We start from the raw sequence: 121,896 nt of genomic DNA on the forward strand, positions 1-121,896 counted from the left end.
AATGTAATTATAGGAGATCCCCCCATGTCTCTTGCCATCAATATATGAGCACTCACACATCATTTTGAAAGTCAAACATTAGTCCTCAAGATCACTACATAGCCGCTGATTAAATTAAATACAGGAATCCCAATGATCTCCTTCCAGTTGTCAAATTTATACTTGAAAAATAATAATTGCTGGTGTCCTAGCGAGGGCCTGGGCTTTGCTGCGTGCATTAATTACTTTTGTGTTGCTGAGATAAAACACGATGATCAAGGCAACCTATAGAAGGAAGGGTTCATTTGCAATTGTGGTTCCAGAGGGCCAAGAGTCCATCACGAGGGGAGGCATAGCAGTATGCAGACCTGGCAGCAGATGCAGGAAGCTGAGAGCTCACATCCTCCACAGCAAGCACCAAGCAGGGAAAGCAAACTGGAAGCATCTACTCCCAAAGTCTGCCTCCAGGGACACACTTCTTCCAGCAAGGCTGTGCCACCTAAACCTCCCCAAACAGCATCACTCCCTGGGATCAGGTGTCGAAATGGCTGAGACTATGGAGGACATCCCCCCTGCCTCTTGGTTTTCTTGAGACAGGATTTCTTTGTGTAGCCCTGGGTGTCCTGGAACTCACTTTGTAGACCAGGCTGGCCTCGAACTCAGAACTCGACCTGCCTCTGCCTCCCAAGTGCTAGGATCAAAGGTGTGCACCACCACACCTGACTGACTTTATTTCTCTTCCAAAGCACCACAAATCAGCACTGAGCTCAGCTCTGATAATCTGTTAACTGTGTCTTCTTGGGCAAAGTACTTACCAGTCTTCACTTCTTTACCCATGTGATGAGCATAACACCTAGCTTAAATTAGGAGAATTTTTAGGATTGAAGTTTAATAAAAATACATAGAAAGCACTGACCATGGTATTTGGGACACACTCTTCACTAAGGAGTGACTATGCCAGAAGTGGCTTATGCTATAAACCCAGCACTTGGGAGCAGAGGCAGGAGGATCTCAAGTTCAGGGCTACCCAGGGCAATATTGCAGTAGGATGGCCCCGTCTCAAATAAACAGAAGAAAAATTCAACACACTTACTATTAGTGAAAACCTCTGTCACATAAACTAATTCAGAATAGGTCCTGCCCTCGAGACATTCATGGTGTTACCTTGGAAGGATGGATACAAGTGATTAGACAAACCGGTGGGCTGGAAAAACACACACGAAATGCTGTCTACTGTGGTGACCTACCTAAGGTGTAATTAAGTAATCTAGACTTACCACTATCCACACAATAACAAAGCTTGTGGGAGCACATGTGATGTCCTTCCTTCTCTGAAAAATGAGAAGTTACTTTTCATACCAACGACGACGACGAGGACGAGGAATCTTACCTTTGAAATTCTATCGAATTGGCTTGATTCTGTGGTTTTTAGAAAGCAGTTTCTCAGCGGGTTTCTTTCACCCCGTGAAAAGTATGCCAGCTTGTGTCTTTGAAGTGCTGTTGGAGAAATGTAGTTAATAGGAAGCACTTCTGGTTGTTAATTAATTAAAACAGTTTAATCAAGAACCATTTTCGAAGGAACTTGTTCCCAGCCCGAGTCAGGTGCTAAGAAACGAACCTCACGAAGGAAAGGGCTTTGCTCTGTGAGAACTCATAATCCAGTCGTCCTTCATTAAACAAATATAGAGTCATTGTCTGCCGTGGGGAATTCAGCAGTGGACAGGACCTTGAGCTGCGTCGATCGGGAATGGCAAGTTAATAACACACGTATTTGTTCAAATTCCTCAAGAAGTTTGTGATTGGCTGGTGACAGCCCACACCTGTAATTCCAGCATTTCGGAGGTAGAAGCGAGAGACTCGGGAGATGAAGGTTATTCTCAGCTACAAAATGAGTTTGAGAGCAGTTTGGGCTACATGAGACCCTGTCTGAGAAAGTAAAGAAGTATAAAAATGGAAAGTGTGTGACTGGCACAGACTCTGAGCAAGAAAAAAATATATATACATACCTACATTTATGGCTTTTCAGGTCTCCCTAAAGCTTTTGTTTCTCAAGACAGAAATACCTTTGGAAGGATGGTTTGATCTTTATAACCCAAGTGAATTTGGGAGTCTCACTTATGTAGCAGTGTGCTAGTTTTCTTTCCTTCTTTGTTTGTTTGTTTGTTTGTTTGCTTTTTGTCAACTTGACACAAACTCTGGTCATTTGGGAAGAGGGAACCTCAACTGAGAAAAATCTCCCATCAGACTGGTCTGTAGGCAAACCTGTGGGGGCACGTTCTGTATCAATAGTTGATGTGGGCAGGCCAAGGCTGCTGTGAGCAGGGCCATCCCTGGGAAAGTGGCCCTGGGTTGTATAAGAAAGCGAACTGAGCAAGCCACGAGGGACAAGCCAGAAAGCAGTACTCCTCCATGGCTTCTGCTTCAGTTCCCGCCTTAGCTTCCCTTGTGTTAGAGTGTAGGTTGGCAAGAAAAAATATGCCCTTTCGGGTCTCTCCTGGGCTTTGAAGAGAGAGCATGGTCCTGCCCAGTGCCACGATGGACGGAGTAGAACAAGGAGACCCACACAAATGCCTGGGGCAGTCTGTCCTGGGCTCCAAGGAGAAAGCATGCCCAGCACCATGGCAGACTGGGCAGGACACGGAGATCCACAGGCATGCCTAGGGCAGTCTGCACTGGGCAGCTGGGCACTGTTATGGTGAGCAAATGTATGGAGTGGTGAGAGAGAGAGAGAGGGAGAGAGAGAGAGAGAGAGAGAGAGAGAGAGAGAGAGAGAGAGAGATTGAGATTCATTTCCTGTGGACAGAGGCTTATCTGAAATGGTGAAAGCAGTGAGGAGCAGACGGAGGTGGGTGGCTTGCTTGCCACCCAGGGCCACGGTGATGTCTGGGTTCATGGCTCTGTTGCAGCCATGGTCTGTGTTGATGTCTGTGGTTCCTAATACCACTGAAGGCCCAAAGGATAAGGCTGTACAGAGTTGTCCCTGCCCCTCACTGGCTGCAACACTAGGGAGAACTGGTTCTTCCCCTAACCGACTGCAGCACATAGGAAAGAGAGTACCGCCGGGCGGTGGTGGCGCATGCCTTTGATCCCAGCACTCGGGAGGCAGAGCCAGGCGGATCTCTGTGAGTTCGAGGCCAGCCTGGTCCACAGAGCGAGATCCAGGACAGGCACCAAAGCTACACAGAGAAACGCTGTCTCGAAAAACCAAAGAGAGAGAGAGAGAGAGAGAGAGAGAGAGAGAGAGAGAGAGAGAGAGTACTACACCTCATCTGAGCAGTACAGTAAAGCTGACCCTGTTCAAGGGAGCATGGGTGAATTGGCCCTGAGGGCTTGAGAATGGGAGAGCCATGTGGTGGCATGGGTGAGGGAAAGATGCCCTCTTCCCCTCATCTCTCAACAGCTGTGGCAGGTTGGGGAGCTAACCCTCCCCCTTACCAGCTTCAGCATTCTGGGAAAGCAGGTCCTGTGCCTCACCTGGGCAGCACAGTAGAGTTGACCCTGTAGATAGGGGTACAGGTGAGCCAGCCCTGAGGTCATGAGAATGGGATATCTGGTACCACCTCCCTCATCTGTGGTGTGGTGGTGGGTGTGAAAAGACCAAGCAGACGTCATAACAGGCTGCTCAGTCTTCTCTCAGAGATCAGGCCTCAATTTCAGTTTCCTGAGACTTGAGCAAGCAGTTTCTGGGAGGGCCAGGAACAAAAGACATAGTCCTTGCAGTAGCTCCCTTTTTGCAGTATTCAGACCGCTCAAGGTTCAGCCAATTGTTTACTGTCTGGGACCCCTCACCAACTTAGAACTTCGTGCATGGGTCAATGTGAACGTGTTAGGCCAGCCAGTCTCCATGGCAGCTCAAGGACAAAACCTGGGACTTGTCCATGGGACTTGTCCAGGCCTGCACCAAAATGATAACTATAACCCCTAACCAGTAAATTCAAAGGTTACACACCCTCACCCAATCATGTGATGCAAAGGCTTATACCACCCTGCTTGCGGGTTTTCCCTTTAAAAACCCCTCACCCTGAGAGCTCAGGGCCGTCCTCCTCCACCAGCTGCGTCGGAGTGTTGGACACAGACCAAGCCTGGACTTGCTTGTTATCAATAAACCCCTGTGTGTTTTGCATCGGATATTGGCTCTGGTGGTCTTGCTTGGGGGTCTGGAGACGTGGCCACAACAGGTGCAAGGGAAAGATGCCCTCCTCCCTCACCCCTACCACTACCAGCTGTCAAGGGCGCTGACCCTCCCATTTACCAGCTGTAGCACTGGGGAAAGCAGGCCCTGCACCTCACCTGGGCAGCACAGTAGAGCTGACCCTGTTCATGGGGGTGGGTGGTAGTGAGCTGGCCCCAAGAAGGTGAGCATGGGAGATGTGGAGCTACCTCTCGTCTGCCATATGATGGTGTGGGTCGGGGAGAGATGCACCCCCTCGCCACCTGTGGTGGGTAGGAGAGCTAGTCCAGAGGCCATAAGGGTGGGAGAGCTGTCCCTGCCCCTCACCAGCTGCAGCACTTGGGAGAATGGCCCCTGCACCTCTCCTGGACAACACTGTAGAGCTATCCTGCTGGTGTAGGTGTGAAAGAGCCAAGCCTGAGGGCATGAAAGCCGGAGAACCGGTCCTGCCCCTTGCTCATGGTTGCAAGGGGTGAACTGGCCAGGGCAGTGCCAGAGAGTTCACCCTGGTGGTGAGGACGGGGCAAGCTGGCGGGCTGACCAACTCTGCAACTACCCAGGCTCAGAACCAGGGTTGAGTTGGCCCACCCCAACATCCACCCCATCTCTGATCTGCTGGAGCACGTGAAGGGGCCAGTCCTGCAGACCAATCCTGCAGGATCTCCATGACACAGGGCAACAGCAGAATATCCAAGAGGAGGCCCATTGAGGTCTCAGTATTGATGGTGTAGCAGAAACCAGAGACCTCGAACCAGACCAACTGTGAACAATTGCAAGTAAAGATATATGGATAAAAGGGTAAACTGTGTGACTTACTGTGTCACACTACAGCTTCCATGACAAGATTTTTTTCTTTCTTTTTTCCTCTTAAATTTTATTTATTTTTTGGTGGGGAGAAGTTGCAAGGGCAGAGGGCAGATATGAAGGGACAGGGAAATAAATGGGATGGAGATGCATGATGTGAAAAACACAAAGAATAAATAAAAAGAAAGTTAAAATACACACAAACACACACACACACACACACACACACACACACACACACACACACACACACACTTTCCTCACCAAGTCGCTTTTGGCCATAGTGTTTACCACAGCAAACAAAGATAGGCAGAATTATGAACCATGTAAGCTGTTTTCAGCACCCAAGCCTAGGCGATTGATGACAGTGTTCTGGTCTCTCAGTTCTTGTCCTCTGAACTCATTCTCCCGAAGCCCACTACAAAGATGCTTCAGAAGGCCAACCCCGGGGCTGGAGAGATGGTGGCAGTCCTTTAGTAACTCCAATCCTAGGGGGTCTGTCCCCCTCTTTTGGCCTCCATAAGCATTGCACGAGCATGGAGCACAGACACACTTGCAGGCAAAGCACAAAATTACAAGTAATAATAATAATAATAATAATAATAATAATAATAATAATTTAAAAATAAACTTTGTTTTTTTTTCCCTCCATGAGAAGGTGTGGGAGGCACCACAGAGACTGCTCCTTCTCTTTTCTGCTGCAATGGACAAGAGCTGGAACGCAATCTAGGCTGGGAAGGTGGTTTGGAAAATGTATGGCGCTAGTGTGGCAATTTAATTTACAGGCAAATCTCAAGCTCTTCCGGGCATTGATGGTGACAGCGCCTCCCTTACAGGACCTGGCGCTCCTCTTGCTTCTTTGCATGCCAAGGGACACTGACGAGGATGGAAGTTTCCAAATGTCCTCTGATTGTTCTCTCTCTCTCCCCTTCCCCATCGCCCAGGACGATAAAGATTGTTCTACTTCTGAGCCACATACCCAGCCTGTCCTCTGTGAACAGTATTCCCCAACCCTGGGCATGGTAATATCAGTGCACGAGTGGCTTTAATGGTTAAATTTTTTGATCCAGGGAATACCTCATCACAATTGAAACCAAAGTCTCACACACTGTCTTATCCTGAGTACGTATAATATACTTTGATACTTTCTATTGTAAAAAAATGTCTTATTATTATATATTAGTTATGAATGATGGGTCTCATTGTGACATTTTCAAACATGCTTACATTGTTTCTTGATTATATGCAGCTTTTTAAAGATTTTTATCTTTTTAGATTGTGTGTGTATATGTGAGTGCAAAGGCCTATGGAGGTCAGAGGGATAAGATCCTCTGGAGCTGGAGTTACAGGTTGTGAGCAGCCAGAGATGGGTTCTGGGAACTGAACTCAGGTCCTCTGCTAGAGCTGTACCTGCTTTAAACCACTGACCCATCTCTCCTGCCTGCACTTGTATTGTCTTTCAGATGGGGCCTCACATTTGTTTCGGATAGAATCTCAAATTTCTTAACCGAGGATGACTTTGAACTCTTGCTCTCCCACTTCGTAGGACTATAGACATCAGGCTTGACTGGTATTTTCTCATTTATTTCACTTTTTTATTTTATTTTTTTTTTTTTTGGTTTTTCGAGACAGGGTTTCTCTGTGTAGCTTTGCGCCTTTCCTGGGACTCACTTGGTAGTCCAGGCTGGCCTCGAACTCACAGAGATCCGCCTGGCTCTGCCTCCCGAGTGCTGGGATTAAAGGCGTGCGCCACCACCGCCCGGCTATTTCACTTTTTTAAAAGTTAGAAAGTGGGAAATCTTCTTGAGGTGGGGGAAATGCCTTGTTGCCCCAGACCTTCTGCTCAGTCTATGCATTTATTACAACTTCACTTGGGGAGGCAGTAGGGATAAGGGTACAGTTGGTGGAGAGAAGAGATGGAACCAAGTGGCTTGTGACTTGCAGCCAGAACTCTGCACTGAGGTTTAGTCTAAACCCAGAGGGACCATCTGTTCCCATTGGATGGGGACCAGTCATGGGGCCTGCCCAACAAGCACAATGACTTCTTCTCGGCAGCTGCAGCGGGTCAAGCCAAGGCTCAGCAGTGGCCTGTCCAGGTGCTCTCTATTTCCTGTTCTCTGCTGTCTGTCATCTGTGCTTCCTGCTCATCACCACCTATCTGATCATCAAATAATTTCACGCTGACTATTTGACAAATGAAGATGATCTAGGTACTGGATTGTTAGCAAACTGAAGGGATGTTTGTTGTTGTTGTTTCTCTTTACTGTTTGGGGGGCCTGCCACCCAGCTCCCAAATAAATCACACATGGAGGCTTATTCTGAATTATAAATGCCCAGCCTTAGCTTGGCTTGTTTCTTGCCAGCTTTCCTTAACCTAAATTATCCTGTCTACCTTTTGCCTCTGGGCTTCTCCTATTCTCTTACATCTGCAAATCTTACTCTTACTCCATGGCTTGCTGTGTAGCTCGATGGCTGGTGCCTGACGTCCTCCTCCTTCTCTGGCTACTTCTTTTTTACCTCCCAGATTTCTCCTACATATTCTTTCTGCCTGCCAGCCTCCCCCCCCCCCCCCCCCCCCCCCCCCCCCCCGCCTTGCTATTGACCATTCAGTTCTTTATTAGACCAGTCAGGTGTTTTAGACAGGCAAAGTAACACAGCTTCACAGAGTTAAACAAATGCAACATAAACAAAAGTAACATACCTTAAAATAATATTCTGCAATAGATCTTCCTACATGGGCTGTGACAGGCAATTTTGAATGGCGTTATAGCTTCTCTTACTTCTGTAATGTCACACTGGAGCCCTATTGGTGCCAGGAGTCATGGTTGTTTTCGAGTAACAGAAAAGAACATTGGAGCCTAATCAAAAGATTACAAAACCATTACACAGTTCAGACACATCTCATTTTCACGATGGAGGACCTGCAGAGCACCCTTCTAGAGTCTTAAGTGTTGGAAATATTTGAGTTTTAAGTTTCAGTTGCCTTCTTTAATGTGGAAGGTGTTCAGCTCATCTGTTTACTTTTGTGTGTTTTATTGGCTTGTTTGTCAACTTGACACAAGCTAGAGTCATCTAATAAGAAGAAACTTCATTTGAGAAAAATGCCTCCAGAAGATTGGCTTGTCGGCAACCCTGTGGGGGCATTTTTCTAGATTAATGATTGGTGAGTGAGGGCCAAATCCGCCGTGGATGGTGCCAACCCTGGGTAGGTCATTCCAGGATGTATAAGAAAGCAAACTGAGAAAGCCGGGGCAGCGGGGGCAAGCCAGTAAGCAGCATTCCTCCATGGCCCCTACATCAGCTCTTGCCTCTAGGCTTCCTTCCATGGACTGTGGCTCAGGATATGAAGCCAAATAAACTCTTTTTCTGCCAAGCTGCTTTTGGTGGTAGTCTTTTCACAGCAATAGAAAACAGACTGAAGGATATGTGTAGTTTTTGAGGTTTCATTGATTTCAGAGATAAGAAAGTATAGCTCCAGGTTCGGGGAGAGGCTCTCAGGGAACTGAGATGGAGAGTGATAGAGGACACCCAATGTCCTTCTCTGGCCTGCACATGCGCACACATGGGTGGACATACACGTGCACTAACATTATGTAACGTATGCATAAATTGGTCAACTGACCAAATTAATAATCACATCCCACTAACAGGTTGTGACTTGTGCTTTCCTAAACACTGATCTGTACTGTCCAGTGAGATGTCCTCTATTAACCACTGGATGGGACAGTAGTCAAACATTTACCTCATCTGGTGCTCTCTCCTTGCCCGTGATTAGAGACACAGCCAGCTCACTTCCCTGAGTCACAGTGGCCCCTATGGGAGTCAACAAGTGCTATTGACAGGCTTTCAAGGCCACCTGAGGTCAATATATGTAATTCCAGGCAAGGCTACTTATAAAATGGAATAGCTACAAAATTACCACAAGCAGGGCTGGGGAGATGGCTGAGGTTTGCCTCAAAAGCAGGGAGACCTGAGTTGGTATCTCCAGCACCCATGTACAATGCCAAGCACAGTGGTTTGAGTGTGAGTCTGTGACCCTGGGTGTGTAAGAGGGATGTAAATGGATGAGCTTCTGGTTCAGTGAGAAACACTGCCTCAAAAAAATAAAGTCAAGAGTAACCAAGGAAGATGCCCAGGGTCAACCTCTGGCCTCCACAGGTGCACACACACACACACACACACACACACACACACACTTGCGTACATGTGTACACCTCAAGTTAGTACTGCCATGTAACATATACTCACAAATAAGTAAATATAAATAAAAATTATATATTTAAATTAGAACAAACAGGCAACGACTTTCATCTTAAAAAGGGGTGGGTTTTGTTTGGCAATGTCTCTTCTCCTGACTCTTCAAATGGTTCCTAGTTTGGGTGAGGTTCTTTGTGATTTTGTCCATTTCAAAGCTGAGAAAAATAATAAATAAACAGAAAAAGCCCTGTACACTTCACTGGCCTTTTCCCTTGTTGGAGCCCATCTGGGTTTCCTGGTGGCTTTATCCAGCAGGTCTGCATAAAGAAGATGATTGGACCACGGGTCTGAGTTTCAGGTGATTGGAAGGGTCTACACTTGGCTGTATTGGGCAAGGGGGGGTGGGGTCTTTGCTCCTCCCCTTGGCATTGTGATAAAAAGCCCTTTGGAATAAAGTTCTGGGCTGGTGGGTTCAGACCCAGGCCCTCCGAGGCTATCCTGTGTTTCTGTCTTTCCTCTCATCTACGTATCTCCTTCTAGCTAATATTTCTCACGTCTCCCTACTCAAGAGTACCATGGGTCATAAAAGTGGTGGCTGGCCTGCCACATTTTCTAAAGGATGAACAGGTCTGTCTCATACTCACTCACTCACTCACTCACTCACTCACTTGGCCTGCTTACATAAGCTGGGTGATGGTAGAGTTGAGAGGAAAAACAAAAATGGAAAATGACAAAAATGGTGTAGATGGAGGGGAAGGAAGGCAGACTCATTTGGAATTCTTAAAATACGAATGTTGAGGCCGGGCGGTGGTGGTGCATGCTTTTAATCCCAGCACTCAGGAGGCAGAGGCAGGTGGATCTCTGTGAGTTTGAGGCCAGCCTGGTCTACAGAGCGAGATCCAGGACAGGCACTAAAACTACACAGAGAAACCCTGTCTTGAAAAAACAACAAAACAAAACAAAAAACAAAAACAAAACCCACAAAAAAAAAAAAAAAAGAATGTCATCCAGTTGCTATTGTTCAGGGTCACTCTGACACCCATTCCCTAGATTCCAGTTGCTTCCTTATTCTTTTCTTGACTGGGAAGTTTTGCTTTGTTTTATTTTGTTGGTAGGGGGGTAGTTAAAAGACCAGTATTGGGCTGGAGAGATGGCTCAGAGGTTAAGAGCGCTGACTGTCCTTCCAGAGGTCCTGAGTTCAATTCCCAGCAACCACATGGTGGCTCACAACCATCTATAATGAGATCTGGTGCCCTCTTCTGGCCTGCAGGGACACATGCAAGCAACACTGTATACATTAGATAAATAAATAAATAAATAAATAAATAAATAAATACCAGTATCAGCCAATGGTTGGAGAGACGACATTTTCATTACACTGAGGGGAATGATCTGGTAGAGAAAACATGGGTGACAGAGAGACAGGGCTTACTGGTTTGGGGTTTTGAGGGTTTTTTTTTTTGTTGTTGTTGTTGTTTTTGTTTTTTTGAGACAGAGTTTCTCTGTGTAGCTTCGGTGCCTGTCCTGGATCTCACTTTGTAGACCAGGCTGGACTCGAACTCACAGAGATTCGCCTGGCTCTGCCTCCTGAGTGCTGGGATTAAAGGTGTGTGCACCACCACCACTCGGCTGGGGTTTTGAGTTTTTAAGGAAGATGGAATCTAAGATTTCTGGTGTTCTGGGGCAGGGTTGGAGATGGTGAACCTGTATGGCTGCATAGACATGGTAAGACTGAGTCACGCTTATTTTTTGTTTGTTTGTTGTTTATTTATACAAGGTCTGGCTGTGTAGCCTAGGTGGAGTCCTTCTACCCCACCTTCCCAGGCCAGGGGTTAGAGGCTTACAGAACCACACCTGCAGAAGAGCTTCCCTTAGTTTTGGCTTTTCAGTGAGGAAAGTGGCACAGTCATCTGCAAGGAGAGGATGGGGAGAAGAGAGCCGTGAAACTCATTGTGCCTGTAAGAAAGTGAAGAGATCTGAGAAATAGAGGGTGTTCGCTGGAGAACAATACAGGTATGACATGGTCAAAGTGAGCGCGGCCAGTGTGTGTGTGTGTGTGTGTGTGTGTGTGTGTGTGTGTGTGTGTGTGTGTGTCTGTGTGTGTGTCTGTGTGTGTGTGTGTGTGTCTGTGTGTGTGTCTGTGTGTGTGTGTGTGTGTGTGTGTGTGTCTGTGTGTGTGCAAAGGGTGTAGGAATAGTAAAGTGGAGAGCTGGATTTAACTGGGATTATGGTTTTGTCAATAGACCTGACACAATTAAAATGGCTGAGAGAGTTTTATTGTTCCTGAAATTTTAGGTGTTGTGAAGAGGGGATGAATAGAGGAGGACTTCAAATGCTTGGGACAGTTTTTTTTTTTTTAAAGGTCTAAAATGCTCCTCCCTCTGGTCTTTGCATGACTGGCTCCCTCTTGTGGTTAAGTCGTTCATTGCCATCACTCTTTGTTTTGTTATGTTTTCAAGACAGTATTTCTCTATGTAGCCCTGTGTGTGTGTGTGTGTGTGTGTGTGTGTGTGTGTGTGTGTGTGTGTGTGTGTGTGTGGGGTGTGGTCACTCTTTTAACTCTAAAGAGAATTTATTTTCTTAGTATTTTATATAATCTATTCTACCATTCCTGTCTGTCTATCTATCTATCTATCTATCTATCTATCTATCTGTGTTCATCCATCCACCCATCTACCCATATCTCTATCTACCAATCCATCCACTAACTCATCCATCCATTCTTCCGTCCGTCCGTCTGTCCATCCAACCATTTATCCATGTAGTTTGCCTCATGCTGTGAGACTAGAAGCTCCAAAAGGCAAGGGCTCAGACAGGAGTGTTCATTGCTGTGTAGCCACACTTACCATGGTAAAGATCAGCCTCCTTGATAAGAGAGTGGTGAACATCATGGGAATATAGCGCAATGGTTAGAGTAACTGTCTAGCACACATGATACGGCTCTGAGTTTGATCTCCAGCACTTCATAAACCGAATGTGGCGGTACAAGCTGTAATCCCAGCAGTCAGGAGGTAGAGGCAGGGAGATAAGAAGTTCAAGGTCATTTTTGGATAATACTTAGTGAGTTTGAGGCCAGCCTGGATGACATGAGATGAAAGGAAATGAGGCAGGAGGGCACGGGGTGTGGTGGTGGGGGGGGTGGAGTGGGGGAGGAGAGAAGGAGGAGGAGGAAGAAGCGAGAAAGAGAAGGATGAATGCTTAGGTCATATATTTAAGGCCTTCACCAGTTTATACATGGTTTTTCTTTTTTCTTTTTTTTTTCATTTTGTTTTGTTTTTTTGTTTGTGGTTTTTTGAGACAGAGTTTCTCTGTGTAGTTTTGGTGCCTGTGCTGGATCTTGATCTGTACACCAGGCTGGCCTCGAACTCACAGAGATCCTCTTGGCTCTGCCTCCCGAGTGCTGGGACTAAAGGCATGTGCCGCCACCACCCAGCTATACATGATTTTCTTTTTCTTTTTTTAAAATTCTTTTTGTAAAAAAATTTTTTTTCTGGAGCTGAGGCCCGAACCCAGGGCCTTGTGCCTGCTAGGCAAGCGCTCTACCACTGAGCTAAATCCCCGACCCCTCAAATTCTTTTTTTTTCTTCAAGATTTTTATTATTTATGTTTATGAGTGTTTTATCTGCATGTACAACTTTATGCCAGAAGAGGGCATCAGATCCCACTCGAGATGATTGTGAGCCACCATGTGGTTGCTGGGAGTTGAACTCAGGACCTCTGGAAGAACAGGCAGTGCTCTTAACCACTGAGCCATCTCTCCAGCCCCTATACATGATTTTCTAAATGGGCTCCTGTTCCTCAGTTTTCTGTCTAAGCTCCACCTAGAGAAATAAGATCTTCCCGGGTTAGACCAAGCTGGTCCCCTCACTCTGGTCTCCTCTCAGGCCTCCCAAGAGTGTGAGAGGAGCACTTAAGTAGAAGCACCTGGAGGGACTCAGGCTCCAGGTCCTTCAGAGGTGTGAGCTGAGACAGGTACTCCACTGTGAGTTTTGTTTTTAGACATCATTGGTAGGGATGGAACCTAGGGCCTTGTACATGCTAAACATGCACTCTACCATTGAGCCGCACCCCCCATTTTAACTGTAGCCTTGAATTTTAGTAACTATCTGAATACACAACCACCACTACGATTCAGTTTTATACCGTTTTCCTCAGCAGAAGGACTCCCTCCAGCCTGTCTCCATTTCTGCTCCCATCTCTGCTCCCACCCCAGCCCTAGGGGACCACTGAGCTGACTGTCTCTATGGAGTTAGCCCTTCCTGCCTAGAGATGTTATAGAAATGGATTTGTAAAGTACATAGTCTTTGTGCTTGATTCTTTCCTTTTTATTTTGGCATTTCGTTAGTTAGTTTGTGTGTGTGTGTGTGTGTGTGTGTGTGTGTGTGTGTGTGTGTGTGTGCCTTTCATGGTGTGCACATGTCAGAGGACACCCGACAGGGTCAGCTCTCTCCTTCCACTATGTGGGTTCCAGGGGTTGAATTCGGATTGTCAGGGTTTGTGGCAATCATTTGCCCTACCTGCTGCATCCTTTCACAGGTCCTGGTCCTTTCCATTCCTTACAAGGCTGTATTGTGATAATACCCTACTCAGTGCTATACAAGATTGTTTTTTAAGTGTTAATTCTGTTTTATTAGTCAACTGGAAAACTAGACAGTCCTCCAGTCCAGAGAGGCATTAACTTAATGCTTCCCCTCAACATCATCAGCTCCAGCACCACCCTGGCCCTTCTTGGCATTCTTCCTCTTCACTCGGCCTTGGCGGCCACCACCATCAGGAAAACGGAGGGAGAAGTCAATGTGCTTCTGAGTGTCCAGATGAACAATGAAGGATGGAATGCGCCACCACCTGCTTGCGGACCCTGATATGATGCTGGTGGATGAGCGGCATGGTGAATAGATTTAGCCAGACCCAACTTAAAGACCTGGGTCTGCAGCCACCTCTCCAAGAAATCCTCAATCTCCAGGCCCAGGATGTAATCCAGCTTCATCTTGCCCTCATCCAGTACCCTAGGGTGAACAAGTCACCTCAGCAGAGCACTGCCTTCAAACAGACGTTGTGGGGCCTTTTCGTACAGCCTCAGCAGCTCAGCCTGGGTGGCCTTGCCGATCTCGGCCAGGGTAAATTTGACCCTCCACACCTCACGTTTGTTCTGGAGCCCATACTTTCCGATCAGCTTCAGTTCCTGGTCGAGACACGATTTTTTTTTTTTTTTCTTCGAGACAGGTTTCTCTGTGTAGCTTTGGAGCCTGTCCTAGAACTCACTCTGTAGCCCAGGCTGGCCTCGAACTCACAGAGATCTGCCTCCCAAGTGCTGGGATTAAAGGCATGCGCCACCACCGCCCGGCTTGAGACATGATTTCTTGAAGGGTCTCCATGGGTCACATAGGTTTTTGCTACAAACCCAATTTCTGGCAACTGGGATGTTGGCCTCTCTAGGCCCTCCGCGCCTGCGCAAAGGGTCCGCTATACAAGGTTTTATCAACTTGACAGCTGACAGAGATCCCTTCTCATTTGTGGATTATAATGAATAATACTGCTGTAAGTGTTTTAAAGCAAGCCTTTATGTAGACATACAGTTGTTTTTTTTTTTTTTTTTAAATCTCAGGGATCTATCTAGAAGTTGAATTGCTAAGTGCAATAAATGTGGGTTTAAGTTTTTTTTAAGTGTCAAACAAGTTGGGCTTAGTGGTTTGCAATTGGAGCCACACCTACTCAGGAGGTGGGGGTATGTTGGTAATTGGTAATTTGGGATCTTGCAACTTCATTAAACATACTTATTAGTTCTAATATATTTATTTTTGGTAGGTTTGGGGTTTTGTGTGTGTGTGTGTGTGTGTGTGTAGGGGGTGGTATTGTGATTGAACCTAGAACCTTGTACATTATAATCAAATGTTCTATTACTTAGCTACACCTAGCCCTTTTTTCATAGATTATTTACAATTTCTTACATACAAGATTATGTTGCCTGAGAATCACATTCGCTTCTTTTTAAAGATTTATTTTATGTGTACAAATATTTTGCCTGTACATATATATGTATACACACACACACACACACACACACACACACACACACACACACGCCTGGAGCCCACAGAGGCTGAAAGAGGATGTCTGATCCCCTGGAATTATAGTTCAGACAGTCATGCACAGCAGCCTTGGAGGTGCTGGGAACCAAGCCAGTTCCTCTGAGAGAGCAGTATGTGCCCTTAACCGCTGAGCCCTCTCCCCAGCCCCACATTAGCTTTTAAATTTTTTATTACATTTTATTTATTTTGTGTGTGTTTGTACATTAGCTTTTCCAGGGATGGGGGGGAGGAGTTCTGAGACAGAATTTCTCTGTGTAGCCCTGGCTGTCCTGGAACTAGCTTTGTAGACCAGGCTGGCCTCAAACTCACAGAGATCTGCCTGCCTCTGCCTCCTGAGTGCTGGGATTAAAGGCGTGCACCACCACCGCCCAGCATGATTATTCTTAAATTCTGTGTGTATATGCATGGGTATGTGCCTATTACTGCAAATGTCCATGGAGCTCAGAGGCAATTCCCCTGGAATTGGAGTTACAGAGAGTTATAAACTGCCTGGTGAGGGTGCTGGGATCCGAACTCAGGTCTTAAGAAAGAGCAGTATGTGTGCTCAACCAGAGCCATTTCTCCAGCTCCTTATTTAGAGTCAGTCTCACGTAGCCCAGCCTGGTCTCCAGCTCTCTCTGTAGCTCAGGCTTCCACCTCCGGAGTGCTGGGATTACAGGCATGTGCCACCACAACTGGCTGTGGCTCATTTATCTTTTGGAAATTAAAAAGAGGAATATCTTTTGAAAGTTAAGCTATAAAACTAGTAATGAGTTAGGTAGGAAAAGCCAAAATTGCTCTAGACAGCCTGGTCTACAGTAATGAGTTCCAGGCCAGTCAAACCTACAGAATATGACAGGTCTCAAAGCAAATAAAAAAAAAAAAGCCGGGCAGTGGTGGCACACACCTTTAATCCCAGCACTTGGGAGGCAGAGGCAGGCAGATCTCTGTGAGTTCGAGGCCAGCCTGGGCTACAGAGCAAGATCCAGGAAAAGTGCAAAGCTACACAGAGAAACCCTGTCTCGAAAAACAAAACAAAATAACAACAACAACAAAAAGATGCCTATAGCTAGAGGTCGTGGCACACACCTTTCATTCCAGCGCTCTGGAGGCAGAGGCAGGTGGATCTCCATGAGTTTGAGACCAGCCTGGTCTACATAGCGAGTTGCCATTCAGCCAGAGTTACCTGGTGACACTGTCTCAAAATGAGTTCATGTGCAATAACAGAGATTGCTATCCATTGAGTCCCTCATGGGCATCCATTCCTATGGTTATACTACAGTCAGCTAAGTACTTCATAACTCTGTGAGTGTGTGTGTGTGTGTGTGTGTGTGTGTGTGTGTGTGTAATATAAGCACATATGTGCTTGTGGGCATGTATGGGGGCCAGAGGAAGACACTGGGTGTCTTGTTCTGTTACTCTGGCAATATTCCTCTGAGACAGGATTTCTCTCACAATGTGGAGCTAGACTGGTTGCCAGCAAACCACAGTGATCGTCCTGTTTCCACCCCACAAAGTGCCGAGGCTACAGGTGTGTGCAGCCATGCCCAGTTTGTATTTTGTTTTTGTTTTTTTAGATTTATTTATATATTACATATAGTGTTCTGTCTGCATGTGTCCCTGCACGCCAGAAGAGGGCACCATGTGGTTGCTGAGAATTGAACTCAGGACCTCTGGAAGAGCAGCCAGTGCTCTTAACCTCTGAGCCATCTCTCCAGCCCTCATTCCCAGTTCTGTATGTGGCTGCTGTGATCTGAACTCAGGTCCTCAGGCTTGCCCAGGAAACACGCTTACCTAGTAAGCTATTATTCCAGTTCCAACCTTCGTAACTCTTAAAGGATTTTTATTATTTTTTTGTTTATGTGCACGCATGTCTATGGGTGGACTGATTTTACAGTGTTCTAGAGTTCTAGGTTTGCATCCTAAGTATGTAGACATCATGAGTATCTCAGAGACTGACTGGACAATCCATTACCTTAACCACTTTGCTGCATTGGGCCTCGACACTCAGAAAGCTGTGCTCCTTTATAAATTGTGATGTGTGGCTTGGCTTTTCAAAATAATTCTGCAGGTGAGAACTTGTTCTTATCACTGTTTTCTTCCTTTGATTTACATTTTGCCAAGACTGTTGCTCAGGCATGCAATAACCAATGACGAAGCTGTTTCCGGTGGGGAAATTGTCTGCTCCTTTATGATTAGCTGTCCTGAGGATCTAGGACTCACGGTGGTGGCGGCCAGATAGGGCTCGGCAAATCGCAGTACTCCTTACATGTGAAGGAAGAGCTATTTGGAATCCTGAATATGTGATTTCTGTAAACTATACAATTCAAAAGCAAAAGCTTTATAACCTCTGAACATCAAGGCTTAGAGTCTTCTTTTTGAGGCTTGATTTCTTGAAGTAGTTCATCCTAAGTGTCACACGTCAGATTTCCTGAGTGTTGGCATGCATGTGAATGTTATAAAGCATTGCAACACCTGGTTCTTTTTTTGTTTTTGTTTTTTGTTTTTTTGAGACAAGGTTTCTCTGTGTAGCTTTGGCGCCTTTCCTGGAACTCACTCTGTAGACCAGGCTGGCCTCAAACTCACAGAGATCTGTCTGGCTCTGCTTCCTGAGTGCTGGAATTAAAGGTGTGCGCCACCACCGCCCAGTGGAACACCTGGTTCTTATTCTCAGTTCTTCTGCACTGTAACAGTGTATGGTGGAAAACCTAGTGCCTGTAAACCTAGTGCTTAGAAGGTACAGGCAGAGAACTCAGGAGTTCAAAGTCATCCTCTGCTGTATAGTGAGTTTGCGCCAGACTAGGCTGCTTGGGACTCTTATCTCAAAAGAAAACAAACAACAAATTTTGAAAGACATTGCAGCACATTCTCTAAATTTCAAAATTTGCACATGTACCAGAAATGGTGGCACCCACCTTTAACCCCAGCACTGGGGAGGTAGAGGCAGGTGGATCTCTGTGAGTTCAAGGCCAGCCTGGTCAACAGAGCGAATTCCAGGACAGCCAAGGCTACACAGAGAAAACCTCTCTCCAACAATGACAACAACAACAAATTGTACCTGTATGTAGTGTGTGTGTGTGTGTGTGTGTGTGTGTGTGGTGTGTGTTTGTATGCCATGATGTTCATGTGTAGGTCCGAGGACAACTTTGAGGAATTGGTTCTCTCCTTCCACAAGGTAGATCCAGGGATTGAACTTGGGTCATTAGGCTTGGTGAAAGTACCTTTACCTCCTGAACCATCTGCCTGGCCCACATGGCCTCATGTAAAAAAAAAAAAAAGTTTCATCTGATTCTTTTTCCAAAAACGAATATAATTACTAAAAGGATTATTTCAGTGATTCTAGGGTGTTCAGCCTTTTGGCATTGTGATACTACATGGTCATCTACAAATGAATTAGGCTGCTGCATTTATAGCTATCCTGGGACTGATGTGGTCTGCAGGCCACAAGTTGAAATGTCTGAATTTTAATATTATTATTTAGATTCATTTGTTTGTCTTTTATATGTTTGGGTGTCTTGCCTGCATGTTCTGTGTACACGTGTGTAGGGCCCTTGGAAGTCAGAAGAAGGCAATGGATCCTGTTGAACTGGAGTTACAGACTGCTATCAGCTGCCATGTGCATGCCAGGAATCAAACCCAGATCCTCCGGAAGAGCAGCCAATGCTGTTAACTCCTGAACCATCTCTCCAGCCACGGACATGCCTGAATTTTAGACCATAATATGAAGTGCGGGAATATTAGCTGGCATATGGTAAGTACTCAATAAGCACTAGTTGTCTGCCTTCATTTGCCACTTAAAATAGTTTATTACTATTATATACACCGGGGCACGCATGCCACAGTGAGCCAGGGGAGGTCAGAGGACAATTGGCAGTCACTTCTCTTCTGCTTTTACAGTGGGGATCCAGGATTCTTCCTCCAGCTGTGTGGCAGTACTTCATCACTAAGCCAGCCTGCTGACTTATCATTGTTTTGTTGTTATTGTTTGGGGCGGGTGATTAGTTTGAGGCTGGGTCTGTGTGTGCAGGCCTGGATTTCTTGGAAATTTTTATGTAGACTAGACCGTCCTTGAACTCACAGAGCTCTGCTTGCCTCTACCTTTCAAGTGCTAGGATCAAAGGGGTGCACCACCAGGTCTGACTCCCAACATTACTGTTTTTAAATCGCTTGTGTTCTCTCTCTCTCTCTCTCTCTCTCTCTCTCTCTCTCTCTCTCTCTCTCTCTCTCTCTCTCTCTCGTGTGTGTGTGTGTGTGTGTGTGTGTGTGTGTGTGTGTGTGTGTATGGCTGGGGATATGGTTCAGTGAAAGAAAACTTACTGAGAATATGCTAAGAGTCTAGGTATAATCCCCAGCATCACACAGTCACCTTCCTGAGTATTTAAAGTGGAGCCAACACCTGCTAGTGGGCTAGGCTGGTTAGCATTTGCGACTTGACACAAGCTAGGGTCATCTTGGAAACTGGAACCTCAATTGACAAAATGCCCCTCATCAGAATGGCCTGTAGGCAAGCCTGTGGGGGATTTTCTTGACTGGTGTAGAAGAGCCCGGTACACTGTGGGCAGTGCCATCCCTGGGCAGATGTCCTGGGTGCTGTAAGAAAGCAAACTGGGCAAGCCAGGAGACAGCAAGTCAGTGAGCAGTACTCCTTCATGGCATCTGCTTCAGTTCCTGCCTCCAAGTTCCTGCCTCCATTACTTGCCTTGACTTCCCCCAGTGATAGAGTGTGACCTGAGAGGTGGAAGATGAAATTAACTCTTTTCTTTCCGTATTGCCTTTGGTCGTAATGTTTTAATCATAGCAACAGAAACCTAACCAGGACAGTACCAAACCGTAGCCAGAGCACCAATAAATGCCTCAAGTACTCCCAGGCAGCTGCTCGGGTGCCCCTGGTTGTTTTGGCAATCTCACCTCACCAAGGCCTCCAGATATTAGGACCATGCTTTACGGACCCCACTTAAATGTCACCGTCATCGTGTTCTGTTCATAATGTGTTACACAGTTTTCAATTATGTAAGTCAGGCATGCTTTTTGTAAAACAATTAGGCAATGTCACCTATTTTAAATAATAGTTACTATAATATCATATCCTAGAAACAGACATTTTTTTCAGTCACATTCATAATCCAATATATCCCCCATTTAATTAATGCCATGCAAAGATACATCATTTTTGTCAGGTTTTCAATGTAGCCTGAGACTTGGCCTCAGAAGTCTGCAGTGCCCGGTCAGTGGTGGACTGTGGGGAGGGAGAGGTGTAGCAGGATTTTTCTTTGGGGCTACCAACCAGTCCCAAGCATGACAGAGACTTATTATTAGTTCTGAATGCTCAGCCTTAGCTTAGCTCTTTTCTTGCTAGCTCTTTTAACTTAACCTGTTTCTCTTTATCTATGTTTTGCTTTGGGCTTTTTACCTTCTCTTACTTTCTTGCTGTCTCTGTCTGCCTGGCTTCTGGCCCTGGGCATGTCCCTCATTCTCTCCTCCTCTCATTCCTCCCTTCTCTCTTGAGCCTAGAGTTCTCCTCCTATTTATCCTCTCTGCCTGCCAGCCCCACCTATCCTTTCTTCTGCCTAGCTATTGGCCATTCAGCTCTTTATTAGACCAATCAGGTGCCTGAGACAGGCAAGGCAAAACAGATGCAGCACATCTTTACATAATTAAACACACATCCTCACATCATTAAACAAATGCAGCATAAACAAAAGTAACACACCTCAACACAGTTAAAGTAATATTCTGCCACATACACAAATGTAACACATCTTTGCCCAGTTAAAACAATATTCCACAACCAAGAGGTGCCAGGGAATAGTCGGCTTCCAGAGGAGGTGAGTTTGATTTTGTTTGATTGATTGGTTTCTGCCATTCTGGAAGCTGGGTTTTCCTCCCTCCCTTCCTTCCTTCCTTCCTTCCCTTCCTTTCTTCCTTCCTTCCTTCCTTCCTTCCTTCCTTCCTTCCCTTCTTTCTTTCCTTCCTTCCTTCCTTCCTTCCTTCCCTTCTTCCTTCCCTTCTTCCTTCCTTCCTTCCTTCCTTCCTTCCCTTCTTCCTTCCCTTCTTTCTTTCCTTCCTTCCTTCCCTTCTTCTTCCTCTCTCTCTCTCTCTCTCTCTCTCTCTCTCTCTCTCTCTCCCTCTCTCTCTTTTCACCAGTCTGTCTACATAGTCTGGTTGTCCTAGAACTCATATTGTAGACAAGGCTGGCCTTGAACTCACAGAGAGTCAGTCCCTTGCTTCTGCCTCCTCAGTACTAGAATGAAAGGCATGTGCCACCATGCCCAGCTCTAAAGTGAGGGTTTTTTTTTTTTAAAGAATTTTATTTATGTGTGTTTTTCTGTGTCTGTGTGTGAATGTCATGTGTGTGCAGGTGCCTGTGAAGGCCAGAAGAGGTTGTCAGATCCCTTGGAGCTGAAGTTCCAGCAGCTGTGAGCTGCCAGACATTAGTACTGGGAACTGAACTTGGGTCCGCTGGGTGAGCACAAGAGCTCCTACTCTCTGAGCCATCTCTCCAGCCCCAACAGGTTGTTTTTTTATGTGGCACTCTTGGTGGGCGGAGCCATCATGACAGGATGTCTGTTCTCTCTGACCGGGAGTCAGGCTGGGTGCATGAATGGGAAACACAGGCTGGAGGCGACACCATCTCAAACCTTGCTGTGAGGTGAACATCTTTATCTTTGAGGAGCCTGAAGTCTAGTAAGAATAGGAAAACTGACCTGTAGAATGCCGCGTGGTGACCACAGCAAGGGTGAAACTGTGTGACTGCCATCGAGAACGTAAGTCAAGACATGATAAATATGTTGGTACCCGGGGTGAGACAGAAACTGAGACGTCTGCTTAGAAAAGAGAAGGATGTGCAGGGAAGCCAAAAACAGGCATGACACAGCTTCAGGGTGGCCGTAAAATACCCACATTGACTGAGCACCTATTAGATGTCAAGTAGTGGAGGCAGGAGGGCATAAAGTTGAATGAGACAGTGCTGTGCTTCTTATTATGCCACCATCTTTTCATTTTGAGTTTATTTAGTGTGGGGGTGTGCATGGGCCATGGCACAGGTGTGGAGGTCGGAGTTGGCCCTCTCCTTCCACTGTGTGGGTGTCAGAAATCAAACTCAGGTCTGTTGGCAGGTGTCTTCATCTGCTGAGCCATCTCACAGGTTCAGGTCACAGTCTTGTTGGGGATGACCATGGATATGTTGTGTGATGCCTGGCAGCATCAGCATCACTTAGTTCAGAGAGGTCCTCCATGACAGTCATTCCCTCAAGCCACTTACTTCAATGCATAGTAATACTGTATTCTTAGTCTTCTCTTCAAAGGGAATTTACTAGTGAAATATAGAACTCAATCAAATAATTTGTAATACTCCTGTAGCTGGAAGTGGTGGTTCATGCCTGTAATCCCAGCATGTAAGAGGTTGAGATGGGAGACCAGCTGGGCCTAGAGAGTGAGACTCTGTCTCAAAGAACCAAACCAAACCTAACCAGACCAAAAGCCCCCTTTAAATCTTTCTGAAATGTACAGTGTTAAAGCACTTTTAAGAAATCAAGCATGCCAGGTGTGGTGGCGCATGCCTTTAATCCCAGCACTTGGGAGGCAGAGGCAGGTGGATGAGTTTGAGGCCAGCCTGGTCTATAGAGCGAGTTCCAGACCAGCCAGGGCTATGTATTGAGACCCTGTGTCAAAAAAAAAAAAAAAATAAGCAACAACAACAACAAAATACTTAAGGGATCTGGAAAGTTGACTCAGTGGTTAAGGTGCTTGCTGCTCTTCCAGAGGATTGGGGTTTAGTTCCCAGAAACTGTGCCAGAGGGCTCACAACGTGCCCCACCCCTAACTCTTGAGGATCTTGTAAAGAATGGGATCTACCTCTAGGTGGGCACATGTCTCTGCCTCCTCCCTTAACAGTTAACCCAATGGGGCAGGTCAGGGATCTAGATAGCAGTTTGGCTGGGTCTGCCCACCCTTTCTGAGGCCTGACTCAGAAAAGTGTGTTTCTTTTTTTTTCTTCTCTTCTGCCTTCTTTTAGATGTTGGCCATAACCTAATGATGCTCAAACTCCCCAGTGAAGACTTTGGACTTCTTTCTCTTTTTCTGTGCTCCCCTCCAGGCCGTGTGGATGCCTGCTGACAGATGGCTGACCTCCATGCCTCTTATCCCAAGCAGCCTGGCTGGCCTTCCTTCTCGTCTCCAGCCTCGAGAGTTATACCTTGCCTGCCCTGGTTTTTTCCCCTAAACGCTAACAACTGGTCCCCAAGCTTCTCTTGAGCCTCTTCTCTGTCCTTGAGCTTCCGTTTACATGTTCTTAAATTATTTTATTAATGAACCCCAAGAGAGGATCCTGATTTCCCAACCATCCTATGATGGCTCTACTGGGATGCCCCAAGACTTCTGGTAACATTTCTTTCCTTCTTGTTAATTCTTTAATTGGCAGAAACAATGAACCCATGCCTGCATTCCTAGACAACATCAGTTGACTTCTTCAGGCATCTTTGGGCATTTGTGCACCACACACATATACATAAATAAAAATTAAAAATCTTAAAAAACAAAACAAAACATATTCAAAGACAGGAAAGATGGCTTATCTGACTTAAAAAAAAAAGTGTGGTTGGGCAGCGGTGGTACATGCATTTAATCCCAGCACTCAGGAGGCAGAGGCAGGCGGATCTCTGTGAGTTCGAGGCCAACCTGGGCTACAGAGTGAGTTCCAGGAAAGGCGCAAAGCTAGACAGAGAAACCCTGTCTTGAAAAACAAAACAACAACAACAACAACAAAGTTCTTGCTTCACCATGCACATGGTGACCTGCATTAGATCCCAGAACCCATGTAAAAATACTGACCCCTATGCAGGGTCAGATGGCAGTCAAGATGGCTCCGCAGGTAAAGTTGCTTGCAACCAAGCTTGATGACCTGAGTTCAATCCCCAGGACCCACAAAGCAGAAGGAAAGACTTGATTCCCGCAAGTGGTCCTGTGGCCTCCATATTCCATATGGATGCTGTGTACATGCATGTATACACGCGCACACACACACACACGCGCGCACACACACACACACACACACACACACACACACACACGTGTGTGTTTTTCAGATCAGTGATACTTGATATTGATTAGGGATTGTTTATTTACCTTTTCCAGGTCATAACTTGCTGGTCCATAAAATGAAGGCAGAAAAAAAAAGTTATCCAGCCTTCTTATGTCTAGGAGACTGGTTTATACCCTAATGAGAGAGTGTTTAGCTCTTTTGTATATGTAGAATAACCCTGTGAAATATTATTGTTCCCATTTGATAGATGAAGAAAAAGGAGGGTTGCTTAAAGAATGACCACAAAGTCTTAAGGTCTAAAGCCCAGGACCTTTAACGTTCCTTCTGATTGCCACAGTGTGTAATTAATGTGCCATGCCCGGAACACCAAGGCTGCACGGTCAGGCGTGTTTAATCCAGGTAGAGTGAAAACTCCAGGCCTAGCAGTGGTTACTGGGCGACCAGGGAAGAACCACCCAGCCAGTAGAGATGCAGCATTAGCTGGAGAGGAGCCCAAGTGCATGGCACTGGCTTCTGAGCCCCACTGGCATTTGGGCATTGGTAGACATTGAAATTGTAGACATCGGTGGTCTGGAATATGCCTCAAACTTTGGGGCATGTACTCCTAGTATTGTGGAAATAAATGCTCTAAATTAAGTTATACTCAAGGAGCATCTTTTAACACTACTGCTACAGGTTCCCCAATGTTGACGAGAAGGATATTGTTGGCCCCACTCCAAGCCTGGCATCCCTTTCGTCTGTTCTCCAATGGCTTGTATTTGAGGGTACAGCTTCTCACTATCCATCGTTTACCCGGCCTGTATTGAGTGCTGTCTATGAGCCAGCACGGTGCTGTGTATAGGAACACAAACAGTTGTGTGGCCTGACCGAAGCATGTCTGGCGCTCAGGGAATGCGGACAGTACAAGGATACTATCTTCTATTTTCACAGCACTCTACAGTCTAAACAAACACTTGGTCATCTCTTATCTTGATCAAACCATGTTATAGATAAGGCAAGTGGCTTGTCACAACCTTGCGGGAAGTTTGTTTTTGGCCTTTGATCCCCAGTTCAGGGTCCATAGAGAGCTGAGGGCTTCTTGCTAGCCTTAGCTGTGTTTCCCAAGCTCAAGTGTGAGCTCACAGCTGCATGGGCCTTCAGGGCAGTACGAGCTCTGGTTGGGCCGTGTGGGGTTGAGGACCTGGGAAAGGTGAGAAGGGAAGGACCTGAATGTTCTTTCTGCCTCCATGCTCACCTCTCTCCCTGTGGTGGTGGTGGTGGCCAGGTCAGCTGGCTCTTCTGGCCTCAGGGCACTCTCTGGGTGCTGAGGCCACAGTGTCTTTACTGACTGCTTCAGGCTGTAAATGTCCCCTGGGAGAGTAGCTCTCTACCATTGTCTTCTAAGTCCCCCAGCTTCTCTCTCTTTTGTGGGATAACTACATTGCTTCCAGAGTTCCCCAGCAGAGCCAAGCAGGCACCACCACATTAGAGGGGGACAGGGAGGAGGAAATGAAGGCTAGTGGGGGTGCTGGGCAGGTGGAGCAGGTCTGTTATCCTGACTACTCAGGAGGCTGATGCAAGAGGATTGAAAATTTGAAATTCACTCTGTAGTGCAAGACCAGCCTGTGCAACTTAGTGAGAGCCTGTCACACACACACACACACACACACACACACACATACACACACACATAAGTGAACAAACAGAAAACTAAAATGGGAGCTAGAATGCAGAGTACTAAACCTTGGGACCAAAAAAAGTATGAATGAAGTTTACCTATAGATGAAGCAAAGACCCTCTGTGAGTACCTGTATGTACTCTTAGAGAGCCCCTGAGTGCTGGTGAGTTCTGCTGCCAGAGCTGAAAAGGGCCTTAGAGACATGGCTAATCCCCTTTATTTTATTTCTCAAGAAACACAGGGCAGGGCCAAGAAAGACAGAGCGATTCCCCTTCTGATTGCTGTGGACACAGGCTCACCCTGTCTTTCTTTTTTGTTTTCTTTTCTCTGAGACAAGGTCAACATTGGGAAACCTTGTAACAGCAGTGTTAAAAGATGCTCCTTGAGTATAACTTAATTTAGAGCATTTATTTCCACAAGACTAGGAGTGCATGCCCCAAAGTTTGAGGCATATTCCAGACCACTGATGTCTACAATTTCAATGGAATAAACCAGTCTCCTGGATATAAGAAGGCTGGATAACTTTTTTTCTGCCTTCATTTTATGGATTATTTAAAGTGTATAGGTTAAAAAACATAGGGTTGGGGATTTAGCTCAGTGGTAGAGTGCTTGCCTAGTAAGCTCAAGGCCCTGGGTTCAGTTCTCAGCTCTAGAAGAAAAAACAAAACAAAACAAAAAACCAAAAACCAAAAGCACAAAAGCCTAAGTTTTTTATGTAAGAAGATATTTTAAGGTCTAAAAAAATTTTTCAGGATGATACAAGTTATTATAGAAAATGGTTTAGGCATAAATAAAGCTTTGGACTCACTAAGATAGGATATATAATACAATACTTTCTTTGAATTTGCCCAATACAGAGAGACTGAACATTGTAAATGTAATTCTTACCTGATAATTGTTCTTATTGTATATAGTTTTACTATGTTAGAATTAAAACCTTTCCTCCTTATTTAGACAAAAAGGGGGAAATGTTGTGGGATATTTGTACACTGTGTGAAGGTGTATTGCTGTGATTGGTATAATAAACAACCAAACAGCTAATAGCTAGGCAGGAGGTATGGGCAGGATTTCTGGGCAGAGAGAGCAAGATGAGGAGGAATCTAGGCCTGTTGGGAGATGCCAGGAGACACGGAGAGGAAAGAGGAGGTGCAAGATGGAAGAAAGGTAATGCAATGTGATAGAATATAGATTAATATAAATGGATTAATTTAAGTTATAAGAGCTAGTTAGGAACAAGCCTAAGCTATAGGCCAAACTTTCATAATAAATAATAAGTCTCCATGTCATTATTTGGGAGCTGGCTGGCAGGACAGAAAAAGACTCATCACAACAGACAGTTGTTAACTGCTATGTGAATGTTAGGACCCAGTGCTCTTAACTGCTGAGCCATCTCTCCAACTTTTAATTGGTTCTTTATATATATATTTTTTTCTTTTTTTCTTTTTTCCCCGGAGCTGAGGACCAAACCCAGGGCCTTGCGCTTGCTAGGCAAACGCTCTACCACTGAGCTAAATCCCCAACCCCTATATATATTTTTTTAATTTGAAGAATTTGGAGGCAGTGGCACACACCTTTAATCCCAGCACTCGGGAGGCAGAGCCAGGCAGATCTCTGTGAGTTCAAGGCCAGCCTGGTCTACAGAGCGAGATTCAAGTCAGGCACCAAAACTACACAGAGAAATCCTGTCTCGAAAAACCAAATAAAACAAACAAGCATTCATTTGGGCTGGAGAGATGGCTCAGAGGTTAAGAGCACTGCTTGCTCTTTCAAAGGTCCTGAGTTCAATTCCCAGTAACCACATGGTGGCTCATAACCATCTGTAATGAGATCTGGTGCCCTCTTCTGGCCTGCAGGGATACATGCAGACCACTGTATACATAATAAATAAATAGATCTTTAAAAAAAATTGTGAGACAGAATTGTATGTATCCCAAACTGGCTTTGAACTCACTATAATCTTGGACTCCTGAATCTCCTGCCTTTACCTTCCAACTGCTGGGATTATAAGTGTCTGTCACCATGCCTGGTTTCAGAAATTTTTTTTCTGTGCTTGAGACTTTTGAACATGCTGCTCCTGGTAGGAATGTTTTCCTAGCTCTTTGACATGCTGCTGCTGTGGGATAGAACCATAGCATAGGAATCCCTAACCCAGTATTGGGACAGCAAACTTCCTGGGGGAAGGATGTAGGAACAGACTTGAAGGAGTAGCCTAAGCTTGAATACTGTCTCAGGTTATCCTTCTTTACTTCATTGGCTGAATGGGCTAGGCTTCCTGCATGCTCCTTTGTCCTGGCAACATGAAATATTTCTGACTACTCAATAAATAGCACTTAGCTACATGATGTAATTGTTTAAATCCAGTCACTTCTTTCATAAGATTGGTACTTTGTGAGGGAAGAGGTGGACAAGGAGGGCTCATCTTTCTTCTCTCCATCACTGAGGAGAATGTATTGCCATGGTGAGTACTCACTGAGTATTTACAAGTTCAAGGATAGGTGGGTAGATGGATAAAGAAATAGTTGTATGTGTAGATGGTGAATGACTGGACAATGGATTAATTGAGTGAACACGTCAGTGGGATGGATGGATGGATGGATGGATGGGTAAATGGATGGATGAGTAGAGGGATCAGTGGGGTATATATGTTGATGGATGAACAAGCAGTTGGATGGATGGGAGCTTGGAAGGCAGAGTAAATAGTGATGCCTTAATGGAGATGAGTGGGAAAGTTAGATAAGGATGTTTATGAAACTCTCATAGAGTTGAAGACTCTGCATTTTTCTACAGAATAATCTAGAAGAGCTTCACTTTCCAAACTCCTTACAGACCACTGGAGGTCTTATTAAAATTCAAGATCTCCATCTCTTGAATGCAGTACTACATCATACATTTCTTTTTTTTTTCTTTTCCTTTTCTTTTTTTTTTTTGAGATGGGTGTCTCACTATCTAATCCAGGTTAGTCTTGAAGTAGTAGTGATCTTCCTGCCTCAGCCTCCTGAATTTTGAGATTGGGATTATACATGAGTCAACATGCCCAGCCATATTATGCATTTATACAAAGCTTCCAAGTGATACTACTGTTTTTGATCCTCAGATCAAATTTGAATACCACAGATGTTTGGGAGCAGAATTGTAGGAACATCAAAGAAGAAGAAAGCAAGGGGAGAGGATTGTTCAAACACGAGATTGTGCTGTGATCTCAGCTGGCTCTGCCACTTGGTTCATGCAAGGACAAAATGGTAAGGGAGTAAAGCAATGGGAGAAGGGGATGGCATAGGCTGGGGAAATGTGGAAGGGTCTAGGCAGAGAGGCCTCCAGAAGGCTGTGTGGGTAAAGCCTGGGAAGGAAGCTCATGTTCCTTGAACGTCTCCATTTGTCTCCCTGCCTCTGCAGCTGTATCTGGACCTAAGTCTGCCCATTGTACTTCATTTTGTCCTCAGATAGCCCCAAGAAACAGGGACGGAGATTCAGAAAACAGCCTACCCCAGAGTATCAGATTCCAGAAGACCTACAGCTGAAATTAGAGAGGGCAGCTCTGTCTAGATCATTGGTTCTCCAGCTTCCTGATGCTGTGACCTTAATACAGTTCCTCACGCTGTGGTGACTCCCAACCATAACATTATTTTCATTGCTACTTCATAACTGCAATTTTGCTACAGTTATGAATCTTAATGTAAATATCTGATATGCAAGATATCTGATATGTGACTCCTAAGAAAGGGTCATTTGATTCCAAAAGGGGTCACGATCCACTGTTGTAGAATATTACTTTACGGTGTGTTACTTTTATTTATGTTATATTTGTTTAACTCTGTGAAGCTGTGTTATTATTCCTGTCTAAAACACCTCATGGTCTAATAAAGAACTGAACAGTGAGGCAGGAGAAAGGATAGTCAGGGCTGGCAGGCAAAGAGAACAAGAAGGAGAAATCTGGGAGAAAAAGAAGAAAGGGCAAGAGAACAAGGAGAGGAGGATGCTAGGGCCAGCCACACAGCCAGCCACAGAGTAAGAGTGAAAGTAACATACAGAAGTAAGAGAAAGGTAAAAGCCCAGAGGCAAAAGCTAGATGGGATAATTTAAAGTTAAGAAAAGGTGGCAAGATACAAGCCAAGCTATGTCTGGGCATTTATAATTAAGCCTTCATGTGTGATTTATTTGGGAGCTGGGGGGCAGGCCCCCAAAAGAGCCAAAGACTGTTAATGGACTAGACATTGTTAATGTAATTTTTGACTGTATATATTGTATATACTTATTGGATAGTTTTTCTTGTATCAGTTATAAGCTTTTTTAAATTTTAGACAAAATAAGGGGAAATGTGGTGGTATTGTGTTCCCCAAAATATTGTGCACCCTAATAAATTTATCTGGGGTCAAAGACAGAACAGCCACTAGATACAAAGGCTAGAAAATGGTGGCACTCACACCTTTAATCTTAGCACTCCAGAGGTAGAAATCCCTCTGGATCTCTGTGAGTTCAAGGCCACATTGAAAATGGCCAGGCATGGTGACACATGCCTTTAATCCCAGGGAGTGGTAGCAGAAAGCAGAAAGGTATATAAGGCGTGAGGACCAGAAACTAGAAGCATTTGGCTGGTTAAGCTTTTAGGTTTTGAGCAGCACAGTTCAGCTGAGAGCCATTCGGATATGAGGACACAGAGGCTTCCAGTCTGAGGAAACAAGACCAGCTGAGAAGTTGGCCAGATGAGGTTAGCTGTGGCTTGTTCTGTCTCTCTGATATTCCAGCATTCACCCCAATACCTGGCCCAGGTTTGATCTTATTAATAAGACCATTTAAAATTCCTGCTACAGCTTTATTTACATTTTAATAGCCTTTTTTCCCCCTGATGCCATAAGAAATAAAAACTGGGATTGGCGAGTTGGCTCAATGATTAAGATTGCTTGTTGCTCTTGCATAGGACCCACATTCAGTTCTCAGCACCTCTATGGCAGCTCACAACCATGTATAACTCCACTTCCAGGAGATCTGACACACTTCTGGACTCTGCAGGCACCAGGCATTCATGTGATAAAAAGAAACATGCCTGTAGACAAAACACCCATAAGCTCAAAAATAGACTTTTTGGAGACATACATAACTCTCTCTCTCTTTCTCACTCTCTCACTGTGTGTGTGTGTGTGTGTGTGTGTGTGTGTGTGTGTGTGTGTGTGTGTGTGTGTAAGTGGATATATGTGGAGTTTATGTGGAAGAGTGTGCATGTGTGGTCTCCTGTGTGTTCCAGGTGCTAGGTTAGACCGCAGGGTGTCAGCGGGAACAAGACAAGCGGTCCCTCCCTTGTGGAGCAGCTTCTAAGCTGTCAGGAAGTGATGTCCTTCTGTGTGTTACAGGCGTGAAGTGAACCAGCATGACAAAGATGCCAATAGAGGACACAGGTTAACTTCAGGGGTTGGTCCTCAGGAGCATGTCACCGTATTTTTTTATTGAGACAGATTCCCTCACTGGGACCTGGGGCTCTCCAATAGGCTGCCTCTACCTCTTAGCTCTGGAATTACTAATGTACTACAACATTCAGCTTTCTACATGGGTGCTGGACACAGAACTCGGATCCTCATAATTGCATGACAAGTCCTTTACCAACCAAGTCATCTCCCCAGTCTGCCCTCACGTTCTGTTGCAGTTTTTAGGCTTTTGAGACAGGGTCTCTTTAAATATCCTGGGCCGATCTGGAACTCACAATCCCTGCCCCTGTGTCCCACATGCTGGAATGAAAGTCCTGTGCCATCACACCAGAAGAGGAGATTCTTCTTCAGCTACTCAGTGAAGGCTAGGTCCATGCTACTCATCCATTTAATGTTCAATATGAATCATCTGTTTACTTGCCAAGGAGTGCCATTTTAAGGACCATAAAAATACCCAGGTGTGGTGGTACACACCTTTAATTCCCGAACTGGAAGGCAGAGGCTGGCAGATACCTTTGAGTTGGAGGCCACCCTGGTCTACCTAGCAATTTCCAGACTGACAGCCAGGGCTACATAAAACAACAAGAAGCATAAAAATAAAGTGAGGGAGGGAGTTCGGGAGTTGGAGAGATTGCTCTTGCAGAGGACCTGAATTCAGTTTTCAGTATCTACATCAAGCAGTTCACAACCACCTATAACTCACTCAACATCTCTAGCCTTTGCGGGCACCTACATTCATATAACTCACCCACATATAGGCATAATTAAAAATAAATTTAAAAAATAAATACAAACATTAAAAATGAAATGCTTGAGCTAGGTAGGCATGGTGGCACACCTGTAATCCTGTACTCTGAGGCAGAGACCAGTGGATCTCTGTGAGTTTGAGGATAGGCCAGCCTGGTCTACATAATGAGTTCCAGGGGATAGCTAGGCCTGCGTAGAGAGGCTCTGTCTCAAAACAAAACAAACAAACAAAAAAAGGAAAGGAAAAAGAAATGTTTGTTTTAGGGATGAAATTGGTTCCTTTCATTCGTAATTAGCTGGGTTGTTTTTTTTTTCCAGCCTACTGCTTTATGACTCATCGAGTCCCTTTATAAGGAAAACCAAAGACATATTTAAAAACCTGTATTTTATAAATAGCTCCATATGAACTAGGAATTCCCTAAGTAAGCACAAAGAAGTCACTTGAGTGTGAACCGGGCAGATGGCTTTGCAGGGAGGGAAGACTGTGAAGAGGCTGTGGTAGTGGGATCGCTGGCAGGGTGAAGATGAGGAGGGACCATGAGAGGAAGGGTGCTGGGCACACCGTTGCATCAACTCATGTGTTAACTCTGGGCCCTGATGTAGGTGGAGGAATGCAGAAATGAGATTGGTGGGGAGTATCGGCTGATCATACAAGAGTTCCTAAAGGCTCTTTTGGATGCTTAGGAAATCTTTTAGCCGGGCGGTGGTGGTGCACGCCTTTAATCCCAGCACTCGGGAGGCAGAGGCAGGCGGATCTCTGTGAGTTCGAGGCCAGCCTGGGCTACCACGTGAGTTCCAGGAAAGGCGCAAAGCTACACAGAGAAACCCTGTCTCAAAAAACCAAAAAAAAAAAAAAAAAAAAAGGAAATCTTTTAGTTTCTTTCACTAAAGGTTTAAAGCAGACAATTGAAAAAAAAAAGTCAAGATGTATTTACATTATAGTGCTTATTGAGAATTAGGTATTATTAAAAATGCCTTAAAAACATCTTCAGGGTCTGGGGTGATGGGTGGTGGTGAAGAGCACTTGCTGCTCCTGAAGAGGTTCCTAGTTCAGCACCCAGCACCCACATCATGGTTCACAGCCATCCGTATGTCCAGTTCCAGGGGATCCAACACCCTCTTCTGAGCTCTGTGAGTACAGAGTGCACATACATACCCTCAGGGAAATTATTCACATGTAAAATAAAATAGTAAATATTTTTAAAGCTTTATGTATATTTATTCATTTTGTGGGGGCATATGGGAGTGTTCAGACACATGCTATAGTGCATGTGCCACGCATGACACACATGTAGAAGTCAGAGGACAACTGTGTCAGTTCTCTCTTTTCATCATATGGGTCCTGGGGATACAACCCAGGCTGTCCGGCATGGCAGCAAGCACCTTTACCTTCTGAGCCACCTTGTCAGCCCTTATTGTAAGTACTTTTACAGGCACCTTTATAAAACTCTTATATTTGTCTTCTTTTGTTGTTATAACAAGATGCCTGTGACTGGGCAATTGAGATAAGAGGGTTCTTTTGTCCCACAGTTCTGAGATTGGGAAATTCAGGGGCATAGCACCAGTGCAGCTTCCTTTCATGGTAGTAGATAGAACAGCAAAGGCACATTGTTGTGATTTGAAGGAAAATAGACCCAAAGGGAGTGGCACTATTGGGAGTTGTGGTCTGTTGGATTGGGTGTGGCCTTGTTGGAGGAAATGTGTCACTGTGGAGGCGGGCTTTGAAGTCTCATATATGCTCAAGCCATGCCCAGTGAGACAGTTCACTCCCTGTTGCCTTTGGATCAAGATGTAGACTTCTCTAACATCATGTCTGCCTGCATGCCGCCATACTCCCAGCCACCATGATAATGGATAAACCTCTGAAACTGTAAGTTGCCACCTCAATTAAATGTTTTCCTTTATAAGAGTTGCTGTGGTCATATCTCTTCACAGCTATAGAAACTCTAAGATAGAAGTTGGTACCAGGAGTGGGGTATTGCTGTGATAGGCCTGACTATTGTTTTACAACTCCAGCACAGTGGCTGGACCTTAATCTACTGCTATTTCAGCCAGCAATTGCAACTCCACAGTTACTGGCCTTCTTCTCTAGCAGGGGCCCTGCTACTCAGGCCACAGCCTGTCTGGAATTCTGTTCCTGCGGGCACTGGCTCTGTCATTGCCACTAAAGTTAGCTTTAACTAAATCTCTATCATTCTATTTATAAATGAGACTCAAGATTCAAAGGCTGGGGTGAAAACCTGCTAGCTCAGAGAGGCTGGGTTGCAACTAGCTAACCCTCTCTCTTTGCTGGCATCTCTGAAAGACCCATGATTCCTCTTCGCCAAAGTAGAAAAAGCTGTGCCACTCCAAATCCCTCCATACTACTTCCTGTGTCTATCTCCCCCAGATGCCCTTTGATGCTCTATGACTACTCTCTGTCAACTAGTTGCTAACTTAGCCTCCTGATCGAAGGTTAATTTTATTTAACAAACACAAATGCATACTCAGGGTTCACAGCGTCATTGACTATCCCCCAATACCTGACCATGCTGTTGTTTGAAGGGATATGGATCTTGGGACTGTAGATTAGAAAAGCAGTTGAATGCTTTAACTGCTGTTTAATGGACCATCCTAGTAGGAGCATGGAAGACAGTGCAGAGTGTGATTTGAACTGTGCGTGCCTGGATCAAGAGGTTTCAGAGGAGGAGAATGTTAGCATGTGGCCTAGAGATCAGTCTTGTGATATTTTGGTGAAGAATATGGCTGCCTTTTGCCCTTGTCTGAAGAGTCTGCCTGAGGCTAACGTTGAAGAGATCTGGATTAATTCCTTTGGCAGAAGAAATCTCAAAACAGCCTACTATAGAATTTGTCATGTGCTTACTAGTGTTCGTGCTTATAAAGATTTATAATGAAAAGGAGCAAGCTGAGGAGAAAAGGCCTGTAGCCATATCATAATGCAAAAATGCATTCAGTTCAACTGTACCCATAGTCTGTAACAGACTCAAACTTATTTAAAAGTCTAAAATTGAAAATCTCTTATAAGATTCATGTAATCTCTTAACTGTAATCCCCTATAAAATCAAAATATAAAAGCAGATCACATACTTCTAACATATAATGGCACGGGATATAGATTACCATTTGAAAATGCCGGGAAGGGAGCATAGTGAGGAAATACTGGACCAAACTAAGACCAAAAACCAGCTGAGCAAATTCCAAACTCTGCACCTCCATGTCCGATGTTAAAATGTTCTTCAGATCTCCAACTCCATTCAGCTTTGTTTATTGCAACACACTTCTTTCTCTTGGGCTGTTTCCACTCCCTGGTAGCAGGTATCCCATGACTCCAGCATCTCCAACATCTTGGGGTCTCCAAGGCAATCTAGGCTTCAACTTCACAGCTTCACACAATGGCCTCTCTACCAGGCCTCCATTCAGGGACACCCTTGACACATGCCTGGCCTCAGTAGCTTTCTTTAGGCATGGAGGCAAATTCAATAACCCATTTTTTTCTATCCTTAACTCTAAAGCCAGAACCATGTGGCTGAAGCTGCCAATTTCTGCTGCTTACTGGGACTAGAACATGGTCCCCTTGTTCAATTACATCTTCAGATTTCTGCCTTTCACTGCCTAAGCTTGGCTGTCCTGAAACTTGTTCTATAGACCAGGCTCACCTCAAACTCAGAGATCTGTCAGTCTCTGCCTTTGAGTGTTGGGATTAAAGGTGTGCACCACCACACCTGGCTCTAAGCTTTTCTTTAATTCCTTTTCACAAGTTGGAAACTTAGCTGAGTGAGATCTTGCTCTGAGGTCACCACTTCCTTTATTCCATTTCTTAATGTTTATCTCCTTAAATACAGGACTTAGCTCCAGTCCACTTCCTGGTGCTCCTTTTCTCCTCAAATATTTTTTCTTGCTCAGCTTGCTCCTTTTCATTATATATCTTCATTAGAGTTAATAATGGTAACCACTCAACAGAGTCTATACTAGGCTGTTTTGAGATTTCCTCTGCCAAAGGAATTAATCCAAAACTTTTTTTTTGTTTTCTGTGTAGTTTTGGAGCCTGTCCTGGAACTCACTCTGTAGCCCAGGCTGGCCTTGAACTCACAGAGATCTGCCTGGCTCTGCCTCCCGAGTGCTGGGATTAAAGGCGTGCACCACCATTGCCTGGCATAATCCAAAACTCTTTATGTTAGCCTCAAGCAAACTTATGGGATAAGGGCAAAAAGCAACCACATTCTTCAACAAAATATCACAAGAATGATCTCTAGGCAACACACTGAAACTCCCCTCCCTTGAAACCTCTTGAGTCAGTCTACGCACAGTTCAAATCATTCTCAGCACCACTGTCTTCCATGCTCCTACTAGGATGGCCCATTAAGCAGTACTTAAAGCATTCAACTGCTTTCCACACCCAAAGTACCAAAGTCCAAATTCCTCCAAACAAAAACATGGTCAGGCCTATCACAGCAATACCCTACTTCTTGTACCAAATTCTGTCTTGGTTAGGGTTTTTATTGCTGTGAAAAGACACCAGGACCACAGCAACTCTTATAAAGTAAAACATTTAATTGGGGTGACTTACAGTTTCAGAGGATTAGTCCGTTATCATCATGGTGCAACATAGTGGTGTGCAGGCAGACGTGTTGCTGGAGAAGTAGCTGAGAGTCCTACATCTTGACTCAAAGGCAACAGGAAGTGGTCTGTCTCACTGGGTGTTGCTTGAGCATAGGAGACCTCAAAGCCCACCCCCACAGTGACACACTTCCTCCAATAAGGGAACACCTACTCCTACAAGGACACACCTCCCATTAGTGCCACTCCCTTTGGGGGCCATTTTCTTTCAAACTCCACAAGCAGTTAGCACTCTAATGGTAGGCATAGCAACACAGATCTTTAATCCTAACACTCTGGAGGTAGAAGCAGAGGAAGGAGAATCTCTGTGAATTTCATGCCAGCCTGATCTATAAAACAAGTTCCAGGATAGCCAGGGCTATAGCATTAGGACCTGTCTCAAAAAATGAACAACAAAGAGCTTTAAGTACTCTTAACTACTCAGCCATCTCTCTGGCTCCAGCTCATTGCTTTTTAGGCTAATATCTTACCTATTGCTCAAATATGTCTTTAAAGTCAAGAGGCTAATTTCTTTGTTAAATTCTCCCATCTTTTGTGTCTGTCTGTCTATCTATCTGTCTATCTATCTATCTATCTATCTATCTATCTATCTATCTATCTATCTATTAGTCTATCATCCATCCATCATATCTCTATCATTTGTCATTGATGGCAGCTTGATGTGGAGAACAGGTACATATGCAGGAAACAGAGAACAACTTTGTGCAATCTGTTTTTTCCTTTCACATGGTTTCCAAGAATCAAATTCAGGTCTCTAGGCTTTTGCAGCAAGGACTTTACCTGATGGGCTATCACACCAGCCCTCCACTATGTTTTGTTCATACTATCTGTGCCCTGGTCCCATTGTCCTGTCAATATTTACCTTCTCACCTTTCCCTGCTGGGCTGTGAACAGCTCCTGGGCAGCCACTGTGTCTCTCTTGGCTGTACTGGCAGGGTCTTATCACAGTCCCTGGAATATGTGATAGGCTTTCCAGTGCTTACTGAGTGAGTAGATGGGTGATATTGATTTCCAGTGCTTTGTTGCTTTGGATCTGCCTTTCTGAAACCCAGAGGAAGCCTGGCTCTGGAGCCATCAAGATGGTACCTGCCTTGCTTGAATCTCTCTGTGGCATCAGGTTTCATAATGGAAGGCTGTGTGCTGCCTGCTCTGCCCCTGCACGGTTACTCTTCTACAGCTATTTTTCTAGATGTTTTCTTCATAAGAAAGAAAAAACGCTTAGTTTATAATGCTCATTGTGAATTAGATTTTATTGCAAATCTTTTGAGACATTTAGGGAGGTGGAGGAGATGGCTCAGTGGTTGAGAGTGCTTGTTGCTCTTGTAGAGGATCTGATTGCATGCTGTACTCTTGAGTGCTTAAACTGCATATATATGAACTTACAGTGGTAGTCATATGCTGTGGGATGTCTTTCTGTATGCTATGAATATGTGTGGTTCCCATTGGATAATAAATAAAGCTTCATTGGCCTATGGCAGGGCAGGGTGGAGCCAGATGGGAAAATCCAAAAGAGATAGGGAGACAAGAAAGGCAGAGTGGGGAGAGACGCCAACCTGCCATCCAAGGAACAACATTTAATGGAACACAGATAAAGTCACAGAACACGTGGCGATATATAGATGAATAGAAATGGGTTGAATTAAGTTATAAGAGCCTAGCTAGCAAGAAGCCTGAGCCATAGGCCATACAGTTTGTAATTAATATTAAGCCTCTGAATGATTATTTTATAGGTGGCTCCAGGTTCGCGGATGGGAGAGACTCATCAGGACCTCAGGATCTGGTGGGACTGAATAAACTTCCGGCTACAGTCATTATTTTTTTAACTATTTATTATTATTATTATTATTATTATTATTATTATTATTATTATATTACACATAGGATACAAGTGTGTGAGTGCACATGTCACAGTCTGTATGTGAAAATCGAAGGGAAACTGTGGAGGTGGTTCTCCATCTTTACAAGGTTTCTAGGGATTGAATTTAGGTGGTTAGGCTTTCAGGAAAACCCTTTATCCACTGAACCTTCTCGCTAGCCCCAGCAGTCATTAATTTTCTTTGAGTAAATTAACAATCAAGAATTTTTCATGTTTTAAGCATCTTATATCCACTATCAATTTTGAGTGTGTAATGTATGTGGGAGTACATTTTTTGTGTGTGTGTGTATATGTGTACACATATGTATGAAGACCAGAGGTTGATGTATGGTACCTTCCTTGAGTGCTCCCTACCTTATTTTTAACATGCTTGCTCATTGAGGCCAGAGATCACTGATTGGCTAGGATGATTGTCCAGCAAGGCCCTGGGATCCTCCTAACTAAGCCCTACACTCCCAGTACCAGGGTTACAGACATGCCCCCAGACCCATGTTTTATGTGGCTGCTTGAGACCTAAACTCAGGTCTTCAGGCTTGTTCACCAGGTACTTTATTGATGTACCCTTCTCCCCAGGGCCCACTGTCTCCTTTCAACCTCAAAGCATCCCAGCCACAAAGATGTTTTTATCCCTACTTTACGGACATTGACAATGAGGGATGAGAGAGTAACTGGGGAAAGGCTGCAGAGCCAGTGTGTAGTAGAGCTGAGATGCTTGCCCTGGCACATACTAGCCAAGGATTATGCTCATTCTCTTGTGCATACTGCCTCTACAGCAGATAGATGGAAGCAGTCCCTTTTACAACATCAGGATGAGGAGGAACTGCCAGTCTGTGGGCCCCTACTATTTTTTTCCATTTCATGTATATGTGTGTGTCCTATGCAAGTGTGTACACATGCATGCTTGTTTTGGGTGTGTACGGGCACCCAAGTGTGCTTGAGCATGTGGCAGCCTGAAGTTCATATCTATAACCATCCTGTTTGCTACTCTTTACTGAGACAGAGTCTCTCAAAACCCAAAGCGTGATGATATGGCCTTGAGCTTTCAGCGTTGGGCCGTCAATAGATCTGTCACTGAGCAAGAGTGCATCAGCCAACTGTGAAAGCATCCTGAGTGGGAAGGGGAGAGTCCTGCCCTGTTCTCTACTGAACCTTCATCTAGGAGACTTAATCACACATTCAGCAAATGCTTCAAGTGCATACTTTATGCCAGTTCTAAGAATTTGGTGGCCTGGACAGTCACTGCCTCTGCTGTCACAGAGTTTACATCTGAATAGTTATTGTTGAAGTTCTGGCCAAAGCAATTAAGTTGGGTTTTTGACAAACACGATAGTGTATCAGAAAAAAGGAACAGGAGGTGAGAACATGGGAAGGACCAGCTGACATGCACAAAGATGGTGACAGAGACCTCGAGATTAGACGCACTTGTCATTTAAAGTTGTGAATGTGATCAGTGGCAGAAAACAGCCAGCATTGAAGGAAATTATTCTCATAGTTGCCAATAGACTGCCTCTAAAACCAGCGGTCCTCATTGCTCTAGGTGTCCCACAAGAGGCTGCTCACATTTCAGGGGTGCTATTCAGAGACACTGTGGAGCCGGGACAAAAAGCATGTGGGCTCATGGTTGATGGCCTGTTCATAAGAACTCACCCCTAGGGTGACTTCAGGCAAGTTCCTATGTCCATTTCGTCATCTGTAACCAGGGGAAATGCAGCCCCTCCCTCTGAGGGAGGTTATGAGTTGCATGAGATGACAGAGACAATAATTAACTATTACCAGCAACTCCCACGGGGCTGGGATGGCAGGACAGCTTCTGTGGGTCCCCAGATTCCTTTTCCCAGAAGCTGCAGGGTTTTATGAGGTGTGAAAGGAACACTCACTTACTCTAGAAGGAATAACTTTCCTTGCTGAGCCAATGGTTCCTCACTTTGTCTCATGATGGCCATACCTGGAGCTCCCCCAGGGTATTTTAATTTTGAGAGGAATGACTTCAAACTTGAAGGCAAAGGGAAGAAGGACGAGCTGGGCATGTGGTTGGGTGATGGAAGGCTTGCCCAGCCAGCTGGAGGTTCTGCACCATGAAGGGAAGAAAAACAGGAGTGTTGGGGGGTACTTAAACAGTCATAATCAAGGAATGTCTTCGTGAATACCCTCCTGTCAAGAACGGCTAGAGCCCCAAGATCTTCCTGAACAAATAGGCTCTGCCAGTGGGAGATGTGATCTGATTTTTCCTCTTCCTTTGCCGTGAAAAAATTCCGATTCAACTAGCAGCTCTTTTGACTCCGAGCCTAGAGCAGGAAGGGGCCTCTTTTCCTACGTTTACTCTTCCCGGAATACCCAGAGGGTGGTTCCAGAGCTTGGCCTCCTGGGTCTCCCTGCTGTCACCACAGACCTGTTCGTGTCACAGGGGATTTCTTCAGCCCAGCCTCTCTCTCCCGTCCCTTTCAGGTGTATGATGATGAAAAGTCACCAGGGAAACCTTGTGGCAGGCTGAAGGGGGATCCCGGTGTTAGAATGGGGTTTAGACGTAAAGCACCAGCTGAGGACTTTTCAGTCTTCTAAGTGTGTACTGCGAGCACCACATCTTGGTTTGCTTTTTATTTATTTGTTTTGAGATAAGTTCTTAGTAACCCAGGCTGGCCCCAAACTCACTAGATATTGGAGGATGACTGTGAACTCCTGATTGTCTTGCCTCTGCCTCTTGAGTGCTAGGGTTGCTGGTTGACAACACTACACATCCTTTTTGTTTGCTTGTTTTGTTTTTGAGAGGTCTTACTATGTACCCCTGTCTAGCCTGGAGTTTGATATGTACACCAGACTGACCTTAACACACATAACGACCCTTCTGCCTCTGCCTCCCAAGGGTTGGGATTGTAGGTGTGCCACACCATACAACCTTTCGTTTGTTTGTTTTGATTTTGGTCTTGAGATAGTCTTGCTAACACTCTAATAATCTCTTGCTAGCTCGTTATTCAAGTGAATTTCTCACCAGGACATAAATGTATACTTGATTCTTCTAATAATTACATATTAATTGTCTATCACTGTTACTTATTATGCGGCACTGTTTACAATGTGAGAAAAGCCACGAGGCACAACAAAACCCACTGTAAGGGGAAAGAGAGCAGAGGGGCTGTGATAGGCCTGTGGGAACAATTGTGTAGGAAGAGGGAAGAAGGGATATGTGGGGCCCACTTTTATGGATTCCCCCGCACATGTGCATATGGGCTTATGTAGCTACGCCATGCATGTGCATAGATTACATGATCTCGCAGTCACGGGGGAGTGGCTAGAAACTCCAACAGTCACCCCTGCCAAAACGCAATACCTGGATATGTTCCCAGGGCTAGACCAAGAAGGCCTTCAATAAATGTAGTGACAGATTAAATGACTGAATGGCCATTTTGGTAAGAGATAATGAACACAATTCTTTCTAGAAGGGAAAGGGCTAAGGAAGGCACGCTATTGGTGATGTGAGAGTTTTGAGCTGGGGTGCATAATCAGACAGTAGAGAAGAGAGATGAAGGTGGGGGGAGAGCTGAGGGGATGAGTTCACTTGGCACTGGACCAGTTCACTTTGTGTGGCAGAGGAACTTCATGGAAATGAAGCAAGCAGGAATAATGACATAGAGCATGAAAGCCGGTATGGTGGGGCAGGCCTGTAATCTCAGCACTCGGGAGGCAGAGGCATGTCTGTGAGTTCCAGGCCAGTCTGTTCTACATAGTAAGTTCCAGACCAGCCAAGGCTACATAGTGAGACCTTGTCTTTTATTTATTTATTCTTTTTTAGGCAAGGGTAGGGGTCCTGAGCCTTGAGTTCCACCCAAAACCCAAGGTAAGGGATTCACAGAGGCAGTTTCCTCACCCCACTTCATATTTCCAGCGAGCCTACCAACCACTGGGTCTGGGACCAGGACGACATGGAGCTGGACCCCAAACTCCATTTGAGACCTCTATAGTCAGTCCCCTTCCCCCAGGTGCTCACTTATCATTAGCCCCTCCCACTGTGTCAATCTGGGACTACTTAGAGTCTGAATCCAGAGTCCTAACCAGAACTTTAGCCATCCTACCTACTGTGCTGATCTGAGACCAGTTGGAGTTTGAACTCTGAAACCCAGAGTAGCCCCAAGACCGAAGGCCAAGCATCATTCAGCCGATCCACAACCTGACAGATTGGGGTAACAGCAAACAAAGACCTACTCAACAAAGTCAATACCAGCTACCCATGCCAAGATCCCATCTCAAAACCACAAACATGACCAACAAAGACAATGTACCTCCTCCAGAAACCAGCACCTATTATATATTCCCAGAGAGATCAGTTTAGCTGTGACACAAGACAAGGACTTCAAAAGAACAATTATGAATATGTTCAGTGGCCTTCAAAAGGCTATGAAAAAATGCTTGAACGAAGACCATGAAAACACAAACAATTGAAAGAAATAATGAATACAATTCGAGATATGAAAATAGAATTTAACAGCAGGATAGAATGGCTAAAGGAAAGTCAAGCTGAAGTAGAACTTGAAATGAAAAAAAGCAGGAAGCCACACAAAAAGCTCAGAGACAAGACAACAGACTGAATGAAGTCAAGGAGAAAATATCAGGTCTTGAAGGCCAAGTAGGAGAAATGAGTCAATCAGTCAAAGAATATGTTAAATCTAAATAAATCTGGGCAAAAAACCATTTATGAAATCTGGGACACTATGAAGAGACCAAACCTGTGAATAATAGGTCCAGAGGAAGGAGAAGAAACCCAGGTCAAGCCATAGAAAATACCTTTAACAAAATCATAGAATGAAATCCCCCAAATCTAAGGAAAGAGATTCCTATCAAGGTGCAAGAGGAATACAGAACACCAAATAGATAAGACCACAAAAGAAACTCCCTTGGACACATACATGTACAGAACAAAGGATACTAAAAGCTAGGACAAATAATGAAGTCACATATATAGACAGGGTCATTAGAATAACACCTGACTTTTCAGTGGAGAGTCTGAAAGCCAGAAGAGTCTGAACATGCATTCTACAAGCTCTGAAAGATAACATATAGCCAGCCCAGACTACTATACCCAGCAAAACTACCAACCTTAATTGAAGGAGAAAGAAAAACTTTTCATGATTTTATATCTATTAACTCTACAAAAGGCACTAGAAGGAAAACTTCAATCTGAAGAGGCTGGCTACATCCAAGAGGATACAAGGAATAAATAACCCCAGAACAGTTTACCTGAAGATTGCTTATAGATCACTGTCCTTGGCACATTTTTTTTTTCTGACTAGGAATTTACTTTTGGATTTTTGAGATAGAGTCTCTCATTGTCCTCTGACTCACTATGTTAACCAGGCTGGCCTGGAACTCACAGAGATCCACCTGCCTCTGCCTCCGGAGTGCATGTTCACATGTTAGCTCAAAATTCTTTTTCTCATTTGTTTATTCATTTGAGGGGAGGGGGAAAGGTATGTATACCTCTGAAGATGTGGAGGTCAGAGGACAAGTTTAGGATGTCAGTTCTCTTCTTCTACCATGTGGGGCTTGGGGATCGAAGTCAGTTGGTCAGGTTTGGTGGTGAGCACCTTTACCCAATGAGCCACCTGGCCAGCCCTGTTCTGGAGTCTTGAGCATGCTAGATAAGTAATGACCTACATTCCTCCCTGAAAAGGTTTTGATTCATTCATCCAAGTTATTTTTGGCAGCCATGTGTCAGCCTCATCAATGACCTGGGACATGGGATGACAAGGCAAATAAGGTCCCTAGGAGATGAGAGTAGGAACTTGGAGCCAGACTGCTTGGCTTGAATCCTGTCTTGACTTATGGTGTAATCATTGACAGTCCAGTGATTGTGTATCCCTTTCGTGACCTGTAAAACAGACAGGACCGCACTTGGATTGGATTGTGTGTTGGAATGCAATTGAGTTAACTCTGACCTTATCATGTGGGTAGCACTCAGTGAACATTAGATGTTAATGTGACTCTTCTGTTCACTTTGTAGCACAGGCTGGCCGGGAACTCATTCAAGTAGCCCAAGCTGGCTTTGAATTCACAGTGATCCTGTTGTTGCTGCCTCCAGATTGCCGTTTTGTTTGTTTGTTTGTTTTTCAGGACAGGGTTTTGCTATGTAGCTAAGGCTGGCCTGGAACTCACGATGGCTCTGAGTTGTTGCATACCTTGTCACTCCTGGCTTTAACATGATTCTTTATGGGGCCTACTGTCCCAAGTGGGGAGAGGGAGGTGAGAACATTTGTCTGCTTTTTCTAGGTAAAGAAGCTAAGGCTGGGAAGGTTAAGCAAACTTCCTAAGTCAAACAGTCAAATAGAAGGGATAGGGGTGAGACTTTGCCCTCTGTCCCATCAGAGAGTAGTCCACTGTCTGCCAAATTGAACAGACTTCTTCATGGGATTTCTTCTCAAGGACATTTCCCATGTCCTCTTGATTCTATTGGCAAGGGGTGGAGTTCTTTTTGTTGTTGGATGTTGGTTTGTTTGTTTGATGTTTGTTACAAAGCTTGTTCAGGATGATCTTGAACTCCTGACCATGTTCCTCCACTCCCAAGCTAGGAGTACAGGTCTGGGACACCCTGCCCATAGGGTAGGGTGGAGTTCTTCTTACTTTTTGTTTGCTGAACAAGGGATTGAAGCTTTTGTATCTCCCATGCTAAGCATCCCTCGCCCTTAGCACCCCACCCCCTGCTACCATTTTTTGTAGATAGGATTTTACTCAGACTTATTTTGAGCTCATTCTGTAGCCCAGGCAGTTTCTAATTTGTTAAATTTTTGTGCTTTTAAGAGAGGGTCTCACTGTGTGTCTCACCTCATGTACATCCCTGGCTGGCCTGGAACTTAGTATGTAAACCAGGCTGGCCTGGAACTCAATATGGAGGTCTGTCTACCTTTCCCCCTGAATACTGGAATTGAAAGTGTATCCCACCATGTCCAACTTTTAAAATGTTTTTAGGGCTGGAGAGATGGCTCAGAGGTTAAGAACATCTATTGCTCTTCAAGAGGTCCTGAGTTCAATTCCCAGCACCCACATGGTGGCTCACAACCATCTGTAATGAGATCTGGAAAAACAAAACAAAACAAAGAACAAAAAAATGTTTTTTATTGAAGGACTTAGAAGTAAAATGAGGGCCGGGCGGTGGTGGCGCACGCCTTTAATCCCAGCACTTGGGAGGCAGAGACAGGCGGATCTCTGTGAGTTCGAGGTTAGCCTGGGCTACCAAGTGAGTTCCAGGAAAGGTGCAAAGCTACATGGAGAAACCCTGTCTCGAAAAAAAACAAAACAAAACAAAAAAAAAAAAAAAAAAAAAGAAGTAAATTGAAAGAACACATTTTGCAAGACTTCAGACTCCAGATTATCTTAAGGGTGAACTCTACAGGGACCAGTTTCTGTCCCTTTAAAGTAAACAGCACCCTTGAAACTGCGAAGACCCTGCCTAGCAGGAATGAGCATATACTGCAGAGCTAGTTGTGACCTTCAATTGACTATCAGATTATTGAAAGAACAGACACCAAGACATTAAAACTCCCTTAGGAATCTTATCCTGTGAAAGAAAGGACCACCTTACAGGAGAATGGAGCTGAGATGATGCATCAGAGATGGACAGGACTGTACCTTGACCACTGTCACAGGGCCCCAGACCTTAGCACGACTGACTCCATGATGTACCATTCAGGCTGTAAAACTCAGCACACGGACAGCACCACCTGCCATAATGAAAACAGAGACCTAATCCGTCAAAGCCCACAGTTCTGGGGAAGTCTCTAAATGTGCTAACCTTGCTTTTTGGTTCTGTAGTTCCGCTTCTGTAACTGTTCTTGTGAACTGAAGGATGTCAACTCAGAACGTGTGTTTGTTTGTTTTTTGCTTAAAAGCTCACTCTGAGGAAGACTCAGGTGTACACTGGGATCCTGAAAACCCAACGTAATCACTGACTGGCTAATAAAGACTTTTTATGGGCTTAAACCCATGTCTGAGCAGTCGTCTTTGGTGAATGCCCCCCACAACCGTGACTGCTTAGTTATCCATATGTTTAGTTATCCATACTGCTTGCCTTCTAGTTAAACCTCTTCCTAATGTACCCACATTGAATACTGTTATGCCCAGATCATGGGGACCCCCAAAAGACCACCATGGAGACCAAATCCTGCATGTAAAAGCAAAGAGCCTTTATTTCAAGGTCCGAGCTTGGTCTCTGGGTCTGTCCGACGCAGGGTGAGAGCAGAGAGCCCTGAGCTCAGGCAGGGTGGGATTTTTACCATAGCAGAAGTTGGGGTGAGGGGATTTCCAGGGTCCAGGACCCTGATTGGCTGACTAGTATCTAGGGGTATCTGTAAAACAGAAATAGGTATGTGCTAGACTCATGGACATCTGGCCACCTTATCTAATGGTTGGAATGTTTGGGATGTCAGGTACTTCCTCATCCCTGGGTGGATCCCTGGGTGGTATCAGCTTAAGGCTTTTCCTGGATCTGGGTATTGCCTGCCAATAAGCCTTTCACAGAAGCTGTGTCTAGGCCCCTAAGCCTGTCATGGCTGCTGTGTGGTCAAGCTGTTTTGGGGCCCCTCCACATCAACCAGTAGAGATGAGACAATTTATGTTTGTAGTTTCTGTTGAGTCAAATGTTCTTACTCTCATTCATTGGCAACTGCCTCTGAGTACTGGGACTACTGGTGTTACTCCACATCTGACGCATGGCCCCCTGCCCACCTGTAGGCTCAAGGTTGGCTCAGTGCCCACATGCTGTAGGGCCTCCATGTGCATTATTAAATGAACAAATGTGCCAGAATCAGTTGGCAGTCAAGTAACTCACCCAAGTCAGGATTGCTTAAATGTTTTCCATTGATTCCCTACATACTAGACATACAAATCAATCATTTAATGGTAATGAATAACAGAGATACTAATTTTAAAATAATTCCTTGGCATACGTATCATTTTATAATCTTTATTAAAGAGGAAGGAAAATTCGCATACTAATGAGATAGACATGATTATTTTTCCATAAAGAATTCAATCTTGGTTAGGTGTGGTGGTGCTTGACTAAGTGAGCCTGTTTCAAAAACAAACAAATAGCCAACTAACCAAAGAATGAAATTCTTTCTGAATAGTTGCTACTTCAGAACTAAATAAAATGGGTGCAGTAAAGAAACCAAAATAACTGCTCCATGGGTGGAAAAGGGAAAGGTTTATTCCAAACTGCTGAGGCTGTCTTCCCGGAAGGCAAGGAAGGGGGAAGATTTCCAGAGTTAAATGGGAACCAGAGAAAGGGGCTGAGGGAGCCTAGAGGCTAGCATTGCCTTGGACAAGTTAATAGGCACCACAGTCATATGTTAATGGAAAGCCACATGTTCCTCTCACCAGAGATAAGGAGAATGTTTCCCTTTTAGCAAGCAGGAACTTTCTTCAAGCCCCTGAGGGAATGGTGGCTTTTGTCTGAATGCCTGACCTTGGGAGAAGGACTTTCTTAGGGGAACAGACTAGGACGCAGAACACCATCAATGCCTTTCCGAGATGATCAATGATCAATGTTTTGACTTATATTAGCCAGTGCTGAGGATCCCACTTCCCATAAATACATTTACAGGAGTGCTGGGGACTGAACTCAAGTCTTCATGACTGCATTGGAAGTACCTCACAGACTGATCGGATGCTAAAAGTAAATCCTAGAGAAAAATTTAAGTTACATTTATATATATATATATATATATATATATATATATATATATGCCATAGAAGGGCTAATATTTTTTTCTGCTGAAATTTTATATAATCTAAACTTAAAGTTGTTCTGGGTGACTTCTGGGCTTCAAGAAACTATGAGAGCCAAAGTTACATTTTAAGTTTTAATTACTATGCCTTAGAGATCTGTGAAACAAAAATGCCTCTGATCTGCAAGCCCCTTGCCCAAGGACAGATAGTTTCTGAAATGCTGGAGGCTACTGTTTATGGGAGATAACAAGTCCTAAGTTTTCACTCCACTAAACAATTTGTTTGACCCATCTGTACCAGATGTGCTTGATCACATGTGGGCAGGAGGTATGTGGGCAGGAAATAACGTCAGGATATATGCTTGCCCCTTATTGTACCTCATGGGAAAGGCAATGAATTATGGGTTTTCCTTCTTAAGCCCTTGCCATACTTGATTCTGGGTCATTTCCCAGGAACCTGGGTACAGACCTGGCCAGAGCCCATCCACCTGGCCAGCATTTAATTAAAGCTTACTTCAAATTTGGCTTTAACCTGTGGTAGTGGTCTTATTCTCCATTGGTGGGATTAACCAAACACAAGACTCTGATCTTATCAAGAGGACCCAGAGCCTGTGGCTTCAGACACTGCTCAATGTCTTGGAGGAAAAAAATGGATGTAGCTGTTCAGATTAGAGGGGAGAAAGTTGACACCACAGTGAAGAGAGCCCATGGGGACAGGTGTCTTCTGGAACGAGAAAGACAATTTTAGGTTTCTAAATATGGTTCCTGACAAGACAGGCAAATGAGACTTTTCTTCAGAAAGGTAGTTTTTTTTTTTTTTTTTCTTTTCCTTTTCCAGACAGGGTTTCTCTGTGTAGTTTTGGTGCCTGTCCTGGATCTCGCTCTGAGACCAGGCTAGGCCTCAAACTTTGCCACCCAGCCAGAAAGGTAGTTTTAATGTAAAGATCGGAACCTGGGTTCCAGATGTTCCGTCTCTGGTGTCCTTGACCTATTAACCTGCTCTTTATCTTCTCGGTCAGCAAAGCTCAGCTAGGATTTTAGAGAAGGGAGAATGAGGGTGTGTCCCCAAGGACTCACAGCCTCAAAATCAAATGGCCACACCAGGATCATTTAAAACAAAGTTGCACTGGACAGTGGTGGCACAAGCCTTTAATCCCAGCACTGGGGAGGCCCAGGCAGGTGGATCTCTGTGAGTTCCAGGCCAGCCTGGTCTACAAAGTGAGTTCCAGGACAGACTCCAAAAGCTGCACAGGGAAACCCTGTCTCGACACCCCCCAAAAAACAAAACAAAACAAAAACCCAACGAAGTTGCTCTTCCGGCAAACCCAGTAATAACACAAGAAAGTAAACGAGGGACTGGGGAGATGGTCTAGCTGCTAGGACCTGGGTTTGAGTCTTAGCATCCACACAATGGCTCATAATCGTTCTAACTCAAGTTCTAGGGGATCTGACACCCTCTTCTGGCCTCAGTGGGCACCAGGCACAAGAATGGTGGACAGACATACAGGGAGGCAAAACATTCATACACATAAAATTAAATACATCTTTAAAAAATGCCTTTAATAAGTCAAAAATTAGGGCAGGCCATATCTCGAACTGATGCCCCTGCCTCAGGCCCATATGGATTAAGCAAAGAATCGAACTAGAGTTACCCGTGCTAAATTCCATGTCTCCAGGCTGAAGCTCACCTGTTCATCTGACCTTCTGAGAAATCAGGATTAGAACAATACAGGCCAATCTTCCAGATAAACCAATTCCTATCAGGGTGATAATCAAGAGCCCTCAGGTTTAACCCTTACACAGATGAAGTGACCCCACATGACCTGATGTTAGTGATCATCTTCCTATTGTCTTCCTGCTGTTGCCTTACAAAGCACAGAACCGTCAGTTAGGTGTGGTGGCCCAAGCCTGTAATCCTAGCCCCCAGAAAAAGGCATGGGGATCTAGTAGGCAATGTCAGGCTGAGACTGTTTCAAAAACATCAAGGAATCCCAAACCAAAACAGATGTCATGGGTGTCACTTTGGGTCACTGGGAGAGCCTTGGGGACTTCGAGAGTTCACAGTGAGGTCTATGGCAAAACATAGTAATACAGGATGTAAGGTGGGCACTGTTACTATACCATTAAGGGAGAACTCTGTAAATAATATGGAGCACCTTCTGGTAGTTGTCATAACAAAAGAATGGCTGTGCCCCTTTCCAGCAGGGTACTCCATCATATAAGGACAGCGACTCAGAATATTTAGCACGAAGAAGATATGGTAGCTGGGTATGGTGGTGTACACCTTTGATCCCAGCACTTTTGAGACTGAGGCAGGAGGATATCTGTGAGTTTGAGGTCAGCCTGGTCTACATAGTGAGATCTAAGTTAGCCTGTGCTACATAGTGAGACCCTGTCTCAAAAAATAAAAAAAAAAAAGCTGGTTCAGACCATTATGGTTAAGGTGTTTGCTACAGAAGCTGACAATGGGATTCTGTCCCTGGGGCAGGAAAAGGTTGACTCCTGCAGGCTGTTCCTCTGACTTAACACATGTGCATAGCATGCATGGACAGACATCCCCTACAAAAACACAGGCACACAAAATAAGAAAATAAGTTTAAAATGGCAAAGTTTCAGTGGTACAAGATGATCATTTTGAAATACGTGGTCTTTGTGCAAAAAACAAATCAGGAGAGTCCTGAGACTCCTCAGCAAATAGTGGAATGAATGGGTCTGCATGGTATAATCACTACACTTGTTGTGTATTCATGAGTGTGTGTGTACATGCATGTGAAAACCCGAAGCTGAAGCTGGCTATCTTTAAGAAATACACTCTGCCTTATTATTTTTAACAGTTTAAGCAACATATTTACCATCCATTAACAATGTACTTGCTTCTTCTGGGACTAGAGAGATGGTTCAGCAGTTAAAAGCACTTGCTACTCTTACAGAGGACCTGGATTTGGTTCCCAGGACCTAAGTTGGATGGCTCACAATTGCTTTGAATTCTAATTCCTGGGGAATCCAATACTCTCTTCCGGCATCTGAGGGCACCTGCACACATATGTTACACATACATACATTCACACACATAGTAAAAGAAAAAAACTTTAAAGAATTTTACCTGCCACCCTCCCTCCCTTGTTTTGGAGACAAGAGTCTCACTATGTAGCCCTGGCTGTCCTTGAACTCAGAGATCTGCCTGCCTCTGCCTCTCTGGTGTCAGGATTAAAGGTGTGCACCACTACACTCATCCACTCTTACAAAGTTTTAAAAAAAATTATTTATTTACTCTGTGTGCGTGTATCCATAGAGGTCAGAGGAGGATATTGGATAGATCTCCTGGAACTAGAGCTACAAATGGTTGTGAGCGCCACGTGGGTGCTGGTAATCGAACGTGAGTCCTCTGGAAGACCAACCAGTGCTCATAACCACTAAGCCATCTCCTCAGCCTCATCCATCCTTCCTTCCTTTCTTTCTCTCTTTCTCTTTCTCTCTGTTGTTTCTCGAGACAGTCCTGTGTAATAGTCCTGGCTGACCTAGAGCTTGCTTTGTAGAACAGGCTGGCCTCAAACTCAAGAGATTGACCTGCTTCTGCCTCCCAAGTGCTGGAATTAAAGGTGTGTGCCACCACTGCCCCCACACTTCTAACTTTAACAACATAAGTACAAATCCAATATTTATCCTAGCACTTGGAAGCACAGGCAGGTGGATCTCTGTGAGTTCCACGCCAGCTTGGTCTACATATGGAGTCCAGGCTATCCAGGGCTACATAGAGACCCTGTCTCAAAGGAACAACAAAAAGTAAATTTCCTATAGGTTTTACAGTTTTATTTTAACTTTATTTTATGTGGATGGGTATTTTGCCTCCATATACGTCTGTGTACGACATGCATTCCTGGTACCTGAGTGTGGGGCGTTTACCCAACCACCCCCACAGTTCCCCAGAGTTTTCTTGAGTGCGAGCAGCAGGAAATATTAGATCGAAGGATTTATTGCCGAGAATATTGCAGAGATAAACAGATAGAAAATAAAGGATAGCCTCGAGAGGGCCTGGAACCTTTTCTAATGGGCCCTGACTGTCTCTGCCCCAGGGTTTTTATAGAGATGCCAAGGGGTGGAGCAAAAGACCCCCCCCCCCCCCCCCAGCACAGCCAAGTGCAGACCATCTCAGACACCTGCACTCAGGCCCGTGGTCCTGATCATCCTCTATGCGGACCTGCTGGGTAAAGCCACGAGGAACCCGAGAACGGGCTCCCACACCTGAGGAGGCTAGCCCTCTTGGAACTGGAGTTACAGATGGTTGTGAGCTGTCATGTGGGTGTAGGGAATGGAACCTGGGTCCTCTGCAAGAGCAGCCAGTACTCTTAACTGCTGCTGAGCCATCTCTCCACCCCTATACCGGGCTGTGTGTGTGTGTGTGTGTGTGTGTGTGTGTGTGTGTGTGTGAGTGAGAGAGAGAGAGAGAGAGAGAGAGAGAGAAAGAGACAGATCTCACTATGTCTATGTAGCCCTGGCTGTCCTGGAAGGCACTCTAGACCAGGCTAGTCTTGGAACTCAGAGACCCAATTGCTCCTTCCTCCCAGCGCTAGGATTAAAGTTGTGAGCCACCATGCCGAGCCCTACTGGGCTTTTTAAAGAGATAAAGTCAGGTTTGTGTATCTTCGAAATCATGCCAAGGTGAATAGCTTCAGGTTGTTTTCCCCAAAATGCACTTCTGTTTGCCGACTGCCTTTTCAAAGTTCCCTGAAGACAAGCAGCTAAATTTCCCACCAATGACACCACTATCACCGTGGTGAACTATCAGAGTCCTCCTGTTGAATGGAGGACCAAAGGAAGGTGGCTCCCCTTATATTCTGAGATGGGGTCTCTCATTGGACCCGGAAACTCACCAATCTGACTGGACTGGCTGGCCAGTAAGTCCCAGGGCATCTCCTGTCACCACCTCCCAGCACTGTACCCAACCTTTTACACTCGGGTGCTGGGGACTGAACTCAGGTCCTCATGCTTCTGTGGCAAGCACTGTGTAAGTGAGCCACTTCCCTGGCCCTCAGCCACGTGCTTTAACAAGCTCTCCAGGTGGATCTGGTGTGTGCTCTTGTCTCACAATCACCGTAAAGAACCATCAGCTGTTTATTACAGAGTAGGAACCTGAGAGACTTAAGCCCCCTCACCACCCCGGCTTTGTGTTTCCCTTGTTCTTCAGCAAAGACTCACCTAAGGAGCTCTGAATAAAGTCTACAGCACCTCGGGATACTTTAGGAAACGACTCTATGGAACAAATGTTGGCACGGCGGTTGGTGGCCTGAGTGTGGTGTCTTGTCAAGGCTGGGTGTGGAATGGCAACGAGGGGAGCTGGGTTGGCAAGACACCATCCCAGGCTCTGTCTCCTGCCTCCAACACCCAACAGCCAGGAATCCAGAGGAGGCTCTTTCCTACAGTGTCCGCACTCTCAGTTATGGGCAGCATTGGTGAGAGGTCTGTAAAGGAGTCTTGCAAGGCAGGCAGGAACCTTAGGAAGGGAAGCAGGACACACCGAAGTGGGCAAGTAATGGAAATGGGATTCTACTTCAGCCGTATTTCTAGTAACTGCAGAGGTGATTATCCCAGTAGTTGGGGTGGGAATCTGAGAGCTTTCATTGTAACTTGGAAACAGAATTGAGAGAGGAGGCAGAAGGGCTTAGTGACCCATTCCTGTAATCCTGATATTAAGAAAGCTGTGGCAAGAGCATCGTGAGTTCAAGACCAGCCTAGGCTACAAAGCGAAACCCTGATTCAAAACAAAACAAAGGCAGAGGCATGTTGCAGTATGGGTTCGTATATGGGAGGGGCAAGGAAAAGAAAACCTCCATTTGAGTTGGTGAACAGAGAGTTGGGAATAACACATCCTGGGCACAAGACGTCCTGGAATCATCTGGCTATAGGTCGGAGTACAAGCGAAAGGCAACCTTTTATTCCCCATTTCCAGGGCGCTGGGCTTTGGAGCCAGTCAAGGATTCAATACTGCGGCTGCAACTATGGGGGCAGGATTCGATCACTTGTCGTTGCTGTATATCAAGCACACAAAACAGCGTTGGGCACACAATAAAGTGTTTCTTTTCGGTTTTTCGAGACACGTTTCTTTGTGTAGCCCTAACTGTCCTGGAACTCGCTCAGTAGACCTTGCTGGCCTGGAACTCTGAGATCCCTACCTGCCTCTGCTGGGATTGAAGGTGTGCGCCACCACCACCCAGCTTTGGTGTTTCTTTTTTTTCTTTTTTTAGAGCGGGTATCAATATGTAGTTCAGGCCCGCCCACAACTTTTTATTCTCTTGCCAGGACCTGCTGTGGATAACCTGGCTTAAGGGATAGTCTCAGGGGGTTCGATCCCCCCATATGGATGAAAACAAATAACACTGCTAAGTATATAAATGAATGGTTTCTATACCAAGCCTTCCTCCATCCGTACCTGCAAAGGTTGCATAATAATATCACACAGCCTAGAATTGGACGCCGAGTAGGCGCTCAACAAGTTGTGTTTTTCCGTCCCCTTGACAATAGACTGGGTCCCCAGGCGGTTCCTTTCTCTCAGGGCGTCTCCATCTCCGTTCGCCCCCGCAGCCTCAGCCTGGCCCCGGACGCGCCGGGAGGGGAGGGGAGAGGAGGGGGCGCGGCGGCTGTAGCGGGGAGCCGGCTCCCGGCTTACGTAAGAAGCGAGTCCCGCGCGGCCGGCCGGGCAGAGGCGGCGCCGCCCAGCGAGATCCTGGCTAAGTCTGGCCGCGCTCCTTTCCGCCGAGGTGTGTCTCTCTTCGGCTGCTCGGGGCGGAGGTGGGCCCCCCCCTAGTTTCAGGCAGCGGCCACTCTGGGGATGCGACAGTCACCGAGAAGCGGCCGGCGAACGGCTCCCGCTCAGCCCACGTGCGGGGACCGGCAGGGGATCCCCGGGATCGCGCGCCCGGGCTGGGGTGCAGGGAAGGACCCCGGTGGGTCTAACTGACCTCTGACCCCAGCGGGCCGAGCTCGCCGGCCGGGCGGGGTCTCCCGCAGCGCTGCACCGGCGTGGCACGGGGCGAGGAGGTGGCGGAGGGCGGGGCTGAGGGGCGGGGCCGTCTTAAAAAGCCTCTCCTTCCCCTATAGGGGTGGCAGGCGAATCCCCGCTTGCGGAGGGTGCCGAGGCAGGGGCTGTCGGGCAAAGTGCGCGGGCTGCGGTCCAGGCCACCCCCCTCCCCGCCAAAGCCATGGCTTCCAAACTCCTGCGTGCGGTCATCCTCGGGCCGCCCGGCTCGGGTAAGGGCACCGTATGCCAGAGGATCGCCCAGAACTTTGGCCTCCAGCATCTCTCCAGCGGCCACTTCTTGCGGGAGAACCTCAAGGCCAGCACGGGTGAGGGGCCCGGGGGAGCAGGGGAGCGAGGGTGGAGACGAGCCCGGTGGGTGGTAGGGCCGGGAGCGGGGCAGTCGCGGGCACCGGTCCCCTCGGCTCCGGCGCCCTGCCCCCGCCCGCGTGTGCCCGTGCGGGCTCGTACGTGCCGCGGCGCATGCAACCAGCCGCCCGCCCGCGCGGCTTAACCGCGCCCGGAGGAGGCCGAGGCTGGCGGGCAGCGTCTCCGACTGCACCGGTCGCTCGCGCGTAAGGGGTGGGGGGTGGGGGGACCTTGCGCTCCGGGCCCAGGGAACCTAGGCGAGCCGCTCGGCGGGAACCCGAACTGGCTTCTCACGCCGCGCCTCCCGTAATGCAGAGTCCCTGGGTCCCCTGTTGCGGTCCTGCCGAGCCGCGCGTCCCCTTTCCCGGCGAGGAGCTGGGGACCGCTCGCCTCCCACCTGTGGGAGTCGCGGCGGCCGGCCGGCGCGCTGGGACTCTGCGGCGCGCTCCCCCACGGCCCCTCGCGCGCGCTCCGGCCTGGAGCCGAGCGCTGCATGGCGGTGGTGAAAGGCCTGTGGTCGCTGCTGGCGTCCGCCGCAAACTGTCCCCGCCAGCTCCCCTCCTCCTCCAGCCCGGCTTGGCCGCCTGGAGACCCGGAGACTCGTTTTGATAAATTGCATTTTGACTTCAGCCTTGCTGCAGATGGCCTCTTGAGACTGTCCCTCGGCGGGCGCGGTAAAGTTGGGGGTCTAGATTGCCCCATCTCCCTAGTATGGCAAATTCCTCCCTTCTCCCCTCTTCCTTGGCTCCCGGTTCCAAAGGAATAAATGAGCATGAGAAGGCGAAGCAACTGCGAGGAACTGCGGGGCGCATACCCTTCTAGGATGCAGTTGAGGGTAATTAGCAACTCGCTCATGAAATGTGTTACCCGGGAGGTCCCTCCCTATTTCTATTGTCATGTGTGTCCAAGTGGTTATTGCTTCTTGTGGGCTAATTGTTCACGAATCTGCATTTCAGAAGCATCTGCAAGTGTGAACAGGTGGGTGGCGGACAATGTTGGAAAGCCTTTAAGCATCTGAAAGGCTGCTTATTCTTCTGAAGCCGGTTAATAAAAGCCAGCCTTTCTTTGGATTCCTTCCTCACACCTGTGTCTGATACAGAAGCGTTTATGTGTACCAGATTGTATTTTGTTACCTCAGGCCGCGCGCGCGGGGGGCGGGGGGCGGGGGGGGGGCTTGGCCCCACCACTGGATTGAAACATAGGCAAGTATCGCACCAAGGCTAGGCAGGTATCGCACCAAGGAACGTCACTCAACACCGGTTTTAAATTAAAATTTAAAATCTTTTTTTGTATGTGAGTATGGTCCTATCATTGTGCATGTGGAACTCAGGTCCTCAGTGTAAGAGTCAAGTGCCTTTATACTTTGAGCCTTCTCACCAGCCCTTAGATTTGAGATAGGGCTTTATTAAGTTACTAGTCATTCCTCTGTCTCAGGAGCTGGGGTTGTAGGTGCACCACAACCCTCAGTTAGGTTCGAACTTCATGCCGATTTGAAGGCTAGGCAAGCCCAATACTCCTGAGCTACGTACATCCCCGTCTCCTCTAATGTACTCTTCCCGTATTTGGAATACAGTTTGGGAGGGGGGCAACCTGAGGGTTTGTGTGTAGGATCCGGCTTCTTCCAGGTGAGGCTATGGAGAAAGCTGGCAGAGACAAAGCCAGCATAATTACCAGCCCATTTCATAACATCCTCTGCCCTTTACTTCTGGAATGAAAGAGTTTTTTTTTTACACCTGGCCTCTGTGGATGGACTAGTGGCCCTTTCCTTTTTCAGATGGGCAGTAGGGGTAGCCACCTGTATTGGTGGCTTTAGGCTGCCTGGCTTCACTCAAAGTCCATGCACTTGACTCCGAAGTCACCATTTACTGCCGGATAGTTGATGGCCTTCATGCTGAGGTAGTTGGGGGGAAATTTGGCATCTTGCTGGTCAGGTCAGCCTAGTTGAGGAGATACATACCTCCATGATGCTCCTCTTAGGCTGGAGAAGAAGGCAAGCTCCTGGTGCTCTGTCTCCCAGGCTCTGCTGGCCTTGCTTTTGCACATGAGGGCAAAGATGTCTGATTGCTCTTCAGTCAGCCTTAAGTCTGATAATTGTATAAGTGTAGTCCTCAAACGCAGATCCAGCTGCCTCTGCTTCCTGAGTTTAAAGGCCTGTACCTCTCTTCACACCTGGCTCCTTTTCTACCTTTTAAAAGAGCATTAAGAGCAGCCGGGCGGTGGTGGCGCATGCCTTTAATCCCAGCACTCAGGAGGCAGAGCCAGGTGGATCTCTGTGAGTTCGAGGCCAGCCTGGGCTACCAAGTGAGTTCCAGGAAAGGTGCAAAGCTACACAGAGAAACCCTGTTTCGGGGGGGAAAAAAAAAAGAGGAGGTAGCTGTTTTCTTTACTTAGGAGTTTTGAAGACTTTTTACTTGGCTGTCTTGTGTTCTCATTTTAAAAAATTTAATTTATTCACATGTATGAATTTTTTTTCTCTTTTAATTTTCATTTATTTATTTGAGACAGTCACTATATAGCCCTGGCTGGCCTGGAACTCACAGATTCACCTTGAAGGTGCTGGGCGGAAAGGTGTGTGCCACAATGCCCAGTAAGAGCTTTTACCCTAATATGCATTTAATTACTCAGCTAACAAGCCTCAAAGACTTTTCTCCTTTTTTTTTTTCCTTGCCACTTCTTCCTGAACCTCACACAGTCGTCACTTCTTCAATGAGGAGGTCAGCCTGGTCACCTCTAGTCTCTAGAGTTGCCTTACTTGGACTGACAGTCTCTGAAATGGAGACACCTAAGGTTGTCTGGAGCTGAGACAGTGTGTCATGTTCTTTTTTCCCAAGGTAGAGAATATGGCGGTTCTCGGAAGTCAGCAGTCTTGGACTCCATTCTTTGGCCTCACACGTCTCTTCCACTTTTACACCCATCAGATTGATGGCAGGGGATCCAGCTTCAAGTCCACTTCTCTGCTCCCCTCTGGTCCATTGGGGGATGGAAACAACTATCAAAAACAGATACAGAAGGCTGGTGGGTTTTCAGTAGTGTAGAACATCACAGCCACTGTTTGCCCCAGGGTATTACCACCATTGTCGGTATCAGCAGCTTAAGACTTATACATAAACCACACCAGAGCCTGGCGGTGGTGGCCTTTAATCCCAGCACTCGGGAGGCAGAGCCAGGCAGACCTCTGAGTTCAAGGCCAGCCTGGGCTACAGAGCGAGATCCAGGGCAGGCACCAAAATTACACAAAAAAAACCCTGTCTCCGAACTGCCCCCCCCCCAAAAAAAACCCACATCGGGTGTAAAGGGAATCTGCATGCATGCATAGTTAATGGCCTCCTTATAAACATACTGGTTAGCTTAGAAGACATGGATTTATCATATCCACCCTCTGCTGTATGTGGTTTGTCAATTCATAAGTAAGGTTCCTGCTAAGTGACATATCCTTAACCTCTTGCACCTACCAGACTTAAAAATCAATGAATATTTTATCTGTATATGAACCATGTTCATGCCTGGTACCCACAATGGTCAAATGAGGGCATCAGATCCCATTAAACTAGCATTAACAGATGATTGAGACATATGGGTACTGGAAACTGGATCCAGGTCCTCTTGAGCATCCAGTGCTCCAAACCACTGAGCCACCTGTCCGATCCCCTGTCATTTTTCATTTTTCATTTTAAATTTTCTTTTAAGACGGCGTCTCACTGTAGACAGACTGGCCCGCAATGCAGATCTACCTACCTCTGCCTGCTTAGGGCTGGGATTAGGCATGCTCCACCACACTCTGCCCTGTTCTGAAGTTTGGTTTCTATAATTTTTTCTTAGAGACAGGGTTTCTCTGTGTAGCCTTGACTGTCCTGGAACTCACTCTGTAGACTAGGCTGGTCTTGAGCTCAGATCCGCCTGCCTCTGCCTCTTGAGTGCTAGGATTAAATGCCTTCTTTTCTCCACCCAGTAAAAGTGACTTAAATGTTTTTGGGACACCCCTCCCCCCCTTTTTTTCCTCCCATGAACTAATTAAAAAACTTGACCAGGGAAAGAAGAGAAATAAAAGACTGTGATTTGTTTTGAGAGTGGCTTGTTCCTAGTGAACTTGGCGCGTGTGATGTCACTCTCTCTCTCTAGAGGTCTATGTGAGAGTCTTAGGGGCCACTGTCTTGTAAGAACACAGTATTTATTTTCCTGTCACCTGCTGCTTGCTTTGAACCTCCTAGTGAAGGCAGGAACCCTTCTGAAAATACAGTTTAGAGTTATGTTTGAAGGTGGTGGTGAAACATGGCAAACCCAGGAAGTCAGTAGCAATTTCATTTGGAAAGTAGCTCAGGCCATCTGCTCCAGCCTGGATTTGGCCAGGCTCTTGACTACATGGCTTGGCCTCCTGCAGCCACAGTCTGGCGAAAAGCTGCCTATGTGACCTCACTGCTCTGGAGAAGGAAGAAGTCTTCTCACTGCCCTGCAGAATCCACCTCCCGCCTCTACACTTACCATGTTGATTGTATCAGCTGTTCGGTGAATACAGTACAGTGAAGGCCGGTAGCTGTCTGCTTTATCCGCTGGCTGCATATCCACTGCGTCGGTACCCCTGGTGCTGGAGGTGATCACATTGCTTAAGAAAAGGATGTGCCTTAAATTTTTTTTTCCTAAAAAGTTACCTTTTTGAGACAAGACTGTATATGAACTGTGTTGGTCTTTAACTCCCTAAGTAGCCTAGGCTGAACTTGATCTCTTGAACTCCAGTCTCTGCCCAGGTACGAGGTGCTAGGATGATAGGCATGTGCCAGTAGGAGCAGCTTAGGTGTGCCTCTTAGTGTATCTTCTCCCTGTGGCATGTGCTTTACCCCTGAAATTGGGGTCTGGCAAATTGTAATGCAGCAAAAAGGGTTCATGTTGTCTATATTAAAGGGACAAGTCCAGTCATAAATTGTGTGTATGTGTGTGTGTGTGTGTGTGTGTGTGTGTGTGTGTGTTACCAGCAGTTGCACACGCAGCCTGCTTCAGTTTGATTAGTTTTGAATTATGGTGAGAGCGAGGCTTACAAAGGACTTGAGATTAGCTTCGTGATAGGTGTTTTTCCCTTGGCCTTTCCTTGGCTGCCTGGAGCCATGCAGGCTGAGGCTTATCAAATACCTTATTTCAGGACCCGCCTCCAGGTCTTGGGCTTGTATTTTCTTAGCACCCACTGTGAAGAAATAGAAAGACTTGCCTTAAATTGCAAGGAGCTGAGCCTTACATTCTCTCACAGGGAACGTTAGCCCCCCTCCCCCCCACTACCCATACACGTGTATGTATATATGTGTACATACAAAGGTGGTCCGCTATAGAGTATGTCCCATCAAAAGTTCTATTTGTGGTGGGAATGAGTTCAGTTGGTAGAGTGCTTGCCCAGCACTGACAGAGTCCTAGCACATGAATGCTCGGTGGTACACACTTGTAATGTTGCTACGTGGAAGGTTGAAGTAGGTAGGTCAAGATTAACCTGGGCGAGGGTTATATAAGGAAAATATGTCTCAGAAGGAACAACAACCCCGCCCCCCCAGAACTCTGATATTTTGTGATAGCTTTCTTTGCTAGGTTTTATCATTTTAAGGGTCTGACAGATAGTGGTATCAGAGAACAGGCCCCCTTTAATATCGGAGTCTAGTAGCTCAAGGGTAGGGAGTTGGAGAAGTTCCATGTGGAAGCATCTTGGACTTGACTACAGAAAAGATGTTCAAGAAGGAACCTGTTTCTACTCTTAATATTAACTGCCGTTCTTGCCAGGGTTTTACAGATGGCCTAGCATTTCAAATGAGGCTGTGAGCTGCTCCTCTCTGAAAGGATGACCTCGTTCAAAGGGCTCAGGCTTTTGGGTACTCATTAAGTCATAAATGTGCAACTTATGTAAGAAATTTCCTGAGAATTGAGGATAGAGGGGTTTGGAGGCCTGAGTCAGAGTTCAGTATTGCATCTAAAGCATCTTTAAATGGTTAACATTCCCTGGTTCATCCAGGGTCTTGGCTCATTCCAGGATTTCTAGTGTATGCTACGTTCTGGTTTCCCATTTGGTGAGACCCAGGAACAAGCCCAAGTCAATGAAGGGCTGGACAGTCTCTTGGACTGTGGATCTAGCTCAGTTGGTAGCCTGCCTAGCATGCAGGAAGCCCTTGGTTTGATCCGTGCTCTGTGGACACAGAGTAAGACTTCTCATTGAGTCTAGCCTGGGTTCTGGGCCTCTGAACTCAAGGCTTTTATACTCTTGCACAGCAGGTACTTGACCCACTGAGCCCTCTCCCAAACCCCCATGGTCATCTTCTGGTCTTGCTGTAACCTCCTGAGTGTGCTGGCATTGTAAGCAGGGGCCACCATGCCCAGGTTTTTTTTTTTTTTTTTTTTTTTTTGGTTTTTCGAGACAGGGTTTCTTTGTGTAGCTTTGCGCCTTTCCTGGAACTCACTTGGTAGCCCAGGCTGGCCTCGAACTCACAGAGATCCGCCTGGCTCTGCCTCCCGAGTGCTGGGATTAAAGGCGTGCGCCACCACCACCCCGGCCATGCCTAGTTTTTTTTTTGCTGTTTTTTTTTGAGACAGGGTTTCTTTATGTAGCTTTGGAGCCTACATGGTCAACTCTGTAGACCAGGCTGTCCTGGAACTCACGAGATCCACCTGCCTCTGCATCTCGAATGCTGGGATTAAAGGTGTGCGTCACCACCCTCGATTGCCCAGTTTTTTTTTTTTTAAACGTTTATTAGTATTTTGCCTGCATGCATGTCTGTGTGAGGATGTCAGAAGCTCTGGAACTAGAGTTACAGACAGGTGTGAACTGCCTGCCATGTGGGTGCTGGGCAATGAACCCAGGTCCTCTGGAAGAGCAACCAGTGCTCTTAACTGCTGAGCCAGCTCTCCAGCCCCATGCCCAGTTTTATGTGTTGCTTGGGATCGAAGTCAGAGCGTCTGCATGCTAGGGAAGCTGTGGAGCAGCTGAGGTATATGGTTTAAATTGTTTCCACAGGTTATTTCCAGATGCAAACATTGTAGTAAAATTAAAACCTAATTTGCAGATATTCTCTGAATAGCATTTGCTTGTCTGTTCATGCGTTTTCTAAGATCCAGTTTAAATAAGTGCACATTTCATTGAGTCACTAAATCTTCTTTGTCACCTGTAATCTCAGAGTTTAGTTTCCTTTTTTTCTTTTCTTTTTTTCCCTTAATTTTATTAATTTTTTTAAATCTTTCACAACTCTTTTTTTTTTTTTTGGAGACAGGGCCTGCTTGTATAGCCCATTCTGGCCTTGAATTGTTGACTTTTCTGTTTTAGCCTTTTGCGTGCTGGGATTATAGGTGTGTGTGTGCTATCATGCTTGGCTTCCAGACCCAGCTCTCCAGTCTTTAATGTCTTTGTGGAAGAACACAAGATTGTCTTTGGCTCTTTCAGTTTGTGGTACAGTGCTTGAAGGCTGACTTCACACAGATAAGTAGTTGAAGGAGGACCTCATGGACCCTGGAGACATCTCCTGGGTGCTCAGCTCTCCTCAGGCTGCACTTTGAGACCTGTGGCTATAGCTAGTCTTCTGTTGTTGGGGGTTGGGGTTATTTAGAGTCTTCTTGTAGGCAAGCAGTCGGTACTGAATGCTGGAGTGTCTTGCAGTGAGTGTTATGATCTGGACAGTGCGGCTTGTGAAGTACATAGTGAAACATGGTGTGTTCTCTGAAAGGGCTGCTGAGCTGCAAGAGAAGCAGGCAAGCGACTGAAGAGTTGCAAGAGTGCATGCCTGGCTCTGGGGGCCACAGGGAAAGGATGATGGCGTGGGGGACCCTTTTTAATAGGGTCTTGCTTGCTCTGGATGTAAGGCTGACCTGTAACTCACACTGTAGTCTAAGATGGCTTCAGTCTCACTGCATCAGTCTTGTGAGTATTGGGACTCCTTTTAAAAATTGCTTATCATTATTTGTGTGTGTGTCTGTGTGTGTGTGTCTGTGTGTGTGTGTGTGTGTGTGTGTGTAGGTCAGAGGACAACTTTCAAGATTTGTTTTTTTTCCCTCCTCCAACTTAATTTGGGTTCTGGGAGTCAAACTCATTGTCAGGCTTGTGGCAGGCCCTTCACCCACTGGGCCATCTCGCTAGCCCTTGTTGGGGAGCACTTTCAGAGGAAGTGTGTACTTTGGGTTACTATTGCTGGGATGACACACCATGACCTAAAGCAACTCGAGGAGGAAAGGTTTGTTTGACTTACACTTCCACATCACTTTTTCCATCATCCTGTTCTGAAGGAAGTCAGGACAGGGGCTCAAGCAGATCAGGAACCTGGAGGCAGGGGCTGATGAAGGAGGGCTGCTTACTGGCTTGCTCTGCATGGCTTGCTCAGCCTGCTTGCTTTCTTATAGCACCCAAGACCACCATCCTAGGAGCGGCACTACCACAATGGACTGGGCCCTCCCAGATCAATCACTGATTAAGAAAATGTCCAACAGGCTTGCCTACAGCCAGATCTTCTGGAAGCATTTTCTCAATTGAGGTTCCCTCCTCTCCAATGACTCTAGCTTGTGTCAAGTTGACGGAGAACTAGCCAGCACAAGGTGTTTCTTAAACTTAGAATTTGGTAGATGATACCAGTTATCAGGTGAGGAGATGGGCTTAATTGTTATAACATAACTGGATACTCTCTCTAGAACTGTTGTCCACTAGAACTCATGAACACATGTACAGAGCATCATTTTATTCTTCATTAATATCTCTACTGTTAAAGCAAAGGGTTATTTTAGCATTATGGTGTTTTGCACAGGCCACACCTAAGCATGGCTGCTGAGCTGCACCAAGTCTAAGGCAGGTTGTTACACATCTGCTCAGTGCCCCTTGCTCCAGCTCCCATTGCTTATGTCTTAAGATACACATAAAATAATGTATCGGGCTGGAGAGGTGCCTCAGCAGGTAAGAGCACATAGTACTTTTGTAGAGGACCTGAGTCCAATTTCATAGTATCCATGGACAGTTCCTAACTGCAACTGCTTTTAATTTCAGCTCTGGGAGGGTCTGATACCTGCCTTCTGTTGGGGCGTGTTCCTTGAAAACACTCTCTCTCTCTCTCTCTCTCTCTCTCTCTCTCTCTCTCTCTCTCTCTCTCTCTCTCTCTCTGTGGTATAATGTGGTTTATGAAACTTTGAGCTTTCTAGAGTTCAAGTGATGGCTAATGAACATGAAGCTGGTAAGTTGGGGTTCAAACTACTAGAAATAGACAGTTTGTGATGGTCTGTTGGCTACGTTATTAAATGGTGCTGTATTCTGCTGTATTGTTCTCTCTGTGTAGCATTGGAAATGATGTCTTCCTCGTGAAGTTTCTGGGCTTTCTCCTGGGTCAGGCGTTCAAACATGAGCTTCCTTTAGCAAATTGAGTTTGGTCTTTTTTTAAAAGTATTAGGTGCTAGAGAGTTTTTAGGGTTGCTCTGACCCCTCCTCCCCCTGCACTGATATTTAGTTCTGTTTGGCCTTTCAGACACAGTACAAAAGGTCTCATTTGTACAGCACCATAAAGTCCATTTTGGGTGGTTTGTGTTACATTTTAACAGCCTCACCTCCAGGCCTGAGAACTTTTGTACTAGGGAAATGACTGGGCAGCAAGCATTCGCTTCACGCGGAAACGCTGCCGCATTAGTCCCGATCATCAGGTTCTGAAGAAGCTAACGATTAATTATTTTCTAGACTTTGCACTTTAATAGACGTCACTTTTTACATTTTTTTATTTGCATCACTAACCAGGGACCCTGCCTGGCACTCTGTAATTCTTGGGACTTGGCCCTAAGTTTGCAGTGAGTGTAGCATCTGCCAGACTCTGGATGTCCTCTTCTGTTCCTATTAGTTATAATCTGCATGCCTATCTACACAGTAGCAGTTCTTGTTGTATAATTTTAAAAACAAGTAAATGGCCCCAGAGGTTGAGCAACTTGCCCTAGGTCAGACAGCTAGATAAACTGACATTCAAACCCGGGATTCTTTAGCTGGATTCAAACTCATGATGTCATGTACTGTTCTGGTCCTGGGGGAATCTAGGAGAATATGTTTGTTTGCCTCAAGTTCTTGAGCACTTTTTTTTTTTTTTTTTGATCACTTGCCACATAGCCTGGGCCAGTTTGAGATTGTCTGTAGCCCAGGCTGTCCTGGAACTGCTTAAAAATGCGTTTTGAGATAGTGTATCTTAATCTGTTTGTCTGCTAAGACAGAGTGTTTCACACTGTTGTTTAAAGCAACAGAAATTCATTTCAACATTTTTTGGAGCAAGTAGACAGAGAGAGAATCTTTTCTGTGAAGTCCTGACTGACTGGCCTGGCCTGTAACTCAGTGTGTAGCCCAGGCTGGCTGTGAACGTGATCTTCCTGCCTCAGCCTCTTTAACATGCTGGAATCACGGGTGCTTGCCACCTTGCCTGGTCATTTCGCACATTCCGGAAGACTGGCATTCTCCAAGATCAACGCAGTCCTAAGGATCTTTGGTTCCGTGCTGGCTCCCTGAGCACTGACAATGAGCTAAAGAGGTCAAAGGGAGGAGAGGGTTAAGGGCTGCTTAAAGCTTTTTGTTGCTGCTGGTTTTGAAAATGTATTAAGTACATTTATGTGGGGTGGTTGTGTCCTCAAGGACACAGGACAATTTATAGGAGTCAGTTCTGCTGTGGGGACTCTTGTCGAGCACTGATAGGTCATCAGGCTTGGCAGCAAGTGCCTTTTCTGTCTTGAGTCATCATGCTGACCACCGCCCTTTTGACATGCTGTCTGACGGTGTAGCCCCAGGTAAGCTTTCTAGTCATGATTTATCCTTCTGCCTCGACTTCCCACTGAGTGCTGGGATTACTTACTGGCTTTGCCGCCATGCCCAACTTGTAAGTTGTTCTCCCACCCGTATGCTCTAACTGTACCGACGGATGAACTATACTATAAACTTATAACTAAGCTATACCCAGCCTTGTACCTTTTGTAACCGGGGAAGTAACCCCATTCTCAAGGGAGATCAGGGAGCCTCAGGAGCTAAAACCTTTAAAAGCTTCACCTTTTAGTACTATCACCGCGGTTACCCGAAATCTTTAGGTGTAGGGGACACGTTTGACAGGAGCATCCCAGGTGGTAGGAAACCCTGGGAACTTAGCTCTCCACACGTGTCGGGGGTGCAAAAGACACTTTAAGTTGGGAGGGCAGGGTGGCACATCCTCCACGTGTCGGGGGTGCAAAAGACACTTTAAGTTGGGAGGGCAGGGTGGCACATCCTCCAAATGCTAGCACTCGGGAAAGCTGAGGCAGGAGGATTGAGAATTCCAGGCCAGTCTGGGCTGTTGTCACAGGAAACAAGTTGGGTAGGCTAGAGAGGTTTGTGGGGTTTGGGTTTTGAAGCTCTGCCCTCAAAACATTTTTTTAACAACACATCTATGGAGAGGAAGCACCACCCCCAATCCCAAAAAGGGCCGAAAAGGTCTAAAATAGAAACCATCTGTGGTGGTAAGGAGGTAGAAATGAGCCTTCATTGTAACAGTGTGAGGTTTGGAATACTGCCGGAGCCCAGTGTTCTTCAGTAGGCATTTGACAAGCAGTTTCTGTGCCAATGGGAGGCATGGGGAGGCATGCGAGCAAAGCTTGTTCTCTGACCTTGAGGCCCTTACGGCTCAGGGTTCAGGTTGTAGGTCTCATGATGTTCCAGTGAGGTGTCCGTGTGTGGGTGGAGCATTGAAGTCAGAGCCCGGGTGGGTGGGGGACATGGCTCAGATGTAACTTTCCCCTGGAGCGCCTTTCATTTTCTGAATCTGTTGGCAGCCTTGGCTTTGAAGCTCTTCCACACTGTTCCCACTGCAGGTGGCTCTTTTGTGGACTTCTTCATGCCATCTGTACCTTCAGTTGGGCGTTCATTTTCTCCTCAGTGACAGGTTCCCTTTGGTTGTAAATGACTTCAACCATAGTCTCTCACCATTTACATAGTAAATTTATCAGGAGTTGAGTTCAGAGGCTTTGGACATAAGCTCAACAAACAGGGTAAAGTGTGACATTTCTTATGTTTTATGTCCTGTGTAAGTATATCAAGAAGGTTGCATACCACAGCGATGACTGGTCACTGGAAGGCCACTTGATGCGAGGTGGGCAAGCTCTCTACCACAGAGCTATAGTGAGATCAGACTGAAGTCCGGTCTCTGAGGAGATGTTTGAACTGAGCTCCAGGTGGAGGTGCGGTCTGGTGTTCTGGGTAGAGTGAACTTACAGTGGAAAAGGGAGAAGAACCTAGTCCATTCTGTTCATGATACGGATGGAGAACAGTGGACTTAGGGTTTTCTGAGTGGTCAGATTCATTATTAGAGAAATGCTTTTCTGTTGCTGTTAATATATAAACCAGCTTTACTGAGATAAAATTTGCACAAAGTAAAATTGGCCCTTTAAAAATGTTCCAATGGGCTCAGTGGGTAAAAGTGCTTGCCACTCAAGCTTGATGACTTGAGTTCAATTCCCGGGACCCAGGAAGCCAGGTAAAAAGCTGTGTGTGGTGGCTGGCATGCATCTCTAGTTCCAGCACTCCTATAGACAGGTGGGAAACTCACCTAGAAGCTTGTGGAACTGTAACACATGCACAGGAAACAAGAGAGACCCTGCCCCAAAACAGGATGGAAGCGGGAAACCGACCTCTGACATCCACACATAAGCCAAGACACTTTCAAGGCCGCATGTTCCAGGTACCCACCACTACTACCTAACACAAATAACTGTACAAATCAAGCTAAGCGTTGTGGCATAGGCTACAATCCAGCCTCTTCAGAGGCTGAGGCAGAAGGATTGTGAGTTCAAGGCCAGCCTGGGGTACAGGGGGAGTTTTCTCAGCCGTTGGTCTCAGCACTTCCCAGTTTGTGGAGCTGCTTCTGTTCCTGTGCAGATGACAGTCTGTCTGTCTTCACTGGAAACCGTCAGGTCAGATCTCTCCCCTGGGTGAAAATGGGCTCATTGGTCTTTTTATTCGGTTCTTATTTTGGATATTCATCTTCTTAAAGACAGTAGCTGGTGCTTGGTTAGAATAGCAGGTGTAGATGGAACCTGTGATAGAGTTCCCGGGTTTTTCCTTCAGTGGATACATCGCAGGACATGCTTTCTTTTTTTCCAAAAGGTTGGTTTTTTGACTTGCACCAACCCCAGTCCCTCCGTTTTAGGGAAATGAAGTCTGCAGCTTGGAGGAAGCACAAAATCCCTTTTCCACAGTTTTGTTTTGGTTTTCCAGAGTTCTTAGGACTAAACGCCATGCATACCAATGAACCTGGTAAGTTTTAATTATTCAGTTTCTAAAATGTCTAAGAATTGAAAGGGATTTTGGGTCATTGTGCCCAATTGGCCGTTTTACGCCTGTTCCCTACAGTGGCAGCTGACAGCTCATCCCCCAGGCACTGAGAGTGGGCTCCTCCAATGCTGCATGAGTCTAATTGTTGGGAGATTTTTTTTTTCCCCTCATACAGAGATGAAAGCTAAGTCCTTGAAATGATCATCAGGAAGCTGCCATCCATTTGTCTAGCTTCTGTCTTCAGTGTCACATAAATTACATCCACTGGCTCCTCAGATAATTGAATAGTTTCAAGGCACCTCTGAGAAAAATAGCCCTACTTTCCCGCACTGTTTTTCCTGTGGTTATATATCTGGGCTGACCTAGCTTGCTTGCTCCCTCAGTCCCTCCCACCCTCCCTTCCTCCCTCCCTCCCACCCTCTCTCCCTTCCATTGTCCATCGCTCTATCCGTTTGTCCTTCCTTCTTCCTGTGTGTGTATATGTGTGTATGTGTATGTGTACATGTACACACAGGTATGTCGGTGCGGGTCTGTGTTCTGTACAGTCAGTAGAAAAGCTGTGCTTTGGATTTTGAATGAGTGAATTCCTTAAGAATGTAGCAGAGCAAAGGAGTAACTAACAAGTAACAAAGAAGCAGCGGACAGATAACAAGACAGGTCAGGAGCTCAAACTCAGTATCCAGTGGAGATGCCTGGTATAGCCTGATTGAGCAAACAGAGCTAACACCATCAAATCAGAGACTCACAACCTCCAGCCGAGATCGACCCGGGAAGCTGAGAAAGTCAGTTGGAGTTAGTTCCCTACTGAGCTTTCTCTCCATGGCTGAGCTTCCTGGGGCTGAACTGCTGACTTCTCTTTCCCACCGTAACTGCTTTATTATGGAATAGACAGCAGAAAACATCTGGTGGAAATGGTTCACCTTCTGGCTGTTCTCACATATGTGATGTTTTTACCCGTGGGCCGCTATGGTGTTCTTATCCCTTCCTGTTAGTATTAGGGGAACCAATCTATCCCCAGAAAAGGAGCCTTGAATTTGAAATGGGCACGGAGTGGAGGGGAGGGAAGCTTCTCTTCCAGAGCAGTTAGCCCAAACAGCACAGGACAGTTTGCCAACGTAGCTGTAGTATACCTATGTATGTGTACGTGTGCATGTGTGTGTGCTCTCCAGAGTTGTGTATGTGTACGTATGCATGTGTGTGCTCTCCAGAGGTTGTGTATGTGTACATGTGCATGTGTGTGTGCTCTCCAGAGGTTGTGTATGTGTACATGTGCATGTGTGTGTGCTCTTCAGAGGTCAACTTTGGGTGTTGTTCCTCAGGAGCTATGCAGTTGTTTTTGTCTTTAAGACGGGGTCTCTCTGGGATCTGGGGCTCACCAATTGGCCAGGGAGCCTCAGGAATCCAGCTGTCTCTGCCTCTAGTGCTATGATTGCAAGCATTTGTCATCATGCCAAGCTTTTTATGCATGTAGTGGGGTTGAGTCGAAGGTCTCGTGCTTGTGGCGACTGATCGAGCTATTATTATCTACCTAGCTCTTAGATTCTTTTTCCTTTTGATTTTTAATACAGGCTCTCACTATGTAGACCAGACTTTCATCAACTAAAGTTTTTTGAGACCTGTTTTGGCTGTATATAGACTTGGGACTCCTATGCAGCCTAGGGTGGCTGGGCTTGAACAACTCCTGCCGCTGAGTGCTGGGATTACAAATGTGAAATGTGTGCCACCATACCCTGCTAGATTTTTTTTTTTTAATTTAAGCCCATTTACTATGACTCCATTTTGATGGCCATCACCACCACCAATGGCTAAATGGGACCATTTTAGCTGTTGAGGGCTTCCATTGTGGTCTACTTTCTCTCAATTTTCGTGTTATTTCGTGCATTCTGAAGACTCTCCTGGCCTGCGTAGCCTTGTGAAAGCTCCTAGTATAACTAACTCTGGTGGCTCACACTTGCGTTCTTGTACTCGGGAAGCAGAGGTAGAGGCCCAGTGAATGCAAGTCAAGTCCAGCCTAGTCTGCAGAGTGAGTCCCAGGTCTGTCTGCCCGAAAGAGATCCATGGTGAGGTGCTGTCACGCCCTGTCTCTCCTGACTAAAGCTCATAGTATTGGTGCTGTGGGATGGTCTGTGTGTGCTCTGATTGGTCAATAAATAAAACGCTGATTGGCCAGTGGCCAGGCAGGAAGTATAGGCGGGATTAACAGAGAGGAGAATTGAGACAACAGGAAGGAGGGGGGAAGACACTGCCAGCCGCCGCCATGACAAGCAGCATGTGAAGATGCCAGTAAGCCACGAGCCACATGGCAAGGTATAGATTTATAGAAATGGATTAATTTAAGCTGTAAGAACAGTTAGCAAGAAGCCTGATACGGCCATACAAGCAATATAAGTCTCTGTGTTTACTTGGTTGGGTCTGAGCGGCTGTGGGACTGGCGGGTGACAGATTTGACCTGACTGTGGGCCAGGCAGGAAAACTCTAGCTACATATTTGAGCTTTAGTATTCTGTGAGGGTCATGAGAACCTAAATGTAAGGCACCAGGGTACTCATTTTGTTCTGCCCTTTGAAATCCTTCCTCCCCCCCTTGACCAGGTCAAGAGTTAGGATGACTGTGTAGAATCCATGGCAAGAATCACCCAGCTTAAATATTGCAGAGCATTGATCAGCAACAAACAACTGAAGATTACATTTGCCCAGTTATCTGTAATTGTAGTTTGTTTGCATTGTTTTCCATGTATTACACATATTATTACTTTTTTCTGTATTTTTATTTTTTGTATGTATATGTGTGTTTGAACCCATGTATTGTGTATGGGGGCCAAGTCAGCCTTGGGTGTCAGTCTTCACATCAGGCTTCGTTCATCTTTTTGTTTGGGTTTCTCTGTGTAACAGCCCCAGTTGTCCTGGAACTCGCTCTGTAGACCAGGCTGGCCTCAAACTCAGATCCACCTGCCTCTGCCTCCCAAGTGCTGGGATTAAAGTCATGTGCCACCACACTTGGCTCCCCCCTTTTTTTTTTTAAAGACTTTATGAGTATAGGCGAGTGCCTGCTTGTGTGTGTGAGCACCACCTGTGTACCTGGGGCCCTTAGAGGTCAGAAGAGGGTGCTGGATGCTTTGTAATGAATTATAGGCAGTGAACCGTACGCAGAGCCATCTCTAGCTTTCCGTGTTATTTTTTGAGACAGTCTCCTACTTTCTTTTTCTTTTTGTTTTTTTCAAGATGGTTTCTCTGTAGCTTTGGAGCCTGTCCTGGAACTCTCTGTAGACCAGGCTGGCCCCGAACTCACAGACATCTACCTGCCTCTGCCTCCCAAGTGCTGGGATTAATGGTGTGCACCACTACCGCCTGGTTCAGTCTCCTACTTTCTTGAAACTCCTCACTCACTTAAGCTAAGTTCACTGGTTATGGAGCCCAGGGGTCCTCCTGTCTTGCCAGTGCTGGCATCACAAGTGCAAGCCACCATGGTGATGTTTTTTTTAACATGGCTACTGTGTATTGAACTCAGTTTCTCATGCTTCATGACAAACCCTGTATTGTTAACTCTCTAAATTCCAAAGCTGTACTTGTTTAAGCTAACCATTATTATTATTATTATCATCATTATTATTATTATTATTATTATTATTTTGAGACGGCATTTCTCTGTGTTGTTTTGGTGCTTCTCTGTGTTGCTTTGGTGCCTGTCCTGGATCTTGCTCTGTAGACCGGGCTGGCCTTGAACTCACAGAGATCTGCCTGGCTCTGCCTCCTGAGTGCTGGGATTAAGCACCTTCCGGCAAGCTAACCATTTTATGATGTAGAGCTCTCAGTAACACCCACCCCAGCTCTGTGACTTTAGGTAGCCAACCATTGAGTGTTTGCACAGCTAGAGCAATGGCAGAGCTATCTTGGAGGCTTTCTTGTGTTGGCGAGGTTAGGTTAGGACCAGAGTGAGGCAAGTCAGGCACTGTTGGTGGAAATGTGACAGATACTGAGAAATTTAATCGCTTTGCATCATTAAAAAAAAAAAAAACAAACCCAAATTTAAGATTTTTATTTGTGAGCTTCCATGTGGGTGTTAGGAATTGAATCTTTTTTTTTATTTTTATTTTTTTTTGATTTTTCGAGACAGGGTTTCTCTGTGTAGCTTTGCGCCTTTCCTGGATCTCGCTCTGTAGCCCAGGCTGGCCTTGAACTCAGAGATCCGCCTGGCTCTGCCTCCCGAGTGCTGGGATCAAAGGCATGTGCCACCACTGCCCGGACATATTTTTCTTTTTAATATTTCATTTTTAATTTATGTTTGTATGTGTGCTTGCACTCACATGCATGTATGTCCATCTCTGTGTGTACACATATATGTGCATGTATATACATGTGTGTGGATACCTGCAGAGGTTAGAAGAAAGGATATTGGAGCCTATGTCTCTGGAGGGAGAGGCAGTTGTGAACTGCCTGATGTAGATCCTGAGATCTGATCTTTGTGAGAATAGCAAAGAATCTTAACTACTGAGCTGTCTCTCTGGCCCCAGTAAAGTTTTAAAAAACGATTTGCTACTTTTTAAAAATTCTATGTATGTATGTGTCTGTGTGAGGGTATGTGCACATGAGTGCAGGTACCCAAGAAGGCCAGAAGAGGGCATCAGGTTATTTGTAGCTGATTTTAAGAGGCAGTTGTGATCTGCCTGACTTGAGCTGGGAACTAAACTTGAGTCCTGTAAGAACAGTACTTGTTCTGAACTGCTGAGCCATCTCTTCAGCACCTATAAAACAGGCTTTGTTGTTGTTGTTTGTTTGTTTTATAGCCAGTGTGGTGGCTCATGCCTGTAATCCTAACACTCAAAGCTGAAACAGGAGGATTGCTATAGAATAAACTCCAGCCTATACAATAAATTATATAATAACTTATTATTACATAATTCCAGTCTATATAATAAATTCCAAGACAGCCTGGACTACAGAGTAAGACCTTGTCTAAAAAAGAAAAGAAAAGAAAACAAAACAAAACAAAAAAACCCTTCAATGACATAATTCTGCTCATTACGAGCAGAATGCCAAGAGTTTTGTTTACTTTTTAAGAGAGAAGTCTTTTTGCCACACCAGGCTGGGGCACTTGGAGGTAGGAGGCTCTTCAGATAGAGAGACACTATTGGTACCTAGCACAGACACAGGTCAGTACAGTACACAATTCCTTTGAGCTTCAGGGCTCAAGAAATCCTTCATGTCAGCCCATAGGGCAGGTAGCTGGTTCTGTTGTGTGCATACATTGTACCCAGCTCAAAACACCAGTTTGAGGTCAGGAGGTCCCAGCTGAGGGGCTGAGTCAAGAGAGAAATGGGAAGTTTCAGGACAGCCTGGGTTATGGAGCATGCATGAGCCACGGCTCATGTATGGAGGCCAGAGAACAACTTTTGGGAGTTTTCTCCTTCCTCCATGTGGTACCTGGGGGCAAGGACCTTCACCCACCAAATCATCTCAAAGGCTCTAGAAGTTAAAATTTTAAATAAAGACCAGACCCAAGAAACTTGAGAGAGTTGAAGTGCAAGGTTAAGCCCTATTTTGAGTTAGGATTTTTGTAGCTTTTTGGTATTTCTTTTCATATTGAAAAATATTTCAATAAATGGGCCTGCTGAGTGTGCATCTGGTATCTGTCGTGGGCCTAGTTATTATTACAGAAGCTCAGGATTGCTGGGAGTTTGAAATAAACCTGAACTCAAGGTCTGTCTGGGGTGTAGAGTGTATTTGTCACACAGACCTCAGTGGAAAATTGTAATATATCCCATCATTGCCATCTGTCTGGCTAGCAGGGGCTAAGGCAGGAGGCTGTGAATCCTCGTCTTCCACTAGAGGTGTTTTGAATGTCGTGTTGCAGCCCTGACTATCCTGGCTGATGTGCAGAGGAGCCTTGCCAAGCCCAGCCTGCTGCCTGAAACTGCTCTCCCTTCTGTGCTGTGGCTCTGAAAGGCAGTCACAGATGGTGGCTGAGCTCGAGCTGGAGCTCCTGGCGGCTGCAGGATGTTCTAGGGACAGAAGCCAGGAACGCACTGGAGCTGGCACGCTTGTTTCAGGACCTTCCGAGAGAATATTTTTGTAGTTCTGGTTCTGCGGCTGTTGGCTTCTTTCTTACTGTTTTGGAGGTCGTCTCTGTAGCTGAGTTTGGCCCGGAACTCAGCTACGTAGGCTAGGCTAGCGCTGAATGCCAGCCTGTCACCATGGCTGGCACTTCTGGTTGTCTAGTGATGAGTGGCCACTGAAGGGAGACCGAAGGAAAGAAGGTGTGGAATCAGCTCCTCAACACTCTGCTATGCAAGGCCCACGTGTTAGGCCGTGCAGACCAGTGGTCTGTTTAGGACCCCATCATGGCTGCTCCCTCTGAGGACCCAGTCTCTGCTATCATGGTCTCATTGCGACACTATCTCCTCCTCTTTGAGACAAGATCTTGCTGTGTAGACCAGGCTGGCCTAGAACCCATTTGTCTTCTGGTTCAGCCTCCCCAAGTTGCTAGGATTGTAGATATGTGTTACTACACCCAACTCTATACTTTTCAAGTACAGATTTATTTTATTGATATCTACACAACGTAAGTGTAGTTGCTGCTCTTAGAAGGTCATACAAATGACAAAGGGAGAAACAGACTAAACCTCACCAAAGTGGGCATAAAAATGGTATCGTTATTTATTTTATGAGTACGGGTGTTTTGCTTGCATGTATGTTTGCAGCATGTGTTCCATGGTGCCCCAGGGATAAGAAGACGGCATTGGATCCCCTGGAACTGACTAGAGTTACAGATACTTGTTAGCTTCCAGCTGGGTGCTGGGAATTGAACCCAAATTCTCCAGAGAGCAGCAGCGCCCTTAAACATCGAGCCATATCTTTAGCCTCTTACGATGAAAAAATTTAAACTTGTGCACATTGGCACATGTATGTGCACGCTGCAGCACATGTGTGGAGATCAGAGGACGGCTGTGTGACTTGTTTGTCATTTTAAGCTGCAGTGCAGTGGAGTCTATTTATACCCATGAGGTGGAGTGGCTCTAGAACAACTGATTTTATTGGCGGCTTTATCAGTCGCTGCCTTGGCTGGTGAGGCACGTGCACTGCCTGGGCTGTAGTCATCTCCAGAGGCTCTTAGGTGTCCTGGTTTATAATAAGGAAAAGGGGGAAGTCACAGTAGTGACCATGTCACTCTCTTCACGCACCCTTTGGAGAGCAGCCCGGGCAGTTCTGAATTGTGTGTCTGTGTTGTCTCCTCCTTTCTCCGGGAGTGGAGTAAGTGTGAACACTCTGAAGTGTCTCCAAAGTTAGTCTCCCTGGTAGAGCATGCGGCTTCAGGTATGTGCTCTTTTCGAAAGAACAATGCGGATTCGGAGACCAGAGACTTGTTTAGAGTAAGCTCACGGCTTGAAGTCAAGGGGCTGGTACCCCACAGGCCATCTGTTAGCGCGGGAAGCACTTTGGGATCTCTAGTAGGAGCCTTTTGGAATAGACATAACCATGGGAATGGATGGTCCCTCAGAGAGCAGGCTGGCAGTTAACTGTTACTTTTTTTTGTTTAATTTTATTTCATGCATATGAGTGTTTCATCTGCATGTCTGTCTGTCTGTCTACCACTTGGATGCCGGGTGCCTGAGAAAGCCAGAAGAGGGCGTTGGGTCCTTTGGAACTGGAGTTAAGGTGTTGGTGGTGAGCCGCTGTGTGGGTGCTGGAATCAAACCTGTATCCTCTGCAAGAACACCTAGTGCTCTTGACCACGGGGCAGTCTCTCCAGCACCGGGTTTACTGGGTCATACCGGGCATTTTCCCAATCCATCTTTAGATAGTCAGTGAGGTGAGATTGACAGTTTCAAGATGAAATCCGGTGCTTTTTTCCCCTCCTCCTCCCTTTGCTTCCGGGCCAGTTTAGTCTGAGATTTCAAGAGATTAGTAAATCACAGTACAAATCCTGGTCACATGTTGAGTCATTCTGACGAGGCATAATAGGAAGTGATATGAAGGGAAGAGATGTGAGTGGTGACCCAGCCTGGTCCTAACAGAGCATGGACTGTTCTCAGGTCCTCCAGCATTGTCTGTTGACACTGAAAAGATGCAAGTCAGGCTGACTCAGTGGTTAAGAGCGCAGATTATTCCACAGGACCTGAGTTCAATTCCCTGTAACCGCACTGAGTGGATCACACTTGCCTATATCCTATATTATCAGCTTTTGGGGGATCTAACACCCGGCGTCCAATGGGCACCTGACACTCACATGCACACACCCCTCCCCACCCCAATAAATCTTAAAATACATGGTGGTACATGCCCGTAATATCAGCTGCTTGGGTGGCTGAGGCAGGAGGATGACAAGCTAAAGGCCTACCATGACTGCTTAACTAGTTCAAGGACAAGGTTGACCTAGTCAACTTTGAAGGGTCAGGGATATAGCTAGTGGAAGAATTCTTTAGCATGGAGCTCAAAGAAAAGACAGGACTCATATCCATCCCCTATGACTCAGGCCCATCCCTCACGAGGTAGCTTTAGTCCCGTGGGTCGAGATGAGATCCCTTTGGGGATCAAAAGACCCTTTCACAGAGGTTGCCCAAAACCATCAGAAAATACAGATGCTTACATTTTATAACAGTAGCAAAATTACAGTTATGAAGTAGCAATGAAATAATTTTATGGTTGGGGTCACCACAACATAAGGAACTGTATTAAAGGGTCGCAGCATTAGGAAGGTTGAGAACCACTGCTTTACCCCCCCCCCCTTTTTTTTCCTTCAGATTTCCTTGTTGCCTGGGCATTTACTTACTTCTATTTTCCAGTCTTTCTTTCCTGCGTGGCTTCATCCTATGTTGGACACTGTTTTTGTAACTTCCTTCCCTCAAAGCACCTTGATAATGAAATGTTTGTATCGAAGGTTTAGGGCAGTGGGGGTTTGAGCCTGTTACCAGCAGCATTCCGGCACGGTCTGTTAGACAGACAGCCGTCCACCACGGCTAGCACACCCGGTAGGCATGCCCTGCCCCGCCTGCCCCAGAGGTTTGCACATGGCTGTCTTGCTCTCCCCTGCTGGAGGCGCTGCTCTTTGTGCATCTCACTTCCAGGCTTCCGGTATCTGCTGGTTTCTTACCCAGAGCCCTTTCCCCTCTCCCAGGCTCCCCCAGTAAACCCTGCCTCTGTCCGCTGCTTCAGACACCCATCTGATTGTGTTCCTTGAACAGCTAGACTAGAGGAAGCAGAAGGAGGTGGGAGCCTTGACACTTGCATTTTAAAAACTGCATTAAAATTTTAGATAGAGCTATTCTCCCCATAAGGGTCTCTAAGAAAGAAAGGACCCTTACAAATATTGAGTTTCTTTTTTGTTGTCGTTTGTTTTCATATTTATTACTTATTGTGTGTGAACTTGTGGGGCCCAGTTCTCTACTTCCACCCTGTGGGTCCCAGAGATCTAACTAAGGTTGTCAGTCTTGGTGGCAAGCACCTTTACCTTCAGATATATTTGCTAGCTTCAAGGTTTACCTTTCTCTTTTTGCCTGGGGTAGATTTTGCATTGTTAATTTATATTTATCATCATCATCATCATCATCATCATCATTTTGCATTGTTAGTTTATATTTATCACCACCACCACCACCACCACCACATCCACATCGTCTCATTCTTACTTCCTTTTCTTGCTCTTTATTCACACCGTTGAAAAATATTGATGGGTCAAGCATGGTGGTGTGTGCCTATAATCCCAGCACTTGGGAGGCTGAGGCAGGAGGACCACTAGCTAGTTTCAGGCCATCCTAAAAGGGCATATACAAACAAGATCTTTGTTTTAAAAAAGATGATGGGGGCTGGAGAGGTGGCTCAGTGGTTAAGAGCACTGGCTGCACTTGCAGAGGGCCCAGGTTCAATTCCTGGCACCCACATGATCACTCACAACTGTAACTCCAGTTCCAGGAGATCCCATGCTGTCTTCTAGTCTCTGTGGGCACTAGGCACATACATAGTTCACAGACATAATAAAGTACAGGCAAAACACTCATACACATAAAATAATAACTAACTAAAAAAAATAATGATGGGACATCTGGTTCCATGAGGCTTTAAGTGACTCAGCTGAGTGAAGCTCTTCCCCTGAGAACAGGAAAGGAGTGCTTGTGTGAAGCGAGACTACAGACTGGAACTGGAGAGAGTCAGTTGTATGAGGAAGTAGGCAGGGAAGACCTTTTGAAAGCTTTGCTCTAGTGACATGTCACTAGTGTAGACTCTGGGATCCTTTATGTGGAAGCCAAGCGTTTGCAAACATGTTCTATCTCTACTTTTGAAACTGCAAACTGGGAATAGTGTAACTGGTAGCCTAGATCTTACAGAAGGAAAGGAAACTGTAGCCAGGTTTAGGGGTTAGGAGCAGGCTGTCTCCACCCCCTCCCCCAAGTTTCTCTATGTGGCGTGGCCTTGACTGTTCTGGAACTCACTCTGTAGACCAGGTTGGCTACGAACTCAAGAGATCCACCTGCCTCTGCCTCTGAGTGAGTGAGTGCTGGGATTAAAGGTGTGCGCCACAACCGCCCAACAGGAAAGGACTCTTAGACCTGACCATGCCTGTAACCCAGAACGGCCTAGGCATCACAGTCTCCCCCCAAGAGAAATAGCTTCACTTAGAAATTAAGATGGCAGCATTTGACGGGCTGAGTTTGACACCAGCATGGACTATGGTTCGAGGCCCTCCAGGCCTATACAGCAAGACCAGGACCCTGTCTCAACAGAGTAAAACAAAACAAGAAGAAAAAAGGAGGGGAATCCAGCATAATATAAAGGTATAGGTTTTTATGTAAAATTTTTTTCCCCCAGGGATAGGATCTCACTATGTAGCCTAGGCTGACCTCAAACTTGTAACACACCTGCCTCAGTGTCGGGATTACAGTTGTGTACCACCATGCCCAGCTAACACATTTAGAAAAATCATAGTAGCCTTTGCCATAGAGAGACGTCCACTGGTCAGTCTTGAATATTTTGTTTTGTTGTTTATTTTAAAAGATCTTATATTTATTTTATTCATGTATATATCTGTTTGGCTGTGTGCCACATGTATGCGGGTACCTACAGAAGCCAGAAGAGGGCATTAGATTCCCTGTGGCGGATACTTGTTCTATGACCCTGAAGCATAGCTCTAGAGACCAGCAGGTAACTAACCGCTCTACCTGCCTATGACATTGAAGTACATGCCCCTGAGGCGTGGCCTTGCAGCGACCCTTAAGACCTGAGATGCATGAATGCAGCTCTCTCTGCTCCCTCTTGGGACTTGGATGCTGGGACAGTCTCAGGTGTGGAAGAACAGTGCGGGGCCGTTCCTCACCTTTTCCAGGACCCTGTGACAATTCCTCTGTTCTGTCTTATTTTCCTTTCTTAAATCCCTTTGCCCTTTAAGCAGACGCCTGTGGATGTCTCAAATTAATTCCCTAGAGGTGGAATTATTGGAAGTGCCTGACATGAATGCTGGGAACTGAACCCAGGTCTTCTGCAAGGCCAGCAACAGTTCTCAACAGCTCCTAGCTGCAGGGCCATCTCTCCAGTGCTCAGTGACTGCTGCTGGTTGCCGTTGCTGCCAACCGCTTTTGTGGAAGGCTGGCTGCTGGTCGGCCTGCGAGAGTACCTCAGTGGCTGAGGACATCCTGTGGAAAGTCCTCAACATCAGCTTTTGCCTGCCCTTTCAGCCTGCTTTGAGAGGCTGTGCTGGGCACACTTCTGGTTTGTGATTTCAGTTCTCCACTAGGTTATGATGAGAAAATTGAAGGACAGAGAGGGGGGAAAAGTCATGCCTCGGCAGCTGTGGCCGCTTGTACCACCTGCGCAGATGGCTGGGAGAACAGTGGCTTCTCTTGCTGATCCACAGCCAAGATGTGCCCTGCTCAGGGGGTGGCCCTGCCAACTGTTTGTCAGCCTGCTGCCATGGCCAGGAATGACTTTGGGTCAGATTAAAAATGAAATTCCTCAGTGTCCTCTGAATGGGGGTAGTCATTGGACTGGGATCAGGTTACACACAGGGGAGGCTGTTCTTTGGTTTTTTGCCAAAGAACCAAGAAAACCGAGAGGGCCAGGAAGTATAATCCCACTTCTCAGGACTGTCGTGCCTGGTGTGATGGGGACCAGGCTGATGTGCAGGCGTGAGCCTGAAAAGATGCTTCAGTACTGTGGACCTACATACACATCTTCACGTTCTGGCTGACTTCCAGGGTGTTTGTCCTTATCTTTTTCCTTGCAGTCTGCTGCTGCCTCTGTTTTTCTTGACTGCCTGAGAGGCAGCGTGTGGTACCGCACCAGATGTTCATGTTGTGTTTTATGAAGACACGTGTTCTGGTCCTGGGCCAAGAAATACTCAGGACATCGACATCTGCATTTGCTTGGCTTATGCAATTCTATCATCTTTATGATTTATTAAGTTTTTTAAAAATGAGGGCTTGTACTGTTGTGTTCATCAAATTGATAGGGAAGGTCAAATGGTTGATGTGCTATGGGAGGAGGCTCTGCAGAGGAGCCTCTTGTGCTTGGTGTTGGATCCCTTCTCAGTCATGGTCTGCCATGGACTGTCCAGAATCCTGGCTGTTTTCCCTGTGTCTTGATGCCTTGGCTGTTAGAGGAACATACTCTTTGCTGACACATTTTTGGGCCCAGACTACAAAATACTTATTTCAAGTGCATGAAAATTTCCATTCTGATTGGAGAGGAAGAGGGGAGGGGCCCAGCAAAGCACCAGCCCTAAACTCTCCAGGCAGTGGGAAGAACTTTAAAGAGACACCAGTTGTGTGAGGCCTGAGTTCTAATCAACTCCACGCCATGAATCCAGAAGGCTACAGTGGTTGGTGCCTGTCTGCCCATGAAAACAGACTCTTTAGTCATTAAATTCATTCTCACATCGTGGGAACCTCGGTGGATAAAAGGAAGCTGGTGTACTTTGAGGAATTATTTGGGTGGAAGTGGGTAGTACCCTGCAACTTTCATTCAATGTCCAAGGATCTAAATTTCCATAATCAATGTGTCAGGTAGATGGGAAAATCTGAGGATCTAATGAGTGACAGTATCTACTCTGACCATTTGGGCAGAGAGTTGGAATCAGAATCATGTACCCAGATGCCTGCTGCTCTCAGCTGGACAGTCCTTGGGTCATTTTTGCTCCTTTGAGCATTCTGAAATCATCCCGATCTTTGAAAAGGCATTGGTGGGATGCGAATCACAAGTTTTTCTCTTTTAATTTTAAGTGATATAGTGATTTCATATATTTTGGCTTAAATGTAGGTTAAAAAACAAATTTTCTTTTATCATTGACCTGATTTTGAGGAATAAATGATTGAATAGATTCAGATAACTGAATATTTTACCATACAGGCAACACAGTCCAATAGCTTTCTTTGGCTAAATACCAGTGTTCTTACCCCTACCCCCTCAGTGAGCCTAAATAATGTCACCTAAGCCTGTACCTCAATGGGAAGGTACGGAGGCATGACTCGGTCCCACAGGGATCTTTAACATAACATGATGTCCTAAAATAAGAATGAAGAGGATTAAATTCTTGAGTTCTAAGTTTTAAAAATTGTAATTTATAAATCAACCTCTGTCATGTTCTTTTAGAAAAGCCCGAGAGTCTCCTGGCATGGGATTTTGTAGGTAAACCTTATCTGTGTCTTGCAGACACCAAGAAGAAGGCGGCACAGGCCGGAGAGAGGCAGCTGGGCTTTCTTTGTGCTGTCAAATAGAACCCTGGGCAACTACATGTTAGTTTGGGAGTGGTAGGTGTATCTTTAGGACGATACATGGGAGTCCTAAGAGTTTAGGATCGCCGGGCGGTGGTGGCGCACGCCTTTAATCCCAGCACTCAGGAGGCAGAGCCAGGCGGATCTCTGTGAGTTCGAGGCCAGCCTGGTCTACAGAGCGAGATCCAGGACAGGCACCAAAGCTACACAGAGATTCAAAAAACCAAAAAAGAGTTTAGGATCTTTAAGAGTGGACACAAACACTTTGTGGGTGTTGGTGAATGTCAGCTCCAAGAAGAGCTTCTTGTGGTCCGGCTCTAGATGTGGGTAACCTGTGGTAATCTTCCACATTAGTTTGTACAGGCCTGAAATAGTGTTTGTGAGATTGACAGAATGCACTTAATGCCCTTTTATGTCATCTACGTGGGTGAAAGAATGCTTAATTCAGTAATCTCAGAGCTTGCCAAAGAATTGGGTTAGAAGATGGTGTTTAAAGAAAGCTTTGTCATAGATAAAATGTTTCATTCTTTGTGTGCAGATGAGGCAGCTCTGAACTGTTGACGTAAGTCAGCTGTGGGTTGGGTGGTGTAAAGTGTTTGTTATGTAAGCAGGAGGACCTGAGTTTGGATCCCCAGGATCTACATGAAAAGCTAGGTATGGTGGCATGCACCCTCATCCCTGTGCTGGAGAGGAGGACCCTTAGGGTTTGTTGGCCAGTCATAATATTTGAGTCAACTGTGGTCCTGGCAGGTGTACTGTGGTGGCAGGCAAGTGTGCAGACTACAGACACTGGCAGGTGGGTTCACAGACCTATGTGGGGCTGAGGGGTGGGGCGTGTACTGCAGCTTGGACTGCCCATCCACTTAGCCCAATGGAACATCATCTTCTTTTTTTTTTTTTTTTTTTTTGGTTCTTTTCGAGACAGGGTTTCTCTGTGTAGCTTTGCGCCTTTCCTGGAACTCGCTTTGTAGACCAGGCTGGCCTCGAACTCACAGAGATCCGCCTGGCTCTGCCTCCTGAGTGCTGGGATTAAAGGCGTGTGCTACCACCGCCCGGCTGGAACATCCTTCTTTCTAGTCTCCCTAGGGACTAGGCTTAGCCAGGAGTTGATGAGGGTACTCTTTCTTTTCTTTTCTTTTGTAGTCCTGGCTGGCCTGGCACTTGATATGTAGATTTACCTGCATCTGCCTTCTAAATGTGCTACCATGCCCAGCAGGATGAGGGTGCTCCTAGTTTGAAGTAGAAGAGGAGGGTGAGGGGAAGCCTTGCAGGTAGGGTTTTCAGTGGAGGCTTTGGGGAGTGACAGTGATTTGGACAAGTGGAAATGAGAAACCAAGGAGCTGACATGGTTGTATCCCTTCTACTTGAACAGTGACTTCCAAAACCATCTAGTCTGCAGTCTAGGCAATGGGAGACTATCTCAGATAGACTGGGGACCTTTTCAAAGGTTTAAAGATAGACAAACAAAAAAAACGTGCCAACCTGCCTGAGTTGGAGTCTCGTCTTTGCTATTTATTGACTGAATTGTTTTGATTGAGCAAGTTATTTTTTTTAAAGATTTTGTTTCAAAAAAAGGTTTTAAAATTACATGCGTATGGCCCTGTTTTGTGTCACAGTGTACGTGGAGATCAGAGGACAGCTTACAGGAGTTGGTTCTTCTCTCCTACCATGTGGGTACTGGGAATCGAACAAAGGTCATCAGGCTTGGTATATGCCTTTACCTGCTGAGCCATTTCATTGGCTCACACACATGCACACGTTGAAGGCAAGAAGAGGACTTTGGAGTTAAAGGCATTTGTGGGATTCTTGATTTGTTATAGGGGTGCTGGGATCCAAACTCCAGTCCTCATGATTGCCCAGCAAGTACTCTTAGCTACTTAGCCCCCCCGGGCAAGTTACTTTTTTCAGTTTCTTCCTTAAAAACAAGAGGCTAGGAATAGTGCTGACTGAGAATTATTTGTGATTCAGTGAGTTCTTGTAAGTTGGATTGAGCCCCCACTGGCACTCAGGAGCAAGTGTCTTAATACCCTTATGCAGTGAGCTGAGACTTGAACTCAGGCAGTCTGGCTATAGGGTGTATGTTCTTTGTTGAACATTGCAGTAGACTCAGAATTTTATTCATAGCTTTCAGTAGCAAGTGTCGGGGGGCAATTTAAAGTCTTTGTGGTACCAAGGAAGGAAAGCCTTCTCTTAAGCGAGGCCGACCAAAGCTTGCGTCCTGGATGTCTCAAAAGACTCATTTGGCCGGGCGGTGGTGGTGCACGCCTTTAATCCCAGCACTCGGGAGGCAGAGGCAGGCGGATCTCTGTGAGTTCGAGGCCAGCCTGGTCTCCAAAGCGAGTTCCAGGAAAGGCGCAAAGCTATACAGAGAAACCCTGTCTCGAAAAACCCAAAAAAAAAAAAAAAAAAAAAAAGACTCATTTGGGTTAAGTGCCAAAATGACTTAAGAATTTCTACCTCTAAAGGACTTGGGCTTGTTTATCTTGTTTTTGACACAGGGTCTTACTTTGTAGTCCAGGCTGTCCTCAAACTCATGATGATCTCCTGCCTCAGCCTTCTGAGTGATTGAATTGGAGGTATGGGTCACCCCATGCCCAACCTGACTGTGTGCGCGCGTGTGTAGGTAAAATGTGTGCCTCTTCACGTGTGTAGACGTGCATGAAGGTGTCACAAGGAGTGTTGATTTCTAGCCATCTTTACTTGAGTCAGGCCTTCAAATTGAATGAACCCAGAGCTTCCTGATGAGGGTTGGTCTAGCCAAATTCTCCAGGGATGTCTTGTCTCTTGATGAGCTCGGCAGTCACAGGCTGGCCACCACATCCAGCCATTTATGCGGATGCTTGGATCGGAACTCTGCTCTTCACACTTGCGTGGTGAGCGCTCTATCCACTAGACCATCTCCCCAGCCTTGACAGCCTTTCTTAGAGTCAGGGGCTCACGTAGCCCTGGCTAGCCTGAAATTCTGTAGTGAAGTACGACCTTGAACTTGTGATTGATCCTCCCACATGCACCTTTGAAGCTGGGACTACAGGTATGCACTACCATGTCTTGCTTGTCCTGGGAGATAGAACTCAGGCCTCTGCCTGCCAGGCAAGCTCTCCGCAGATGGAGTACATCCTTGGTCCTGGACATGCAGTATTTCTGTGTGTTGTACAAGGGTGGTTGGGGGTCAGTGTGGGTGTCATTTCACAAGAGTAAGTAGTCCACCTTGTTTTGTGAGACGGAATCTCTGACTTGGACCTAGGGCTGGTTTATTAAAACTAAATGGGCTGGACAGCAAACTCCAGGAAGCCTCTGGTCACCACCTCCTCAGCAATGAGATTACTGACACATGCTGCCATGCTTGTTTTTTTTCCCCCCCATGAGTGAACTTCTCTTCAGCTTGGCATTATTTATTTGTGGTTGGTTCTGTATGCACTTGGGTACTGTGGCAGTCAGAGACAGTTTATATGAGCCAGTTCTCTCCATCACATGGGTTCCATGGATCACACCCAGGTCATCAGGCTTGGCAATAAACCCCTTCAATCCAAGATTTTCTAAAATATCTTTTTCTAACGCTTTCAGACATGTATATATTATATGATGAGCATTTCCCTCCTCGTGACCCACTTTTTAAGTGTTTTTAATTTTTTGAGGCAGGCTCTCTGTGTAGTCATGAAACTCTCTATGTAGACCAGGCTGGCTTTCCTCCAGCCTCTGACTCTTGAGTGCTGGGTTTAAAGGCATGTGTCACCATGCTTGGCTAAGTGTATTTTCTTATTGGAAGAGATTTAGCAAAGTAATATGAAGGACAGTTTATAGGAGGACTCAGTAATTTTCGAGTAATGCTTAAATATTCTTGCACATGGAAAGAGGAAGAATTTAGTCTTTAGGACCACAAAGCTATAGTTTGGGGACCCCAGTTTCTTCTAGTTCTGTCCCTTCCACATTGTGTTTGGTACTTAGAGGGTGTGCAGCCTTGGGAAGGAATTGGTTCCTTGCCAAATCTTTTCCCAGAGGCATTGAATGGGCTCAGAAAGTTTGTCTTTGGGGACCCAGCCAGGCATCGTGGGAAGTTGCTGCCTGGTAGACATTTGACTAGCTTGTCTCCTGAAGCCAGTCTGCTCTCACTTGGTCAGAACAAAGACAGAGAGAGGAGGGGGCAGCAGTTATGTATTCTTTTCTAGTCCAAGAAATAGAACATTAGGTAACTCTTAAATGTCCCCTTTCCACCCCTGTTCCTGCTAGCAACTGCCCTATGTCTTATAATCTTGGTTTTCCATAAAATTTTGCCAGATGTTACTCATCATTACAATAATTTTGTGTGGTTTTTAACTTTTGTGTAACTGGCCAGGTTCTTTAGGAAGAAAAGTGGATTTTGCCAATAAAAGACAAGTGAGCATTGTATTGGTTTACTTTTCCGTTGCTGTGAGAAAACATGACCAAGGTATCTTCTAGAAGGTTCTATTGAGATGAGAGTCTGTGGCGAGGAGGCATGGCCAGTAAGCTGCAGGCATGGTGGAAGCGTGAAGCTGAGAACTCACATCCTCCGCCACAGGCATACTCAGAGAGTAAACTGGAAGTAGGTGAGCTTTTTAACTTGTAATGTCTGCTCCCCACTCCCAGTGCACACGTGCGCTCCGTGACATACTTCTTTCCTACAGCAAGGATGTGTTACCTAAATCTTCCAAAACCACACCCCCAAGTTTGGAGGGGCTATGATGGAGGATAACTAGAGGGAATCAGTTCTCTCCACTCTGTAGATCCCGGGCATCTAACTCAGGTTGTCAGGCTCAGTGGCAAGTGCTTTTAGTGGTTGAGCCATCTTGCCAGTCCTTGTCTTTTTGAGACAGGGTTTTGCTGTGTAGCCTTAGGTGCCTGGAACTCGCCATGTATATATACTAGGCTGACTTTGAACTTATGGCAATTCTTCCTGACTTTGCCTCAGAAGTATTAGAGTTATAGGTGTGTGTCACTATATATGGCCTTTGTAATTTAATTGCGGTAATCACTGGCTTAAATTTTCTGCCCATTGACAGTCATTGCCATGGCATTTTGCTGTTGAAAGTTTGAAGCACTGGGACAGAGTAGTAGGCTGGTGCAGGGCCTGGCATCCATCACATCCCAGCTCAATGAGTTCTTAGTGCAATCACATGTTATTCAAGCAATAAGACCAACAACTGCAACCAGCCCCAGACAGTATGGGTTCCCTTGACTGCCACATCCTTCTGAAATTACTCCTATTATTCGGAACTCATTTCTTCCCTGAGTGTTGAGTGACTCTGCGGTGTTTTAGGTGACAGTATTAAAAAGGTAGTTGTGGGGTGAGCTTCCCGAGTTTCTGTGTTTCTCAAGCTCCTTCTGAAGAGTGCCCCCTATACACCGCCTTCCCTAGTTCCAAAAAGGCATTTTCTTTTCATTTTAGGAATATTCACAATGAGTCCTGCATGCTGCCCATTTGCAGCTGGCTGTGTGGTGGTATACTCAACCACAATAATCTACTAGTTGCTTCCATGAATGTGGGCAGCCTTAAAACCCCAAACACATGAGCTAACGAAATTTTCTTGGAAGTATGAACTTTGGAAGGATGAGCCACTTGGCTTAAGCTCTGTAGATTTGAAGTTAAAAAAAAAAAAAATGCCAGGAAGGTGATACACAGCCTCTAATCCTGACACATGAAAAGGTTGAATGAAGTACATAGATTTCTAGTTAGAGGCCAGTCTGTGTTAGAGATACCCCATCTCTATCTATCTGGCATCCCCCCTAGTGTGGAGGGGGGGGGAGGGAGGGAAGAGAGAGTGAGAGCGCCTGCAAGCAATCTTTGGACTCCTTGGGAAGTTGGATCAGCTCTGTAATTCATCTAAAATGCTGGCATTAGCTTTTTTTGGGGGGAGGGGTTCGAGACAGGGTATCTCTGTAGTTTTGTACCTTTCCTGGAACTCACTTGGTAGCCCAGGCTGGCCTCGAACTCATAGAGATCCTCCTGGCTCTGCCTCCTGAGTGCTGGGATTAAAGGCGTGCGCCACCACCGCCTGGCTTGTCATTAGCTTTTTAATGAGTACTTTTTATTCTAAGTTACCTGACTAGGTCAGGTGCAGGGACAGTTCTTGGGGTGACCTGTCTTGTGACAAGGTGTTCTGCTCTCATGCACTTTCTTCATGGGCAGATTCTGAAGGTGGTGGGTCTTTGTGGTGGGTGGAGGTTGAGAGACGGGTCATGTGTTGTGTCAGGGCAGTGGACATGTTGCCTGTCATCCTTCAGAGGGAGGCCACAATGTCTGAAATAGTTGGGGAAGTGTGCTGCACTTGGACCCTTCTGTCAGTTGCGTGTTGGAGTGAGTGCTAAAGTCTCCACAGGGTTATTTTAAGCTTGGTTTGGACCAAGCCAAGGTACTCTCTCAAGGGACAGACGAAGGGCTGCTTCCTTCCCTTCTGCATCTTGTGCCAGGCCTTTGTCTTATGCTTGGCTGGCACAGCCTCCCATTCCTTTGTCATTGTCCTGTTCTGTGACATGCACCTTCTTTGTTGAGGGCTCTGCCATGCTTCCCTGAAGTTCTTTGTTTTCTACGGAGGGCCCTCCCCACACTTGAGTTTGTACCAAGTCCCTCAGTTGAAGTAGCTGGTCTTGGGTCTGGGAGTGACCTTTGTTAATGCCATGTCCTTCAGAGTCACCTCCAAATGTGGTCCCATGTCTTACTGGTATGCTTTCCATTTTGGGTGCTTGAAGTTTCTCCATGTATGCTGGGTGCCTCGAATACCTGCCATGTGCCCCCCATGTGCCTTCTCTGTTCCTTCCCTCTTTCTTCTCTTTAGGACTAGGCCAGTGGTGGGGCGTAAAATCCCCAGTGATAGTGTACTTGCCCACATCTGTGAGGCTCTGTGCTGTGGGATGTCGTTCTGCATGCTGTGAATATGTGTTGTTCTGATTTGGTTGATAAATAAAACACTGATTGGCCAGTGGGGAAAACAGGAGAATTCTGGGGAGAGGAAGAGCTGAGTCAGGAGTCACCAGCCAGACACAGAGGGAGCAAGATGGCAAGGCAGAACTGAGAAAAGGTACAAAGCCACATGGCTAAACACAAATAAGAATTATGGGTTAATTTAAGTGTAAGAGCTAGTCAGTAATAAACCCGAGCTAACGGGGAGAGATTTGTCCCAACTGTGGGCCAGGCGGGACACAGGAAAACTTCTGGCTACAGCTCTGGGTTCACCCCTAGCACTGCCAGTATTTACATACACGGCAGTCATCTAGCCAGCCGTTTATTCTTAGTCGTTCTCATTGTTTCAACTCCTCTGAACAAGATGCTATCTGGGATATGTGACAATAGCTCTTTAAGAGGGTCTCGGGTAGCCCAGACGGACCTACAGTCTCTTCCATGGCCAAGGATGACCTTGAACTTATCTTCTGTCTCTGCCCACTCAGTATTGAGGTTCCTGCGTGCACCACCACACTAGGTGTTACACCCCAGTGTGATAGTATCCAGGGACTTGTGTGTGCTGAGCAAACATTCTGCCAACTGAATTTGATCCCCAACCCTGTTAGCATCATTCTCCCCGCCCCTCTTCACCGAACTCATGATCCTCCTGCCTCAGCCTTGTCTTTGGGATAGGAGCTCTGTTTTGTTAGAGTAAAATTTACTTTTCCCAGGGTTTTTGTGCATTCATACGTGCACCATGAAGATACGGTATTGAATTAAATTCCAGTCTGTCGTCTTTGTCTTTCTGCCCCTTCCTCTCCCCTAACTAATTCTTCCTCTTCTCTCCTCACTATGTGGCACACGTGTGTGCACGTGAGTGCGTGTATACGGAGTCAGAAAGGATTTGTTATAGAGGGAGGCAGTGCTGGAAGGAGGGAGTTGGGCTTGCTAATGGGCATAGAACTTGTTTCTGGGATATAAAACTTTCTGAAATTAGGAACTGCCGCCAATGCTCACCCGTGGTGGATTGCTCACCTTTCAGACACAAGGTCATGGATGTGTTCAGTTGCAAAGAGCAGTAGCAGCAGCAACAGAAGCCTTAATTCAGCTCTGGTGACAGTTGTACAACATTAAGAATGTACTAAAAGTCACAGGGTGGTGTGTCATGAAATGGAAATTTTATGGTGTGTGAATTATGCCAATGAAGCCATCACATCTCATCTCTGGAGGTGAGGATCTTAGGACAGAGAGCAGGAAGACTCCCTGAAGCATAGTGCTGTGGTGTGTTAGGTACTCAGCTAACAGATGTCATTGTTCTCAGGGAAACTTCTCCATGTTGTTATCAATAAGTTGGAGCTTTTCTTCATTGCTGTATATCCAAAGTACTGCCCACCACATAGTAATACTTGTTGAATAAATGTGATTCCTTCAAAATTTGTATGTGCACAGGTGCGTATACGTGCCGTGGCGAAGTGTGTCTGAGGACAACCTGTGGGGATCACTTTTCTCCCACCATTTTGGTCCTAAGGATCCTCAGATCTCCCTGCTGGTTAAGCCTGACAGCAAGTACCTTTACCCACTGAGCCATCTCAGATGCCCATAGCTACAAATCTTAGGGTCTCTGTAGCCCGGGTAGCCTCCATGTTGTCTTCTTCCTCCATGTTGTCTTCTTCCTGCCTTAATCCTCCAACAGCTGTGGTTATAGACATATGCCACCATACCTGGCTTGGACCTGTGTTTTCTTTTTAAATTAATATAATTTAATCATTTACTCCATCCCTCTGTCACCTTTAATCTCTCTCATCACCCCCTCAAATTCATGGCCTCTTTATTATTGTCACACACACATGCACACAAATACACGGTCAGGAGCGGTGGTGTACTCAGGAGGCAGAGGCAGGTGGATCTCTGAGTTCTAGTTGAGGCCAGCTTGGTCTATGTAGTGAGTTATAGGACAGCTGGGCTGCATAGAGACACCCTGTCTCCTTTGTAAATAAAAAACAAGAATGAGTGAATATACAAATAGAACCACTGACTCTATTTTAGTGTTGTTTGTATGTATTTGCTTTTGGGGACTGACCCCTTGGTATTGGATAAACAGTTGGAGAAGATTTAATTCTCCCTCTCCCATCAGTCATTATAAGTTTGTAACTCTTCATCTATGTGTGAGGCTCCAAAAGCTTTCCCCATCTGAGTTAGTCAACTGGAGATCTCACTGTTCGGGTCTTACCTATAGGTAGCTGTATTGTCCAGATCTCGTGGGTGTGGCTTCCTTGTCACGTTGGAAGGCACAATCTTACAGCAGACTTCTGCTCCTTTGGCTCTTAGCTGTCTTCCCTCTCCTGAGATGTTCCCCGAGTCTCAGGTGGAGGGGTTGTGTTGTAGATGTATCAGCTGGGGCTGGGTAGCCCACATGGACCTGTGTTTTTAGCCAACCTACATTAGTAGGATTGAGTGACATGGAGACTTCCACAGCCTGTGGTTGGTGCTTCACTTGAGGATGGGAATGAGTATAGACTCCAGCTGGGGAGGCAACCGGTCTGCACAAATTCGAGGGGAGAGCGGGGCCAAAATACTTCCCAGGCGTTGTCCTAGTAATATTCTTGGATAGTCTACTTATTCTGTCTATCTGTTCATACTTCTCAGGCATTTTCCTCGTAATATCCTCAGATATTCTACTTCTTTTGTCTGTCTATAAATATCTGTCTGTACTTCTTAGGCATTTCCCCCACTGCTAATATTAAATATCTACCTATCTACCTACCTGCCCACCTGCCCATCCATCCTAGTGTGCAGGTATGTACCATAGCATGAGTGGAGGTAAGGGGACAGTTTGCTGGAGTCAGTTCTCTCCACCCCGTGGGTCCCAGGGTGTTGAAGTCTCAGGTGGTCAGGTTTGGCAGCAGGCACCTTTCCCCACTGAGCCGTCTCGCCTGCATGCTTTTGTGTTTTTGTAAGAACTTCCTGCCTGTGGGTATGTGGCTGTTAGTTCAGATCCCTGGTCAGCAGAGGACTTCATTTTTGTAGAAAAATGTTCAGTTCTTAGAAATGTGTAGGTTTAACCTAACTAGTCCTTTGTCTGCTAGTCTTATGTAATGGTTCCTACATATAAGAAGCTGTTTTTCTCTGAAGTATGTTTTAAAACGCACATCCTTTCCACTAATAAAACCAAATTTGTGTGTGTGTGTGTGTGTGTGTGTGTGTGTGTGTGTGTGTGTGTTATCGTTTAGAGACAGGGTCTTTCTAACATAGCCTTATTTTAAACCCTTGATCCTTCTACCTTGAGTGTTGGGATAATAGGTGTGGACTATCATGCCTACTACCTATGTAGTGTTTTTTGTTTGTTCGTTTGTTTTGTTTTTTTAAGACAGGGTCTAACGGTAACCCTAACCAGCCTGGAATTTGCTTTGTAGATCAGACCAACCTCATTTTCAGAGATCTGCCTGCTTCTGTCTCCCCAGTGCTGTGGTTAAAGTCATGCACCAGCTGGAGTGGTTTCTTGCCCTGTGATCGCCCAGGGAGTGGTTGAGCCTTCTCCAGTCTTCCTGCACTGCCTGATGAACACCTGGTTGTGTTTTTTTTTTTTTTAAGGGGGGAGGGTGAACAGGGTGGGATGGGGTGGGGTGGGTGGATTTTTGAGCTTTTTTTCAAGACAGTGTCTTACGATGTAGCTCTGGCTGTCCTGGAACTCACTCTGTAGACCAGGCTGGCCTCGGGGACTCACAGAGATCCACCTGCCTCTACCTCCCAAGTGCTGGGATTAAGGCATGCAGCACTATGCTTGGTGAACACTTGTTCCTGTTTTTGTCTTTGTTGGTTCCTTGGTGCCCAGGCTGTGGCTTACCTCCAGTGCTTCTTCTTTGTGTCTCATCTCTCTCCTCATTTTAATCTTGGCCATTCTTCTTCTTGTATTTTTGCCTGTGATATCTCTAAGAGTTGCTTTTTATAGTCTACAGGCATTAAATAATCAACAGAGTCCCGTTGTAAGAACCAATATTAAAACACTGTTACACCTCCTTTCAACTTCGCTGCCGTGTCATGGATGAGGAGCCAAAAGGCTAAAAACTGTCAAGAGTGTTTTAACTTCTCCCACGGTTTGGGAAACAGATCTCATAGAGCCCAGGTTGGCCCAGAACTTGCTGGGAGCTGAGGGTGACATTGAACTTCTGACCCTCCTGCCTCTCTGCCTCCTGAGTGCTGAGCGCTCGTGCCAACACACCCGTCTTGGAAGCCTTCTTGAGTGTTTTTTTTCCCCCTTCTCTTTTAAACAGAAGTTGGTGACACGGCAAAGCAGTACCTAGAAAAAGGTCTTTTGGTTCCAGATCATGTGATCACACGCCTAATGGTGTCAGAACTGGAGACCCGGAGCTCCGAACACTGGCTGCTAGACGGTAAGTGGGTCATGGGCAGGCTGGGCTTTTAGCACCCTTGATGGTTCTCATAGTTTTTACAGCGGCCCCTCTCCCAGACCTGTCGTCCATTTCACATTATCATTTGGCAACATGGAAACCCAGTGTGGTGACACCTCTTCAGAAGTTTCTGCCCGCTGACCATTACTGTGAAAGCTTTGACCTGAGGGAAGCCGCAGCCATTGCCTTAGTTCCACGGTGTCTGTGATGAGGTCACACTGGGTGTACCATCTTAAATTAAGAGGTGTTTTCATTCACCGGGGTTGTCTAGATATCCTATATTGGTTATAGAGGAAGGTGATTATAAAAATGGTAGCCTTAGCTGAATGTGTGTGTGTGTGTGTGTGTGTGTGTGTGTGTGTGTGTGTGTACCTCTTATCCCTGCACTTGGAAGGCTGAGGCAGGGGATTTACAGCAAGTTGTAAGCCAGCCTGGGCTATCATAGTGAGTTCTAGGCCAATGGATTATAGAGTGGGGCCTTTTGGGGGCAGTGATGTGCTGTGTGTTCTTAGGATCCAGCCGTTCCATTGTTGGGAAATATTAGTTAAAGATGTATTCTATTCTTTTATGCTGTGAAATATTTGTTTAAGGATGCAAAGATGTGTTGCATTCTTATGTTGCATTTGTTTAACTATGTAAAGCTGTTACCTTGCCTGCCTAAAACACCTGATTGGCCTCATAAAGAGCTGAACGGCCATCAATAGGCGGAGCTGCCAGGCAGAGAGAATAAATAGGCGAAGAATGAGAGAGGGAGGGGAGGAGCGAGGACACCAGGGGCCAGCCCACACAGCTAGCTATGGAGGAAGAAGAAAGAAAGGTATAGAGATTGGAGAAAGGTAAAAGCCCAGAGGCAAAAGATAGACAGGCTCATGTAAGTTAAGAAAAGCTGGCTAGAAACAAGCCAAGCTTAGGGCCAAGGATTCATAAGTAGTAACTCTCCAGGTATTATCTGGGAGCTGGGTGTCATTGGGGGCCCCCAACGAGCAAAGAGTAAAATAACCAACTACATTCCATTCTGAATTTCTGCCCTGGGATGTGTCTTCAAGGATATTTATTTGACCTCCTTTTTGGTAAATAGTTTAAGGCACTTTTTTTTTAAGGTGCTAATAGCTGTCTCAGGAAAGGAGTAAGCTGTGTAAAGAAATGTTTTAAAAAAAAATACTGTAGGAGAAAACCTAAGTTTTATGGTTCTCCGAGGACACAGGGGAGAACATTGTTTTCCTGATGAAAGAAAGGGTTAGATTAATTTTTTGGAGGTAAGTGGGGGTCTGCTCAGTGGTTAAAGAGCATTTGCTGCTCTTACAGGGAACCTGGGTTTGCTTACCAGCACACACACATGGTAGCTCCAATTCTGGGGGATCCAGGAACTTCTGTCCTCCTGGGGCACCAGGCATGTACACGGCACACATGCAGATATGCAGGCAAACATTCACACACATAAAATGTAGTTGAAGATGGATGTTCCCCAGGTAGAAAAATGTGGTTTAGAAAATACGGATTTGAGTGGGAGGGTGGATACAGAGCAAGTGGGGCATGACTCAGCCTGGCATTTGCTGAGCTTTGAAGAAAAAGGCAAAGAAAATCCTTTTGATTTTTGTGTCTGTTACTCAAATTGTACGTCACTGTGATCAAATAACCAAGAAAAGCATCTTAATATTAGTACTTAAAATATCTTTATTGCGCCGGGCGGTGGTGGCGCACGCCTTTAATCCCAGCACTCGGGAGGCAGAGCCAGGCGGATCTCTGTGAGTTCGAGGCCAGCCTGGGCTACCAAGTGAGTTCCAGGAAAGGCGCAAAGCTACACAGAGAAACCTTGTCTCGAAAAACCAAAAAAAAATAAATAAATAAAATATCTTTATTGCTATATATTACTTACATGAGTTTCATCATGAAATTTCGTACATAAATACATGTTTTGATCATATTTGCTCTTCATCTGTTGTCTCACTCCAGCTGAGCTCCCCTTTCCCCAACTAGTCCCCATTCTATTTTTCTGTTTCATTTGTACTTTCTTTAATGTGTGCCCCGTGAGTTTAACTAAGGAGCGTGGGTGAGGGCTTATTTACAGGAGACCGGGCGACTTCCCAGCCGCTGCGCCACTGAAGAAAATGTCTTTCTCCTGGAGCAGCCCCACTAAATTGCCTGTGAGTCTGCAGGGAGTGGCAGACCCTTGTGAACCTTTCCAGGACAGAATGCCAGTGGGCCCAGTTTTAGGCAGGTCTTGTGTGAGTAATAACAACTGCTGAGAGAGTTCAAAAGCGCAGAGGCCATGTCATGCCTAGAAGACGGCATTCCACACCTCTTTCTTCTGGCTCTCACCCTGTTTTAATTAGTGTTCCCGTTGCTGTGATTAAACACCACAACCAAGAGTGATTTGCTTACATTTTCACATCACAGTTCATCATAGAAGAAGGAAGTTAGGGTAGGAACCTGGAGGCAGGAGCTAGTGGATTTACTTGCATGTTCAGCCTGTTTTCTTGTAGCACCCAGGACCATCGTCCCCGGCCAGGAGTGGCCCCACCCACAGTGGGCTGGGCCACATCAATCACTAATTAAGAAAATGACCTACAGGCCTGCCTACAGTCCGAATGGAGACAGTTTCTCAGTTGAGGTTCCTTCCTATCAGATACTGGCTTTGTGTCAAGTTGACATAAAAGTAGCCAGCACACACTGCAGTTCTGTGGTGTCTTCTAAGCCTCGGTGGATGTGGTCATGGGTGTGGAGAGGTTGGTAACACAGATGCCCTGTTTAGGGATGAATTCTAAATAGTCACTTATTTTTAGCACTGTGAACAGTTAACAGCTTTAACTGCCGCCCATGGCAAACAGAAGCTTCTCTGACCAGTCCTGATGGCGGCACTAACCTGTGGTCATAAACATAAGTACTTAGAAGAAGTCAGTTTGACAGACAGGACCCATCATGTCCACTTAGCGAAACAGCAGCAGTTGCTTTCCCACTAGGCTTGTGAACAAGTTTACAGTACCTGAGGTGAATTTCTTTCTGTGGGTTGAACCTCAGATCCAATCAGAAAGCAGTTGGTTATTATCCCCCAAAGCAGGGCTACCACTATTGTATCAGTTGGTTGGCATAGTTCGCCTGGCAAGTCCGTGCAGGGTTTACAGCTGAGTGACACTTCACCTCCAGCAGTGGCACTACTGTGGTGTACACTATTGTACTCATTTCCCAAATACTTTCTCTTGTGTGTATTTGGGATGAGCTCTAGATTTGCTGATACCTGTCAGTAATTCCTTTAAAGTTCTTTAATCATAAGGGCTCATGCCTTGTGGAATAAAATTTGTGTACTTTTAGGAGTCATTATCTCTATTAAGTTCCCCTCAAGAGGTGGCTAATGGGTATTGGGGCCAGGCTGCTCCTCTTGAATCTTTTTTTTTTTTTTTCCCCGAGACAAGGTTTTTTTTGTGTATTTTTGCGCCTTTCCTGGAACTCGCTTTGGAGACCAGGCTGGCCTCGAACTCACAGAGATCCGCCTGGCTCTGCCTCCTTAGTGCTGGGGTTAAAGGCGTGCGCCACCGCCTCCCGGCTCCTCTTGAATCTTAACTCTTCTCCTCCCAGACAGTGTGTCTGTAACCTTGGGCAGGTCACCATGCTGTTCTGTGCATTTGATTCATTGTGGACAATGGATTAGGAAAGAGTTTAAGGATGAAATAAATGACTGGATGTAAAAATGCTTAGAAAATTTGAGAAAATGCCATGAGGGTTTATGTATTTGGCATGGCTAGGGTACAGGGCCTGGGTTTTTTTGTAGGTTATTACATGAAGTATGAAGTTCAAAAATAGTTTTAAGCTGCTGGCAGTGCACGCCTTTAATCCCAGCACTGGGAGGCAGAGGCAGGTGGATCTCAAGGAGGTCAGAAACCTGTGAAGTATAAAAAAAAAATAACAGAAAAAAGGCTTTAAAGATTTAGCCTTGTGGCAGAGTCAGTCATCTGTGGACTCTTACGTCTCTTTTCCTGCTTGCTTTTGTCTTAGCTGTTCTCTGAGACTAGCTAGTCCTCTTCCATCACCACCAGCCTGTTTTAGTGAAGTGAGTCAGTCTCCCAACTGCTTCAGTTTTCATCTCCTGAAAACCCATCTGGTCATTTTCGGTTTTGATTTTTCTTCAAAGCTCTGGAATGTGTCCATTTGGCACTGTGCGGGTGTCAGGGCTGCCTGGGCCCCATGTTCTGTGCTCTACTTCAGACCCCTTATGTTGCAGGGCACATGCTTGTGCTTAGCAGAGGGTGTGCTTGCTGAGTGTGCTGAAGGTGATTGGATGTGTACAGGCCTGTCTTAGAAGAAGGAATTCTGGATGACAGATGAGTCATCGTCTTGGTCCATATGGCTTTGGAGAAGCGTTCTGCTAACTGTGGGTGGAAATCAGTGCAGTGGATACAAGCCAAGGGAACACTAAGTCGGGTGGGGGATGGTGTGTGTTCCTCCTGGCCAGCTCCATCCTTGTTAAAATGTTTGGTGTTGTCTACCTTCATGGCGCTTGGAAAAGAAACATCGGTTTTTGTTTTTGAAGTAGAGTCTCACTGTGTAGCTCAGATGACTTCAAACTCCTGATAATCCTCTGTGTAGCCTCCCAAATGCAGGGATTACAGATGGGAGCTACCATGGTTGGCTTTCAAAAGATTTTTATTTGGTGCATTGGTCAGCTTGCTTTGTTATGACAATGGTTAAGATGAGTCATGGGCGAACAAAAAGTTTTATTTAGTTTGAAGCTGTGTGTGTGGGTGTGTTAGCTACTCTTCTGTTGCTGTGATGAGATACCATGACCAAAAGCAGTTTATGGAAGAAAGAGTTAATTTTTGCTAGGGCTCCAGAGTGAGTCCATAATGGCAAGGAAGAAGCAGGCAACTGGAGCAGGAAGAAGCAGAGGGATCATACCTTCAGCAGCAGACACAAAGCAAGATAACAAAATGGAAGTGTGGCAAGGTGAGGTGTGTGTGTGTGTGTGTGTGTGTGTGTGTGTGTGTGTGTGTCTGTCTGTCTGTCTGTCTGTCTGTCTGATCTCCCCAAACAGCAACACCAACTGGGACTAAGTATTTCAATGCCTGAGGTGCGGGGAACATTTCTTATTCAAACCACAAGATCAAACAGCATAGTGAGGGCCTCCTTCAACTGCATCCTGTCATAATCAATTGCATCTCAGTAAGGGCATGATGTAATTCAGGAAGCCAGAGTTGGTAGGGTGCCACGCTCCTTGATGTTGTACAAGTCTCATGGTAATCAACTCATGGAGTCCTCAAGAACCATGGTGATCACTTCCAAGGAAGGTACACATACCTCTCCCCTCCCCCGTGTCTTCCCGTTCATCTGTACCTCTAATCTCACACATTGTCTCACTGGTTACTAAGTCTCCGGACATGGACCTTTGGGGAAGGTGCACAACTCATCCAAATCATAGCATTAGTTTTCATGGGAAGCGCTGTTGCAATTTGGAAAATAATTTTTAAGGCTTTTAATTCAAGATAAAGATAACTCTGGGTTTTCTTAAACGTGTTTTCACTGACATCTTTTTGCTTGAGATTTTATATTGCCTTTGGCATGTAAGTTTATAAAATAGGTATGCAAAGCTCATCAAGTTAAGGTGCTTGATACCAACCAAGGTTCGACCCCTTGGACCTAAGGGTGGAGGAACAGAACTAACCCCCTAAGTTGTCCTTTGACCATTACAGGCATACTCTTTCTTGCTTACCCCACCCCCACCCCCAATAAATAAATGTAATATGCAATTCTGAAATAGGCATACAGACCAAACATTGGCTAGTAATAATCATACATTTGTTTTGTTTATTTTGGGGGCAGGGTCTGTGTAGCCTTGGCTGACCTGGAACTCTTTACACCGGGCTGGCTGGTCTCTAACTCATGGAGAACCTCCTGCCTCTGCCTCACAAGTCTGTAGGATTAACGGTTCACACCGTGAACAGCATCATCACGTTTCTTATGGTGAAAGCACTGCAGTGTGCTGGCTGTGGTAGCACACCGGACACCACTCTCGGGTGCACGAAAGTAACCATCTTTCCCCTTCCCGTTTTTGATACAAGGTCTCTCGCAGCTTAGGCTGACCTTAAACTCATTATCTAGATAGCCGAGCGTGACTTAATTCCGATGCCAATAGCCCCACACCTGACACCTGGGACATTTCAGGTGTTGGCCTTGAGCATAGTGGCCTGGGCATGCAAAGAGTGCAAGGCAGCGGTGAAGTCACCCCCATAGCTTGCTTCCTTACACACGTGCTTTTCCATTCAGAAACTTTCTGTTGCCAGATGTTTTTCAACCCCGCAATCAGTTACGTATATGTCGAGACGCATTTTAAGAAGCTGGAATTATATTAAACAGGCTGCGTTTCATTGTGAACAACAGTACGAACTCACCGGTTCTTTCTGAAGGGAATTCTATTTTTAATGTATTCACTCTTCTGCTCAGAAGTCAGACTGTTTTGAATGCACAGTCTTGCCTTGCCTGCTTGTCTTCCTGTCGAGTGATCTCAGACCTGAGACATCCCAGCATGCCTGCCCACCCACTCGCGCCTTGGAAGGAAGTGCATGTGAAGACAGTGGACCAGCGGTCCTGGGGCTGAGGGCTCTGCCCTTTCTTTGCAGAGTTGGTTTTAGCACATTAAACTGGCTTTGACCTCATCTCCTCTGTATTTCCCTTATTGAGGCCGACCTCTGAAGAGTGTCATTTCCCACCGGGTAGCAGATGTCTACTGAGAAGGAACAATACACTCCGTTTCATCACATCTCTTAGTGAATGCCTGGAGCAGTTTTCCGGGTTACCCTTGTGATAGTGTGTGATTCTGGATGTGTGATAGACCTGTTTAGAAGGTTACTGAGGAGTTGCTGTCGGGTAGAATGGAGAACAGCCCCACTTTGAGAGAGTATGAGCGCTTCCACATATTGAGAAGCCAGCTCTGGAGATTTCTAAAGTATGTGGGATACAGGGGTAGCTGATTCTGCACTGAACTGGTGACAGCGAGGGAGGGAGGGAGGAAAGCATGTGTTGAGGAGGGACTATGGCTGGTGATATGGCTCCATTGGTGAAAGTGCTTGCCACTCAAAGCCTGATGACCTCAGTGCCATTCCTGGAAGCCACAGTGGATAGAGAGCTGATTCTGAAAAGTTGCCCTCTGACCGCTGCAGATGTGCTGTAGCATGTGTGTGAGCACTGGAGTGTATGCATACAAGACCACCTGTGCACACACACAGTGCATAGAAGCATACTTAAGCACTCTGACACAGCAGGGGTGGAAGATGGACATGCTGCCAACCTGTTAGATGAGGTGACATCCATGTTCAGGAGATAAATGGAACTGGCATTACGGAAAGTCATGGGCTTGTGTTTAGAATAGTCTCAGTGTCACATTTCTGGAGGCCCCAATACAGTGCATACATATTTGGTAAGTTTTTCTGTATCTATGGTGAAGAATTTGAGCAGTGGTGCTTAACTGACTACGGCTAAGCCAGCATGGAGGCACACACTCAGGGTGCAGAGGCAGGAGGCGCTCTCTGAGTTTGAGGTCATACCTAGCAAGTTCCAGGCCATCCAGGGCTACATAGTGAGACCATATATAAAAAATATCAGGGTTGGGGATTTAGCTCAGTGGTAGAGCGCTTGCCTAGCAAGCACAAGGCCCTGGGTTTGGTTCTCAGCTCCAAGTTTGGCTCACTTTTTTTGTTTTTGTTTTGTGGGCACACTCTTTTTTTAACCCTGTTGCAGTGTCAATCTTTTCTCTCTTCACATGTAGACTTTCCTGTGGGCTTGATTTTCTTTCCTGAAGGATCAGTGCTATTAGTTTTCTGTTGTTGTGATAAAATGTCATGATTGATGACCACTTAAGGAAGAAAGGGTTTATTGCAACTTACGGTCCCAAATCGATCGAACCCATCATGGTGAGAGGAAGGCATGGCATGGTGGCGGAAGCAGGAGCTTGACTGTTCACATATCACCTGCACATAAGGAGAGGGAAGAAGGAGAAGGCTATGAATCTCAAAGCCTATCCCTTCCTAGAAACATACTTCACTGCACCTCCTGAAAAGTTCAATAAACTCCCCCAAAAACTGCCAGTTGGGGGACCAACTGTTCAAATTCATGAACCTTTAAGGAACCTTTGTCATGCCAATCACCATGATCAGACTTTGTTGGGTTTGGTTGATGATTTTTGTAACCAAGTAGCCATGATGCTATCACCCAGATGGGTACATCTTTTAGTTTGTGTATTAAAATTGATCAGATAATTTGGGGGGGGTGGGCAGCGGGTTTGAGACAGGGTTTCTCTGCAGCCCTGGCTGTCCTGATGATACTCACTCTGTATTGAACTCAGAGCTACCTGGCTTGATCAGATAATTTTTTGCCAAGTCCCTTTTTTTTTTGGCGGGGGGGGGGGGGGGGGGAGGGTTTCCCTGTGTAGCTTTGCGCCTTTCCTGGATCTCACTCTGTAGACCAGGCTGGCCTCGAACTCACGAAGATCTGCCTGGCTCTGCCTCCCGAGTGCTGAGATTAAAGGCGTGCGCCACTACCGCCCGGCTGCCAAGTCCTTCTTTTTAAAAATTTAATTTATTGCCGGGCTGGTGGTGTTGCACGTCTTTAATCCCAGCACTTGGGAGGCAGAGCCCGGTGAATCTCTGAGTTCAAGGCCAACCTGGTCTACAGAGCGAGATCTAGGACAGGCACCAAAACTACACAGAGAAACCCTGTCTCAAAAAACAAAACAAAACAAAATTAATTTATCTTTCAAATTTCTGTGTGTGTATGTTTAAGTGTATGCCATGTCTGAGCATGTGCCTGAGGAGGCCATCTAATATGGGTACTAGGAACTTAACTCTGGTCTCCTGGAAGAACATCAAGTGCTCTTAACTGTGAAACTATCTCTTTGGTCCCCAAGATTCTGCTTTCTAACAAGGTCATTAAATATCTTCATATTCTCAAAAGAAATAACTTTATTACCATTTAAATAGTGTGTTGAGGGAAAGCACAGAGCTTCACTAGGGGCGAGAGACTCGTTTTAGTGAGACCAGCTAGCTAATGGTTTTCTAAATAGCAATAATTGTTGAGTTACATTCAGTGGGGACATGAAGAGACATTGTGGTCATACCTGACTTGGATTTTTCTCTTTATCCCCTGTCCCCTTTTTTGAGATGGACTCTTCTGTATCCTAGGATGGTTCCCAGTTTCCTATAACAGTAGAGGCTGGCCTTGACTCCTGATCCTCATCTACCCCTTGAGTGCTGGGATAACAGACACATTCCATCATGGTCAATTCAAGAGATGCTGGGGAAGTTCACTACCACTCACGTGCTCTTCCCCGCAAGACTTGTCACATTGCTCAGGCTGCCCTCCACTGCCCTGCCTTAGCCAGCCTTCCAAGTAGCTGATGCAGGTCTGTGTGTACCATGAATTTTTTTTTTCTTCTCTTTCTTTTGGTTTTTAGAGACAAAGTTTCTCTGTTTAGCCCTGGCTGTCTTGGAACTCACTGTGTAGACCAGGCTGACCTCGAATTCACAGAGGTCCACCTGCTTCTGCATCTGCTGGGATTACAGGTGTATGCACCACCACCAGGTAGCCAAGCTGCTTTTTGAATGATTTTTCCTCATTCATAAAAGAGTCCCGTTTTTGGTATAGGTTTTATAAGTATTGGTTACAAGCATGGAAATGATTTGTTTGTTTGTTCGAGACAGGGTTTCTCTGTAACAGCCCTGATTATCCTGGAACTTGCTTTGTAAACCAAGAGATCTGCCTGCCTCTGCCTCCCCAAATGTTGTTATGAAAGGTGTGCACCAGCATGCACAACCACACTTGGCCCACAAGCATGGAACTCTTAAGGGGTTGTGGACATATATATGGTTAAATTGTAGGCATGTGTTATTGTCATTAATTAATATCAATATTATTTGTACTGTTTTTTTTTCTTCCCCTCAGAGTTTTTGAGACACTCTCATGGAGTCCAGGCTGGCTTTGGATTCTCTAATGTAGCCAAGAATGACTTTAAATGGCTCATCTTCTTGCTTCCACCTCCTGAGTGCTAGGAATATAGGGCTGTCACCATGTCCGGTTCGTTCTTTGCCAGAATCACGTGGCCTCACGTTCATTTGCATATTTGGTTTCTCAGCTCCCTGCCCCGCAGTGTAGGCAGACACTGTGTGTGTCTGGGTTACTCCAGAAGGCAAAGGCCCCTTTCTGAACATTATGTCCGTTTCAGAAGAAGACCTCACCTGCAGCCAGTGGCTGAGCCCTCGTGGGATGCTTGGCTGGCTTTTTTCCTGAGTGCAGAAATGAATGGGCCTGTGGTAAAATCATTTGTCCCTTTGTCTTGAGACACAGTGGGACCAGTTTTTCCCCAACTTGTCTGTGCACAGAGAACAGAGGGTTCTTAAACAGAGGAGCCTTTATACAGAGGTTTGCAGATGTAGCTCTTGCTTCCTTAGGGGGAAAGAGGCATCGTATTAGAATAACTCGTTTAAGAACAAGGATTTGGAGCTGGGTAGATAGATGGCTCAGTGGTTAAGAGCAGAGCACTTAGATTCAGTATCCAGTACCCACATGATGGCTCACAACCATCTCTAACTACAGGGTATCCAAGACCTCTTATGGCCTCTGCAGGTACCAGCATGTATGTGATGCACATACATACATCCTGGCAAACCACTCATGCATATAGATATAAGTAAAGACCAAGGACTTGGTTATATTGTAAAAACCCTTCCTGGAGGATTTCAGGAGATCTCAAGGCAGACATTCTCCAAAAATTCTTGCCTAACGAGAATTGGCCTTTACTTGACAAAGGTCCCTTTGAAGACTTTTTGAAACACTGTCTCATAACCAGGCTGGCCTCATGACATACAGCTCTGGTCCTCCTGCTTGGTGTGCTGGTTAGTTTGTTAATGTGACATATAAATATAGACGTATCTGAGAAGAGGGGATCTCAGTTAAGTAATTGTCTCCCTCAGACTGACCTATGGGAATGTGTGGGGGGGTATTTCTTGGTGGTTGATTGCTGTGGACAGTCCTGTTCTTGAGCAGGTGGTCCTAGAAAGTAAAAGAAAGACATATGAATGTGGGCCTGGGAGCAAGCCAGTAAGCAGCATTCCATGGTTCCTGACCCCCCCTTTTTTTTAAAGCTACTTATTTCTTCTTTTATTTAATTACCCCCCCCCCAACACACACAGGGTTTTTCTGTATAGCCCTGGCTGTCCTGGAACTCATGTGCTGGGATACAGGTTTGTACTGTCCCGTCTAGCTCACAGTTTTTGAATTTGAACCCCCCCCCCCCAAGCATTTGTCTCTTAGTTCTTTGCTAAGTTGCACTGGGATATAAGAGATGTGGAGGGCCCCTTATTGTACCTCTCGGTGCTTCAGGTTCTAGAGTAGCAGTTCTCAACCTTCCTAAAGCTCTGATCCTTTAATACAGTTCTTCATGTTGTGGTGACCACCCCCCAGCCCTCAAGTTATTTCGTTGCTACTTCATAACTGTAATTTTGCTACTGTTATGAATCATAGTGTAAATATCTGACACGCAGGATAAGAACAGCTATTCTAGAGCATCTCCATGTATCCCAGGACACTTGCAGTGAGCCAGGACAGAGGCGCTCTAGAGCCATTGGCACAGTAGGGACCCGAGAGCCCACAGCTCTTTTGCTGACTCGCCAGGCCACCACGTACTGTTCGCACCGTCTGTTAATAAGGATGGAATGAGAAGGACTCCAGAGGTTAGAAACACGTGCTGGTAAACATGGAAAAGTCACATAAGGGGCAGAGGAGAGGGCCTCTGCAAAACAGGATTCACTGTGGTTCCTAAGGATTCTGTCTGGGCTGGTGTGAACAGTTCGTACTCCCTCACTAGGTAGGCCTGGGAGAATGCCTCTAGCCACAGCTGGTCCCTGTGGCTCATGCCTAGGAGCAGCCTACAGTTGGGGCGGTCAGAGGTGACCATAGACTTGATAGGTGGGGAGGGACTTGTCACAAGGTGCTAGCTACCTGAGTCAGATGTCCAGTTCTTACCACCAGGCAGAGGTCCTGTTTTTCCTGAGAATGTGGCAGTAGACCCTGGCTTTGCACCTCCCTGTGGATGTATTCCAAGTTAGAAAAGCAGATGCACCCTGCTCCATTGCCCTCCACTGCCCTCCTCCAGCCGGTGGCATGGTTGGGGGGAGGGCCAGGTGCCCAAGCCCAGGGGCCAGAAGGCATTTAGCACTCTTCACCGGTGTGCACAAATCCCCAAGGATCCTAGAGAGCTGGTGGTGCTGTGGTTAGTGGTGCAGTGTGGTACTTTCAGCTTTCCACCTAGAGTGGCTGCTTCGACTGGGCACGAGCATGGTTTCTAGGTTGGCTTAAGAAGGGGTAAGTGGTGATAGGTGTGGAAGAGTAAGGTAGACAAATTCCTGTAAGCCGGGAAGCCATACTGGAGGGAGAGAGGCGAGCGAGCACCTGGTTCTTCATTCTACTTCACTGAGATACTTAAACAGACACAAGGCAGCTAGCAAATAATTCTCTCTCCCTTCCCCTGATATTTATTATCTCCAAGTTTGGGCCTTATTCTCTAGCCAACTGGCCTGGAAATCACAGCATGCCTCCTGCCTCAGCACCTCCCAAATGTGGACTACAGGGTCAACCTCCCTGCCCAGTTGTAATTTTCTACTCATGGAAAAATTGTAAATGCTGCCACCTGTTGACCAAATGTCCACGTGCATCCCATCCACTTTCAGCACCCCTGCCCAGGTGGCATCTCTGCGTTCTGGGCACTTCAGAAATAAGCCCCACACAGGTCTCATATGCTCTGTCAGCAACCCAGTTTAGTGGGGTAAGTACCACACTGGGTTGGCAGTCTCTCTGGGATTACCGTTGTGAGTAGTAGGCTGTTTAGTCAGAATATTGTGTCTGTCTTTCTGTCCACTTTCCCCTTCCTCCTTCCCTCCATCTTAAATATGAGTTTTCCTTCTCTTCCTCTCCCTCGGGTTGGGCGCAGGATTTCAAGATAGGGTTTCTCTGTGTAACAGTCCTGGAACTCAGATCCGCTTGCCTCTGCCTTCCAAGTGCTGGGATTAAAGGCATGCGCCACTACCACCTGGCTGGTAATGGATTTTCCTCTTCAAATATTTTTATGGATCTTATTTTAACTTGGAATTTATTTATTTTATTTCATTTTTTTTTTAAATTTTTATTTCCTGGAGCTGAGGACCGAACCCAGGGCCTTGTGCTTACTAGGCAAGCACTCTACCACTGAGCTAAATCCCCAACCCCTTAACTTGGAATTTATATAGGGGTACTTTTCACAAGCCAATGTCCTAACAATTCCGTCATTGTTCCAAGAACTTGAGTCTCATTCGGTTCCAAGGGTAAATAAATCTCTAGAAGGGAGTGTGGATCAATAGATATCAAATGCTAACTATATAGATTAGAGAAGCAAAACACGTACATTTCTTCAATCTCCCTCCTCCTGTCTTTATGAATAGCTCATCGTAGATGTTCTTGATTGACAGGCCTTCATTCACAATGTCAGCACGTTCATTTCACACATGTGCCACCAGTGGTGAAAGAGCCAGGTTCACCATACTTTTGCCTCGCTGTGTTCTTGGCAGCCTAGGATGTTAGAATTACATCTACATGTGCTCAGACCAGCTTGAGATAGTGATACAGACCAGTTTGAAGGATACACCACATATCACCCTCGGAATCCAGGGCTTAAGACCCTAATCTACATTCTTGTCTAGGCCTGAACCCTAAAGCCGAGCATAAAGCCGAGGCTAAGCATGGGATTTGAAAATCTTGAAAGTAGTTAAATGGCACTTTTCTTTTGGTTTTTCAAGACAGGGTTTCTCCATGTAGTTTTGGTGCCTGTCCTGGATCTCCCTCTGTAGTCCAAGCTGGCCTCGAACTCACAGAGATCCGCCTGCCTCTGCCTCCCGAGATCTAGGATTAAAGGTGTGCGCCACCACCGCCCGGCTTACATGGCACTTTTCAAAGCCTTGCCTTTATGTCTCATCAAAGCAGCAGCCTGTTCTCCGGTACCTTTGACAGTAGCCCAGATACCTGGGAGGTTCCGACTATTGCCAGGGCCTTTGTTCTAGGACACCACACCTTCTTGATGAGGCTGTTCAAGACCTGCCACTTCTAACCGCTGTTGTTTATGTAATGCTTGGACAGGAACTAAAAGGCAGGCTGGCTAGACCTCCCTGTCCATAAGTCTCCTCATACCTTATTATGAGAACAACAAAACCAGCAGTGCCCATGAGCCCAGATTTATATTTTGTTACTTTTCCACATTTAGAAAAGTAGACTGATCTGATATTTTTGTAGCAACCAAGTCGTTTTCAAAGGACTAGTTACTTTTGAATCAGGCTTAACTAAAGATAGTCTCCCTATATAGCCCTGACAGAACTTGCTCTGTAGACCATGCTAGCCTCAAGCTCACCTCTCTCTACCCCAGTGTTGGGGTTAGAGGTGTGTGTTCCACCATATTCAGTCAGGCTTAGGTCAAAAAGAATTTTTTTTCTTATTGAGACAGGGTCTCACTTATTTCCCAAGCTGGCCTGGAACTCACAGTGCTCTTGGTGTATCCTCCCAAATACTGGAATCACGAGTGTTTGCTGTCATTTTCCTGGCACATTTCAAGTGTGCCATATGGAATTGTTAGGTTACGGGATACATACCATGCAGGTGAATATCTGGGTAAAGGCATCTATTGGTTCAGGATTTCAAGGCTATGCCTGCAGTTACTTGTGGTAACCTGAGAGTAAATAACAGACTGTAAGCTAAAAGGCCCCAGAGAGGAGCCTGCACTCTCTCCTGCAGAAGAGGAAATGAAGAAAGTACAGCTTTCCCAACAGCACATGGTGGTGGTTAAGGCGGAACTTAGCCCAGGCTAGGCTAGTGCAGTCTGCTTTCAGTCATGTGAGTCCTAGATTAAGCATGTAAGCTGAGCCATAAAAGAGCATTCAGAGGTAGTTACAGACTCTTCGTTTTCTCCTTTTGGATTATGTAGACTTTCTTATTCCCCATGCTCAATGGACAGTATCTTGCAGTTGATTTTTGTTTGTTTGTTTTGGCCTCTAGGGTTCCCGAGGACATTAGTACAGGCAGAAGCCTTGGACAGAATCTGCGATGTGGACCTTGTGGTCAGTTTGAATATTCCTTTTGAGACACTTAAGGATCGTCTGAGCCGACGATGGGTCCACCCTTCTAGCGGGAGAGTCTATAACCTGGACTTCAACCCGCCTCAGGTGCAGGTAAGCCACACCGAGTGCTGGGCAGGGACGTGAGTATACTGTTGAGAAAGAAAAAAAAAAAAATTTACATGGCCAAGAAGCATAGAAAGAGTTGAAATTCAGTAGTAGTCAGAGGGGAGATCTGGGACTAAGGCTTAATAAGACGGAGCCCTGCTAGAGACCGGGGGAAAGGGGCGTTCTCCTTTTTGTTTCATGAATTTCATTTAATTTTTGATGGCTCTTTATTTATTTTATTTTTGTTTTTTGAGATAGAGCTTCTCTGTGTAACAGTCATGGCTGTCCTGGAACTCATTCTATAGACTTGCCTGCCTCTGCCTCCTGAGTGCTGGGGTTAAAGGTGTGTGCTACCACACCCAGCTATTGATGGTCATGAATTAATTGATTGATTGATTGATTGAGACAGGGCCTCTTTTATATAGTTCTGGCTGTCCTGGATCTCACTATGTAGACTAGGCTGGCCTCGAACTCAGAGTACTGAGGCGATCCTTAGAACCATATGGCAATGTACATTTGTGAGGATAGCCTGAGCAAGTGAAAAAGCTGTGCATGTTTCAGTGCTTATAGTGGCCAAAAAGCAAATAAAAAGGAATGTTCCCCGCAGACTGAACAAGGGAATCCGTGGCTGATATGTAGAACTGAATTGTATTGCAAAATAAAAATTAAAAAAAAAAAAAAAAGGAATGTTCCCCAATAGGACTGTTTAGATAAACTGGACAATATCCGCATGATATTAGGTCACAGAATTGGTAAAAAGAATGAATATGGGCCGGGCGGTAGTGGCGCACGCCTTTAATCCCAGCACTCGGGAGGCAGAGCCAGGCAGATCTCTGTGACTTTGAGGCCAGCCTGGGCTACCGAGTGAGTTCCAGGAAAGGCGCAAAGCTACACAGAGAAACCCTGTCTCGAAAAACCAAAAAAAAGTGAATATGGTGGTTTCTTTGCCCTCCAGTGTTGGATCAGGACCCCTGAGGCTTGTGTACACTTATCAAGTATCCTACCACAGAGGTGCACCTCTGTTTCCAGATTAACTACCCCCTTTGCCCAATCGGTAGCCTAGGCTCAAAGTTCTCTAGCCTTGGTCTTCCAAATGCCTGAAGGATTATGGGTGTGCACACCACACCTGGTTCAGACTACTTGTGATTGTCTTTCTGTTCATTTTTTCCCTCTGACTCCCTGATAATGGCTGATGGAACTCATGCATGAACTCAGGGTGTCCTTTCTGGACTGGAATAGGTAGCGTGGTATCCAAATATAGATGGAAGCAGTCAAAAGTTACTTTAGGATGATATTGCCGTTGTGCCAACACTGCCCTTAATGATGCCAGTTCACCTGTGATAAGCATCAGCCCCCCACCTCTCCCCCTTTTCTTGTTGTTATTTCCCTGTCCTAGCTAATTGCTTTGCTCATCCCGTCATGTATTTCATAGACCCAGTTTCATTGCATTGCCCAGACTGGTCCTAGCCTTCTGAGTGGACAGTGTACCGCTGAAGTGTAACCCAAGATAGGGTGATAGGAAAATAAAATGGGAGAGAAGAAAGAAGTTTGAAAACACAGACAGGACAACAGAAGCCTATCTCAAAGGCCCCTGTTCTGGCCTTATTAAGACGTGCTCATCAATTCTTACAATATCTGGAAAGCTTTACTTGCTAGCATGTTCCTTTCAAAAGCCCAACTCTCCCTGAAAGAACCCCTCATGAGAAAGTATGCTGTTTCCAGAGACGGCTGTGGAGCAAATGGCCAGCTCCACCAGCCACTGGTGTCTTCCCCGGGATAGAGTACTGCCCAGGTGTCCTTATGCTACTTCTAGAAGCATCAGCTGTGTTTGCTGATACTCTACAATGAGTTCTAAGCATGGTGGCCATCAGTAAAACATGGATCAGTCACGGCCTCTCCTCTTCTGCTGTGCCGACACTCCCCCTGCGATAATGATGTGCATTACCATGCATCATCAATGTAATCCCCGAAGCCCCCAGCTGCAGCAGGATTTCACTGTGTTTTAAAGTCATGGGCAGCTTCTAATGGTCCATGTGAGTGGCCTCAGCCTTGTGGTTCCTCCTCAGCCTGTCTCTGACAGGCTCACTTCTGCAGCTTCCCCCAGAGAGAACAGCTGAGGGCTTGGGAGCAGAATTCTGATGCTCCTGCTGTGCTGTGTGTAGGTAGCTGTGATTCATAGAGGATTCAAAGTAGCAAAAAGGAAGTTTGTTTGTGCAGCCCTGGCTGGTCTGCAGCTAACTACTTAGATCAGGTTGGTCTTGAACTCGCAGATAGATCCACCTGCTTCTGCTGGCATTAAAGGCATGTGCAACCACAGCCACTGAAATTTTTGTGTATTTCAATTGATCAGAGTGCTTGTCTCTGATCGTCCTGGGTGTTCGAGTCACGCTTATTTTGATATACCTTAGGACATGTCATGAATTTCAGAGACTACTCCATAGCAGTTTGAAAGCTGGCAGAGGCAGTATGGAACCAATTTTTTTCCCACGTTTTTGCCCTTTTATTACAGGTATTTGTTTGCATCCATGTGCAAATGGATGTGTACTTGTGTGGGTACCATGGCACAAGTGTGGAGGACTAAGGTCATTTTGCAGGAGTTTCCTTTTACCTTGTGGGTCCAGGGTCATCAGGCCAGGCTTGGCAGCAAGGGCCCTCACCCGGGAGCCACCTTGCTACCTCCCCAGTTTTTTCCCCCATAAGAAGCCAGAATTTAGAAAACAAAGCTGTTTGGGGGGTGTTTAGCGGGACCGGCATGGCATTGTGTAGATATGTTGTTTAGGGAGGATTCCCAGAATTTAGAGTTGAAAGTGCCATTTATCAATAGCACCGAGGTGTGTTTATAAGGATGTGAATAGTTAGGGAAGATTTAGTGCCCTTCTCGGGACATGAGGTCAGCATGACGAAACCCCAGGCATGTTGCATGTGTGGTTGGAGTTCACTTTGATCATGTGGGTTTTTAAGAAGAAAGTTCTGACCTTGGAAATGCCCGGTGATTGGCCATGTTAACTGGCTCCTCTGGTGTTTTAGGGGGTTGATGACGTCACTGGTGAGCCACTTGTCCAACAGGAAGATGATAAACCTGAAGCAGTTGCTGCCAGGCTACGACGATACAAGGATGCGGCGAAACCAGTCATTGAACTGTACAAGTGAGTGTGTGTCTAGTGTGTTCATGGTCGGGTCCAACCAGGAAGTCGTAGGGCCTGATGGGAGGAACGCTGGGCTGAGCTAGATAATGCTTCTTCCAGCTGACTATGTCTGAAGGCCCACACTTCCCAGACGGTGGGTGAAGTGATAGAGTGGTGTTATAGATGAATTGCTAAGTGGTCTTATTAAATAAAAACCTGCAGCTAGATATAGGAGTGAAAACCTGAGAGATCAGGGAAATAGGAAAAGCCACAAGCTAACCTCACCTCACCGAGACACCTCAGTCTTCAAAGAGAGAGCTACTTCATGTATACCCATGCCTATATCATTCTGTTCTCTCATTGACTCTCTCAGCCCAGCTTCATCACTTCCTCTTCTTGCCCAGTTCTGTCACTTCCTGTCTGTACAGACCTCCAGACAGACCTCTATAGTTAGTGCTGGGATTAAATGTGTGTGTGTGTGTCACCACATTTGGCTCTGTTCCCTAGTGTGGCCTTGAACTCACAGAGATGAGCCTTGAACTCACACCCTGCCTCCCAAGTGATAGGATTAAAGACATGTGCTATCATTGCCTGACTTCCATGTTTACTTAGAGTGGCTGGCTTTCTCCTGATTCTTAGATAAATTTTATTGGGGGACACAGTACATTACCACAAGTGGTATATGGGAGGTACAGTCCAGCATGTTTAGTCAGGAACTATTAGAACATGGAGACTTAAGAGTATCTCTGTCTGCATTATGTCTGGACTTCTGTTTTGGGGCTTGGGGTGGGGTTGGGTGGGTTTTGGCCGTTGAGGCTTTAATGCATGGTCTACAGGTGTTCCATCTCTGAGCTCCACTCTCGCCCCCAACCCTCATTATCTTATTTAATTGCCTCAGATATTTTGACATTCTATCATGTAAATAAGTGATACAGGTAGACTAGGGCTGGCTGTAAAACTATGAACAGACCAGGGGATGGTTAGAACCTTGGATCTTTGCCTGTCCTGTGATGTTAAACAATCTCAGTGATGTTTATTGGGTTGTCTTTCAGGAGCCGCGGAGTGCTCCACCAGTTTTCTGGGACGGAGACTAACAAAATATGGCCTTATGTTTACACGCTTTTCTCAAACAAGATCGCACCTATTCAATCCAAAGAAGCATACTGAGCCTGCCATTGGAAGAACCAAGAAGACATGGTCGTTCACTCAATCATGCGTGTAGTTCTGGTGCCCTGGCCAAATTAGAAGCTAGCCGAGATAGCGTGCAGCATCTTTTCTAGTTTAAGTGATGAAGTAATGAGGCAAATCTAGTGGGTAGAAAGAATTCATGAAGAAGAAACCCTCCTGCCTTTGAAAAGAAGGTATCGCTCTGCAGGTGCATCACGCCCTTCATGGGAGAGTGAGTACAGACTGGGTTTCCACCAGTGTTGAGCCTGCACTAGATGGGTTGACAGCCACGTGCTGCCCTCATAGCCTCTTTGCATGCGATGGTGGAGGTATCTCTGGTTCCTGCCACCTTCCACAGGCTGTTGAACCACAGCACTGTCAGCCTGAGAACTTGAAGGGCTGTGGTCCCAGCTTGTCCTCTGCCATACCCTCTTGATGACAATTGAATAGATGCTGACTGTGCTCAGTGACTGCTTCTCCACAGTGACCGTTTCTCCCTCCAATCTTAGACACCCTAGTTCCTGCTGACTCTGTCTTCTCTCGTCTGCTTGCTCCCTCCACAGGCGATTCAGTAACATGATAGTTTCTGCCTTTATCCCTCTAACTTCCTCTTTCTACAAACTGAGAACCAGGGGACTGGATTCAGTCCCTTCATACTGGGATCTCAGCCAGGCAGAAAGCTTACTTGGTTAAACAGCTGCTCTGACTGTCTTGAACCTTACTCTGTACCTTTTATTGTTTAAAAAAAGATTCCCCAAAGTCTTTGGGAATTCTCAAAAAAAACAAGGGAAATGCTCACTTAAGGAAATGTGGGGTGATCGTATCTTCTGCGTAGATGTAGTAATCGTATGGAAATCACTGGACTAATGAGATGGTTTAGGCTTCCTTAGTCAAGGCAAGATGAATATTGAACATGCTGCTAAATATTAATGCTGACAGTGTTTGTCTTCTGTGAGTGATCCAAGCAGATGGTAAGACGTCAGTAAAGGGAACAAGCCTGTGGGCTTGGAGCGTCTTGCACTAGATGTACATTGCGCCTGCACTGAGAAAGACGGCTTTACCATTATGGGAACGCAGAGTCTTTGTTTTTTTCTGATTCCAAAGATGCAGTCTATAGGTGGCCGTAAAGTCCAGAAATGAAGATGCTAATATTTTATCAATCATCATGTCAATAAAGCATTTGTTAAAAGACGTCCCCGGTTTCCAGACTTGTTGGCCACCTTGTATATAATTCTTACTCTTCTTTTGGAAGAATGAGGAAATTTCTTCCCGCTGCCTTAAAAAGGTGTCCTGCACCCGCCTGTCCCCAGGGAGCACCCTTTATTACTGGTGATGTAGTGTGACATCTCCTAGTCTGTGTGGGGGCGGGGTGTGGGGTGGACTTAGCACTTTAGTGGTATTGAAACGTTACATTCTGAAGGCGTCCTGTGAATCCCCATTCCAGTCACTGCCGTCCGCATATCCTGTGTGCTCATGAGTGTCTTCCTCGCTGTACTGCCCGGACGCCTGTGGTCCTTCTCAGTTGTCCTGCCATGTGCACGTTCTTTGTCTGCCTTAGTGGAAATGCAGGCCAGCATCCCTCATGCTGTCCACACAGAGAAGTCGGATTGTTAACTAGGTAAGCTTCTGAAGTGCAGGCGCTGCCTGGCCCAGGTCTATGACACTTTGGAAGCTTGCATTTGGTTGTCACTTGGTAGGGGTCAGGAGAAACAGATAAAGGCCCAGGCTTCCTGGGGAAGCAGGTCAGGTATGGGAAACTGTACAGTTTAGAGGAGGATCACCCTGAGATGATTCCCACAAGCCAAGGGAAGTAGAGAGTTAAAGGAATTCTGGGTAACTTGGGGGGGGGTGGCTATCTTACAGTTTCTTTCTTCACCTCTTGTAGATATCGGGAAGAGCAATAGGGTGTAACCAGACCCCTGCCTGCACACTCTGTTGCTCCCTCTTTTTTTCTTTGCATTTCAAGGTCACTGTACTATGGTAGCCACCATGGGACACTAGAGGTCAGGAGTGTCTGTCTTCTGGTGAGACCAGCAAGGGGCAAAAACCCATCTTTTCCAAAGTCTGCTGATTCTCATGTCCATTGACCTAAAAAAAAAAAAAAAAAAAGACCTGGTTTTCTGTACCCGACTCGCGTGTTCTTTTCTAAGCGATTTTGTAGAAAGAGCGTTAATACTGAAACTGTCTTGATAAAGGTGGAGTGAAAGGGGCATCTTCTCCTTCCTGGGCCTCGCATGCCTTGGCTTCAGTGGGGGTGGCTCCTGAGACTCCCGTCTGACTTGAATCACAGACTCCACCTGGCTCTTCTGTTTGCTTCCCACAATCCTCTTGCTTAGAGCTTGGAAAACCCTGCATGTTCGTTCCTTCAGTCTTCTAACAAAAAGGTGCTATGAAGGAGGCCTTCTGAGGGGACTGTGCACTCTCAGGACCTCTATAAGCATCTTGGCGACTCTTCCCGGCATCCCCTGAGGTGGACACAGACAAGGAGTCCAGGTTATGAAGTCTTGCCCAGGCTCTTGATACAAGTAAACAGTGCAGCTATGACTCAGTTCCAGGCTTTCCTGCTTCAGAAACCACAGCCTTTTATTGGACGTTAGCTGTCCGTGTGGCCTTAAGCAACCCAGGACCATGAATGAGCCTGGTTAGGTCTGCTTGTGGGCTCAGGAAGAGTGGCAGACGTCATTTGGAGTGGCTGCGGGAGACTTTTTACCCTCTTTGCTTAAGCAAAGGAAGTTGCTGGAAGAGTCCTCTTAAATACAAGGCACCGAGGCAGGCTGGATTCAGACCCAGGCGGATGGGCCTCTATTGCAGGTGTCAGGAAGCCATGAAGCCATATGAAGAAAGCCTGCATCTATTAAACTGTGAAAGTTAGCCATAAATGCCACTCTTAATTTTTGGTGTGGCACACTGCACAGTTCTTGCCAGAATAAACGCCATCACCTGTGCCTCAGGGCACCCCTTGGTTTGACCATCCAGTCTGTAGTTGGGTGTGAAGGGGAGAGGCTGAGCCATTGCCCAGATGGCAAAGGTTCACATGTGACATTGATAGAGACTAGTGACGGACAACTATAGGAAGTCAACACAAAGTTCTTGTTTAGAATCCTTGAAAGGATCATCACCTCCCTGGGCCTGGGGAACAGGGAAGAAAACGGACATCTTGGTCTTTGTGGGAACTACAAGCAATGTCAGGGCTCCAGGCTCTTTTCTAGTTTTATGAGAGTTTGTACTACTGAATTTTATTTTTGTTTCTGAGATGAATAGGTTCCTAGGGGGAATATATTCAACTCTGATGGCATTTCACTGTGACCCCCTCCAAAGTTCAAGGCAGTCTTCTAACCCAGTACCACCTGTCTGTCTTTGGTTCACTGGCCTGTGAAAAATGGCGGCTTAAGTTTCCCAGGAGCCAACAGGTCATCTTCTCTTCAATGTGATAATTGGTGTTCTTGATTTTGGCATATATGCTTAATTCAGAGTATCTGAGTGTGTTCTGTGTATGCTATCCTAACTATTCATTGTTTTAATTGATTTTTTTGTTATCTTGCTTGAAGATTGATTTGTATTCAATTTGTTAGGAATAAATGTTTTTCTGCTTAATATGCAATCAATTCATTTGTTTTTTGTGGCTGTTTACATTGTTTATGCCACGTGATGGCTTCATTATTCACACTAATTTGCAAATGAGGCAAACCGTGAATGTAACCTAAACAACCTGGTGGTCCAGGCAACCCTCCCGGTCCCGTTGGTTTCCCTGCTGTTGCCTAGCTCGGGGACCCTCGTGTCCTGGTCGCTCTGCCCTTTGCCCATTAGTTTCCGTTTTTACAGAATCTGGAGCCGGAGCCCTTTATAAGGTCTGCTGGAGGCTGGGGCCGTGAAGAAAGTAAAATACCTACTGCCCTTTCAGAAGAACTCTGAGAAAATGGAGGCACAAGCCCTGGCCTTTCCCAGCCCTGGTATGGCCGCCGCCTCTGTGGGGCCTTTCCACAGCTGAAAACAGCTGGAAGCAAGTTCTAAACTCATTCATGGCCCCAGGAGGAACAGGGAAGGCCATCTGGATAGGATGCCTATGTGGTAGATTGTTATATGCTCCCTCGTTTGTGGAGGAGGTCACGTCCCTGCTCCTTGGGCTTCCTCATACATGGACATTTGCCATGCTGAAGTCACTGAAGTGAGGGTAGCCAGATTGTGCCACTTCCGAGCTGATGATAGAAGAGTCAGAAGTCCTTCCAGGGAGGTGAGCAATGCCGTGGATACCTCAAGGGAGAACTTAGAGCAGAGGTGCGCCCACCCGGTCCATAGTGGGCGAGTAGCAGCTGAAAATAACTGGGTTTGGAAAACTAAAGAGACTTTAGTTTAGTTTATTTGTTGCATTGCACTAATGTCAGAGGACAACTTGTGGGAGTCAGTTCTCTCCTGCACTGTGGGTCCTAGGGGTCAAACTTAGGCTCTGAGGTTTGATGGCAAACACTTTTTGCCTGTTGAGATCTTGCTGGCTCTGGGTTGAGTTTATTACTACAGGTCGGCATAACCTAAGTAGACTCAGGGAGCTGAGCCTAGGAGTTCGACTTGTCTTCCACTTACTACTGGTTCTCCTGTCAAACTTAGGTTCTAAGGATAGAAATGTAAATAGATTTTTGCCCCTGACTTCCCCAGTTGTCTGGACAGTGCGAGTGATTATAACTATTAGAATTAGCCCATTCATTGAGCGAACAGTAGTAACTCTTAGCTAAAGAAACCAAGGGACAATTAGTATTTGAGCTGAGTTTTGCTAGAAAGAAAATGTAGGGAGTGTAGGGAGGATTGAGTGCATGGCAGGCGGAGGCCACCTCAGCAGCCTGGGAGCCAGATGGGACTGAATGGGAGAGGCCTTGGAGTTTGCTGGTGGGAGACGGTGTAAGAGTGCCAGAAATTCTGTCAAGTCTGCATGGCAGAAAGTCACCCTCCCGCTGATCAACTAGGAAGTGTGTTCAGTTGAAGGGGATGGTTAGACTAACAGTGTGTGTGGGGGGGAACCACTTCTGGAGGGACGAGAGGAACAAGATGAGAAAATGGGGGTGAGCTTGAGGCAAAGGGGAATGAGGGTCTGTGACAGGGGGCCACTGCTGCCAGCCAATCACTGCCACTGTTGCAAATAGGGCCTGTTGCCCACTCACTTCTCTCAGAGAAACCTCTTTCGTGTGTGTTTACCATTTCAAATTTTAACTGGCCAAGTAGCAGACCCTTGTGGGCCAATTTGAGACTTTTAGGTTAGAAAGGCAAAATAAAGGAATGAGCCATCTTGGTTACTAGTTAAATTAAGTGTGCATATAGATGTGAATGTAATGGAAGATATGGTGGGCTGTCTGATGTCAGGCAGTAGGCCGTGCGACAGTTACCCCTGATGAACCTGAGACTGATAAATTTGGCCAGGCCTGTCCACTTGGTAAGTAAGCGGTTCCAGGGACTTCACTGAGCACTGCTCAGCTCTTCTTTCTCATCCTGACTCCCATTATCCAGGTACTTGGAGGGACCACAATCTCAAGATAGTAAGAAATCAACTGGCAAGAAACTACACAGTTCTGTTTCTCCTGTATCAGGCTTTTCTTCTGGCCAGGGTTCTGGGATCAGTCCCTTTAACAAGCTGGGAAAGCTTTCCATGGAGAGATTATCTCATCTGATCAGGAGCTGCTGTTCTCCATCCCACCATCTAAGGTCGTGGATCTGGAGAGAACACAATTCCCTGATGGCTGCCAAATCCAGCTCTATGGAGCTAGAGCGGCCGCTGTCTTCAGAGATTGTCCATATATACCAACAGTCTAGATCATGATTGTAACGCCATTAAATGTGCCATTTCAGATGACTCTGGACATAGTGACAGCAGGACAAACTGATTAGCCTGGACACATGGGTCATAGGTCCTTTTCACAATATTCCATGAGTGCATAGGAGGAGGAAGGATAAAATTGCTTAGACCTCAGAGAACAATTTTCACTGTAAACTTACCCCTTATTTTCCCATTTACTTGTTTTGATCTTTTTACACACACATACCCCATTATGTGCATTGTATGTGGAGTTGGTCTTTTCCTTCCACCGTGTGAGTTTCCAAGGATCAAACTCACTTGGTAGTAAGCACCTTTACCCTCTGAGCCATCTCACTGGCCCTCTGTCTTATCTGTAGAAAAAAAAAAATCTGTTTCTTGAGTATGAAGCCAATAAATGAAGCCTATTATGTAATTTCTTTTTTTTTAAATTTAGGATTTTGACTGTAAATGTTTTAATAGAAATACACAATCTTTCACTTTCTCAAACAGCAACAAAGGGGATGCTAACAGCAACTAGAACATGGGATTGCACAAGGCTGCGGCACAGCTGACTGCAAAGCTGACCTGCCCGGTCGGTGCCACAGTCAGTGGAAGGAACGCCGGAAGGCAATGCCAGCAAACGTGGATTATTATGTAATTTCTATATGAAAGTCTTACCAAAAAATTTATCAATACTGGTATTTTCAAGTTTTGGTAAGAAAATGAGGACTCTGCAAACAATAGCTACTTAAATCTGAGTCTTAAAAAAGAAGCCAACAAAAGCAGGATAAAATTGTATTTAACTCATACATAGCTAAGACACAATACTGCAAACTCCTATTTCATTTGGGTGGGGAATAAATATTTGAAATCATTACCAGCACTGGAGCTCTTATGGAAACAGAGTTAGGATTTAGATGAAAACCTTATGGAAACAGAGTTAGGATTTAGATGAGAAAAACCCATGAAAACAAAGATTCCATGAAATCTAAAGACACCAAACTTACCCTAACATTGCCCCCAAAAGGTACTGTTCATTAAAAAAATGTATTTCAGGGAGCTGGGGGTGAAGCTTGCTTTGTAGATGCTTCCATAGCATGTTCAAGGGCCCAGTACCACATAGTTGGATTGGTGGTGTCTGATGTTAATAGTAATATAAAGAAATGTATTTCAGTGCACCAACAGGAGAGGGTGCTGTTGAGTAAGGCTCTGGCCTTGCTGTAGAAACACCTGGTACAGGAAAAATTCAACATCTCAAGAACAAGCAGAAAAAGCATCCACCACAGGATTGTCTTATGGTTCTCTTATTCTATCATGTGGGTGCTTGAAAGCAACCTTGGGCTTGGCAGCAAGTGTCTTTACCTCTGCGCCATCTTTCCAACACTCTTCAAAATTATTTTTAAGAGGAAATAAACCAGGAGTCTAGATTCTATAGCTTATAAAGAACATTCAAGACCCAACTTCAGAGCAGAGCAAATTGTAGTGCACCACTCCAACCGTGAATCCAACAATCAGGGAAGCTACAACAGACAGGAAGAACACCACAAATCAGAAATGCAGTCCTGAGCAGGACACAGCAAAGAAGCTGTAAATACGAGTTGATATAGGAACACCAGGCGAGTCAAGGGGCCTAAGAAGTAACTTCCAAGGTATACAAGAGAGTCCAAATTCAGCAGGGCGTACAGAGAAGACATGGGCGCATGGAGAATGAAAACTCATAGGATTAAAACAAAATAATAAAAAGGTGAGTATTCAGAAAGAAGACAGCTGTAGGGGATGGAGAAGACCCAACACCCTTATAAGTGAATTCTCCAGAAGAAAACAAAACCATGAATGAAAACCAACATTCCAATTCATAATATAGCTTATAAAAATAGGTTTTAAAGCTGGGTAGTGGTGGTGCACACCTTAAATCCCAGCCAGCGCTCAGGAGGCAGAGGCCAGCAGTTCAAGGACAACCTGGTCTATAAATCGAGTTGCAGGACAGCCAGTAAGTACTGTTACACAGAGAAATCCTGTCTTGAAAAACAAAACAACAGGTTTTAAACAACAGGTTTAAAAACCCTGAGCCTATGTATCAATTTCACTCAGAATGCTTAGTTTTAAAACATTCTTTGTCAGAGCTGTACACCCTTGTCTTGGATCAGCATAAAACTACCTGTCCAATAAGTTTCCTCAGGACTCTCACTTGGCAAGGACCAGTAGTCCACAGGACTGTAGGAATTTGGAAAATTCATGCAGCTTGCAGGCTCTTTTCTCTCTCATTAGATCGGCGATTCTTTGGGTAGTTTTTAGTTTTACTTTGTCAGTCACACATGCAACAGCTGTAATTTTCCCTGGAAATTCTGCTCTTTCTCAAATATTTTCCCGTAAGATTCAGCAGGAGGTTAATGTTTCTTAAATCTCTTCTCTGGAATTACTAACTACAACTCCCAACCCTGGGAACTTTTCTGACTCCGTGGAGATAGTTAGGCACATATGAGAAAACAACACACAGAACATTAACCATGTTTTTTTTTTTTTTTCTTTTTTTCCCCCCCGGAGCTGAGGACCGAACCCAGGCGCTCTACCACTGAGCTAAATCCATGTTTTACAGTTCGGGAGAGGAGAGCAGGGCATGCATATGCAGACTAAGAAGAAAGCCTCAGGGGCACACATGGTGCCATCTGTTGAGAGGAAGTTCCCT

The 121,896-nt window shown here is 45.9% G+C and overlaps 1 protein-coding gene across 1 annotated transcript; it reads left to right on the forward strand.

Annotated features, from left to right (window-relative positions):
• The first annotated feature begins 55,368 nt into the window (after positions 1–55,368).
• On the forward strand, positions 55,369–117,025 carry Ak4 (adenylate kinase 4). The gene is made up of 5 exons (XM_059254578.1): positions 55,369–55,624; positions 93,781–93,900; positions 108,973–109,145; positions 112,167–112,285; positions 113,317–117,025. Exons 1-5 carry the CDS (start codon positions 55,480–55,482, stop codon positions 113,429–113,431), a joined length of 672 nt encoding a protein of 223 aa, XP_059110561.1. The 5' UTR covers positions 55,369–55,479; the 3' UTR covers positions 113,432–117,025.
• The last annotated feature ends 4,871 nt before the right edge of the window (positions 117,026–121,896 follow it).

The sequence above is a fragment of the Peromyscus eremicus genome, chromosome 2 (genome assembly GCF_949786415.1).
Source record: "Peromyscus eremicus chromosome 2, PerEre_H2_v1, whole genome shotgun sequence".
Lineage (NCBI taxonomy): Eukaryota > Metazoa > Chordata > Mammalia > Rodentia > Cricetidae > Peromyscus > Peromyscus eremicus.

What these genes read in the sequence shown, in the direction of transcription:
- Ak4 (XM_059254578.1), top strand. Translation starts at nt 55,480, where the DNA reads ATGGCTTCCAAACTCCTGCGTGCGGTCATCCTCGGGCCGCCCGGCTCG. An exon ending in CGAACACTGGCTGCTAGACG is followed by an intron (nt 93,901 to 108,972) that starts GTAAGTGGGTCA and finishes TTTGGCCTCTAG; the next exon opens with GGTTCCCGAGGACATTAGTA. An exon ending in CCAGTCATTGAACTGTACAA is followed by an intron (nt 112,286 to 113,316) that starts GTGAGTGTGTGT and finishes GTTGTCTTTCAG; the next exon opens with GAGCCGCGGAGTGCTCCACC.